The 143143-nt window shown below is 45.4% G+C and overlaps 2 protein-coding genes across 15 annotated transcripts; both read left to right on the top strand.

Annotated features, from left to right (window-relative positions):
- The first annotated feature begins 25765 nt into the window (after positions 1 to 25765).
- On the top strand, positions 25766 to 66637 carry LOC125155237 (quinone oxidoreductase-like protein 2). 9 transcript variants are annotated; one of them, XR_007148099.1, is made up of 13 exons: positions 25775 to 26023; positions 26113 to 26221; positions 28298 to 28394; positions 30615 to 30673; positions 31230 to 31295; positions 32079 to 32188; positions 32969 to 33050; positions 37872 to 38053; positions 41581 to 41809; positions 42737 to 42883; positions 43022 to 43175; positions 47658 to 47763; positions 51881 to 51969. XR_007148099.1 is itself a non-coding variant. In XM_047840283.1 (11 exons), exons 1-11 carry the CDS (start codon positions 25974 to 25976, stop codon positions 51903 to 51905), a joined length of 1128 nt encoding a protein of 375 aa, XP_047696239.1. In that variant the 5' UTR covers positions 25766 to 25973; the 3' UTR covers positions 51906 to 53137. The 9 variants fall into 9 exon arrangements, 5 of the variants coding, with proteins under 5 accessions (XP_047696239.1, XP_047696238.1, XP_047696241.1 ...); XR_007148100.1 differs by having other exon boundaries at positions 42737 to 42888; XR_007148097.1 differs by having other exon boundaries at positions 42737 to 43175.
- SEC16B (SEC16 homolog B, endoplasmic reticulum export factor) lies at positions 66603 to 124509 on the top strand. 6 transcript variants are annotated; one of them, XM_047840276.1, is made up of 28 exons: positions 66603 to 66722; positions 69660 to 69894; positions 82969 to 83106; positions 86047 to 86400; positions 88220 to 88332; positions 89102 to 89192; positions 89936 to 90044; positions 91389 to 91533; positions 92433 to 92584; positions 92944 to 93005; positions 94301 to 94436; positions 94904 to 95134; positions 100764 to 100861; positions 102771 to 102852; positions 106830 to 106947; positions 108148 to 108259; positions 110153 to 110258; positions 111912 to 112052; positions 113102 to 113212; positions 114233 to 114305; positions 115633 to 115905; positions 116643 to 116707; positions 119711 to 119863; positions 120035 to 120130; positions 120465 to 120570; positions 120700 to 120779; positions 122723 to 122821; positions 123457 to 124509. In XM_047840276.1, the coding sequence occupies exons 4-28, from the start codon at positions 86105 to 86107 to the stop codon at positions 123523 to 123525; spliced, it is 3117 nt and encodes a 1038-aa protein (XP_047696232.1). In that variant the 5' UTR covers positions 66603 to 66722; positions 69660 to 69894; positions 82969 to 83106; positions 86047 to 86104; the 3' UTR covers positions 123526 to 124509. The 6 variants fall into 6 exon arrangements, with proteins under 6 accessions (XP_047696232.1, XP_047696235.1, XP_047696236.1 ...); XM_047840279.1 differs by lacking the exon at positions 82969 to 83106 and having other exon boundaries at positions 92436 to 92584; XM_047840280.1 differs by lacking the exon at positions 82969 to 83106 and having other exon boundaries at positions 114236 to 114305.
- The last annotated feature ends 18634 nt before the right edge of the window (positions 124510 to 143143 follow it).

Raw genomic sequence — 143143 nt, 5'->3', positions numbered from 1 at the left:
AATGAAGAGGGGTGCCTCTTCGTCTTCCAGTTCCTTGTGGCGAAGTCCGGCTCCTGACGGTGGAAGCATCAATGGAAAGAAATAACTTTTCGTCTTATCTTACTATAAGCAGCACTGACATTCTAGAAAGCATTCCTTTGATGGCAAGTCCTGTGCCAATGTAGATACAGCCATTTTGATACAGGCTGTTTTGTTATAGTCAATTTGCTGACACACAGCTTTGACACAGTCATTTTGATGCCAGGAACATCTTGATGTGGCTGCCTTGAAGTGGCTGTTTTGATATGGGAACATTTTGACTCTGCCTAAAAACAAACCAATAAACTTTTCACTTAGAAAATGTTATTACCAAGTAATGTACATTGACTGATCTCACCCACTCCCTGAAGTAGCAGCCAGACTGCAGAGGTGGATAGTGGAAACCTTGATGGGGAAAAAAATCACCATGAGCCGGGGAGAAGGCTGGAACAGTGGACCAAATCAATAACACAAACTGAAGAAAGAGAAAGGTAATTAATTCTGGTTTTGAACCCATCCTAACCCAGCCCCTTAAAAAAGTCAGTGCGTCTCAGGGCACCTGGGTGGCTCAGCTGGTTAACGTCTGACTCTTGATTTCAGCTCAGGTCATGATCTTGTGGTTCGTGGGTCTAAGCTCCAAGCCTGCTTGGGATTCTCTTCCTCCCTCTTTCTCTGCCCCTCTCGTGTGCTCTCTCTAAAAGGAAATAAGCTTAAAAGAAAAGAAAAATTAAAAAGTCAGGTCATCTCTGTAGCACTGAAAGGGGTTTATTCAGCTCCGCTCTAAGAGAACACCCTGCCCCTCCCGAGAGCTTGCAAGAGATCTGCCACGACCAGGCATTTCTTTCTCTTTCTTTTCTTTGAACAGGAGAAAATCAAACAATTTTAATAACATGTATATGTCCTGTAAACAGGGGAGATAGCTAGGAAAACTAAAAAATTTTAACCAGGCATCTCTCGGACAGGACACATATCATTGAATGAAGGATAAATGGCACCCTTGAGCAGGGAGGTTGAAAAGAACTGTGACCCTACACACCCAAACAGGAGACAGCAGCTCCTGGCTGTCAAGTGACAGGTGTGGGCATGGGCGACTCAGATAGTGGGGTTGATCCAGGGTTGATATTTTGTTATTCAGATGTGACTAGACAATAGAGAAAAGGAAGTAAAATGCCTTGGGCTCCTTGTCCCGCTCATGTTACCAGGGATCTATTATCAAGTGTCCTATTAGTGGAGTGGAGAATATAAATTGACTTCCTCTAAAGCAATTTTTTTTTTCTCTCTAAGAATTCTTCTTTAAGCAATAACAGAACTGAAATACTCACTCTGGGAAACCAGTTAAATCATTAATATGATTAATGGTGTCATTTCTCTAGTACTAGGTGTTCATATCATTTCAGCTTGTTAAATAAAATATTAAATATTTTCAAAAGATGAATCTCTGTCTATTTCTGCCACCATTATCCCTTTAAAGACTTAAAATGTTATTTAATTGATTTGAAGGTGTACATGGAAGATACTGAATGATGTATAATATGAAACTCTATACAGGGCACATGAAATGTTTTCTGGAAATATACATTCCCCCCCCCCCCCCCGCCCCCAAACCCACCTTATATTGCAAGTATTTCCTATTTTGTTTTAGTTCCAATACCTTCCAAACTCTGATTTCAATTTAGGTCAGCAGATATGTATTAAATACAATGATGTGCCAGTCATTTTGCAAGGTCCTACAGGGAACAAAAATATAAATATGAATAAGAAATAGCCTCTGCTCTCCGGGAATATATTGGGGGAGATTAGGCTTGACTCTAAACAAAACACAAAACAAATAGAGATATCAGTAGGCCCTCTTATGCATTTAAATACCATCTGATAAATTTTAGATGCCATAAGCTGGCATAATCAAAATGATTTGGGACCACAATGAATGGAGCAATTAAACCCTACTGGGAGAAAGAAAGAGAAAACGGCATTTTCACTGAGATAGTCCCCTCCGTGATAAGCACTGTGCTAAGTGTTTTACATATCTTATCTCAGTTAATTCTCCCAACAGCCCCATTTTCCAAAGGAGGAAACAGCGGCTCAGCAACAGGAGGTACCTTGCCCAAGGTCACCCAGCTCAGATTTGGCTGGGAGGCCAACATCAAACCGGGCAGACGCCATACTCATTCCAGACCCCGTGAGGAAGAAAGCGGCAGTATGGGTTATAGTTGAGGCGAGAGAATTGACTACTCCTGACACTAAAGCTTGAAAGAATGACTTGGGATTATTAAAACCCTATAAATAGGGGCGCCTGGGTGGCGCAGTCGGTTAAGCGTCCGACTTCAGCCAGGTCACGATCTCGCGGTCCGTGAGTTCGAGCCCCGCGTCAGGCTCTGGGCTGATGGCTCAGAGCCTGGAGCCTGTTTCCGATTCTGTGTCTCCCTCTCTCTCTGCCCCTCCCCCGTTCATGCTCTGTCTCTCTCTGTCCCAAAAATAAATAAACGTTGAAAAAAAAAAAATTAAAAAAAAAAAAAACCCCTATAAATAGAGGGGGAAACGAATGGTAATCATAGCCAATGTAGATCCACCACTGAGCAATTCAGTGGGCACATTGATCAAAATGGCTATTTGGCAAATATAACTTTTCATAAGCTTTGTTGGGCTGTCAATGAGAGCGACAAAAAAAAATGATAAAAACATAATCTTTACGTTTTAAACTGACTGCACCAATTCTTCAGCTTCTTGAATCTAGAAGGTACCTTTTCTTGCACTGAGAAACATTAATAATAATAGCTAACATTTATTGAACACTTACTAACGTTGGGCTCTGTGCTAAATATATAGAACAGAAGCTGAGATCATGAATTTAGAGCCAGGTTGATAAGGCTCAACTCTTGGTTTCACCATCTATTAGTTATAGGTGTTACTTTACTGAGCTACTTAACTGCTCTGGGTCTTAATCTCCTCATCGGAAAGGTGAGTCTACTTCATAGGGTCTGATAAATAAACACCTAGTGAAATGAGCTATTATTATGAAGTTGGAGTATGTTTAACTACAATCCCAGAGAGGAAGGGAGTTTCCTGAGTACACCTGCCATGGATAAACCCAAGCTTCCTTCATGGGGCTCATTCATTGCAAGGTGGGGGTCGTGCACACAGGGTAAGCAGAAACGGGTGAAGTCACAGAGCATGTGGCCATCACTTCTGGAAGGCTCTGTGTGATGGGGGGAAGTCTGTTATTAAAGAGAAGTCCTCAAATGATGCCAAGGGGAAGTTGAGCTGGCGGAACCACAGATGGTGAACAAGATTCCAGAGAAGTCAGGTGGTCTGCTCCCACTCGTGCCTGGCTGCTCCAGCAAACCCCTCCCTGTGTCTCTGATAGCCAGTCTTGGAAATAACCCCCAATGTTCCTCGTCTCCTGTAGTGCCATTTTCCTATAGCCCCCCTCCCACATTGTACCAGGGACATAATATGGCAAAAGAATAGGGCAGAAGTGATGATATGACACATCCAAGATTAAGTAATAAAAGATATAGTGGCTTCTGTCTTGGTTTCTCTCCTCTTCTCTCTTTCAGATTAGTCTGGGGGAAGCCAGCTGCCATGTCTTGAGTACCCACATGCTGAGAAACAGACTTCCTGCTAGAGGCCATGTAAGTGAGCTTGGGAACAGCCTCTCCAGCTCCATTCAAGTCTTCAGATGACGCCATCCAGCAATGGTTTCCCTGCAGTCTCCTGAGAGACCCTGAGCCAAAATCACTCCACTAAGCCAATCTAGATTCCTGGCACTCAGAAACTATGAAGTAATAAGTGTTTGTTTCTCTTGACCGTAAATTTTTGGGGCAAATTGTTACGGAGCATAGACAACCAGTCAAGTGTCCTCTCTGCTGAGTTATCCCTCATTCCTACAGACTTGGTTCTGATAGGTCTGGAGTTCTCTTCAGTGACAACCTTCTCCTACACGCCTTTCTCCCTCAGCTCCTTTCCCTTTTGTCCAGGGAAGAGGGAATTTTTTCTACTCCTCAGGGACAATCACTTGCCCCAGAGACAATCTTTCTCTTGCTATTGGCTTCAGAGGTATTGCCTGGAATTATCTTATGAATGGGTTTTGGGTTTCCAAAATAGGAAAACACACCCTTTTCTGCATTTTTTTTTTCTCTCTTGTCCTCATCCTCCTGCCCCAGCTCTGCTTCAAAGAATACATCACAAGGAAACACCTTGTGTTCCTTGTTCACAAGGAACCCCTCCAGGAAGGAAATTGGTTAGTAACTTAAAAGTTAATATTTCAAAATATTATTCCACCAAATACATTATCTCCTTCAATAACCCTAGGAGGTAAGTGTTCCTATCGTCCTCATACTACAGACGAGAGGCTGTCTTGCTTTTGGGCACATGGCTGGTAGGTAGCCTAATCAGGATTGAACTCCAAGTTTGACTTGGAGCCTGTACTCTTAACTTTCAGGCATCATCACCTCTTTATATCAGTTATTCCAATGTTATGATATTAGAATCTAATGAAAAGATGTGATTTGTGGAATCAGCGTATCCGCGGTAAACATAGCACTTAAAAAGAATCATTAATAAATATGAGTTCTAAGAAATATTTATTTATTCCAAGACAAGTCAAGTCAATGTCTACCCGTGTTTCCAACTTTTTTGTGGAGTAGGATTAAGTTCTTTCCCAGGCAAGCTCCTGGGTCTCATACAAAGCAGGGAATTTGGCTAAAAGTGTTCGTCACAGTTGGGGAGGCTCTCCAACGTTACCCCAGACCCAGCTGGGACCCTTGTAACATGTTCTCCTCCATTCCTCAAAGCAGCTCTCTCACATGCCCTCTGCTCTCCCTGCCACCATGCCGGCCACCCACACATGTCACTTCCCCCTCCCCTCCTAACAAATGACTCAACACCTGCTGATAGGGAAAGTACAAGCCACCCAACGACAACCAACTCAACTTCCCACCACCATTTCTAAACCCTGACCCCCCACCACGCCTATGCCATCCTCCTGGGTAGAACCCAGCGTTTGGATTCCAAACCTGTGCACTTTCTCAGGAATCTTGAGCTATTGATCGTTCCCCCTCTCTTCTGTGAACACCTTTCCCTCACTCACTAAATCCATTCATCGATATTAAAATGCTTAAATCTCTGGTTAATGGATACAAACAAACAAACAAAAAACCCAAACACCATCCCATGACCCCTGCTTTTTTTTTCTTTTCCCCTTCTCTGCCACAAGTCTTAAGGAATTGTCTACACTCGGTGTCACTCCTTTTTACCTCCCACTCCGCACCCTCCCACATCTAAGTTTACGCCACCAACACTTCTCTCAGTGTGGACATCAAGGACACCAATGACCTCCTAATTGCAAAATCCTAGGGACACTGTTCACTCCATTTATTTCTTCACCTCTCAGTATTTGACACTATTGTTAACTATTTCTTGAACTATTCTCTTTACTCAGCTGAATTTTCTTTTTACCTCTTTGGCTGTACTTTCTTCTTCTTTTTTAAAGTTTATTTATTTATTTATTTTGGGAGAGAGAGAGAGAGAGAGCGCACAAGGAGGGGAGGGGCAGAGAGAGAGAGGATTCCAGGCTGGGTCCACGCTACCAGTGCAGACCCTGACATGGGGCTTGAACCCATGAACCATGAGATCATGACCTGAGCCGAAATCAAGAGTCAGACGCTTAACCGACTGAGCCACCCAGGTGCCCCAGTACTTTCTTCTTTTTAAGCTCCTCTTCTACTGGCTATCCCTTTTCTTTGGGTTCTATCCTGAGGTCTCTGTATTTCTCAATTTACACACTTCCCCGGGGTGGCCCCATCTTCTCCCTTGTCCTCAGTTACCGTTTATTTGCATGGGACTTCCAAATCTCTAATTCTGGCCTGGATCTCCCTTCTGAGCCTTATATTAAAATACATACCAATCTGTCTCCCCAACATTTCCACTTAGATATCCTATAGACACTTTACTTCATGCTCAAACTCAGCTGTTCCAAACTCACCTGCTTTTCCCTCCCAACCTGTTCTTCCTGCTGGTTTTCCCATGCCAGCAAGGAATGGTCTTACCATTCAACCGGTTGCCTAAGGCAGAAATGTGGGTGTCATTCTCAGCTACTTCTCCCTTATTTGTACCCCATTGCCAATCAAGTCAGATAATTACACCTTTATTTTTTTTATTTAAAAACATTTTTTTTAACGTTTATTTGTTTTTGAGACAGAGACAGACAGAGCATGAATGGGGGAGGGGCAGAGAGAGAGGGAGACACAGAATCTGAATCTGGCTCCAGGCTCTGAGCTGTCAGCACAGAGCCCAATGCGGGGCTTGAACTCACGGACTGCGAGATCATGACCTGAGCCGAAGTCGGCCGCTTAACCAACTGAGCCACCCAGGCGCCCCGATCATTACACCTTTAAAAGAAGATCTGCAAAAAACAATTCGTTTTTTTAAAAAGTTTATTTATTTTGAGAGAGAGAGAGAGAGAGAGAGAGAGAGCAAGTGGGGAAGGAACAGAGAGAAAGGGAGAGAGAGAGAATTCCATGCAGGCTCCGCACTGTCAGCGCACAACCAGATGCAGGGTTCAAACCCACAAACCACGAGATCATGACCTGAGCCAAGATCAAGAGTGGGACACTTGACTGACTGAGCCACCCAGGCACTCCAAATCTGAAAATTGTACCTTTAAATATCTCTGAGGGCACATGGGTGGCTCAGTAGGTTAAGCGTCAGACTTTGGCTCAGGTCATGATCTTGGGGTTCCTGAATCCAACCCCACATCAGGCTTTCTACTGTCAGCACGAAGTCCACTTCAGATCCTTTGTCTCCCTTTCTCTCTGCCCCTCCCCTGCTCTGTCTCTCTCTCTCTCTCTCTGAAAAATAAACATGCATATGTGGAATCCACTCTCTTATTTCCATTTCCACTATTGCTGCCTAGGCAAGCCCCAGCCTCCTCTGACCAGGATGACTGCAATCATCCCCTGATTGTTCTGTCTGCCTCCAGTCTTGTCCTTCTCTAATCCATTCTCTCTCCTGCAGCCAGAATGATTTCCTAAAGTGCAAATCCTTCAAGATAAGACCCAAACTTCTTGGCATGGCATTCATGGCCTTTTGTGACCTGGCCATCTGTCACCAAGCACTCCTCGCTCCCACATCCCCCACACAGTCTTCTATCTGGCCTTGATGCACTGATAACTGGATTCTCTGCTAGAACTCTGTCCTTAGTCTCAATCTGACTAACTCCTCCTCTGGGACATCTCTCCTTCAATAACCTGTATGTCTGCATATGTTTCTACCAGCGTGGACTGGGCAGAAGTACTTTCTAGGCATGGTTTTCAGTCTCACACAAAGCTGGGAATTTGGTCAAAAATGTATGTCATGGTCATGTGTAGTGTGGATCAATGTATCAAATACTGCCTGCTTTCCTACACTTCCTTTGATCATAGTACATTCGTCTGTTTTCTCTCTTTAGACCTAAGGCACTTGAGACCATGGCAATCAAGTACAAGGGTTAAGAACTCAGGCTCTGGAGCAAGATGGCCTGGATTCAAATTCAGACTCTGCAACATCCTGGGTCTGTGATGTTATACAGCTTGCTAACTTGTGCCTCAGTTCGGCCATCTGCAAAATGGAGATCCTAACAGTATCTATCTTCTGGAGTTGTTGTAAAGATTGAATGAGAAAAGCTACTAAAATATTCCAAGTAGTGTCTGGCATACAGCAAGTGTCAAAAAGAAGGCTGTTGGGGCACCTGGGTGGCTCAGTCGGTTAAGTGTCCGACTTCAGCTCAGGTCACGATCTCGCGGTCCGTGAGTTCGAGCCCCGCGTCGGGCTCTGGGCTGATGGCTCAGAGCCTGGAGCCTGCTTCCGATTCTGTGTCTCCCTCTCTCTCTGCCCCTTCCCCGTTCATGCTCTGTCTCTCTCTGTCTCAAAAATAAATAAAACGTTAAAAAAAAAAACTAAAAAAAAAAAAAGAAGGCTGTTATTATTTTTGAAGGCAAGTACTGTATCATTTATCTCTATAGAGATATTCACTAAACATGTATGAAATGAATGCGTGAAGGAGATGTTTGTATCTAAACTTGTCACCCAAGTTCTTAAGGTTAACCCAAAAGTGAATAGTAAATACATTACTCAGAGCACTCTGCATAAAAACTACACCAATATGGTCGCTGGTCTCTTGGAGCTTTTTGGAAATGAGGTCATTCTATTTCTACCCAAGCACTCAGGGAATTATACTCTCTTGAGAAGGGAGGGATGTAAGAATCAAACAGGACACCTCAAGGTTCCTGAAGGTGGCGTGACTGACTCTGAGGTAATGTCTTCTTTACATAAATGTGAGGCTTAAAAGCAAGGAAACATGAAGGTAACTGTTTTAACTTGTTTTCCAGTAACTTAAGACGCCTGGGCCCTCCGTTCTCCCAGTGTAACAGACACCTGTAATCTCCCTCATCCTGTTCAAGGAGAGGGCTGTGTTCTGTGGGTGCCTTTCCTTTTAGAGTCATACGAGTAGGCTACCTTCAGGGCAAGCTTGCGTGACTTAAAAGTCGATTGTTTAGAGGCACTCGGGTGGCTCAGTCGGTTAAGCATCCGTCTCTTGATTTCGGCTCAGGTCATGATCTCATGGTCGTGAGACGGAACCCCGCGTCAGGCCCTGCGCTGACAGTGCAGAGCCTGCTTGGGATTCTCTCTCTCTCTCTCTCTCTCTCTCTCTCTCTCTCTCTCCCTCCCTGGCTTGCACGCATGCTTGTGCTTCCCCACACACACACTGAAAATAAATACATAAACATTTTTAAATTAATTTTTAAAAAGTTAATTTTTTACAAGTAGTGCCACCAGATGCTTAGTTCAGTCAGGCGTGAGACAGAAATAAAATTGTTTCACAGGATAGGTTTGTTTCCCCAAAAAATAGTCCCAGGGGGAATGGAGGTGACCAAAGAGAAGTTTCAGAGTATGAGAAAACGCTGGACCAGATATATGTGTGATGCCACACTCCATATATATACATGTACATGTATATATATGTGTGTATATATATTTATGTATATATTTATACATTTATATATGTAAATAAATGAATACGCATCCCGCTCATCACTGCTTACCTTCCTCATTGGCTTCCCACCTCTTGTAGGGATAGACAGACACTGACACAGTATTTCTGTCTTCATAAAGAAAGGCTAGCATCCAGGGAAATAACCTTGATAGACTGAGCTATAAATATACTATTAATCAGAGCAATTTGCTCTTGAAGTGTGCCCCCTTTCTCAATATCCCAAAGCAACTCTAGGAGAGAGGTAAAAAAGCACAATCACTAGCCATTTAATGAGTGTGCAAGTAAAGGTCAAAAACCCCAACAGGGGGGAAATTACCAGAGTCCCGTCTCCGGAGAAAGTGATTTCTCAAGATCTGCTAAATCCAAAGAGATCCCGCAGGCAGTGCCCCTTTGCCGAACAGTCCTAGTCTCCTAGAGCAAGGTACTAATGAAACAAGGTTAGCAGTTTAATCCACACATAACGAATCACCTCTGCTCTCTGCCAGAGTGATGGGCACCACCCTGACTCCTGGGCCAGCCGTCTTGCAAATGGCTGTCCTCCAGAACGTCTGGGGCAGGAGACTGGCTAAGAATAAGTACCAGCCTGTTGTCATTAACGGGAAAACAAAGTAGCAATTCACTGTGACGGCCCGGGCCCGTTGACACTAAGAACGGCGCGTTGCATTTGTTTGTTCTGTACTCTCATTGGACCTGAGCATTGTTTTTCAGGTCAAATGAACGCTCTGTCTCATCCAACACGACCAGTCCTCTAAATGTCCCCACAATAAATGTCATCAAATGGACATTCTACCCGGTGAAAAGACTCTGTTGGGTGTGAAGGTTGAGCACAGAAAGGGGAGCCCCTTATTCCTCCTTGTGGAAGAAAGCGCCTCTACGGCCGATTTAGCTGCTATTTTACAAGTCAAAAGGTGGCCTTTCAACCGCCAGCACTGGTCCCTCCACGTGAGACTAAGAATTGAGCTGCTCTCTCTCCGCCTCTAGTGACCTGCTGAGCAATAAAGGTTTGTGGAGTTGCTTTGTTTCTTTCTCTTTTTTTTTGTTTTTAAATGAGAACTAAGCTTGACAGTCTTCCTGACGGTGGGGAGGGCGAGGGCAAGTTAAAATCCTCCTCCAGCTCTGCGGGGAAGGAAGACGATGAGGCTCATTCCTGTCAGCAGGTGTGAGTCAGACACACAGGGAGCAGCAAAACTGAGTAAGTAGGTGCCATTTTGTCGCCGATGTTCCCACCCCCACCACACAGAAATAAATAGTTTGAGAAAATGATCCAGGATGGCTGGGAGTCAGACTGAATAGAAGGTTCCCGTTGAATGCGGCTTCATTATGCAACTTTCCCTTTCATTGAGGGATTCCAACTCTTGGTGGAACCGATTATGATGAGGAAGGGCTGACAGCCCTGGGAACCAGCAAAGCTGGCCTTTGATTTGTCGCTTTGAGGCCCAGTTTTATCACTGAATTGTTAGTTGAGTGTAAGCATGCGAACTTGGCCTGCTTGAATCTCAGTTTTTCAATCTAGAAACTGGCATCCGCAACCTTTACCACTAACGTTTATAAATAGTGCCTGAGGTGACGATATCATCACGCCATTTTTTAGTCAGCCCCCAAACCTCCCTGGAGATACTCTTGTCTCCCTGTTTATTTTACACCAAAGGCTTACCTTTCCCTCGGTCCTCCTGTGGTCACTGCAAGAAGGACAGTGCTTGGCTACACGTATGCATAGCCCACACTAGGTGAGCCTCAAAGGAGCCCACTCAGGACACAGCTGTCCCATAACCAATCTTCTAGTGAGAGAGATTGGAATCGAACCTCGTAGCTTTATTCTAGATCATCTATCATTTCTGTACGCTTAAGCTTTGTTTCATAAGCTATATCCAGTTCATTCTGAAGAAGTTTTAGAAGGAGGAGTTGCAGTACCTAGTTCATCGCAGAGAGGGAGAGAATTGTCTATGAACCTTCTCACCCGTGGGGCGCCTGGGTGACTCAGTCGTTTAAGTGTCTGACTTGGAATCAGGTCATGATCTCCCAGTTAGTGAGTTCGGGCCCTGCGCCGGGCTCTCTGCAGTCAGGGAGGAGCCTGCTTGGGATCCTCTGTCCCCTCTCTCTGCACCCCTCCCCTCTCTCTCTCAAAACTAAATAAACAACAACAACAAAAAAAGCCCTTTCACATGTCTTATCATGAATTTCAGAATTTTAAGCACAGAATCACATCAGATATTATCTTACAATTCTGTGATTCTCAAAGTATACATCAAATACAGGGGCACCTGGGTGGCTCACTCGATTAAGCTTAAGCGTCTGACTTCGGCTCGGGTCATGATCTCACGGTTTGTGAGTTTGAGCCCCACTTTGGGCCAAGCCTGGAGCCTGCTTCCGATTCTGTGTCTCCCTCTCTCTCTGCCCCTCCCCTGCTCACACTCTGTCTCTCTGTCTCTCTCTCCCACAAAAATAAATAAGCATTAAAAAAAATTAATTTAAAAAGTGTACCTGAAGTACAGACTTTTGGGCCCCACTCCAAATCCCCTAACGCAGAATCTCTGGGGCTCTTGGACAAACATAATTGGCAAATCTGCCACCATGTCATTCTGAAAGGCACACTTGGACAAGAACCACAGAAAACGTTACTTAGATTAAATCCCTCCCTCCCTGCCCCCGCCCAGGGGCCCTGGTGCAGCCTTCCCTTTTCTCAGGTAATGCTGATTTCCTTCTGCCAGCTATGCAGGCCCAAGGCCTCAGTATTGTCCTTGACTTAACTTTTATTCTCACACCCCATTTGGGATCTATCAGCCAATCTTGTAGGTTCTGTCTACTTCCAAAATAGATCCAAGAGACAAAATAGATGTTTATATACTTAGGATTCATCACTTTTGCTGATACTCTTATATGGTCTTTTTTTTTTTTTTTTCTCCATAGCAGCCAAGGTGACTCTGTTAAAACGTAAGTCTAATCATTTCATTCCTTGGCTACTCCTCCTGTGGTTTACGTCTTTCATTCAGAGTATCCTTAGCACAGCGTTCGGGGCTCTTCAGACCCGGAACCTGACACCTGTCTGCCCTCTCCTCCTGTACACACGCTCCTACTTCAGCCGCACCAGCCTCTTTGCTGTTCTAGGCATGGTTTCACCTCAGGCCCTTTGCACGGGCTCCTCTCTCTTCCAGAAAGGCTGTCCTCCATTGACATCCACATGGCCAATTCCATCACCTCCCTCTGATTGTCCAATGGTCACCTTCTCAATGACCACCTCCTGACTACTCTGACCACCTGTTGCAGCCCGCCTCCTTTACTCCCAACTCTCCCAATTGCTCTTCGATCTACTTTTTCTTTTTCCCCGAAGCACTTAATCACCCTTTCGTGTCTTACATAATGTATGAATTGTATCTTCCCTGGCTAGAATATAAATAAGCCCACAAGCGCAGGAATCTGTGTTTGTTTCCTAATACATCCCAAGTACCCAGAACACTACCTAGCACATAGTAAATGCTCAATAAATATTTGTAGCAGTTCATGAATGAAGACTCTCGAATCCCAACAGAACAAACCAGGAAAGCCCATCTACCTTCCAGAATGCTGTCTCAACAAAGTTTGATTCTAATTCTGTTTGCCACTGTGGCGACAATCAGAGCTTATATGATATTTTAAGAACTTTACGGTGCAGTGTGAGACACCGTATAAGACACTATTCCTGTTTTTCAAATCAAGAACTGAGAGTTGTTGGACTCCTTCTATGATGACAACAAACAGCTAAATCAAAATAGTTGCTAGAGTGAACTATACTTCCATTAAAAATAAAAATAAAATTTTTTTTTAAATAGCTGCTAGAAATTTCACATTGGCCGCAGGCCTGCATGTTATTATGTGAGAAATGGGGTGAAACAGAATATGGCATTAGTCCCGTGACCTCCAGCTTGTACCAGCTAGGTAGGGGTTGAAAGCCAAACTGTTGCGGGGGTTGGGGGTAGGGGGGCTCCTTCTCTGAAATGAGTTAGTAATAGAAAGTCAATTCGTTGCAGAGAAAATGCTAAGAAAACCGAAAGAGATCCCACTTCACATATCTATTTTTATTTTATTGGACTGTATCACAATCTCCCTGCGGTTAGCTCTGCAGGCCAGAGAGATCAAGAACATCCCAACAGTGGTCAGAGACGGTGGCTTTGACACCCTGGTTGGAAGCCGTGTCTGGAACCTCCCCCATCACAGGACAATGCTCTTAATTAACCCCCTGCCACATTTCCCAGAGAACAAAAGCTCCCCACCCCGCACCGGAAAAGCTTTTCCAGGAGGTATCTCGTTGGGGAAGCGCCAGGCACACCATGGGGAGAGGAGAACATACAGGCTGTTCTGAGCTCTGCAAAGAGACACACACTGTGGATTCTCTGGGGACTCGCAGAGGTTAGCGGCACATTTTATTTCCACGTGACAAGCGTGTGCTTCACACACGCTGAGGTGGCCAACTTCAGAGGGCCCCCTTCCCTCCTCCCTCACCCTCAGCTGCTAGCTGGCCCGGGTTAGGAACCTTGGGGCAGAGGAAACTGGAATAATCTTTAGAACTGAGCATCGGCAGGAGCAGTAGGGAAGGAACGGGGAGTTTATTTCAGGTGACAGACATTGAGCAGGCCCCTGTTTTTTCCTGAGACCATAATAATATTTCTGGAATGGGGATGCTTGAATCATATGTCTCTTCACATCCCTGTGTGGGAAGTCTCAGTTATGAGCCCAACAATTGAAGAGAGGGGGGGTGCTTTGTAGGCCGTGGTGGGGGACCATGCAAAGAGTCTGGAAGCTGGGGGGCGGGAGGGGAGCTGGGTGCCAGCAGAGAGGGCAGGTCAGGGGGAAGGTCTGCCTCACCTGAGCCTGTCTGGGGGAGGAAAAGTCTTCTCTCCACAACAACTTTGCTTCCCTTACCCTCCCCCCCCCCCCAACCTCCTCCATTAAATGTGTATTTTGAAAAACACAGAGGAAAAAAAATCTTGTTGAAGTGTCTCTTCCTGAGTAAGTCCACCGTCAGGAAAGGAAAATCCAAACGCTCCAATATTCTATTTTTGTGCCCAAGGCTCCAGGCCCTGCACACAGACCCTTCCTTACTCTGAAGGAAAGGAAACTGGGCGTGAGGCCTGCTGTCCTCACAGAGGCCGGAATTGAGGAACCTGTATTACTCGAAGGCCTGTTCTCCCCAAGTCTCCGTTTTAGGAAATAAAGATAGAGTGCAGGATGCCTGGGACGGGCCTGAGGGTGGAGTTAGTAAGGAGAGAAAAAAAAAGTGCCACTCTGATTATTCTCTAGGTAAACAATTGTGGAGCTAGACTTTAATTGGAGCGTTCAATCAGCCGCATTAGCATTCTGCTTCTTTTGGTCATTTAGGTTTGCTGCCTTCACCTGCCTCTCCGCTACCATGTACACAAGGATGGGAGGCCTGATTAAGGGTTCTACGGTTTGATGTGTGGGCCAAGTGAAAGTAATAAGTCAGTAATAAGAGCAATAAAACAGCAGTTACCCAGGCAGATAAGGCCTCTCTTTGTACATTTTGCATAAATTTTGTGCCTCGATTCACAGGTCTGTTGTTTCCCCTTTGGATTGCCTTGAACCAGCTCAACGGTGGTGCTTAGGGCGTCCAGCCTAGGAAATGGGGTTCAGACCACTCTTCCTTTCGGTCTGGTGTGGCCCTTCCCCCCTCCTCCACTTTGCCAGAGATCGCCTTTTGTGAGGGCCATGGTGCATGCCGAGGATGACTGTCCGGTTTGTGACAGTCCCGTCTTTTAGGTTATTTCTGCCTCCTCTATTATCTGGCCTGTGAAGCAGACCTTAAAAAGAGACCTCCATGTTTCAAGGGTTTCCTGGGAAGCTGGTGATCGAGGCTAGAGGAAGGAAACGAGAAAGTTCCAATTAAAGAAAGAGACTGATGCCTCTGGCTCTGTTAGCTTATTAATACACTGAGGTAGCCCTAACCCTGACACAGGCACAGCCTCCTAAAAGGCAGATCTGGTCACAGCATGACCCTGCTCACAACCCCTCAGTGACTCCCAGTGCCCTTAGGGTAATGTCTGGATGTCCCCATGAGGATTTACAAGGCTGTGCGTGAGCTGGCCCCTGCTTGCCCTGTGACCCACCCCCGCCCTTCTTCCCCACCACTCCGCCAGTTCTACTGAATTTCTTTCAGTTCCTCAAATGTGGTCTGCTTCCTCTCTTCCCTAACTCCCAAACACGCCTTTTCTTGCTGCTCCTAACTCATCCTTAACTTTTTACATTGAACATTTCTACCCCAGGGGAGCCATCCTTCACCCCGCTAGCTCTGGATTAGTTTTCTCTAGGAGCTTCCACAGACCTCCTACTTAACCTATCACTTACACACTACTTTGTAATTACGCGTTTGCTTGTCTGTCTCTCCTCCTGGATTGTAAACACCCGAGGGCAGTGCTAAGGCATGTGCCTTGCCCACTGCTGTCTTCCCAGTGCATGGCCAGTGCCCGGCACATGGTAGCGCCCCACAAGTGTTTGTTGAATACATAGGCATTATGCCAGTATGACAACAGAAGTCCCAGTGGTCCTTCCCATGTTTGCATTGGCCATGTTTATTTTAGTTAAGTCCCTGCTGACACATAAGGAAGGGCCCTGAATTAGAAAGGCATGTTGTAGTCGGGCTGCCCGGACCTCCATTCTCCTTTCCTTCTCCCATCCCACCTTTTTTTCCATGATGCCTTCCCAAGGATCCTTGGTCTTTCCAAGTTATCTCAGCTAGCTTAGGCCCCCTGTGGAGTTCCTTGTTCTCATATATACTGGCACCTGTCTCAGATTAAGTTATTTGCTATATTTTTTACTAATTTGAAAATTAATATCTTTAAAATTGTTTTAATGTTTATTTTTATTTTTGAGAGAGACAGAGCACGAGTGGGGGAGGGGCAGAAAGAGAAGGGGACACAGAATCTGAAGGAGGCTCCAGGCTCTGAGCCGTCAGCACAGAGCCGGACATGGGGCTCGAACCCAAGAACGGGGAGATCACGACCTGAGCTGGAGTCAGGCGCTCAACCAACTGAGCCACCCAGGCGCGCCAAAAATTAATATTAATTACAAATATTTTTAAGTGATTTCATATTTATGCCTCATCTTTCCCACATTTTTCTTGAGAGTAGGAAGAATGTCTTATCAATTCTTCCAATCCCTAATGTTGTGGTACACAATTTGTAAATATTTAATGAATAAATGTAGGATGATTGGAAGTCTAATTTTTCTCTACAAGTTGAATTTATTACAGCACCGTTGTGGAAACACATGCTAGATGTGTTTGGTGATGTGGCAATTGGACTATAGTTTCTTAAAGGAAACTGTGGTTCCAGGATGGGCTTGGAAACTGTAGCCCAGAACTCCGTGGGCGCAGCAGCCCTGCTTGGTTGGCAGGAGCAGAGAGGCCACAGCCTGGGAAAAAATGTTGTTCCAGGGTGCCCTCTAGTGATCCGAGGCACCACTAGGTCATAAGCCAGGGCCAGAGGCTCTTGAACTTCAGCAGGAAGCCAAATTATGGTGGGAGCTGATAAAACTAGAGATGCCAGGATGCCAAGCCAGAAGGGAGACTAATCCTTTTGATCACCATCTTCAGGGACCTGATGCGCAGTCTTCAGATCACACTGTGAAATACCGAATAGGTGATGCCCAGCAGAGAGAATGTTCCAGATAGGTAATCTGAGGACACCCAATCTCCTTCTTCTGCTTATAGGGATGTATCACAGACTCCTTGCTCACTGCTCAAGTGTGGCCTTCAGTGAGAAAGAGAGGGTACAGATACACAAGAGCAGGAAGCAGCATTTTTAGCTGGACCATTGAGCAAATGTCTTAGAAAGGATTGTGTTACCTTCTTTTGATGTCTGTTCTCTAATCGAATAGAAGGAAGCCCCCCTTCTCTTTTTGTGCCCCCCTTTTGTGTGTGTGTGCCCTTTCGTTTTTCCTCTGTTGAACACATGTCCCATGGCCAACACTATGTCAGTCTATTCACGCATATCGTCTTTGGAAATCCCTGGAATCATCACAAGTGAAGCATTCCTTATGCCGTACAAGCAGAGGGAAGGATTGCCAGACAACTGGTTCAAGCATAGTCAACAGCTAGAATTTGCTTTCTTGTGTTCTGTACCTAGGCCCCATTGAGCAAACACCTGGAAAGATAAAGCAACAATCCCATCCTTTTCTCTATTGTAAAAAGAGCTAATTCCTGCGCAGAAACCCAGTAGACAATGTCTGTCAATGACTGAAAAAAAAAATTGTATCTCTGAGTCCCCACCCATACTTCCTCCTGCTTGGTAATTTCAGTTGAAGGCTGTTGCTTTAATTAGGGACTGTTAGCACATTAAAATGTTTGTTGAACCTTGAAAGGTGAGAAATTACTCTGATTTGCAGTCTAAGACTCAAGTCTAATTATTTTATGTGCTTTTTCACGTACTAATGGCACCTACTGAATTCAGTTAAATGGTAAAACCACGTTTATAGAGTGTCTACAATGTGTCTGGACAGTGTGTTGGGCTGTGAAAATATAAAGGAGGCTAGGTAATGCTGAGGGCCTACCTCACTGGGGTCAGAGCTTAGAGGGGACACTACCTCTGATGCAATGTAATGAGTACCTTTCCAGAAACATGAACCCAGAGCTAGGATAGCACAGCACAATGATGTCTCTCCGTGGGAACCAGTTGATAGAGAAATGCTATCACAGGTCCACCATAATATTCTAATAATTGATGAACATTAGTACTTTCATAAGGGATTGGTAAACCCATGTCATTCATTTTAAATTGTCTTGGGCAAAAGAGTTATCATATCTCTCTTTTCACAAATAACAATGTTTTCTTTCACACCCCACCCCCATGATTATATCTTTAAAACAAAACATGAGGTGCTGGCCTTACGCCATCCGATTTCAGCCCTGCTCATTTGCTTGCCTGGAAAACTTTAAGCATAGGCTCACAGAGCCCTTAATGAGAAAGCTCATTAAAAAGCCGTCTGAAATGGGGAAACAAATTGCATGCACAGCACAGTCCCCTCTTTCCTCTTCGTTTCCTTCTCCCCCTCCCAGTGTTATAAATGACAAGGCGAAGTGAGTCATCAGGTCAAAACAAAGCACTGCAGAATGGGTCTGTCTCTACCTTGTTGCTTTGATGACATTTATCTTGCTTCCCCGCAGCACTAAAATGTTGCCCAAACAGCAGGAGGGCCTCGTGCGTGTAATGATGGCCTTGGTAAAAGCCTTTGATTGTGTGTATTTGGGTGGAACTGGAGCTTGTAATTGGATGCACGCTTTGTCTGATTTCAGAGCCTCTCCCTAGAAAGCTTGTTTATTCCCCGTGAAGGGGGAGGGTTCCTTCCTTCCAGGTGTATCTGTGACTACCTTATGAAGGTTTCCTCAGGAGGCTCACTTCAGGATGGTAGTGATCGTATTCAGGACTGGCCCAGCTGCAAAATGTCATATTAAGTCACTCCCTACCCCTTCTTAAATCAGGAGTTTCGTGAGCGAGGAAAGACTTCCTGCCCTCCCGGCCCAAGCGGAAGTGATGATGATGACGGTCCACTGGGAGGAAGAAATGGGAGGTGGGTTTTTTTTTTTCCCCCTTCCTTCTTCTCTTATCCTGTAGTTTGCAAAAGGAAGGCTACAAACACCAAACAATCCTTCCACACCTGGTAGCAAGGCACTGTTTGTGGGGAAAAGGAAGTCCTTCCTGCCACCTTGCCTGTTGATTTATATAATTTGCTGGGGTTGAACATTTCCAGTTACGTACTTACAACGTGGCTCTTTTCTGCTCTGAGGTAGAGAAACTGTCTCCTTTAAAGTCAGAAGACGGGGCGCCTGGGTGGCTCAGTCGGTTAAGCGTCCGACTTCAGCTCAGGTCACGATCTCGCGGTCTGTGAGTTCAAGCCCCGCGTCGGGCTCTGGGCTGATGGCTCAGAGCCTGGAGCCTGCTGCCCATTCTGTGTCTCCCTCTCTCTCTCTGCCCCTCCCCGTTCATGCTCTCTCTCTGTCCCAAAAATAAATAAACTAAAAAAAAAAAAAAAAAAGAAAAAGAAAAATTAAAAAAAAAAGCTTAAAAAAAAAATAAAGTAAGAAGACTCGGGTTTATCACATGTTAGCTGTTTGATTCTTGAGAATTTGCAAAACTCCTCTAAACCCAAGGAGTTTACATGTCTACCATGTGCCAGGCCCTGGGCCAGGCCCTGAGAACGCAGAAATGGGGAAGTCACTGGCTCTGTCCTGAAGTTGCTCATAGTTTCCTGGGGAGCAGAGCCACACGAACAGTCCCAACACGACGTGATCTATGCTTTGCCGGAGCTTGGCTGGAGCCAAGAGAGCAAGAGGAGGGGACTATGCGTCTTTCTGAGGTGGGGGAGAAAACCAAGAAGGTGAGAGGTGGGGATACTGTGGTTAGGGAGGCCCCACAGATGGGAAGTTTGAGCAGGATCTTGAAGAAGAAAAGAGCTCACGTAGAGAGAGAGAAGGGTGGTGGGAGGTGGAAAGGGCAAGACTGAGAAGGAGAGGGCTAAGTAGGAGGGAACTCACAGAGACCAAATGCTACTGGAGGCTGATGACTGGCATCCATTGGACTGACCGGGCATCAATAGTGACTGCAGCAAGAACTTCAGGGCACTTAGGGGAAGATCCCAGAGGAGACCGAATGCAAGGAGAGTAACGGAGCTGCTTTCTTGACTGTGGGGAGGAGATTGAATAGGGTGTCGGCTGGAGAGGGATGAGGGATGAAGGAAGGTCATTGTTGTTTTTGTCTGTAATTGAACTTGGGCGTGGTTCTATTACCCCAGGGCAGGAGGCAGTGGAGAGGGAGCAGTTAAAGGCGAGAGATGGGATTAAATAGGGTTAATTCCTACCAAGTAGAGTTCTTTTGAGGATTAAATGAGATCCCCCTAGGTGAACCCTTTTTGTAAAGAGATACACACGGTGAAATATGATTATCCTGCTATTGAAATAAAATCTCCACACATCACAAGGCTGCTGAGTTGGGCAAATCTCCCTTATCTCCCTTATCACTTGGAGGCTCTGATAGGCAAGTCTCCCTCTCCATAGCCTTTTTGTGTGTGTGCTGCTTTCCTACTTCCTCTTGCCACAGCTTTAGACTTAGAGCCCAGGGATGAATGAGCCCTCCTTGACATTTCTTCCTGCCAACAACACAACTCACCAGTCCTCCTGGATCACAACAGGAAGCCGGGGGCTGATAAGTGAGAAGCATTAAGGCAGGGGCACAAGCCTTCTTATTGTTTGGAGGTGGGGCTCACATCCAGACCTCTTGGAACCTTGCTTTGTCAGTTGATCAGCTTTTCATCAACCAGTGATGACCAGTGGCCCCCTTTTCCTTCTTCATTTATTATTATTATTGTTTTTTAAGTTTATGTATTTGGGAGAGAGAGCAAGCGAACAGGGGAGGGGCAGAGAGAGAGGGACAGAGAGAATCCCAAACACGCTCTGTGCCGTCAGCACAGAATCCAATGTGGGGCTCAAACTCGAACAAACCTCGAGATCATGACCTGAGCCGAAACCAAGAGTCAGACACTTAACTGACTGAGCCCCCCAGGCTCTCCTTCCTTCTTCATTTATGAGCTGCAAGTTCCACTAGGGCAGAGATTTTTGTCTGTTATGTTTAGTGCTGTATCCCCAGGGCCTAGAATAGTGTCTGGCACGTGGATGGTATCTAATAAATATGTATAAAGTGAATGAATTTGCCCATTCATTCATCCTTTCATTGATTCAATCAAAATGAGGGTGTCCTATGGACCAACCACCAAGTTCATTCTAGATAAATAGTGATAAGTAATACTTGCTATCACTTAAATGTATATTCTCGGTCGGGTACTTTACATACATTAGCTCATGTAATCACAATCACTTTTCAAATGGGGCAACAGAGACTTGGATGAGGATATGTGGCTGGGAAGTGGGTGAAGCTGGGATTCCCGACTGCCCCACTCCAAAACCTATGCCCTTTCTACATCACTATCTGCTTCTGTAGCCTGGTCTCTCAACACTCACCAGCCAGCTCAAGCCATAACTTCAGTCATAGCTGACCACTTAAAATTTCTTGAGCATGCTACATTCTCTCTCCTGCACTCCTTTGCCTGGGACTCACTTAGCTGTGCCTACTGTCTGTTGAATTCTTCCTCATCTTTCCTCTGGGAGGTTCTCTTGAAATGATGGTCTCCAGCTGGGGGAGGTTGACCTTCCCCTGTGCTGTCCCAGACCCCTTTGTAGCCCTCTGTCACAGGACCTATCACTGGCATCTCTGATGCCTAATTAAATGTGCCTCGCTCCATTAGATGGTGAGAGGTTCAAGGGCAGGGACTGTCTTCATAGTAGGAGCTGCCATTTATTGCGTGCTGCCATGTCCTCTCTTACCTTGTTTAATTCTCACAAGTACCACCTGAGGTGGGGATTACTATGCTCACTTTACACATGAGTGTACAGAAGCCCAGAGAGATGAAATAACTTGCCCAAGGTCACAATAAGTACATAGCTAAGCCAGGAATCACACGTAGGTACATGTGATTCCAAGGCCCAAATTATTTTTGCTCTGCTGGTCTCACAACCATCCATGATGCTCACAGCTTAGCTGCTGGAATAGAAAGACAAATAAATACTACCCGAACAATGAAATTAGCAAGCTAATACAGGTTTCTACAAAGTTCTTTGGGAAGACATATGGAAGGGAAGAATTTGTTCTCTCTGGGGGAGGAGGGGTTGGAAAAGTTTCATAAAGTTGCCAGAATGCTTGGGAACTTGTAAACTAGTTCCATAATTATGGTTGAAGGTGGAAAATAGATCCCTGCGTCAAGCACCGGTGGTTAGTTTGCGGGGCCATGGCAGCCATTGTCCACGTCATCACTGCTTCCAGATTGGCCCATCCGGGTGCCAGGAATTTAGCCCAAATGCCTGCTGGTACCTGCCTAAGCGATGGCAACCTAGTCAGCACATTGTTTCGTTAAAATCCTGTGTGTGTGTGTGTGTGTGAGTAAAAACTACTTCACAGAGTCACAGTTTTTATCTCACATGCTATAAATTTAAATGAAATCAATGCATTTTCAAGCTTATGGCTACACGGAATAGGGTAGTAACTCCTAATTATATGTTCTCTTCCTGCTCTTGTCTCTTAACTCCAGGCATCCCTGGAGGCAGCTTTCTCTATATTCTCTCCCTCAGGGAATTGGTCCATTTTCTAGGCTGGAACTACTGTAAAATTCCTATACAATTAAGCTTAAAACTACAAGCAAAGCATGGCTTTAAAACGTATCCTACAAAACCTCCTTCGTCTGCTCTGGAGGGTGGTTGTGAGGGGAGGCACAGTGGGCGGCTGGATACCCGGATACTGTGTTGCAGCTCCAGCATCAGGCAATTAGGAGGCTTCCAAATGGCTCCATTTCCTAACTGCGTGGCCTTGGGCAAGTTACTTACTTAACCTCCTTAAGCCTACATTCCTGATCCATAAGAGAGGGAAAACGGTATACCAGTAGTAGGACTATTGTGAGAGCTAATGAAATAATGCAAAAGCACTTAGCGACTGGTTTGTAATGTTACCAGTTAAGAACGGCAGGGTGAAACAATTTGGGCGACAGTGATTCGCAACCTATGAAATGCTATGGAAATGTGAAATCTTATGATGATGATGTATAACGCCAAGTGAATTCCAAAAAGCTCAGTAGAAAGAGAAGCAAACAGGAAATCAGGACAGCCAGATCCTGACACTACTCTTGCCACTAACTCGCAGCGTGACCTTGGACCAGTCTCTCCCTTAGCCTCCTCTTTCTCGCTTGTAAATGAAGCAGTTGGATTGAATTATCTCCAAGATCAATCCCAGCTCTGAAATTCTATGACTCCACGAATGTTGGAGCAAGTAGGTGACATAGCAAATCTTACACAGTTCTTGGAAAAGAAAGGAAGGTCAATATGTATTATGTGTATCAATAACCAAAGTTCATCTCTGTGGTTGATAAAAGTTAATCCCAACTGCAACAATCAGAAAGAACAATCTGCAGGAATTCAGTGAGAAGGCAAACTACTCCCACACACTTCAGGAATCTTGGAGGACGTACTTGTGGCAGAAGGTAATGATTTATATCTATTTAAAAAAAATTTGGCGGGGGGGCACCTGGGTGGCTCAGTCAGTTGAGCGTCCAACTTCGGCTCAGGTCATGATCTCACAATTCATGAGTTCGAGCCCCACGTCAGGCCCTGTGCTGACAACTCAGAGGCTGGAGCCTGCTTCGGATTCTGTGTCTCCCTCTCTCTCTGCTCTTCCCCTGCTCACATGCTGTCTCTCTCTCAAAAATAAATAAAGATTAAAAAAAATTAAAAAAAATATATATTTTTTACCATTTGTTCATTTTTGAGAGACAGAGTGTGAGCGGGGGAGGAGCAGAGAGAGAAGGAGACACAGATTCCGAAGCAGGCTCTAGCCTCTGAGCTGTCAGCACAGGGCCCGACGTGGGGCTCGAACTCATGGCCTTCAAGATTATGGCCTGAGCCGAAGTCAGAGGCCTAACCAACTGAGCCACCCAGGTGCCCCTGGAGAAAGCATTTTAACTCGGGGGATACTTTTACATCTTCAGCATAGTCCTGTTCAGTGCTTTATATTGTTTGTATATCATTTTTCCATTATTCTGTGAAAATATAGCTGTTTGTGTATTCAGCTCTGGCTTTCTTCTCCCTCCTCTGTCCTCCAGCAGCTTCTGGATGTTAAATATTATCTCTTCATGTGAGTTGTACCAGAAGGAAGAGTCATCTGTTACTCTTTTACTTCCTAATGAGCCCCTCAAACTGGTTTGCAGGGCAGCTATGGATTTTTTCTTCTCAGAGGACCGATCGGCTCAGATATAGCTGCTTGGTCTTAGTCTTCCTCAGGGCTCAAATTTTATTCTTCCTGTCCACTCTTCCGCTGTACCCTCAATTAAAACAAAATAACCAGAAATGATAACAAAAACTAGACGGAATGGTGTGATGGCAGCACTTTGATGGATAGGCTAAATATTTCTTTTGCTACTATAGCAACTACTGTTGCTGCCCTGTCACTTACCTTTGAGGCTTTTTGGAAATGTGAAAGTGATTTTGCATATAAATGCTTCAAATCACCTCAATTAGTTAAGATACTTTCATCTCCCTTCAAGATTCTTCTTAAAGGGACTTTCACTATTTTCTTCAGATACCGTTAGAAATGTAGAAGGCAGTATTGATAGATTTCCCCAAAACTCACTAATTTTCATATTCTCTGAGAATGACAAGGATATCATGAAAAGCACAATAGAGAAAAGTCTCCATAAAAATACTTAATCGAAAAGAAAAGACTTGATGCTTAAAGATACTTTCAATTATCTGGAATATTGACACTAGATAATTGAACGCTCATCCAACAATTCATTAGATAAACATGGGTTAAATGCCTAAAAGGGTTGCGTGTGCAAAGTACTTCAAACATAAAGGATATGAAGAAACGGTTGCTGCTTTCAAGGAGTTCAACTAAAAATTGCTTGCTTTATATCTCATATAAATACCTAATATTTTACAAAACATGTTCCATATGTAACAACTCATTTTGTCCTCAGAACAATCGACGCTTGTTTCGCACTTCATAGACTTGAGATTTCCTGTTGCTCACTGTTATCTGGCAACCAGAATGTTTTCTCGTCTTCTCACTTTGTCGTCCTCGCTCCTCTTCGGCCTGAGCTTCCTCCTGAGGCGGTCAGAGGCTAAAATGACTTTTCAAATTCTCTGTGAGTGCTCTTAAAATAACAGTGAGTCGCTACTACATTAGGGATCTAGTTCTTGGATTCCTTTCCCACCAAAGCTTCTAGGCCATAATCTCAGAAGTTCATTGCTACTTCATGTTGGCTATTTTCCCTTTATTCCATTCCTGATCATTCCTTCCAGGTCATTTGCTATCTTGGACCATTATTTTCACCAAAACATAGAAAGAGGATTTAGGAATTTGGGAATCATCCGGTCCCATGCTTTCCCTTTGTAGCGGAGGATACTGGGGCCCACAGCCATCAGGTGCCCTGCCAAAGGTGGCATGAGACCACAGACAGGTGCTAGAGCCGGGCTTGAAACTGAGAGGCTGTGTTCCTTGACCAGATCTCTTCGAAAGACATGGAGCTGTGTTTAAAAGCCACCTGTCAAATGAAATATTCTTCCCAGGAAAACGTGCTTCTCTTGCTATTTGGTTACTGTTAGAAATCTACCCAGTTTTATAATATTTCACCAATCATATTGTTTTCAGTTTTTCCAGAGTATTCCTGTTCACTTAGGAATTCTGTAGTCACTGGGTCAATTATTGACCATCTATGTGCCAGGCATAATACAGGCATCAGGAACATAAAAAACGACCAGCTTTGGGCCTGACTTTAATCGAAAATATTTCTTGGATCTGTGTATGATCATTCAACAATGGATCAACTACTAACCATACAGTTTTATGTTAATAGTTGTGCAAGTGTGAGAAAATTAGTAACAAGAATTGAACTCCAGTAAAGTGCTGATGCAGACATTAAAGCCTTTACCTGCGCATTTAGGATTTCCCATGTGCAGAGGACCCAACAACCCCTATTTAAATGTCACCAAGTATGGTTTTAAAAGTCTCCCAAATTTGCTAGCAAAATGTGAACAATAGCTTAAGGTCGGATGATCTATTGCTTTTACTGTTTTCTTTCCTCTCCAGCGGGCTCCACCACCAGGGAGCCAGGGGCCTTAGGGGCTCGGGCGCCCCGGGGTCCGCGCACCCCGCTCAGACACTTGGAGACGCACGGCGCCCCGCGGGTGGGGTGGCCCAGGGGTGGCCCGGGCGCGGTTCCGGCCACAGGGGTCAGCCGGGTGGGACGCTCTCGCGCGATCCCGGGGGTCAGGGCGGGGCCGGCGCTGTCCCGCGCTTCCTGCCACCCCGGGCCACCCCTCCGCGCCTCTCCGCTCCGGGCCATGGCGGCCGTGGCTTGGGGACGGTGCCTCCCTCGGGTGTGGCTTCGCAGGTGGTGCCCCGACTTCCCCCTGCGCTCCGAAAGTCAGACAGCCGGGGGCGGGGGGGTGGGCAGTAACCGACCCTTGCTCTGTGTTGCAGGAGGGCCGGGCCTGGCTGCGGCCGCCACTACCGCGCCGCGCTCTGCGCCGAGCTGAAGCAGCCCCTGGCCATCGAGGAGGTCGCCTCCCGCCCCGTCCGGCCTCACGAGGTAGGATGGTGACTGGCCTGTCCCCGGGATGCCTGACACCCACTTTCGCTCTCCGCTTGGCAGCCACCACACGCTCCGCAGGCTTCCGTCCTGAGCGGAGTTCCCAAGTGCTCAGCTAGGGGGAGGCCGGGAGACTGGAGCGCAACTCTGTCCTGGGCGGGAAGGGCCCTTTCAGGGTTCACAAAAGGCCACAAGTGCTGAAGGAAGATTGCTCCCCCAAATTCAAACGCAGGCCTCTTTCTGAAGGCTCCAGAGCTGTTGCCTTAGAAAGAGACAATTCTGATTTGCACACGACTTTTCATGACCGCATCAGGTTATTGGTTTAACAAACATAAAAGGACCCCATCAATGGCTTCCTCTTCAGCGTTAAGCATTTCCTGATCTGTCCTTTCTCCTCCCCCAGACCAGTCTGGTAACATCTGTCCTATAATTCTTCCTAAATATGTGTCTTGTCCCCTCCTTCGGTGTAGCGCAGTGATTTGGGGTGGGGTTAGTTTAGGATTGTGGGCGTTTCCGGCGAAATGTGGAAGTCACTTTGGCCCTGCCGGGTGACCACGGTGACCACTCTGGTGACACAGTGTCATCTCTAATGGAGAATGAGAACCTCTGACAAGGTGGAGCAAACAGTGAGCCTTACTGTCAGGGATCCCTGGTGAGAGGCAGAAATGCGGCTGCAGCCCAGAAGCATCACTAACAGGGACCCTGTTGCCAAATGGATTATTTGGGCGGGTGTGTGATGGCAGCCTGCTCCCTGGGATTTGGGTGCTGAAAGACATTTATTCTTGACTCATCCCCGAAGCAAGGTGGAGTGGCTTGAGGACCTACGTGTGGCATGCATGTCAACAACTGATGTGTCATGCACGCAGTGTGGGCGGGCTGAAGGCTGGGCTCCTTTGTTCTGTTATTTGCCCAGACACTGCCTGGGAAGGAATTAGCTCATGAGAGTTGGGTCTATGTGAGTTTACTCACCGTTAAATCCTCATACTCTGGAATGGTGCCTGGCACACGGCAGGCGCTCAACACATTGTTGAATGGATGCATTTTTGCCCATAGAGATGCCTTCTCACCAACATGGCCACCTCTGCACTAAACTGGAAATGGAAGCAAGCACGTAGAGGGATGTCAGCGACTCTGTCTCGCAGCCTTCGTTTCCTCCTGTTTCTTGGCCCTGTTCTCTAACTTCAGCCCGTGTCAAAATCACCTGGGACTTGTTAAAGCAGATTGCTAGGCTTTGTCCCCAGAGTTGCTGATTCCCTAGGTTGGGGTGAGGCTTGAGAATTTGAATTTCTAAGTTCCCAGGTAGCAGTAAAGCTGGTGGTTCTGGAACCAGACTTGGAGAACCACCGGCGTACAAGAGTGTGGGCTACATTGCTTCAGGCCTGCCTCTGCTCTAGCACGGTCATGAAACACAGAAGCTGGGGATCTAGAACCAGCCTCCAGGGTAATTGCTGATCCCCACAACAGCTGGTCATGTTATCCTTCTGCTTCAAATCCTTTAATGGCTGCCCACTGCTCCTACTGTGAAGACTAAGATCCTCAGTAAAGACTGTGGACCCTTGGATGGTGTGTGTGGTCCCTGCTCTGTAGCCCCATCTCTTTCTCTTCGTTGTGCTCTAAGCTCACTGGTTTTTCTTTTGTTCCCATCACAGGGCCTTTGCACACGCCGTCGCTTTTGATCGTGTCAGGCTTTCCCTCTCCTCTTTTGAATGGTTAACTCAGCTGTTCCTAGTTCCAGCGTTACTTACTCAGAGATGTTTTTCCTGACGTCTCCAAAAGGTCAAACCACACCATGATGCATTTTCATAGCACCATATGTTTCTATAACATTTTTTTTGTAGGAGTTGTAATTTAGCAAATAAATCATCGCAATTATTTGTTTGATATCTGTCTTCTCTACCATACTCCTAGCTCCACGAAGGCAAGAACCTTGTCCGGGTTGTCTCATGATTGCACACTGGCACTTCGCATATATTCTTGGCATACAGTAGACATTCAGAAGATATTTTGGTGTAATTGACCGAACTCTGTCTCCATGGATGCACACCGCTCCACTTTGCCGCTGCGTTTCCTTTGTAGGTCAGAGTGGACGTCCATTTCTGTGGAGTTAATTTTGCTGATATTTTGGTCTGCCGTGGTCAGTATCAGGAAAAGCCTCAACTTCCCTTCACACCTGGTGAGTCTGAAGGGACCAAGTGACCGGCTGGGCAAGAAGATACAGAGTTTTCAGAACCATGTGCTTCACCTCGGGTACGACCCCCGGTGGTGCTTGCCTGACGGCAGTGATGCCTCTGATATGTCAGCCTCACCACTAATTAAGAAGCTCTGGGGGCACCTGGGTGCCTCAGACGGTTAATTATCTGACTTTGGCTCAGGCCATGATCTCATTTTGTGAGTTTGAGCCCCGCATCGGGCTCTGCACTGTCAGATCCTCTGTCCCTCTCTCTCTGCCTCTCCAGTGCATGTGCTCTCTCTCTCTCTCAAAAATAAATAAACATTTAAAAAAAAAAAAAAAGGAGCTCTGGATAGTGAGCTCCTTGAGGGAAGGTTCTATACCTGTTTTGCCCCCCAGTTATATCCCTGTTTTTATTTATTTATTTATTTTTATTTTTTATTTTTTTATTTTGTTTTTAATATTTATTTATTTTTGAGACAGGGAGAGACAGAGCATGAATGGGGGAGGGTCAGAGAGAGAGGGAGACACAGAATCCGAAACAGGCTCCAGGCTCCGAGCTGTCAGCACAGAGCCTGACGCGGGGCTCGAACTCACGGACCGCGAGATCATGACCTGAGCCGAAGTCGGATGCTTAACCGACTGAGCCACCCAGGTGCCCCATATCCCTGTTTTTAGCATTGTGCCTGGCTCATTGTAGATCCTCAATAAAAAAGTTAAAAATGAAGAAATGAACAAATGAAGTTTTACATACCATGTCCACCAGAATTCTGATCAGAATCCTCACTGGCCCTCATCATTCCCTTTCATTCCTTGTTAGTGCGTCTGTTTTTTCACTGAAGGATCATAAACATCTGTTTGCAGCTAAAGCTCTCAGTCCTCACAAACACATTCCTAAAGAAATCTAGTATCAAAGAATCAGAAATAAGAAAAAGAGTTTATACATTTCTAGCAGTCCACTGTCTGATTTTAATTACGCCCAATCTGATTACATTTAGATCCTGAATATGTGGACAAATGACTGCTTTTTGTTGTTGAAATTTATTTAAAGAGATAGAAGTATAGCTCACTGTGTATAGAGTACATGTATATTTTATATAGACATATACTGTTAAGGATACAGCGATTGCAAAATAGTTGCTGTGTTTTGGCCTTGGGGTGTTTGGTTGTGTCTCAACATTTGGAACCACTTCCCTCTGTTTGCATTTGCTGACATGCTGGATGGGGGTGGGGAATGTCATATTCAACTGAGTTATTCCTCTTGAAGCTCAAGTGGGAAATATGTGATCATTAAATTCAGAAATTTTGGAGGTGGAAGAGGAAAGAGCAGACTACATCAGTTCATCCAAATTGAGCCAAGTACTTATGAATAAATATAGTTCATGTCCTCATCGCCCTCAAGAGGAGAACTGGAAACAGATAAATACAATCTGATGAACATTGTAAGTGGGGTGCTGTAGGGAGCCCAAAGCCCCAGTGAGCAGGATCAAAAGTTCTTGTGTGCTAGAGGCACCTGGGTGGCTCAGTCGGTTAGGTGTCCGACTTCAGCTTAGGTCATGATCTCACAGTTCATGGTTTCGAGCCCCGTGTCGGGTTCTGTGCTGACAGCTCAGAGCCTGGAGCCTGCTTTACATGCTGTGTCTCCCTCTCTCTCTGCCCCTCCCCCACTCACTGTGTCTCTCAAAAAATGAATAAATGTTAAAAAAATTTTTTTTAAGGTTTATTTGTTTTTTGAGAGACAGAGACAGAGCATTAGCCAGGGAGGGGCAGAGAGAGAGGGAGTCACAGATTCCAAAGCTGGCTCCAGGCTCCGAGGTGTCAGCACAGAGCCCGACGCGGGGCTTGAGCTCACAAACCGCAAGATCATGACCTGATCCGAAGAAAACGCTTAACCGACTGAGCCACTAGGTGCCCCTAAATGTTAAAAAGAAAAAAAGTACTTGTGTACCTGTGATTCTCTGTGCTTTTGCCCATTCTTGAAATTTTCATTTGTGTCTGGTAAGAATAGGACTGCCATAGCTTTTCAGGTTGTGATCATGAAATCTTAAGTTCACTTTCCTGTGCCTTGGGTATGAAGCTCTTCCCCTCTAGCCTGGGTGGTGGGGGAACACTTAAGCCCTCTCAGCTCTAGAAAGCTGACAGGATGGCCTGTTGATCACGTTGTTTTCATCTCCATGGTGCCAGGCTTTATAGATAACCTAGTGTTTAAACAATTTGTCTTAGGAATGGAGTTTTCGGGGACAGTATTGGAGACAGGCACAGATGTCAGCACAGTGAAAGAGGTAAATAAGTTGAAATCCAGGGAATTGATGTGTGTGTAGCTGTGAGAAACATGCTAACCTCATTTGTAGCTGAAGGGTCTTGCTTCTCTTGGCCTTTGCCAACAGACACCAAAGCGAAAGTGAGATGGAGGGGGAAGAAGCTAATTCTGAATTGGAGGCAGGAAGCCAGTGGAAGTTCCTGGCTTCGTAAAACTTTTTATTACTAAAGAAGGCAGCACCTCAGGCTTCAGTTACTGAGAGGAGAGAAAATTCTCAAGTTTCAGCCTCTTGTGGAAAAAAAAAAAATAACCCTGGGATGCTAATTCCTATCAACTTTTTCCTTACACTGTCCTGTCATTGTTCAAAATGTGCTCCTATTGTCTTGGCATCCTGGTGGGGATATTGAGGAGGTGGCTGAATTATTTACTAAACATTAACTCTGAATAGATGGTTCAGGCAAATCTGTGTCTTATGGGGTCAGAAAGAAAGATTTTCTTTTTTGTTTTGGTGCATTTGGGAAGAGGTAAATGGCAAGGCCGTGCATTTGAACGTACCCTTAATGGTATTTTCTCTTCAGGGAGATCGAGTTATTGGCGTCAGTGGCTTTAATGGTATGGCTGAAGAATGCATCATTGATCACAAGGTATCCCCACCTCTCAATATTCATGTTTGGAGATTTTTTTCCTCCTTTCTTCTCTTTAATTTCCACCTAGCTCTCATTTCTTGTTAGCCTTCTTTCCCTCTTTTTTGTATTTGTATTCTCTTTTGTATTTGTATTTGTTTCTCAGCCAAGCACTTCTTTCTTTTGAATGCTAAACCCATTTTCTATATTGGTGTGACAACCCTCACACAGAGCTTTGTTTGTGTGGAGTGGTGTAAGGAAGAAGGGCATTTTGTTTTCTGAGTCCTGCCTGGAGCAGCTGGTTGGCTGTCCAATCGGACCATAGGTAGTTTGGGTAGAAAAACTGGTTTGAGGCATTGAGCTTGATACAATAGCTTTCTCCCCTGCGTGAAGCTTGTGAAAGAGTCCTGGGCATGGAGCCAGCCAGGGTGGAGGGGTAGGGTTGTACAGGATGGGAACGGTGGCCCCTAGTGGTGAATAGCATACACTTTTTTTCACAGCTTTACTCAGGTAAAATTTGTATAGAACCTTCCAGTTCATCCCCATGACAGTGTGGTTCCATTCTTTGAAAGTGGGTTCCTTCCTGAGCCAGATGCCAGCCTTAGGATCTTCGAAGACTCGTACACCCAAGTTCTGAACTCTGTCACAGCTTGCTTGGTTTTAACTTCTACCCTGGGCATGGTTCCTGACAAGCTTGGTTTCCTTGCGAACCAGTCAGTCAATCAGATCATAATATTTACTGAGAAGCCTCTGTGAACAGGTACATGTGCGTAATCCCTAAGTTACTGTTATCTCTTTTTATAGACACTGTGGCAGATTCCAGAAGGGGTCCCCCTCCGAGAAGCTGCTACCTTGCCTGTATCTTATGTCACTGCTATTTTGGCCTTGGAGCATCGGGCCTGTACTCGGCCTGGGTAAGAGACTACGTAGACAACAGAGGGCTAGGTGGTGTCTCTGTCTGATATGAGAAGTGCCCACCAAGGCCTTGCCTCTTCCTCTCTGCTCCCTGTCCAGTCTATGTGAGGAAGGGCCAAAGGAAGGTAGTGACCCAAGAGAAGGGTCTGTTGGTAGTGGAGATATCCTTTTGTCTGAGAAGGAATGGTAGACTGTGAACTTGGCCAATAGGAATTGGGAGAGATCTGTCTTTCAAACCTGGCCACTCGAGATCACCTCCTAGCAAACCTTAAATTTTAGAGTTGGTTTATGTAAACTCGCTCCAGTCTGGTTTTAACAGAGTCCTGTGGCATTTGTTTCTGTGAAGCTTGGTTGTGTGTGCCTACCTGGGGTATTTCAAACTCAAACGTGCAGAATTTATTTCACTTTACCTGAAATAATATGCCTCTTGCCCTTTTTAGAGAGCCTGAGCATTGAATTGAGCAGTGACCATTACATGATCGACGCCTTCTAAAATTCAGCAACGTTTAACGTGAGAATGATTCTAGGGCAGAATTTCTGGAGAGAAACCTCTAGAGAGATTAAGGAATATTTTTCCTGGGAAGTCTTCAACCAGACCAAATTTGCACAGGTCAAGCAGTCACATACATAACCCATCTCCAAAGTCTGGAGAGTGGGTGTCCGTGAAGGGTTGAGTGAAATGGCCTCGAAGTTCTCTTTTGGCTTTAAAATGTTCATGAAATCATACGGTTGCATGATTTTTGAAGCTTTCCGAAGTAATATTCATCTTTCTCTGGCAGAGAAACTGTTTTAGTGACAGCAGCAGCTGGAGCCACAGGCCTTGCAGTGATAGATGTGGCAACAAATGTTCTTCAGGCTAAGGTATTTGCATGTTAGATTCTCTGTTAAAAAAAAAAAAGTCATCCCTGGGGCGCCTGGGTGGCTCAGTCGGTTAGGTGTCCAGCTTCCACTCAGGTCACGATCTCGCGGTCCGTGAGTTTGAGCCCCGCGTCGGGCTCTGTGCTGACAGCTCAGAGCCTGGAGCCTGCTTCCGACTCTGTGTCTCCCTCTCTCTCTGCCACTCTCCTGCTTCCACTCTCTCTCTCAAGAAATGAATAAACATTAAAAAAAAAAATCATTCCTCCAGTTTTCAAACCTAGATAGAATATATTCATTCGTTCATTCATGAGTATCGCGCGCAAGGCACTGAGGAGATAAAGTAACCCAGATTAGGGTCTTGCCATCTGTTTGCCTGCAGACTGATGAGGGGACCTTGGAGTAGATCACTCTTCCTTCTGGTTACCAAAACCTGGCAAGGCCTGACTTGCTCCGTGGCTTCTGCAGATTCCATTTCCTCTACCTGTAATGCTCTTCTGAACTGTCTGCCCCCGCACTTCAAATTTAAACTCAGATGTCATATTTTCAGGGAAGTATTCTTTGTCCCTCAGGAGATGGTAATCTGTCCCCACATCCCAGCCCCTGGCTGTTTGTGTATGGTCTCATAGCATCCTGTACGTCTCTTTCATGGTACACTCAGTGTGTGGTCTAGCCTTTACTTTTGTCATTTTTGGATTAGTGCCTCCTTCCTACTTGACTGTAATCCCCATGAAGGCAGGAATAGTGTCTTTTTGGCTCATTATTGTAGTCCTAGCACCTGGCATGGTACCTAGACCATAGCAGGCACTCAATAGCTATTTCTTACATATTTAAAAAAAAATTTTTTTTTAACATTTATTTTTGAGACAGAGAGAGACAGGGCATGAACGGGGGAGGGTCAAAGAGAGAGGGAGACACAGAATCTGAAACAGGCTCCAGTCTCTGAGCGGTCAGCACAGAGCCCGACACTGGGCTCGATCTCATGGACCGCGAGATCATGACCTGAGCCGAAGTTGGACGCTTAACCGAATGAGCCACCCAGGCGCCCCTATAATTTTTTTTTTGAGAGAGAGCAAGTGACCACATGAGTGCACATGGAAGGGTCAGAGAGAGAGAGGGAGAGAGAGAATCTTAAGCAGGCTTTACGCTTAGCACTGAGCCTGACGCACTTGATCTTACCACCTTGAGATCAAGACCTGCGCTGAAATGGAGAGTCAGCCACGTAACCAACTGAGCCACCCAGGCGCCCCGAATAACTATCTCTTAAATGAAAGAACAAACAAAGGAAAGAAAGACCCAAGTCCCTGTAGGGGTATCACTCTGAGGCTGTGGGTATCAGATAAGGAGGATTTCTTGGAGAGAGTAGACATGTAAGCTGACTTTTGAAGGACTGGTAGCAGTTGAACGGAGGAAGAAGGGAAGTGAGGGCCATTTTAGTGGTGGAAGGGCAGATCAGAGGACAGAGACATGGAATGTCACATGTTGCATTCAGGGAATTGCTGGTAGCATCTGTGGAACAAAGGGTCTGTGTGGGGAATGGTGGGAGGTGACTCCAGGGAGGTGGGCAGAGACCAGATCATGCACCGCTGAAGAATTTGAACATTTATTGGAAGCCATCGAGAGCTATTAAAGACTTTGAACTAGGAAGTACCATGATTGTATTTGCATTTTGCAAAGTTCATTCTGGTAGCAGGGGGGATGAGGAATGCGGCAAAGTCAGGGGTGGTCTGGAGGCATGTAGAGCAGCCTCTTGGGGTGATCCAAGCCACAGGTGATGATACTGGAACGGAGGCACTGGAAGCAATGAGTTGAGAGATAGTGAAGTAGAAAAGAATAGAGTTTGATGCCGGGAGAGCATTCCCTAATACAGTTGAGGGAACAAGGACTTTGAAATTAGTCTGACCTAGGTTCAAATTCCAACTCTGCCTCTCGCTTAATTGCTTCAGTTTCCTCATTGGTAAAATAAAGCTTTCCTCATAGGGTCGTTGTGGGAATATTGAAATTACACGTGCAGCACGCCTATTAGAGGGCACGGCATGTCGGCAAGAATCTCTTAAAAAGGGATCCGGTTATTATTAGACATTGAGTGGGAAGGAGCAAACTAGGTTAACGTGTGGATTTGCCATTTATTGCAGTTGAGAAGACAGGAGGAACTGGTGAGCTCAGGTTTGGAGGCATTAAATGTGAGGTTTCTGTGGAACGTGCAGTTGGGGTATCCAGAAGGCACCAAGATACACAGGTTTGGAGATAACTGGATTGCCTTGGAATTTCTTCTGGTGGCCCCTCTCCTTTCTCGCATTAAGTTCTTTTGGGGAAGCACATGTGAGTTCTGAAAGCAATCTTAGGTACCAGGAGGCTCTCCATGGAATATTAACACATTTCATGTCAAAGCTAGGGCTTTTAGCACCTCTCAGTGGGGAGACCAAAATTAGTCTCATTGTCTAGAACCACTGACTATTTAACATTTCTTGGAAGATAAAATTGCACCATTTGTTTTAGATCATTATAGTAGGTTAAGTAGAGAGGAAAAACTCATTTTGATTCAGATATTAAAATTAACCCAAGCTGTATTTTCTTTAGCAGCCATAACTGTTTTAAGCAAATGCAAACAACAGCAAAATAATAAAAACAACTTTAGAAATCTCGTCAGGCCACCTACTTCTAACGGGTTGTTTTGAGAACACCTTCCATTCACAGCATTTCATGTTGCTTTCAAAGTGCCTCCACACCAATTATCTTTCCTTGGATCCTAACACACCCCTGGGAGATGGGTAATGTGTTTATTACCCCTATTTCACAGATAAAGAAGGTGAGCCACCAGGGGAGACCATGATTCGTGTCAGGCCTCCCTGGCACCTTGTGAGAAGCGAGATTGGCCTCAAGTCCCAGACCCTAGGCTGGTGTCAGCCCTCTGTGGCACTGTGTGCTGATGACCGTCAGTGAATTTGCAGCTACTTGAGGGTGCCCCTGGGGAGTATCTGAGCGTAGCTTTTAGTTTCAAAGAGTCATGGGTGAGTGTGAAATATCTTAAGGGCATTGATGTCCTTGTGTGTTTGAATGCATGTTCTGGATGTCACCTTGGGACCAAACTGCTCAGGCTGGTGGGTGCTATCCAGTGATGAGACACTTTGAGGCGGTACTTACGTGTTAGAAGTACTTCTGGAGACTTCCAAACCCCAGCCTCCTCACAGTGTGGCCCACGGCCATCTTTGCCAGGCTTTCAGCATGGCTTTCTCCCAGAGTGGTGGAGTGGAAAAGTGTGGGCTTTGGAGGCAGGCAGCATTGGGTTTGCATAATTGTTCTACCACTTAACTGCCTAGCTAATTCTGGGTTAATTACTCAACCTCTAGATCTGGGTCTCCATCTATAGAATGGGAGGAATTATACCTCCCCCATAATGTTCTTATGAGGTTTAAATAGAATAAGTGATTGTGTATGTGTAACAATAGAGTCAATTTATCTAACACTTTGTTTTCCAAGTGCTTTATGTACAGTATTCCATTTGATTAAAAATTCTTTTCAATGTTTATTTTTGAGAGAGAGACAGAGCATGAGCAGGGGTGGGGCAGAGAGAGGGAGACAACAGAACTTGAAACAGGCTCCAGGCTCTGAGCTGTCAGCACAGAGCCTGACGTGGGGCTCAAACTCACGAGTCGTGAGATCATGACCTGACCCGAAGTCGGACCCTTAACCGACTGAGCCACTCAGGTGCCCCCCATTTGATTTTAAAAATAAATCTTGTTTTATAGATGGGGTAAGTTTAGGGAAGCTGGTGGACAATGTAGAGGTTAAAAGCATGAACTCTGGAGATGGATTACTTGGGGTTGGATCCCAGTTCTGCCTCCCATTAACTCTGTGACCTTGGGCAAGTTACTGAACTTCTTTTGCCTTTGTTTCTTTATCTCTAAAATGGGGATGCTAATAGCGTGTGTATCATTGGGCTATTAAGATAAGACTAAGTGAGTTATTAATATACATAAAGCATTTAGGATAGTACCTGGCACATAGTAACTTTAAGTAAGTATTATTTCTTGCTAAGTAATTTGTCTTAGGTAACACTGCTAGTTAGTAGCAGAGTCAGGATTTGAATTCAGGTCTTTCCAACTTCAAGATCTTTCCACTGAGTCATGTTTTACTCTCTGGGAAGGCTTTCGTGATCTAGGTCTAGATTGGATACCACTCCCCTGCACTTCTGAAGCTGTCTGTACTTCCCCATCATCATACTGCTTTATCTTGCTACCTTGACTCTAAGCTTGGGTATCTTTATTACTTGACTCATAGTAGGTATTCATTAAAAGGTGGTTTAATTCATATTTGGAGAAGACTTTCAGACTTTTTTTTTTTTTTTGAGATAGAGAGACAGAGCACATGAGGGTGGGTGGGGAGAGAGAGGGAGGGAGAGAGAGAATCCCAAGAAGGGTCCGCACTGTCAGCATGAGTCCGATATGGGGCTGCAACTCATGAACCGTGAGATCATGACCTGAGCTGAAATCAAGAGTTGGACGCTTAACCTACTGAGCCACCCAGGCACCCCATTGGGTAAGACTTTCTGAGTGTCCCCTGAACCATCTCCTAGCCAGACTCATTGGCGTTCCAGGATTCCCGGAAATGTGGATCCCATGGCCAGTGGGGGTGGGGGGGACAGAGGGGCCAGTGTGATGGTGCTGTCTGTTGGCCCTGACGTGTGGGATTGAGGCTTATGCTAGGGTAGCAAGGTGACGTTGGCTTCCTTGTTTAGTACTCTTTGTGGTTGGAGGCTGGGTGGGTGGGGTGAACCCCTTTTGATACATATTCTGGATCGTCGAAAGCTTTGTATTCTTTTTGCAGGTAATAGCTGCAGCCGGAAGTGACGAGAAGTGCAGGCTGGCGATGCGGAAGGGTGCACAGTCCATCGTGAACTATAGTCAGGGCAGCCTGAAGGAGGCAGTGAGGAAGCTGGTGGGCAGTGATGGGGTGAACGTGGTCATCGACGCTGTGGGAGGAGATGTCTTCCTGGAGGCTCTCCGCAGGTGCATGTAGTGGTCTTCCCAGAGGGGGCTGGACCTGGGGATCTGCTGAAACCTTTCTAGACCCGTCTTCCTTCTGGCCTTGCTTCTCTTCCATTTTTGCTGCTCACTTTTCCTATAGGCATTGGCATCAACGAGAACAGCTGAGTGGGAGGGTGGAAAGCAATAGAAGCAGAGGGAAAATCAGGAAATGCTTAAATATAGAAAAACAAGATATCCAACTGGAAAATATCCAAAAAATGACTGTAGACTCTCTAGTTAGCAATATTGAATGCTTTAGAAATTATTCATGTGTTAAATTCAGCTATGCCGGCCCCCATTAACTACTTTATATACATAGTGTGGGTAATTCTTGAGATCATCGTTCAGATGTTAGAATGACTGGCGTGGCCGTTCCCTAGCTATCTGTGCACCCAAGTGTAGACTCTTTTGATCTCACTGGTTTCAGAAGCAGCCAGCAGTCTAGGTGTCTCCTTGGCTTGTTTTATCAAAAGAAAATCATTGGAGTTAAAGTGGGACTGTTATATCCACACCAATTCTCCTTCTGTTTATTTATTTTTATTATTATTATTATTTTAATGTTTAATTTTGAGAGAGAGAGACAGAGTGTGAGCAGGGGAGGGACAGAGAGAGAGGGAGACACAGAATCTAAAGCAGGCTCTAGGCTCTGAGCTGTCAGCACAGAGCCCGATGCTGGGCTCGAACTCACGGACTGTGAGATCAGGACCTGAGCCTAAGTTGGACGCTCAACCGACTGAGGCACCCGGGCGTCCCTGGTTTTTCTCATTTTAAAGTTGAGGAAACAGAAGCAGAGAGAATACCTTACCCGCAGAAGGGAACCAGTTGGTTCTATAGCCCCTGAGCATCACTGCACTGTGCTGGGTACTGTGCTTACAGAAGCAAAGGAAGGGGTGTGTTGACTCAATGGAGAGCCAGGACAGAGAGCTCCTAACTCTTACCTTTCTCTTGCCTTCTAGGTAATGGGTAAAAGTGTTGTGCCAATGACTTCTTACTTGCCTCTAATGAAGAAAAGCAAAAAGCAAAAGCCAAACAAATATATATGCATTTTGGATCAAAGATGTTTATAAAATGCATTTTTATAACTTCTTGCTTAGTGTGAAACTGTATCGTGCTTCTCAGAATGGGCTGCAGAAAACTTGTGTGAATTTTTATAGATTATTCAAAATTCTCTAGAGAAGCACATAACTTAAAGGACTCCTAAAGTAAGTTTTCTTTTTTACAAAGCAAATGATGTTTCATTAAGGTACCTATCTTTTTATTCCTGTTCCTAAGTTCAAAATCTTCAAACTGAGTTGTCTTTTTTATTTTTTATTTTTTATTATTAATTAATTAATTTATTTTTATTTGAGAGAAAGCAAGCAAGCAGGGGAGAGGTAGAGAGGGAGGGAGAGAGAGAATCCCCAGCAGGCTCTGCGCTGACAGTGTAGAGCCAGAGGTGGGACTCGATCCCATGAACCGTGAGATCGTGACCTGAGCAGAAATCAAGAGTCAGACGCTTAACTGACTGAGCCACCCAGACATCCCTGAGTTGTCTTGAAGTATAGCATATAGAATGTTTCCTTCTATGAAGTAGAGGAGTAGTTAAATAGATAGCCTTAATTCTTTTTTTATTTTATTTTATTTTATTTTTTTTTTTTTTTGAGAGTTAGAAGATGAGCAGGGGAGGGACAGAAAAAGAGGGAAACACAGAATCAGAAGCAGGCTCCAGGCTCCGAACTATCAGCACAGGGCCCGATGTAAGGCTCGAACCCAGGAACTGTGAGATCATGACCTGAGCTGAAGTCAGACCCTCAACTGACTGAGCCACCTACGTGCTCCCCTAGCCTTAATTCTAAAGTCGGTCCTCTTATAAAACTGGCTCATTCCTCTGGCCTCCTACTGTCTTGCTTATGACTTATTTTTATGGTTTCTACTGAAGAATGCAGAGCGATACAGGGCGGGTCACCTCTGCCAGTTTGTATAAAGTTAAGAGGAATTCCTAGCTGGGGGTTTAATGCATGCTGCTTTTTTAAGTTGTGGTAAAATATACATAACTTAGTACTTATCATTTTAAACACTTGTAAATGTACAATTCAGTGACATTAAGTATGCTCCCAATGTTGTGTAACTGTCCCCAACTAATACTCTATACCTGTTAAATAATAACTGCCCCTCTCCCCCTCCCCCCACCTCCCTGATAACTTCTACTTTTTATCTCTATGAATTAATGTAGATTGCTTTTTTTTTTCATTCTACACTTTTTACTGTGGCTAAAAAAAAAAAAAAACATAACATAAAATTTGCTATAGTAGCTATTTTTTATATTAACCATTTTTAAGTATATAGTTCCATAGCGTAAAGTATATTTATATTGTTGCGAGGTAGATCTCCACAATTTTTTTCATCTTGCAAATCTGAAATTCTTTACCCATTAAACAATTCCTATTTCTCCCTCCACCCAGCCCCTGGTAACCACCACTTTATTTTGTTTTTATGACTTTGACTACTTTAGATCCCTCACAATAGTGGAAGCCTACAGTATTTGTCTTTCTGTAACTCGCTTATCTCATTTAGCATGATGTCCTCAAGGTTCATCTGTGACATAGCATGTGACAGGATTTCCTTCCTTTTTTTTTTTTTTTAAATTTTTTTAATGTTTATTTATTTTTGAGAGAGAGAAAGAAAGAGAGAGACAGAGTGTGAGTAGGGGAGGGGCAGAGAGAGAGGGAGACACAGAATCTAAAGCAGGCTCCAGGCTCCAAGCTGTCAGCACAGAGCCCGACACGGGGCTCGAACTCACAAACTACGAGATTGTGACCTGAGCTGAAGTCGGACGCCCAACCGACTGAGCCACCCAGGTGCCCCAGGATTTCCTTCCTTTTTAAAGCTGAATAATATTCTGTTGTATGTATGTAACACATTTTGCTTATCCATCCATCAGTTCAGGGACATTTGGGTTGTTTCTACCTCTTGGCTATTGTAGATAGTGCTGCTATGAATGTGGGAGTAAAACTATCTCTTCAAGATCCTATTTTCAAGGTGCCTGGTGGCTCAGTCAGTTAAGTGTCCAACTTTGATTCAGGTCATGATCTCGGATTTCGTGAGTTCAAGCCCCGCGTCAGGCTCTGTGCTGACAGCTGAGAGCCTAGAGCCTGTTTTAGATTCTGCGTCTCCCTTTCTCTGTCCCTTCCCCGCTTGTGTTCTCTCTTTCTCTCTAGTAAATAACTAAACTTTAAAAAAAGTTTAAGAAAAAGACCCTGTTTTCGATTATTTTGGATAGAGACGCAGAATGGCATTGCCTGATTGTATGGTAAGTTCCATTTTTAGTTATCTGAGGAACCTCCATACTGTTTTCCACTTGAACCATTTCACAGTCCCACCCACAGTACATGAGGGTTCCAGTTTCTCGACATCCTTGCTAACACTTGTTATTTCCTGTTGTTGTTGTTGTTGTTTATAGTAGCCATTCCAATGAATGTGAATATACATTGCTTTGTATAATTTCTTCTTCTTCTCTTTTCTTCCCTCAGCCTGGCCTGGGAGGGCAGGATTGTGGTGGTGGGTTTTGCTGGAGGAACCATTGCTTCTGTGCCGGCCAACCTTCTGCTCCTGAAGAATGTCTCTGCTATGGGGCTGTACTGGGGCCGATACAAAGAGCAGAACTTTCCCGTCTTCTCCAGAATCCTGTCCTCTGCTCTTCAGTACTGCCAGCAAGGGCGCATCCAGCCACACATCGGAGCGGTTTTTAAGCTGGAGGAGGTGAGATGCTTTTAAGGGATGTGATGTGCCTAATGCCAGCACATAATCTGTGTCGAACGACTGGGTAGTTTCTCTCTGGAGCCCATAAATCCTCCTTTTATGCAATGAAGAGGTGAAAATGCAATGCAGAATAATGGAGTCTCACGGGCTGCAGGGCCACAGGATTTCTCCCCATCTTCTGGTTGGTACGGCCGTAGCTTCGGGCCTAGTGAGCCACCTGGGAAACCGAATTTGCGCAGGCCATGAAGAAGCTGGATATTGAGACTGTATGTATGTCATGGGTTTCTTAAACAGGGGGAAGTGATGGTGCTTTAGAAAATAATTTACCCGTGTTTAAATGAACTCTGAACTCCACAACATACAAGTCTAAGAAGCAAGCATTTAACTTGACCTTTGGTTTTAGCATACAGACGCTTTAAAGTACAACCAGATGATCTAAGCCGAGGTTCTGAGAACAAAACACTGTATCATGCCCAGCATCATAAGACTGTAATTCATCCATTAGTCACTGTAGTTAATTTTGTTGGCTGTTCACTCCCTTCTTTCATTCCCCCTCAGTCCCATTAATGTGGCTTAGACTTCCTCCCCTGTAATTGTGTGCATGCATATGCAATATAGTTGTAAATGTGAATCTGTTAGGTATTCACTGTGAATTCACTGCGAAGTCTTTTCTTTTCCTTTTTTTTTTTTTTTTTTTTTTTTTTTTTTGGCTTAATTTGTTTTAACATTCAAAAAACTGTTTTGGTAGCTTGAGTCGGCCCTGGATGGGGCAGCGTTTTGTTCCCGTGCAGATTAGTTGAGCCCAAGCTGTCAGTGCCAGACTTTACTGCTCACCAGCCTTCCATCTTTATCTTTATTTTTTCCTATGCTGGGGCATATTCTTCTCAAACATGGTTTACTTTCTTCTTCTCCTTTTTGGTACGTCAGTCAAGAGGGTAGCATTCGGTGGTAAAAAGAGAACCTGACTGGCCATGGGAAAACTGGTCGGATTCTATTTCCACCTGTGCCTTCAGTTACTCCTTCGCGGAAGTCTCCTCTGCCCTCCGACCATCAGTCTCCACGCCTCTGCAGCAGGTTATGTACTTCAGGGGCGGCAGTGTGCGGGGGTGGGCAGGTGACCCGAGCTGCCTGGCCTCTGGGACCCCATCTCTGCTGGGGTCTGAGTAGCTGCACATTTTTACCTTTCTGTTCATCTGTTTCTTGTGTTAAAAGGTTCTGTGGCTTAAAAAACTTGCAAACCACCAGTTTCCAGAATTGCTGAGTCCCCTTCCGTCTTGTGACTTTTATCATGTGCCTGTGAACCGAGGTTGGCTTTACCTAAAGCTCATGTATACCTGTCGATAGAAGATGAGGACAGTTAGGACAGGTACGGAAACACTTGCTAGTTTAAACAGTCTCTTCTCTCCACTGACGTGTTCTAAGTGCTGCTCAGGCATGAGAGAAAATCAGAGTTGGATTATTGTTTTAATCACTCACATTGAAGTTCTCTGTTCTTTTTTTTAACTAAAAAAAATTTTTTTTAATGTTTACTTATTTTTGGGAGATAGAGCGCTAGCGGGGAAGGGGCAGAGAGGGAGACACAGAATCTGAAGCAGGCTCCAGGCTCCAAGTTGTCGGCACAGAGCTCGACATGGGGCTCAAACCCACAAACTGTGAGATCGTGACCTGAGCTGAAGTCAGATGCTTAACCGAATGTGCCACCCACGTGCCCCTCTGTTCTCTCTTTTTTAAAAGTTTACTTATTTATTTTGAGAGAGACAGAGAGTGAGCAGGGGAGGTGCAGAGACAGGGGGAGAGAGAGAGAATCCCAAGCAGGCTCCACACTGTCAGCACAGAGCCAGATGTGGGGTTTGAAGCCACAAAACTTGAGATCATGACCTGAACTGAAACTGAGAATCAGACACTTAACTGACTGAGCCCCCCACGTGCCCGAAGTTCTCTCTTCTCTTAAACACAAATTAGCTATCTAATTACTACCCTCCTGTCAGCTTGTCCTCTCCTTTCCAATGAGGGCTCCACATGTAGGGTTTTTCTGATTCTTCCCACACTGCTGACCTTCCTGCTATCACCGGGCCCTCTGAGACCATTCTCCCTAACAATTTCAAACATTTCATTCACACACCGTCCCTTTACTATTTCTTCTCTTTCTCTGTCTCTTTTTTTCAATATTCAAACCACATAGAGGAGTAGTAATAACATAATAATGGCAGCTCCCGTAGGTTAGGTGTAGACTATGGGTCAAGAACGGTGCTAAACACTTTCACATGTATTTTCTCATTTCATCTTTGTGATGCTCCCTTGACATGTGAGCCATTTTTATCACGTTTTACAGATGAAGAAATCAAGACTTGTAGGAGCTAAGAAACCTGCTCGATATTATATAGTAAGTGACAGACCTGGAATCCAGTCCAGGTTGGTTTGAAGCCAGATTCTGGGCTCCTTATGGCTAAGGCAGACCCTTTCCTCATACAAACGAGGAAGTTGCTTCTTAGAAACCTATTCTAGAGTATAAAGTTTGTTCATCTATCCGAGAATTATTATGTGAAAGAGCTATCTTATAGTTAAAACAACCAGGAATCTTGGATTTTTCCCAGCAGTACCGGAATTTATAGATTTTAGGGTTTTTTTTAATTTAATTTAATTTACTTTTTAAATTTATTTTGAGAGAGAGTGAAAGAATGTGAGTTGGGGAGAGGCAGAGAGAGGGAGAAAGAGAATCTCAAGCAGGTTCTGCCCTGTCAGCACAGAGCCCAAATCAGGGCTCGATCCCACAAACTGGGAGATCACGACCTGAGCTGAAACCAAGAGTCAGACATTGAACCAACTGAGCCACCCAGGAACTCAGGTTTTATTCTTTTAAAATGAAGATGATTAAATGAATATATGTTGTTAATTTGACTTAACTGTAAAGCCTGGGCAATATTTTTTATGTAAATCAGTTAATGTATTAGAAAAAAATTATTTATCAGAACCTGTCTGGGCTTGGAAAATGACCTCTGTATGTATATACACCAGCATATACATATAATATCAGAGATGCTAGTGTTTCCTAGTTTGTGTTTTCTCCTGAATATGTGGGCTTATAGATTTGACCTTGGTAGTTGATATTAATATGACCACATACTTTGTACCATAGTCTTTTTAGTAGGCATGGGTATGAACTTCTGTAGCCCTCTGTGCTTTTTGTTCATCTACTCGTAATTACTCGATATTTGTCATTCCTATAGACTATGAACTCCATGTGGGCAGGGGCCATGCATCTCTTTGTCTCCATATTCTGGCAGGTACTCATGTATCTGTTGAATGACTGATTGAGAGGAGGGGGCTATAGGGTTAGACCACCTGAGTTCAGATCCCGGCCCTACCACTTAACTGGCTATGGGCAAATTACTCACATCTCTGTGCTTTAGTTTCCTCATGGGTGATAGGGGCAGCAATATACTCTACATACTAAGGTGGTTATGAAGATCACATAAGATAACACGTGTAAAAGCACATAGCAAACTCTTAATATATTGTTTAAGGCAAAATACCTCGCCATCATAAAATGGTTAGAGTTGAACTTTTTCATGTCCCATGAACTGTAACACATATGTTGACATTTCATGGGCAGGATTAGAGAAACAGCCTTTAGATTTTGAATTTTAAATAGAATGTATTATTTGCTGAAGGGTTGCACCCATGCCGTGATGGGTGGGCCATGAATGTGTCCCGTGATCTGTTCAGAGGATGGCCTTATTTAGATGTGCCAAGTCTGTGTTCTGTAGGGAGAAGCTCACACACATCTCAACTAGACAATATTTAAACCCTAGAGATCTGAGCTTGATTATTATACCAAGGTCAGGTGAGGTTACTACATGAATAGATTTGATAGATAGAAATTGTTTACTTGAAGTTTCCTGAGTGTATGTGTGGAATATTCTTTTTTATTTTAAGGTAGACTTTCATGCCCAGCACAGATCCCAACATGGGGCTTGAACTCACAACCCTGAGATCAAGACCTGAGTTGAGATCAAGAGTTGGATGCTTAACAGACTGAGCCACCCAGACACTCCTATCTGTGGGATATTCTTTTTTTTTTTTTTATTTGTTAATTTTGAGAGAGAGAGAGAGAGGGAGAGAGTGAGAGAGAGAGCATGAGCAGTGGAGGGCCAGAGCGAAAAGGAGAGAGAAAGAATCCTGAGCAGGCTCCATACCGCCGGTGTGATGTGGGGCTCGAACTCATGAACTGTGAGATCATGACCTGAGCTGAAACCAAGAGTTTTACACTTAACCAACTGAGCCACCCAGGTGCCCCATATCTGTGGAATATTCTTAAAAATTAAATTACTCTTTAAGTTAAAAAAAATTTTTTTTTAACATTTATTCATTTTTGAGAGACAGAGAGAGACAGAGTGCAACCAGGAGTGGGGCAGAGAGAGAGGGGGACACAGAATCCGAAGCAACCTCCAGGCTCTGAGCTGTCAGCACAGAGCCCAACACGGGGCTCTAACTCACGAACCGTGAGATCATGACCTGAACCGAAGTCAGATGCTTAACTGACTGCACCACCCAGGCTCCCCTATGTTTAACTTTTAATAAATGACCAACCGTTTATGAGAATGGTTGTATTCTTTTGCATTCCCACCAACAATATGGGAGAGTCTAGTTGTTTGCCATCTGCCAGAACTTTGTATTGTCACCTGTTTTCTTTAATGGTGGCCGTCCCAGTAGGTTTATAGTGGTATCTGACTGTGGGTTTCATTTGCATTGCTCTATTGATCTTGAGTATGTTTTCACATGCTCATTTGTCATCTACCTCTTTTTTGGTAAAATGTATCGGCTGACTTTTAAAAGAAGATTCAGATGAACATGTATTAGAGCAATGACATGAGGAGTATAATGCAACTCTGACGACATATCACTAACTAAGCATTTTTACCTTTTGAAAACAATCCCACTCAGTCCTAGATATGGTCATTCACTCATGAGTTTATTTTCTTCGTCAGCATTCACTGGGTACCGTGTGTATGCCAGTCAATAAAAACAGACTTTGGGCGTTTGTTTTGTTGGGAAGATCTCAGGACAGGGTTACAATAGGGGGAAAGAGCTGGATTCTAAGGAGGTATGAATCAGCATGATATATTTAGGGAACTATAGCTTATTTTGATTATTCGTGCTTGATAAGCTAATTAAAAATTCTAAGAGCAGAACCTAAGACAAAAGCAATATCCTCACCCTGCCCCCATATTATTCTGAGTTGCATATCTCCAGAGACAGATTTAATTATGGCTTCACCCTGTGCGAGGGAGGGTTCTGGGAACAGCCTGGGTGTCTATGTAGGGAGCGGTATGGAACAGCCTCCCTCTCCGGGGGCAGCCTGTAGAATACAGAGGGAAAATGTCCCCAGGCATCTGAATTAGCTATCAAAAGAGTCTGGTCTGATGCCATGCACTTTCCCTCTTAGTTTCTCACTCAGAGCCTTATCACACTCTGAGCATCCAGTCCGGAACACCACTGGTTGCCTGGATAGAAACCAGAAGGTAGAAAGGAGACAGAGTTGGATTATTCTTAGAAGTAGCTACAATCACAGCAGAAGTGGCAAATGGACATAGAAGCCCAGAAAAACAGAAGAGAAAATCACAGGTGTTCAAAATTATGAGATCCCCAAATCACGGAACAAAAAGTTTGTGTTTCCCACCAATATTATCTTTTAAAGAAGTTAGGTAAATATGTGCTACAGTTCTATACATACATACATAAGCCAAGTGATTAAAAACAAGCTTTAGCTTGTTTAAACGGACAACTTAAACAGACAACTTTCTTTGTATGTCAACATTAATCTGTAGGGGATTCCTCATTTCTCTAGGAAGCCAGTAAAAGAGGTACGCTATCTCGAATCGTGCTTGCTTTCGGAGTATTTCCTATCTTTGGGCTGAGACAGATCTCCGGGAACAGGCAGCTTCAAACTGACGGTGAGATACAGCTGTAAGTCGCCTGGAGTTGTACCTCTGAGTGATCGACAGGGCAGGGATGCATGTTTCAAAACACGTGTCTTAGACCTCTTCTACCTTTTCTACCTCCTTTGAGTATGTCTAAATTTACGTGGATTGGAAAGGTCTCTGTAAGGCACAAAGCCCTGCAAGACAGATGTTTTTGAAACCAGAGATTTCATGCTGCAGAGAATTGATTTGTTTGATTGATTGATTTGTTTTTCTGCTTATTTTTTTCTATGCTTTTTGGGAAGAGTTTCCGTGGGAAGGTTGGCTATATTCATATTCCTCATTTCAAAGCCCAGTTTCTTTTTATTACTATTTTTATTTTTTTTTACATTTTATTTTTTTAATGAATATGATTTATTGTCGAATTGGCTTACATACAACACCCAGTGCTCATCCCAAAAATCAAAGCACATTTTCATTGTTGGGCCATCTTCTGCTTTTAGGTCTGTGTATTTCTGGATATCTGTATTTACTTATTCCCTTTATTCTCGTTGCCCACTACTGTTCTCTACTCTTGTTTCCCTCCTCAGAGTCAGTCTCTATAATGTGTTTGATACGTATGCTTGGATTATATTTCCTTGTAAAACATACAATTTTTTGTGTGTTAGTTGATTTTCAAGTGACACAAATACCTAACAGCATAAGGTTGTGCGGTAGACCTTGTTCCGTTTCTCCATTTTTCACTCAGTGCTGTCTTTTTAAGCGCCACCGATGTTGCTGGTGCTGTACCCGGTTCATTGCTTCTCACTGCTGCCTAGAAGAGAGCAGTGTGCGCCTGCCATAATTTACAGACCGGCTTCCTAGTGATGCACTCTGGCCTTGACCTGATTCCCTGCCACCATAATCCGCACTATAATACATAGTCACACGGTCTCACAGTCGGGACTGTGCAATGTTGCTTTGGGAGCATTTTCCCAGGAGTAGGGCTGTTGGGTCATAGGATGTATGACAGCAAACCGCTCTCCAGGATGACTCAACTGGTTCAGGCCCTCACCAGCAGTGCACATGGATTCTTCTTTCGCCAGCCCATTGATATGTAGCATTGTCCTACTTTCTGATTTTTGCCAAACTGACGGGTGTAAAGTGGCATCTTATTATTTTAATTTGCATCTCCCTGATTTCTAATCAATGTAAGCATCTCTTTATAGATTTGGTAAACATTCAGGTTTCCACTTCTTTGAATAGCATTTTAAGCCCTTCACGCGATTTTCTACAGGGCTTCCTGTCTCTTTCTTACTAATTTGCAAAATTTCCTTGCGTAATCTGCAGTTCTCAAATTTTAATGTGAGTATGAATCACCTGGGGATCTTGTTAAGATGCAGATTATGATTCAGTCAAGGTAGGAAAGGGCTCAAGATGGTGCATTTCTAATAAGCTCCCAGATGATACAGAAGCCTCAGGTCCTTGAACCACCCTGTGAGTAGCAAGGTTCTAGATGCTAATTTGAGACTTTGCAGAAGTCTGTCTCTCCAAATTTGTCATTGCTCTGTCATCTTTGTCTAGATTTAATGTAATCAAACATCAATATTTTGCCTCGTGGGTTAGTGCTATTTGGGACGTATTTAAAAAGTCCTTTGTTATATCTGGGTCACAGTGATCTTCTCTATTTTTCTCTGCTAACTTTGTACTTCTATTTCACACTATTTCATGCTTTTAATCCATCTCAAATCACCTCTGTATTGAGTATACGTTAGGTAAGCAATTTTTATTTTTCTACTTACAGTGACCTAGTTTTCCCAGACCAAATAGTTCATTGTTTCTCCATTGATTTATGTTGCTACCTTCATCTTATTTCAAGTTCCCAGATATACTCTGTTTTCTCTTCTATTCCCTTGGTTCAGATATCTGTTCCTATAAAGTATCATACTGTTGTTGTCTTTATAGTTGTGAAGTATGTTTTCCTATCTGAAGGGCCACTATTCCAACCTTTGTTCTTAAACTCCTAAAGATTCTTTGTGAATCTTTATCCTTTTAGGTAAATTTTGGAGTCGATTTGTTTAGTTCCTGAAAAAGATCTGACTGACATTGGAGTTGCATCGACATTATAGATTAATTTGGGGGAGGTACTGATGTTTTTACAATGTTGTCTCATTTGTGAAGAGGGATATATTGCCATTTATTCAGATGTTTCATGTTTGTAAATAGATTTCAAAGTTTTTCTCCATAAAGTCTGTGGGTCGTTCTTAATTATGTTAATTATAAGTACTTTACTGCTTTTGTTGCCTTTGAGAACACTATTTTATTTCTGTTATATTTCCTACTTGATTATTTTTTGTATAGATGTAAGTAATTTTTGTTAGCTGATCTCTATCTCACAATATGCTGGCCTTTCTCATTTGCTTATCTGTTGCTTTGATTAGCTTTTCTATGTAGATTATTACATTCTATGCAAATAACGACACTTCTGTTATCTTCTACTGTTTGCTTTTTTCAATTTTAATTTTGTGCATTTGTTACTTATTTTATTAAAAATCAGTAGACTTTACTTACTTTTTTAGCAGTTTTAGGTTTACAGAAAAATTCCACAGAAAGTGTGTAGCATTCACATATATTCCTTCTCCCACCACCCAGTTTCCACTAGTATTAACATATTGCATTGGTGTGGTACATTTGCTACAAGTGATAAGCCGATGTTGATACATTATTATTAACTGAAGTCCATGGTTTACATTAGGGATCACTCTTGTGCTGTACAGGTCTATACGTTTTACCAAAACGAATGTATACTGTCATGTATCCATCATTACAGTATCATACAGAACAGCTTCACTGCTCTAAAGAATCCGCTGGGCTCCATGTATTCACCCCTGCTCCCAACCCCAACCCCTGACAGCCACGGATCTTCTTACTGTCTCTACAGTTTTAGCTTTTACAGAATGTCATGTGGTTGGGATCGTATAGTATGCAGACTTTTGAGACTGGCTTCTCTTACTTAACAATATGCATTCAGGGGCGCCTGGGTGACTCAGTCAGTTAAGCATCCTACTCTGGTTCAGGTCATGGTCTCACGGTGCGTGAGTTCGAGCCCTGCGTCTGGCTCTGTGCTGACAACTCAGAGCCTGGAGCCCGCTTCGAGTTCTGTGTCTTCCTCTCTCTCTGCCCCTCCCCACCCCTGCTCACACTCTCTCTCTCTCTCTCTCTCTCAAAAATAAATAAACATTAAAACATTTTTTGAAAAAAACCCAATATGCATTTAATGTTCTCCCATGTCTTTTCGTGGCTTGATAGCTCATTTCTTCTTCTTAATTTTTTTTAAATGTTTATTTATTTTTGAGAGGGAGAAGAAGAGAGAGACAGAGCAAGCGTGAGGGAGGGTAGCAGAGGGAGAGTGAAGGGAAATCCCAAGCAGGCTCCGCACTGTCAGCACAGAGCCCGACGCAGGGCTTCATCCCACGGACCGCGAGATCATGACCTGAGCCAAAGGCGGACGCTTAACTGACGGAGCCACCCAGGCATCCTGCTCGTGCCATTTCTTGAAACGACCGTCCCCTCTGCACTGAGTTTGCTTTGCTCCTTTGTTAAGGCTCAGTTGACTGTCTTCGTGTGGGCTTGTTTTGGGCTCTCGTGTGTTCCGTGGATGCACTTGCTCTCTCGCCAGTATCGCACTGTTTTTATTACTGTGGCTGATTTTTAATTTGTTTTATAGCCTTGTACTTCTAAAAAAAAAATAGGATTTGAGATAGATTGCAATTTCGGTTACACTGGAAACAGGACAATTTTAATAAGATAAAAATTGTAAAATATTAAACTATTGATTCTTCTGGCAGTGGCTGCATTCTTTCAAGAGCCAGAACACACAGAAATATTACAATAGAGTATGGAGTAGCCTGAGGACTTTTTACCTGCTGTCACTTATCTGATGACGTTGAAAATTGTTAGTTTGGACAGAAAAATTCTGAAGTTGGGTTATTCTTAAATATTATTATTTTCCTTTCAGTTTATGGTGATTGTTCAGCTAGTATTGCATAGTTAGTTGTATACAGTTCATTGGAGACACGTCTTAATATTTTAGCTATTTTAAGACTCGGCCTACCAGAGAATGCTTATTGAAATATGCAACCGTGACCCTATATTTTTGAATTTTTTTTAGGTCAATGATGCCTTCCTTCATGTGATACAGCGCAAATCCATGGGGAAGGTGCTTATCTCCCTGAAATAAACCCTCACCTCAGCAGCAAATTCAGCATGTCCAAATCTAAGCTCCTCATCTTTCCAAAAAACCTCCTTTACCTCCAGTGTTTCTAAAGGTGTGACTGCTTTCCTGATTAATCCAGGTTCAGAATCTTTTAGAGGCATCTTCGATTCTGTTTTCTTATTCCTAGTAAATAGTGTGACACATACTGTATAGTCCTAGTTTGTCCGTATTGGAGAGGGAAAGGAGGCTGTTAGTAATTACACCAGGCAAGCAAGGTGTCCCAGGCAAAGCAGGATGTATGGCCGTTCTGTTCACAATGCCTCAGTGGCCGGGTTCTGTGATCCCCACCTGTCAAGATATCTCTCACCTCCGTATCCTCTTTTCCATTCCAACCAATTATGTTTCATCTGCTAATTCCAGTAACTTTCTGACTGGCTTTCCAACCTTTAAACGTCCCCCACCCCTCCATCTTTGTTATACATTGTTGCCATGGTGACCTTCCTAAAGTACAGCTGTGACTGTGTCTCTTCTCAGAAAACCTGCCATGGCTCCCCTTGGTCTACATGGTGGAGTCCAGACTCCTCAAGCTAGCATTTCTTTGTGTCCACGGCCTTGCCACGCTCTGCAGCCTCAAGTTACACAACGCCTCCGGTCCCTCCATGTGTACTTAGATTTCCTGCCAACCCCCCTTTTCTCTGCTCAAGCAGTTTCCTCTGCTCCCTTGTCCCTGTCAAACACGAACCTTTCTGACTTCCAAGACCGACCTCTGCCATGAGCCTGCCCCCTCAGGAGGCTGGTCATTTCTTCCCTTACACCTTCCTGTAGCTTTTTCCCTGGGATTTGTCACATTCTGCCTGGCACCAGAGGGAGCAGCATGTCTAGTAGAATGAACACAGGATTCTGAATCTAAGATGTGGGTTCGCATCCTGGTCTCACCACTTCGGAGGTGGTTACTTAAGGTCGGTGAGCCTCCATTTTCTCATATTACAATATCTACCTCACAACGTTGTCGTGGGCAACACATGCAGCAATTGGGCAAATTATCCAGTGCGTGGTGAGCTATTAGCAAATGCTCGTTACTTTTACTTCTTTCTTTCCTCCTTTCCCAAGGTAGCATAAGTTTTTTGAAAGCGGGTACCATGTCTGATTCACCTTTGTACCTCCCACAATTCCTATCACAATGAGTAGTAAATACGCCATACATGGAATTGATTTTAAATTGTCTACAAGTCTTAAATTGTGGGAGTAAGTTAAGAATGCGCCAGCCTGGAAACAAACCAAATGTTCATCAGCAGATGAATGGGTAGAAAAAATGTGGTGTATACACACAACAGGAATATTATCCAGCCTTAAAAAGGAATGAAATTCCGACCCATGCTGCCACATGATGAACCTTGAAGACGTTATGCTAAGTGACATAAGCCAGTCACAAGAGGACAGACATGGTGTGATTCCACTCCTAGAAAGTACCGAGGGTAGTCAAATTCATAGAGATAGGAAGTAGAATGGTGGTTGCCAGGGGCTGGGGGGAGGACAGACTTGGGGGGGGGGTTATTGTTCAGTGAGTACAGAGTTTCAGTTTGGGAAGATGAAAACGTTTGAGGGATAGATAGTGGTGATGGTTGCCCAACAATGAAGAATATAATGTCACCGAACCGTACATGTAAAAATGGTTACAATGATGAATTTTATGTTACGTATGTTTTACTACAACAAAAAATGTAAAAAAAAAAAAAAAACCCACAAAAAGCCCCACAACATATTACCTCACATCTGAGTGAATCCATGCAGAGAAGAGAGCAGAGTGTGAGTTGAGTGCCCAGCTTAGGTTGATGTGAGCTCCAGTCTCTGCCCATGGCCAGTCTGCGGGGCGAGGTCCTCTACATTTGTTTGTTGTTCTCTACTCGTCCTACTCCATGAGTGATAATTCCCAAAAAAGTGAGTGGTGGGGTGGGGGTAAAACAGACGCCTGACACCACAGGGATGGGGGTACTTTTACTCATTCTTGAGGAGAATAAGTACTTTTATTTGTTCCAATAAATGCGGCTTTGTTTTCTGATAAGTCCTTCAGGCCATTTGGAAACACCTATCTTCTCAGGATCTCCTCACCAAAAGAGCTCTTGGAAGGACTGAATTGTAAAATCGGGAGTGAACATTTGGGGAAAGAATTGAAAACCGAGAAAGTAGCAGAAGGTGGGGGGGTGGGTGTCAGGGAAGCCACCCCTGTGTCTGTTGTGGGACCTTGTGGTGCTTCTGTGAGGGCCAGAGCTCACGCTGCACCTCTTCCTGCAAGCAGGGGAGGGGCGGGAGGGGGGGGGCAGGACAGAGGATCTGAAGCAGGCTCTGTGCTGACAGCATCGAGCCCGATGTGGGGCTAGAACTCACAAAACCGAGAGATCACAACCTGAGCCCAAGTCAGGCGCTCAACTGACTGAGCCACCCAGGCGCTCCCAACCTTACTTCCTCTTAACCTGAGCTAGTTTGTATTTAAATGACAGTTGGTCTTCAAAAATATCAAGACACCAACTTTGAGGCTAATTAAAAAAATTTCCTGTCACCCTTTGGGATAATCAAAGACTTGCTTGGCAGAGAGAAGCACGAAAGATCAGGGTTGGGAAAAGTGTGCAAGCCCAGCGGGGAGCTACCTTTCCTTCTGTTCAGAGCTGATCAGTAGGTGTCACCAGTAATAAAGATCGATTGCCCTCAGCTCACTAACGTCAAAATGACTTAGATTGAAAGAGGCAGTCATTAAAGAGAGCGAGTTTCTTCAGGTTGAACAAGTATTGGTTAGAAGCCCTAATGACCTGCTCCCTGCTCGCCGTGTTCCTGCTTCTTTGGGATGATTTGATTTGAAAGCATTTGACTCATATTTTAGTCACTGTTTGGCCGTTCCAGCGTCTGAACCACTAGCCTGAAAAAAAGAATCAATGCAGCTCCGAGTGACCGTATTTATTCGATATTCAAGATTTTCCCCAGCTCTTCCCCGCCGGCTGGCTGCCGGACAAATCGCTCCCACACACCTACCTCTTCTTTTTCACCAGCTGTGGGTCTGTCCACCTGCACACACTTCTCTCAACAACTCAAGTGAGGTATTAACTATGGGATAACCTTGTCTCTACATCGTCAGGATATTTGTCCCCGCTCCTTCCTCTGCAGCTGTGGCAAAGACCGCGAAAGATTTGTTACGTAGCAAGCGAAGAGAAATAAAGGTGTCCTCACGTCATCGCTTGTGTTCAACAACAACAACAACAACAAAATTAAATAAAGGAAGAAAAATTTGCACTATTATTTCTTCCACTTCATTTTTCCTCTCAGATTGTGTAAGTGAATCAAAGAGCAGTGAGTTTTCAAAATAGTTCTTGTTTATAAAAGTCATGGGAAGGGAAGGCCCAAATGAAACGAATGCTGGCATGTCTAACTGTTCTCTTCCCGTGGCTTCTTTGTCACAGCTTATTGCTAGATGGAAGCCCTGAGGTGGAAGGATGCTGACTTCTGGAACTTTGCTATTGTTGAGAAATCCTATACAGAGTGATTATTATTTTTAAAAAATTTTTGCCGTATGTAGAAATAGTTTCTTAAACTTCAGTGAATTGCCTCGTTATTTTAAAAACGGTGTTGTTAAAATGATCACAAAACAGTCATTGAAAAAAATCAAAGCAGCAAAAAGTTTATGAGTAGAAGTTGTTATCCTATTTTTCTCTAACCTGCCTGCCTTTTTTTTTTTTAATGCTTATTTATTTTTGAGAGAGAGAGAGAGAGAGAGAGAGAGAGAGACAGAGTGCGAGCAGGGGAGGGGCAGAGAGAGAGGGAGACACAGAATCCGAAGCAGGCTCCAGGCTCTGAGCTGTCAGCCCAGAGCCTGATGCGGGGCTTAAACTCAGGAACTGTGAGATCATGACCTGAGCTGAAGTCAGATGCTCAACCAACTGAGCCACCCAGGTGCCCCATCTAACCTGCCTGTCTTACTCCCTTTCTCCAGGGAAACCACAGTAAGCAGTTTGGTGCTGCTTTGGTAGATCCTTTAAACACATACACACGATGCATACACACAGAGGTTTTGTTTTTGTTTTTGTTTTTGTTTTTAAATAAAGACATACATAGTTTTTAAAAATAACCAATCATCAGGGCACCTGGGTGGCTCAGTCAGTCAAGTGTCTGACTCTTGGTTTCAGCTCAGGCCATGATCTCCCAGTTTGTAAGTTTGAGCCCCACAACGGGCTCTGTGCTGGAGTGTGGGGCCTGCCTGGGATTCTCTCCCTCCCTCCCTCTCTCTGCCACCCCCACCCTGCACATGCACACACGTACGCTCTCTGTCAAAATATATAAATGAATTAATTGATCATAGCATGCACACTGTTCTGTATTGTACTGTTTTTAATCAGTATGTCATAGACATCATTCCATATTAGTAAAATAGACATCTCGTTATTTTTAACAGCTGTTTAGTGCTCCAAAATGAGGATATGTATCATATGCAACCACTTCCTTATTAGTGGGCTTATTCTGCACTGCTCCCTGGTGGTCTAGTGGCTAGGATTAGTGGGCTTATTCATTTATTCACCTTGATGTGATACACGTGGCTGTGCCTCTGTGTGACAAGCTCAGCACAGCACAGGGAATATACACGATGGTGGGCAGAAGTTTACAAATTTAGCGGGGGAGATGGGCGTGAATTAAAACCACAAAACCATGCCAAATTAGTGTCTCATAAAGTATAATGGGGCGATCTAACTCAGGCAGGTCAGGAAAGGTTTCCCTGAGGAGAGATCCTTGAAACGCTGAAGACGGAGGTTTCTGGAACATTGAATTCTAGGAATTTAAATAGGCAAGGAAGGGAGGAATGTTCTAGGGCCCCATGGCAAATGAAAGTCTGTGAGTGAGAGGGGCTGAGAGAAGAGGAGTAGGGCTGGCAGGAGGCAGGTATTGTAACATGAGGCTGCAGACAGGCCCAGATTAGGCGGGGACCTGTGGGCCAGATATGGTTTGTGCCCTTACCTTAAAAGGATGGAATGCCATGAGGTGCTCTAGGGAGGGGTGGGGTGGGGGCGGCATGAGCAGCACAGCATTTTTGGAAGAATCCTCCTAGCTATAGTGGGGAGAAAGTTTTAGAGATGAACAGAACAACGAGGAGTCCATGAAAATCCCAATGGGAGAGGAGGGTATCTGGGACTAAGGTGGTGATGATGGGAAGGGAGAGAAATCGACAGGACAGAGAGCTCTGCGGGAGGTAAAAGCAAAAGAACAGGCAGGGTTGGTGGAGGGGGAGGGAGGGAAATGTCAAGATGTCTCCTAGCTTCCTGGATAGGTATTTGAAAGGAGGAACATCAGAAGAGAACCGAGTTTTGGTGGTGGCAGGGGATATGATGGGGTTAGATGCACAAGGTGAGGTTGTGCATATATTGAGACATCCAGGAGATGTGAGCTGTGCAGTTTTCTGTACCTGTCTCATGCTCAGAAGAGAGGTGTGGCCTAGAGATACGAATTTGGGCATCATTTGCTTGGAGGTACCATTGGTACCTGTGATGAGATTGTAGAGACAGCACGGAGAGAGAAGGGAAGAGGGTCTAGACTGACTGTAAATATCTTTCCTCTCCGTAGGACTGTAGAATATTGTGACTGCTCTGTGGACCACTCAGAGAGACTTGGACAGGGATAGTTTGGTGATTTCGCATGAACCACAAGAGGTTATCAGGAAGGCTGTATTGCACAGGGAATAAAGCACCATTCTCTCAGTAGAGGACCAGCGACTGGGGCTCTTAAGTCCAGCTGTTCGGCCTTGGGCTAGACTCTTTTTAATTTTCTCAGGTAAAACAATGAAGATCATAATATGTTTTTTCTACCTTGCATGGTTCCTGTGAGGGTCAAATGAGATAATGTATGATAATGTGTGAAAGCACTTTCTAATTGTCATTTTCGTAATAGATTATGAGGTCGTCTAGCACCAGTGTGTTCAAGTTCATTTCAGAGTGGAGCAAAAATGTGTATTTTTTTGGCATCTGCTGGGCTGATATGGAGCAAAGGAATTGTTTGATTTTTAAAAGTGTCTCTCAAGTATTTCTACACTCTATTGTAGCTGAAGTCATTGTGCTCTTTTATACGGAATAATGGACAAAGCGATGGGAGCCCCATGATCCGACGTACCTCAAAGACATACAGAACCAGACAAGGTCTAAAGAAGGACACCTAAATTGATCCAGAGGGCAGAGGGGGTTCTTTTGTGAGGGATGATGAAAGAATTGGGGCTCTTCATTCTGGAAAGACAGGCTGAGAGGGGAATATGATTGAAATTTGTAAAATAATGAAAATCATAGGATAAAAATATGAACGTATTAAATCCCAGAGCACAAGAACTAGGGACAACTTTATCATTTTAAAGAAATAGCTTTAGGGCAAAGTAAAAATAGTACTTCTTTACACAGGAATACTAAGCACATGGAACTTACTACTCTCAAAGATTGCTAGGACCAAAATCAAATATTATAAGAGAAAGGCATGTATTTCTGGAAGATAGATTCATAGATTATAAAATGAAATTAAAACCAGTTTGGGTAGGTCTCCCCAATTTTGGACTATGGCACCATGGAGAGTGGCCATGAAGCTTTCCTGTTTCCATCTGGCATCCTTGTCCAGATCAAGATTCCCGAGTGGATGTGCCAGAGAGGACAGAGCACAGAATATGAGCTCAGAGGGCCTGGCTGCAAGTGACTCTCGGGAATCACTTCTTTTTATTTACTTTATTTATTTTTATTTATTTATTTAATGTTTATTTATTATTGAGAGACAGAGAGACATAGAGCATGAGCAGGGGAGGGGCCGAGAGATGGAGAGACACAGAATCTGAAGCAGGCTCCAGGCTCTGAGCTGTCAGCACAGAGCCCGACGCGGGGCTCGCGGGGCTCAAACCCACAAACTGCGAGATTGTGACCTGAGCCGAAGTCAGACGCTTAACGAACTGAGCCACCCAGGCGCCCCGGGAATCACTTCTTTTTTATGTACCTCCATTTCCTCATCTGCAAAAAGAAGAAAAAAAGGTAATATCAACATTAAAACCTGCTGCACTATTGTAAGAGATTCAACTGAAGGGATGTCTGTGGCAGTGTTTTGTAGTTGGTAAACATATTAGCCGTAGGAGCATGAGAATTGCCACTTTTATTGTTGCATTTCCAATTCTATTTCCTTTAGGTGGGTTGACCTTCACCTTGTCCTTCCTGATCCTGGCCTTGGTGGGGAGCAATATTTGCCAGCTCAGAAATGAAGGAGAACACTGAGGATAGGGACACTCCCTGGTCCTCTAGGGAGGGAGGTAGAGAGAATGCAGACATCTCTTCTTTCATCCCTTGTTCTTCCTTGCGAAGGTAGAGAAATAAAGGTGAGGAGGTAAGGAGAGGGGTGCCTGGGTCAGTCAGTTAAGTGTCCGACTCTCTCTCTGTCTCTTTTTAATGTTTATTTATTTTGAGAGAGAGAGAGAGAGAGAAAATGAAGGGGGGGGAGGGGCAGAGAGATGCTTAACTGACTGAACGACCCAGGTGCTCCTAGCATCTGACTCTCGATATCAGCTCAGGTTGTGATCTCATGATCTTGCAGTCATGGGATCCACCCTGAGTTGGGCTCCACACTGAATGTGGAGGCTGCTTGGGATTCTCTCTCCGCCCCTCTCCTGCTCACACATGCAAACACGCTCTCTCTCTCTCTCAAACAAACAAACAAACAAACATTATTTAAAAAGATAAGAACTTTGAAAGCATGTCTCTTCTTTGGATGTTTTGGGTGGTGAGATGCCACCCAAAACCTGGGGTATTCTGGTCTCTGGGCAACTTCAAGGGTTCTCACAGATCTTAGGAAAACTAAAAAAGGGGGGTAGAGGGCTGGAGGAGGAAAAACCACGGGGATTGGTTTCTTTTTTCTTTTTTTTTTTAATGTTTATTTATTTTTGAAAGAGAGAGAGACAGAGACAGAGCACGAGCAGAAGAGGGCAGAAAGAGAGGGAGACACAGAATCCGAAGCAGGCTCCAGGCTCTGAACTGTCAGCACAGAGCCCGATGCAGGGCTCGAACCCATGGACTGGGAGATCGTGACCTGAGCCGAAGTCGGACACTTAACCGACTGAGTCACCCAGGTGCCGCCCTGGGATTGGTTTCTTAATGGCATCTATAGGTTTGGGATTTAAGGGAGAGACAAAAATATGACTGAAATTTCCTTTCAAGATGGCCACTGCAGTTTGCTATGCTGGAAAGCCGATGGAGATCTGGAGGGAAAGAATGTGTCTTGCCTGGACACACTCTGAATATGACGTGTATCCCTAAGGAATCCAACCTCACCAGAGGACATCCAGGAACAGCAGGAAGAGAGGACTGATGACAAATAGCTTTTTATTTCCTCCATAGCAAATATGAACGGCTTTGCCAGGCTTCCAAGCACCCCACCGTACAACTTCCCCTGACCTCATGTCCCATGGAGAAGAGTGAAAGGAGAATGGTCCACTAGCCAAGACAGCCAACGATTTGAATTGTGGCCTCGGCACTAATTAGCTGTGGGCTCTGCTTCTAGTCCATAAAATGTTGGTAATAGTAACCCCCTTGTCCTTGAGTTGCAATGAGGTCAAAATGAGGTTATATTTGTGAAGCACTTAGCATAGTGCCTGGCACTTCATGGGCCCTAAATAAATGTCGGCCTCTGTCATGACCCATTAGTACCTTCTACTCTAAGGAGATGGATTGCTAGATAATGAGCTCTGTGAATGCGGGAACCGGGTGTGCATTATGAATTTCTCTGCACCAAGCACCGTCATTCCTTTTCTGTGCAAGTTATATCCATTCAGGGCCCGCTGAAGGCTCATTTCCTCTGTGAAACCAGCTCGGATTGATCTCACTCTCGTAGGAATTCCCATAGCACACAGTTCAGCCCTTAGAGAGCCATGGATTTGCATAGTCGTCTGTTGCGTTTGTATTTATATTAGGCTTAGCCTTCAACGACATTCAACAATTTAGTGAACATTTGCTATGATCATGGCCTTGGGTTAGAGATGCAACTAGGGAATAAGTTCCTTAGTCTCAGGACCTATATCTGACAGGGGACCCAGTGTAGGACAGCATCCATCTTGCTGTTCTCATCTGCTGCTCTGGACACATGACACAGTGGGAACGCTTTGCAGGAACCTCTCCTTTTGAGGTCCTGGGAGACATATTTTCTGGCAATTGCAGTTTCTTCATTCCTGGTATCTTGAGTTGATGGGAAAGCTGTGCAGGGGGTTTGGATTACTGCTCATTTGTCTCAAAAAAACGTAAAGCGATACTCAGGATGTTTTTTTTCCTCTTGAGAACAGCATTTGCGTGTCAATCGGTGCCAATTTCACATTGCAGGTGATTGAAAGATTGCTCTTCCTTTCCTTTTGTTCTGCAATATGCAAACGCCAGTGGCGGAAGCTGGACCAGGTCTACTGAGTTTCTTTCTCCATTACTTCTCTGAAGAAAGGATCAAGGGCGATGTCTTTTTGAAGGCAGGTGTGGGGAAGTAGCACTCGCGCATCCTTGTCTCCCGTCTTCGGTTTCTGCTCACGTCTTAGGCTCACTTTCTGATGTAGATTCAGGCCACCTTTCTCGGTTCTGATGGAGTCAGGAACCACTGTGGTCCACCGGGGACCCCCTTGCTGCAGCTTCCAAGTGAGGGTCAGTAACCTAGCTGTTCCCATTGAATAGTTCCCTTTTGACTTCAGCTTGCAAAATTTCTGATGTGTTTTCATTTTTATCCTCTCCTTTTCTTTAAAGGTTATTTTTAAGTTAAAAATAACCATAAGGAGACCTTGTGATCCTCTTCTCACTGACCCAGATATTTTAAGAGCTGGAGGACTGACAGCAGCCTCTCATCTGGGGACATAGGCTGGCTCTCAGGAGCCAATTAGCTAAATGTAATAATAAAATATTAATCCTATTTCCCACACATAAAACACTCTCCTTGTTCTTCCTTGCCTATCCAAACCCTACTCACCCTTCAAGGCACTGTACAAAAAGCCATGGACATGAGGATAAAAGACTTGGGTTCAATTCCTAGCTTGGAAACCTTCAAGCCATCTGACCTTGGGCAGGTCACTTTATGTGTGTGGACCTTGGTTTCTTCCTCTGGAAAACCCAGATGCTAATGATCTCATAGAGGAAAAGTTGAAGGCTTCGGGCCCAGCTCAGTGACTGTGGTACACAGAACAGGCCCCAAGGAAATACTTATCAAACTCCAGAAAGCCCATTTTGAGTAATCCTGGAATCATTAATCTCTCCTATTTTTGGATTTCTGTATTATTGACTCTATCTACACTATAGAATTCAACAGTTAACTATACCTTGTCTTTAATGTGTGTTTTCAATCCTCAGCTGGTGGGTAGGTTCTTTGCAGGATGGCGCCTTTTTATTTTTCTCTTGTCAATGTTGCAATACTAGGCACTTAATCCCTGATAATTGATTGATAGAGTATATTACCCATCTTACTAAATTTGAGTTCTGTAGCACAATAGAGGTTATTTTCTTTGTCTTTATCTCTCCACTTTCACTGCGTAATGCTAATGGTGAGAGAGTAGGAAATCTTTTAGGCTTTCATTATCTTGTCAATTTGTAGCTTCTCATCAAATATGTGCTATTCATGTGTTCAAGATATTGCTGACCTGCCATGAACACAAAGTTGATTTGAATTGCTTATCCACTGTGAGGATAGGTTTCCACTAAGTCAGCTTTGTTTTCTCACTTAGGCAGGATTGAGGACAGCCCACTATGTGCCTGGTGAGACCTCCCTTTCCCTGTCCTGGAACTGAGGTCTCTAAAGCAGGCCTATAGCTTGCCTTCTTCTGCAGTGACTGGCTTTCAGTGGATTTAATAGCAGTCCCAAATGCCTGTATTCTCTGGGTGACAACAGTGCCCTGGCTGTCACATCACCTCCACAGATTACCCCACGAATGGTTGTGGGTTGAGTTGTGTTCCCCCAACAAAAAGGTATGTTGAAATCCTAGCTTTCAGTACCCACGACCGTGACCTTATTTGGAGCTGGGGTCTTTGTAAATGTAATCAAGTTAAGACGAGGTCAGACTGGATTAGGATGGCCCTAATCCAATGACTGTCACCCTAATAAGTAGAGAGAGATTTGGGCACAGAGGAGGATGGCCATGTGAAGACAGGCACAGAAATTGGGTTGATGCAGCCACAAGCCAAAGGATGCCTGGGATGGAGGGAGCCACCAGGACCTGGGAAAAGGCAGGGAAGGATTCTCCTCTAGAGTCTTCAGAGGGTGCGTGGCCCTGCTGACAACTTGATTTCAGACTGCAGCCTTCAGAACTATGAGAAAATAAACTCCTGTTACTTTTTTTTTTTTACTTTTTTTTTTTTTTTAACGTTTATTTATTTTTGAGACAGGGAGAGACAGCATGAACAGGGGAGGGTCGGAGAGAGAGGGAGACACAGAATCTGAAACAGGCTCCAGGCTCTGAGCTGTCAGCACAGAGCCTGACACGGGGCTTGAACTCACGGACCACAAGATCATGACCTGAGCCAAAGTCAGATGCTTAACCGACCGAGCCACCCAGGCGCCCCGTAAACTCCTGTTACTTTAAGCCACCAAGTTTGTGACAACTTGTTACGGCAGCCTCAGGAAGCTAACACACTGCCTTAGAGTCTAAATACAATACAGAAGGGAGGCTTTAATTACAATCAATTACGCATCTTCCCCTGAAAGGCCTTGGTACTAATCCCATCATGCCTTGTGATTACTCTTGTGACTCCCTCAGTTTAACACCCCTGGGCCTCCTCCTCCACACAGCGCTGTCCTATCCTTATTTGACTTTATCTCCCACCCTCTGTCCTCAGCCACTTCTCTAAATGTCCTCCACACCATTCTGCTCTGATACCTGACTCACTCCTGAGGATGGAGATACCCTGCAAGAGCCCCAGGGCCTGATGGTGGGGTAGGTGTCTGCTTTGCTCCTCATGGCCACTTTCAGCCCATTGTTCCTCCCTGACCCTTCCCCAGCAGCTCTGAAGGACAGGCCATCCATTCTCCATAAACCTCCCATGCTGGCTCAGCCACTGACAAGCAGTCACTCCTCCAGTGCAGCCCAGGACCCTGCTGGCTCACGTCCCGGCTTTTCACCACTCCTGTCCTCACTCTTGCTGGTTGGCCTGATTAGATCGGTCAGTCCCAGCCCGATTAAAATTATTCCGGGTGGGGCACCTGGGTGGCTCAGTCAGTTAAGCCTCTGACTTCAGCTCGGGTCATGATCTCATGGCTTGTGAGTTGGAGCTCTGGGTCAGGCTCTGTGCAGACAGCTCAGCCTGGAGCCTGCGTCAGATTCTGTGTCTCCCTCTCTCTCTGCCTCTCACCTGCTCGTGTTCTGTCTGTCTTTCTCTCTCAAAAATAAATAAACATTTTAAAAAATTAAAAAAATAAAATTATTTGGGAAACTTTTATGTTTAAACGTTTATTTAGAGAGAGAAAGAGAGTGCACAAGTGGGGGAGGGACAGAGAGATAGAGGGAGAGAGAGAATCCTTAGCAGGCTCTGTACCACCTGGGAAGAGCCTCTGACGCGGGGCTCAAACCCACAAACCATGAGATCATGGCCCGAGCTGAAATCAAGAGTAGGATACCCAGCCAACTGAGCCACCCAGGTGCCCCTGGGAAACTTAAAAAGCTCAGGCACTTCTAACCCTTCCCCACCCTCCCAACCCATTGAGCCTGAATGAGAGGATTGGAGGCTTGTGTATGTTTTAATAGCTCCCCAGGTCATTCTCCCACCTCAGCCGACTAGCCTAACAGTAACGCTGTGTTCTTCATGATTAACACTTGTACTAATACTTGTGGATTTCTGGCACCCCTCTGTGGCCACTACCTTCTCACTTCCGGCTCACTCCCGCCGGAACCCCACTCCAGCCATTGTTTGGTTTCACTAGGTCCACCAGGCCATCATCCCTGTACCTTGTCACTGTCCATCATGGCCCTCAAGGGCCTTGCCTTCCACCTCACTCACCTGAGTCCATGGAGCAGGCTCCCTTGCCCCTCTCCCCTCTCCTGCCTTTACCTGGTGAGTCCCCAGATCTGACAACACTCTCTACTCACCTGCTCATGTCTGCATCCAAGCACCAAACCTCCAAAAGCGGCTGGATAAAAATACACAGCAGGCTTCCTGGTCTTAATTTTATGAACTCAGAGCTCAAGTGGACTCTCAGTGCTGCCCGGCAACCCTGCCCTCATTTCCTTAGTTAATTCGCTTCCCTGTTTTTAAGAGGCTCTTTTGCACCTTCTGTCTCCAAACCAGCTCCCTCCAGTATCCAGCCTTCTCACTCTTTCTTTAGGCTGATCCTGTTCCTGTCTCAAGACATTTGCACTTACAGTTCACTGTGCCTTCCACACTTTTCCCCGGATCTTTCCATAGAACACCCCTCCCTGGATTTATCTTAGCTTCTCAGGGAGTATTCCCTGACTCATCTACCTAAAATACGCCTCCCACCTCCACCCTGACACTCCATCCTCTGATTCCTTCTTATTTTCTTTACAGCACTTACCACAGTCTGATATTAAATGATGGATTTATTTTTGTTTGCTTCTCTGTCTCCCCCACAAGCACGCAGGCTTTATGAAGGCAGTTCCCTTCTGGTCTGCCTAGTTTGCATCTGAATCCCCAACACCAGGTACAGTGCCTGGTGCACAGTAAGCTGACAGTGAATGAATGAGTGAATGAATGCATGAATGAATGAACAAAGGGATAGGTCTGTGTTGCGTATTTTTTTTTTAATGTTTTATGTTTTGTGAGAGAGCAAGAGAGAGCATGAGTGGGGGAGAGGCAGAGAGAGATGAGACAAAGGATCCAAAGCTGGCTCTGTGCTGAGATCAGTGAGCCCAATGTGGGACTCGAACTCGTGAACTATGAGATCATGACCTGAGCCAAAGTCAGACACTCAACCAACTGAGCCATACAAGTGTCTGATTTGACTCTTGCTAGCCGTGAGGTTTAAAGTGCATTACTCACTCTCTCTGGGCTTTGGTTTGCTTATTTGTAAAGAGGAGAGGATCTTCTTGGTTGGTGAACATGTAGAGATACAAGGAGAGTGACATACAGGGAGAGGGCATGGAATAATAATAATAATAATAATAATAATAATAATAAATATTATTAGGGTACAGGTATAAACCATGGCCTGAAGCACTCTTCTAAGTGCTTTACCTGTAATGATTCAATTACAGTTGACTCTTGAACATGAGTTTGAACTGCATGAGTTCACTTGTATGTGGATTTTTAGATAAATACAGTATAGTACTATAAATGTATTTTCCTTATGAGTTTCTTTTTCTAGCTTACTTTATTGTAAGAGAACAGTATACAATACATATACCATACAGAATACATGTTAATTGACTATGCTATCAGTAAGGTTTCTGGTCAATGGTAGGCTATTAGTAGTTAAGTATTTTGGGGGAGTCCAAAGTTACACAGGGATTTTCGACTACATGGGGGGCTGGGGAGTGGTTGCTGCAACCCCCATCCATGTTCTTCAAAGTCCTACTGTACTCTTCACGACAATCCTAGAGGTAGTTACTATTAACTCTGTTTTACAGGTATAGAAACTGAAGTCGAGGGAAGGGAGATTCAGTGATTTATCTGACATCAATGGATCCAGAGAATGGCCAAGCCAGGACCCCAGCCTGGTGGTGTGGTCCCAGAGCCCACACACATAACCATTGTGATATACCACCTCTGCTCAGTCTTTTTGCCCTGTGTGTCTCTTGGGGAATTCAAGATGATTTTCCATCACTTGACTCAGTCTTCTGGTGGGTCAACATGAGAATTTTGGTCTGCTGTTTGTAAGTAATTTAGTGGAAGGGGTGGAGCTTGTAATTCTTTCAAGGAGAAACATTTGTACTTGTTTTTGGCCATGAATTTTGGCTCAGGAAACTGAGCCAATACCTCCAATCTGCTGATGATATTTGAATGAATGTGCCTATGAGAGCCAGAAGGTCTGTATTCAGGAGCCCAACAATCTTTGCATTTTCCACTTTCTATTAGTTGTTTAGTTACATACAGGTAAGTCTAGAACTTCCCCAATTTCTCCAAGATGTCTGAGCTAAGCGAAATGCAGGTTTATGAATATATGGATGTATGCTTTTCGCACATTTTCCAAACGTGTCTTTTTTAAGTAAGGGAAAATGAGACTACAAGATTGTCTTCAGATCAGGGTCACGAGTCCCATGTCAGTTAAGGCCCAATATTGTCAATAACAGCCTGAATAGTATAAGTATTCTCAAGTAAGAAGGCTTGTATTTTGAATATTTTCTTCCATCACTTTTACCATGGTAATTTTTCAAAATTACCATATTTGCCTCTTCCTCTCCTGATCTGTTATAACATTTATTACTGGCATTCCGCATTTGGCATTTATTTACATTCTGCTTTTTGTGGACGTTTATACGTATCCTTCATTTTGTCTAGTTGAGTGATTACTATCAAGATGAAAGAGAGTAAACTAATCATCAGGCAAGATAGCAAATGCAGTTCATATTTAACTATTCTTTGTGTAAATCTAAGGAGGTGATCTTTGCATACAAAGCAAGAACATCATTAGGAGTGTCTTCTCTAGTTATTACAAGTCAATTAGGCAGGATCTATCCTTTTTTAAAATCTTTTTTTAATGTTTATTTATTTTGGAAAGAGAGAGAGAGAGAGACAGAGTGTGAGCAGGGGAGGGGTAGAGTGAGAATGGGAGACACAGAATCTGAAGCAGGCTCCAGACATGGGGCTTGAACTCATGAACCTGAGCCAAAGTCAGACGCTTAACCAACTGAGCCACCCAGGCAGGATCTATTCTTAATATTTACAGCACAATGTTGTGGGATGGTCTCTGAGAGCCAAAGCCCTAAATTCTATCTGTATGTCTTTGGGCAAGTCTTTTTTAACCTCTCCAAATCTCTGTTTCTATCTAAAATGATGGGTTGAATTAAAAATCCTTTTAGAATTAAAACATTTTGGACTTTGGATTATTTTTGTAGTTTTTCAACTAAAAGAACAACACTTCTTTTTAAAAAGTTGTTTTTAAGACAGTTCTATAATTCAGAAATTTTACCTAATCAGTCCTTTTCCTCATTTAAGTTTAAAATCAGGACCTTCCCCACTTCCAGGGTAATGAATAAACACATACAATATATGCCTTCTGATTAATACACATATCTGCTTGATACACAGCCCTTATGGTGATGGGACGTCGTGAATTTTTTATGATTGCCCCAGTTCAAAATAACTTCCATCTTGTTGTTTACATAATTAAGATAAGTTAACGTCCAAGTGTATTCATCTATCTCACTTCATTTCAATTCAGAAAATGCGGTCAGGGAATACACAGTGACCTTTCCTGTGTTTTAATTATGTAGATTGTGTTGGTTACTGGGCCACTGATCAATGAGAGCTAATTTCCCAATTTTAGGCTCTGTTGCTGGAGTGTAGGGATTGGTTGGTGGCTTCCAAATTCTCTCTTTTCCCCGATTGGCATTTCCCCAAGTGATCTGTGGTCACCCTCAGGCGCCATCTGAGACACGATGGATTACTGCCCTCTTGGCAACATTGCTGTGGGGTCTTTCCTCTGCACATCACAGAAGGGTGAAGAAGTGACCCGCCTCTGACGCCAACCTCAAGGACAGGAGGGCTGTGTGAGGTCTGGGCTTGAAAAGTGTTTTACATTTCTCTTTGGCATGGCTTGTCTGTTCCACATAAGCCCAAGAACATCTTTAGAATTCTGAAGTGTTTTGGGAACACACAGAGGAAAAAATAAAATCTGTTTAAGATTCGGCACAGGGGTTCAGAAGCATAACAGTCCAGGCAAGTCACCACTTGTCAATAATTTTTACATAATAGAAACAGCTTTATTGTTTCTTTTGGTTACGTAAATAAAAATGTTTCCTTGAAAAAAGTTGAAGCATACATAAAATGATGGAGAATAAAAATCAAAGTCAGATGGCATTCCAGCACCTGGAGACATCTAATGAACACTTCCGTAAACTTAACATGTGCTTCTCTTTAAGCACACACACCATTCGCATACAGATAATTTTATAGGAATGGGATGTAACAAATGCTGTTTATTGTGAAGGCTTGCAAAAAGTTACTTGCGCCCTCATCTATTGCCCATGCAAATTCTCTCCCTCAAGCAAAGGAAATGTTTTAACTGCCCAGTATGTGTCTTTTATATACTTTCATCTATGCAGATACACAAATACTCATATAATTATATATATATATATATATGTATATATATATATATATATATGGTCCCGGGAAGGGAGAGTCAGTGATAGCATATGGGATAATATCATCTCAAAGATGTCATAACAACCCGAAATGGGATAATATATACTTTTTTTTTGCTTGGTTAAAATGCCATAGAAACCCCTCCAAGTCAACTGCTGTATCTCTAACTTATTTGTTACTAGATATCCTAATAGGCCATGACATAAGTGTTTCATAATATATTCAACCATTTCCCTATTGATGAGCATTCACTTTTTCATTTTTTTGAAATGAAATTCACTTCACTCCAAGCTCATGATGTTTAAATGAACTAAACTCTATAATACTGATTCAAAGTCTCTAAATTTTACTTTTTCAGTTTGTAATCCTGATTTTTTTTTGTCAGTGATGAACTCGCTTTCACGAGTGTTTAGAAAGTCAACCTAATATTTAGACGCACGAAGGAGGACATGCACTTTCTCTGATTTCAGGTAGTGGCGTCTTTTACTAAGACCTTCTCAATATGGTGGTCAGATCATGTTTCCAGCCTCAGGATCTACATAGAAAATCATTCCGTTGGGAAACTGCTGCTGAAGCAGAAAGGTTCTGGGCGGCTGACGTGGCATCAGTTCACACTGTCTGCCAGCTGTGAGTAACAGCAGGCTGTCTTGATGGGATATGGCAGAAGCAGCAACAGCAGCCGCTCCTGGTTTAGGGGCAAGAGATGTAAGTACTTATTTTCACCATTAACCAAACCAAACTCAAACTGAAGAATGCTAAGGGGGAATACAATTCCCACGAGAGACTCTTCTGGCAGATTCATTTGAGAAGCATTTGGTCTCAACCAGAGTAGAAAGGCATCAAGCTGGCACATGGTTTTCAGCAAAATGAAGAACCTCACAGGGTCTTGTCTTACAAAACAAACTTCAACTGTGGCTAACGCTGCTTTCAAACTCCTTAAAGTGCCTGCATACTGCCGCAGGGGCTGTCCCCTGTGGGATGGCATGCATTGCTAATGTGCAAAGAGAACACGGGATTTCAACTTGCATAAAAATTTTAGGCAGGTTTGATTGTGGGGAGATGGAAGGAGCCCTCAGCAGTTACAGTGTTTGGGGCAGAGAAGGGAGCCTGTTAAATATTTTAAGGAGGATCCAGGTTGGTTACTGACTCGGACGCAATGTGGAAACTTCTGTTCTCAAGCTCTATAGATGACTTGGGGTGGGGTGTCTGCCAACCCAATGACAAATGAAACCCTGGCATGGACCCCTTAGCAAGAAGTGGCTCTACAGTGGCTGTTCCCAAGGCTTCCACCCTGGAAGGCGTGTCCAGAGTCTCTGGTATTTGCAGAGTTCATAAACCATGTGTTTATGGGTTGGTGATTTTTTTTTTCTTTCTGTTCTGTTGAGACCTTTTACTCTGACGTTTATCTCTGCATGACCTCTGCATATCTCACAGATGACCAACAGTGATCCACCCTGAGTGTGGCTAACTGACTAACACAGTTTTGCTTGTCACCTCTCTGCTGGGGATATCTAAGCGAACTATGTGAAAGAGTTTCCTGGCCCTGTGGAGTTTGCTGCCCAGCAGGAGAAACAGATGTTAGGAGAGGACAAAAGAATAGTGGGTGGGGAGTCAGGAGACCTGGAATCGGGTCCTGGCCTCGATCCCAATTAACCATATGGCACTCTGGGCTTCAGTTTGTGCACTATAAAATGAGTGGGCTGGAAAGGATAACCTCTTCAGTAACTGATTCCTTACCTAGTGTGAGCTTTCCCTTGCTGAACAGATTTTCACACGGCCTTAAATTTGCTCCACATCTAATTTGGGAACACGGCTGGGAGGGCCTTTATTTATGAAACAGACCTCACTTATCACCAACCAGGCTTTATCAGATTGTGATTGTTATGTAATAGAAACTTGAAGGAGCCTCCTGGATGGGCCCACTTACGATGTGATATTGGTAGGAGGAAAGGTTGCTTCCAAGAAAGAAGTCCTAAAGGTAGCAATTCCATACGGATTCATCTTAAATATCTGAGTTTCTATTTTCAAATGGTTATTGATCGGGATCAGTTACCTTTTCAACTGCTGCTGATCTTTGAGGGGGAAAAGACACAAAAGCCTGACACGAAGGAAAACAAAAACTGCTTGCAATAGGTTTGATTCACAGGCTACAGCTTGAAAGAAATTAAACTGAGTGAAAAATAAGCCAGGCTGTGTTTCAAATAAAATAGAAAAAATACCATTAAAAAAAAAGAAGAAAGAAAAAAATAGAAAATATCCACCATTGGTGACTATGCAGTGCATCCTTGGCTTCCTGAAATCTATCACCATCAGCTCAGTCAGTTTTGGCCTTGGAAGTTGTGGGAGTTTCATTAACATGTTTTAATAGAATGATGGATAACATCAATTTCTTTTTTTAAAAAATCAATTTCTTTGATATAATTAGTATGCATACTCCCCCCCCCCCCCATCAGCTTTGCCTAGCCTCACTCACAAAATTAGCCACATGGTCATTCTTATGTCCCTCACTACCCTCTCTCTCCTCAATGGCGTAAGTATACTTCCTGACCCCTGAGTAATCCCTTCTCTTGGGCTATGAACTCCATACCCATTGGCCTCCTGGGGGACCACATCCATCAGTCATTCCCTTTATTACCCCATCTCTTCTGTCTCTTGTCTAATTGGCTTTCCACTATAGTGTCTCCCATTTTATACCAACCATCCAACCAATCAGCCCAGTGAACAACCCCTCAGGGTTTCTCCTCAACCAATCAGCCCAGTGAACAACCCCTCAGGGTTTCTCCTCACCGTCTACCCTTTTCAGATCATTCTGCCCACCCTTTGGAATCCAGGGAATGCTTTCAAGTTCTTATAGAAGTTGATCTCTTACTGCATTTTTTCTCTTTACCTCTTCCTCTTTCTTGACATGCTATCGTTCCTTGATTTTCTTGATGCTGTTCTAACTTATATCTTCTCAGTCCACACGGACTTCTTTTTCTCTGCTTTTACCTTAAGTTATTATTATTATTATTATTATTATCATTATTATTTGAAATCTGTGCTCTTCCTCAACAATCTCATCCATATCCATGATTTTAATTATGACTTGGGTGCTGATAACACCTAAATCAAAGCACATACAAATCTTTAGGAGAGAAGCAACATACAAACAAACAAATCTCACCCACCACAAATGTGAGTTCCTGCAGACTTCTCTCAGGAGTTCCTGACTCATTCACTGCCTGAAACACCTCGAGGACATTGTCCGGCAGGCAGCTCCACTTGCCATGGCCACCTCAACTTTCCTTTCCACACAAAACCTGCTTCTTCCAGTTAAATACATTTCAGTCTTCATCAGGGACATCACCAAGCCAGAGCTGTGTAAATTCAACTAACCTCTAAAATTCATTTATTCTGCTTCCTCATTCTCTCTCGAATCTGACACCCACCCCTGCTCACACATGCCTTTCCACCAGCGCTTTAGTTTGGCTCGTATGGACTTTAAAAAGAAGGATGTTGGCAACTGCCTCTTAAGGCTCACCCTGCCTTCAGTCTGGCACTCCCCAAACCATTCTTTACATTGTGACTTGTGTGATTTTTTAAAAATGCTCCTCATAGTATTCAGCAAAAAATCCCAGACCTTCATGACTCATTCCCAGCTTGGCCATACGGACTCCTTTCTCCCATTTTCCTGAATAGGCATTACTCTCTAGTCCGATTGAATATGGTGGGTCACCAGAGCCTGCCCAGCTGAACATCCCCTCCATGTCCTTGTACCTACTGATTCCTCTTCTGGAACCACCCCCATGCCCCAATTTACCCTGTTAAGTGCTAATTATCCATTAAGGTTCCGTGAATGTTTCTATCTCAGGAAGCCTTGCCTGAGTTGGCTGTCTTTCCCGGATCATATAATAACTTTTGTAACAATTATCATATTTTATTAAAGTGATTAATTTACTTGATTTGCCTTTTCAGTTGACGATAGAAATCTAAGAAATAGAATTGTGTCTTATTTCTGTATCCCTAATGCCTACAACAGCATGAGGCACTTAATTGTTGTTCAGTAAACTATTATTGAATGAATGAATGGTGGACAGATGGCTGTCTGGCTTTAAGCTGATATTCTATTATCTCAGTCAACTCAATGGGAAACACATTTCTTTCTCAATAGTCCAAGTGTAAGTTTGGGGAGGATGCTTCTTGGATGTGTCCCTGGGCATGTGCTAATTGCTGAATTAATCACTGTAGCCAGGGAGCTGCAAGACTCTTACTATCTAGGTATGAATTTTGTTCATTGCTAGAGAGAGGGATATGGTCAGTCCCATACATGCTATATAAACTGATAGAGGCAGGGAAGTTCATCACAGAAAAACTGATGATTTATTACCAGAAGCCAGAGGATAGGATGCTCGGCAGGTACAGCCCATGTTCGCCATATTGTGTGCAGACAGTCTAGGTACTGGGGAGAGCTGGGGCTATACTTTGCTCCATGTGGCTGGCTGAGGCAGCTAAGAGAGTCTCTTCAGTCTCAGCTCGTATCACTGCTGTCTTAGTCTGCTCCACCATTAGATGGTGGATTATAAACATATGGGTGGGTTATGAACAATGGGAAGTTATTCCTCACAGTTTTGGAGGCTGGGAAAACGAAGATCAAGGTGCTGGCAGATTCGGTGTCCGGTGAGGGTCTGTTTCCTGGTTCATAGGCGACCTGGGTCCTCTGAGTCTTTGTGTGCACTGTGTCTTCACATGGCAGAAGGGGCCAGGGAGCTCTCTGGGGCTTCTTTTAGAAGAATCCTAATCCCATTCAAGAGAGCTTTATCCTGTGGCCTAATCACCTCCAAGGCTCTACCTCCTAATACCATCTCACTGGGGATTAGATTTCAACATACGAATTTTGGGAAGACACAGGCATAGTCCTCAGCAACTTATTTTTGTATTCTAGGCTCCAACCACACGACACATAAAACCCACTGATGATATGCTGAAGACACAAGCCCTCCTTTGTCTCGGAGCCATTTTAATATCCTTCCTTCTGTGGGGAACACGTTCTCTCTTGCTCTCCTTCCCCTACTTCCAGGCTAATGTACTCAGTTTCTCACCCATTTCCTGGTTATTAAATAGGAGCAGGGACTCTTTTGGGTTCCTTTGGCCTAGTCCTTCTGTTTTATTAGAGAAACTATGTAGAGTCGGCTGATGTAGGAGAAAGCATTTTTATTACAATAAATAATGAACTCGTATTTGTCTCACATGTTATTTGTTGAATGATGGAAATAATTATTTTCACTCTAGGGGTAAGGCTATATACTCCAGTCAGTTTCATTTAATGACATCATTCATTCAACAAATGCCACGGGGACCAGCATGAGGTCATGGTGTCATACTGTCAATGTCATGGTGTTTGCATCTTTAGTGAGAAAGGAAATATTCTCAGGAAGCTTGTACGGAAACTACATCACAGAAACAATGTCGGGAAAGGCAGTAAGTATTTACTCAGCATGCCAGGACTCTCTAATGCTCATTTATGGGATCCTCCCAGAAAATAATGAACTTTGGCCATCTCCCTTGTGATACCTGCAGACATTTATGCTTAGAAAAGAAACTTCTCCATCATCTTGACATGCCCTTCAATGCCCTCCAGAAACTGAAGTTTGAACTTTGTTTTTTGGCATCATAAGTGGCTCCTCTGGAAATTGCCCTGATGTGCTAAATTGAGCATTAGAACAGCACTCCTGGGGATCTTTGCTATATCTGCAGTCACTTATTCCAAACTGAGAGAACAGGGACATGAGCGCCACCAAAATACGTGTGTGCACTCACGCTCTGTGCAGGCAGAGGCTATTTCTGTCCATGGAACAGTGGGCAGAGGAGGAGAACCAGCAAAGTGTTATGCACCTTTGCTGACTAACAAATGGGACGAGGAGAAAATACAGGAATTAATCTTTGAGTTCTTATTTTTATGACTATATCTATAACAGGTTGAATGAACCTATTTACACGAATAGATAGCTTTGAAGATTGTAATCACTGTATTTCCATAGAATAGATTTCTGAATAATTGCATTTTTGTGTTAAATATGTCACAAGGCTGTTCCTAACCAGAATGCTTTTCATTTAAAAAATGTTTATTTGTTTATTTAGAGAGAGAGCATGAGCAAGAATGAGCAGGGGAGGGGAAGAGAGGGAGGGAGAGACAGAATCCCAAGCAGAGGCTCTGCGCTCTCAGTGCAGATGTGGGCCTCGAACCCACAAACCACGAGATCATAACCTGAGCCGAAATCAAGAGTTGGATTCTTGACCAACTGAGCCACCCAGGCACCCTCTAACCAGTATGCTTCCCCGAGCAAAACTTTGACTAGAAGTCCTGTGGTTGATTTTCCTCCACTTGATGACGTGCTCACACTATGTGAGTTTGGTGAAATCTCCTACACTTTCTGGTTTTGCTTTTATTGTCCTCAAACCAACAGACTCTCTACTGATGCCACTGGGTAATGAAAACAATGAACCAAAGATGGGCATCTCTGGGGAAAACACGTTATGAATGTAATGGATAATTACGGTGAGAGAGAGAGGGAAGAATACAAATAGAAACCAATAGTCTCAGATTCGATTCTAAGCCAATAATAAAGAACAGTTAAGATAAAAAACTAAATATGAACTGCAGTAATGAAGAGTCAGTAAGAACGTATACCCTGAAGAGCGTAGAGACTAACTCTACTGCTGTGCTCTCTGAAACAATGACATTAACAACAAGCATTTGTTGAACGCTTCATACATGTAGGTGCTGCGCTAAGTGCTTTTCCTAGATCATGCATGTATTTATTCATCAAATATTAATTGAACACCTATGACATACAATGGGCTGTACATTATCTCATTTAGTCCGCCACAACCTTGTGAAGATATCTATTATTATGCAATCATTTAACAAATGAGGATGCTTAGCCTGAGAGGTTAAGTAATTGGCTTGACGTCTTCCAGCGAGTCATGGAGGTTTTGGGACTCAAACCCAACTCTGACCACAAAGCCTGGGCTCTTGACTGCACCATAGTCACAAGCATGGCATGTCACACCTTTAACAAATGTAAGGAACCTGGAAAGGGGAACGGCAACGATTTTTTGAAAACCCACTTCCCCCTTTAACAATTACTTTGGTGTCTGTCCATAGTTCATTTCATTTCATGCACATTACAGCCCTGTGATGTACTTTCTAGACCTCATTTTAAAGATGAGGAAACTGGGTCTCATAGATAATCAGTGATTCCCCCCCCCCCCCCCCCGCCGAGACACATGGCTGGGAACTGGCATAATTAAACCTAAATCCAAATTTCAATTCCTATTTTCTTTCCGCTGGGCCTTTGTTACTCAAAATGATTGAGGGAAGGAAATTTAACCAGGAAAACATCAGTGGGACTGGGGCTGTGTAACCTGGAGAGAGGGGGCTGAGCGGCATGACTGCTTTCCCTGGTTCAAAGAGTTCAAAGGAGAGTTTGAATCACACATGGTTGTGTTCTACATCAGGAAGGGCATCTTGACTCTAAAATGTTGGGGTGTGTTTCCATAAGGAGCCTGAGGACCCACCTTCATTGGAGAGCCAACTCTTCCTGCCCCAGGTAAACCGAGAGAGTCGCGGAACTCCTGGGCACCCTATAGAGTCTTACGTGGTAGAGAATCTGAATCCAGCCATGGAGCTTGCGGGGGCCAAGGGTCTGCGCTGTGAGTGAGGACTTGGCCTGAGTCTCCCTGGCTTGGATACTGCTTCACCTGCAGGGATGGATGCTTTCTAGAGATTCTTTCCAGCTCATCAGTGTGTGTCTGGATGTCTGTTCTTGTTCAGAATGTGTCTCTCAAACGTTTCCAGTAAATGGCAGGGAGCGATCTGGGGGTGCAGGGCATGTGCATGGAAATGCGTGAGCGTGCGTGCATGTGTCTATTTGTCCTACTGCAAGTGTGAAATTTCTTTGGAGTCTCATGCTTCATAGTAAAAAGTAATACAAATGTGAGTTTTATTCCTTGATATTCAATAATACAATATTTGTATTTGCTCAAACTTAAAAATACACTTTATTTTATTAAAACATTTTTTTTAATGTTTATTTTTGAGAGAGAGAGAGACAGCGCGAGCAAGGGAGGTACAGAGAGAGAGAGGGAGACACAGAATCCGAAGCAGCCTCCAGGCTCCGAGCTGTCAGCACAGAGCCAGACACGGGGCTCGAACCCACGAACTGTGAAATCATGATCTGAGCTGAAGTCGGATGAAACTGACTGAGCCACCCAGGTGCCTCTAAGATATATTTTAAAATGGCTTATAACCTAAAATTGGTGCTTATCCTGTGGCATCCTGCACCATCGCTGGGGCTGCAAGTACTGTGCTGCGGTGTGAGAAGCACTGGGCTGTACATTGTTGAAGTTTCTAATTCTCATGATCTTGCTTTAACTCATTCCTTTTGTCCTATGCAGTATTTGACATCATTTCTCTATTTTCCCCTGATCTCCTGGCTCAATGGGGGTGGGGGGGGGCACTGGATTAAGAACCTGTAGATTTCCCAGTGGTAATAGATACTCAATTAATCCCTTACTAATGATTTGTGCGTAACAGTTCCTAGGCACTTTACAGCATTTCCAGGAAAATAACATTTATTGAGCATTTACTATACGCCAAACATTTTGTAGGTTTTAATCTCATCAAACCCTTATAATACCTCTGTGAGATAGCTTCTGTTATTATCCCCATCTCACAGATGATGAAAAGGAGACAGAATAACTTGCCGAGTTCACGCAGCCAGGAGGTAGGGGAGCTGGAGCTGAGATTCACTTCCCAGGCAGGCTTGTTATTCTGGGGTCACCGGAATAAGTTGTCCTCCTCCTCTGGGGAATTCGGGTCCTGTTAGCCTTGCTGGCTCGGAGAACACCCTGAGCATATTACAGCCCTTTCTTCTCGTTAGTGGCTGTGTGAGTCACCTCAGCCTGTTGGCACTTGGTGTGAGGTCAGCAGTCACAGATCCATCTGCCCCCTGGGATTGGGGGCATCAACAAAATGGGGTGGAGGGTTGGAGAGAGGGGAAGGTGGACCACCTCCGCCAGCCCAGGCTCATAGGGAAGAATGGAGTCATTCTTTTTCTTGCGTGATGTACTTCTTGGCTCTTGGCAGCGGAGGTGGATGTAGGGAGGGCCAGTTTGCAGGCAGCCGGGCAGGTGGCATTTAAAGGAGCTCTTGTACACGGTGTTCCTCGCTCCTGTAGGAACTCTGCTTTGTGCCCAAACCTTCACTTCCCTTGTGGTAAGAGCAACAGCAACAGTCCCGGGTTGGCAGGTGGCTCACGGTGCCCGTGCCAGGCTAATTGTCTCTGGCCCTCGGACCATGCTTTCCTGGCACGCGGCCTTCCTGGTAACTGGAACTGCTGACTGGCACGTGCTGTGCTGAAGGAAGGGGTCAAAGCCTTGGCAGCCAATGACCGGCCGCGGCCACGAGGCCCACATCTCCAAGGCTGGCTCCAGGCGGTAGCTTTGCCGCAGTCAGGGGGCTGCTCTGTGTCCAACCTTTGCCCCTGGACTCATTCTTAGAGTCACAGCCAGGAGATGCCTGCGAGGAGAGCCTCGATGTCTCAGATGTTGTTGGGGATGCAGGTGTGGACATTATCCAGTTATTCCCGCTGTTATGAAGAGGGTTTTTTGTTTGTTTTTATTATTGTGATTTAATGTTCTTTTTTTTTTTTTTTTTTTTTCCCACCTTCCCCTTGGAGCACGTCTCTTAAGCATCTGCGGGGACCTCATTTTAACAAGGCGTGCAGATGATTGGCATCGGTTTCTGTCTCCTTTGTGTCCCACATGCCAGCCCTTTAACCACTCTCTGGTCAGTCCCCTTAACTCACTGCCTCAACGTTCTCTTTTCCTTTCTCTAGAAAGCCTGTCCCAGAGTTTAGTCCTCTATTCAGGAGGTGGAAACTACTGGGTGGAATCTGACGGTTAGACTATTGCTGCCGTCGGTTTAAGGTGTCCACTCATATACAAAGAAACTCTTGACTGAGCTCGTGTCATGTGTCAGGCACCATGCTAGGCACGTGGATTGTCACATGGAATGGAGCCCAGCTGGTCAGTGTGCCCATGGAGCTTCAGGTCTAATGACAGCTGCATTTCCAATGTGCTTGTTCCTCTGAGCCCATGTCCCTGTTAAAGCCCACTCCCACTTTCCACACTGGCTGATGCAAACCCTCCTAATGTTTCTCGAGTCTGTTACCAAATCCTCCCTGATCTCCAGCCAATGGAACTTGGCAGTCCATTCCACAGAGAATTCTCCATATCTGGTGCCTTTATGCACAAGCCTCTCCCCATGTGTGCCCATCTCCACCCCCCATCCCTTTCTCAAGGAAGAGGTGTCCTTCCTCTTAGCGAGTTCACTTTGTGTTCCTATACTCTGGATCCCATATGAGCAGCCTCTTTGGGGATTTATTCCTTTAGAAAGCGTGTTTCCTTTCTCTGTCTCTATGGGAATCAGCATATAACTCTCTTTGGTCTTGTCCACACTACAACAGCTCTTCAGAGCTGAGTGCCCACAGCAGCCCCAGCTTTTGCCCCTTTTCTTCGCATCCAGTCTTCTACATACGCTGATTTGACTTTCAGTCTCCTTTTTCTTACTCTCCACTCTCTGTATGAGTGACTTCTGTGTCGAATACCTCACTCCCTTGACCAGAGTTCTACTGAAGTTGGCCGTGTTATGATCATCAAATCTCCTGGTTAAATCCACTGATGCCAAGAACACTTCCGCCTGTTGCCTTTTTCCACATTTCCCTGAAGTTTGGCATTGTCGACCGCTCTCCTACTTTTGAAGCCATCCCCTCCCCTGGCTCCTGAGACACCACCTACCCCTGGCTGTCTGCCTACCGTTCTGACCCTCCTTATTCTTCTTCATGGGCTCCTCTTCTGTATCCAGCTGTGGGGGTTGGTGTTCCTCAGAGCTCCTTTCTAGGACCTGTCTTCTGATTCTAAGCATTTTTAAGGCAATGCTACCCATGCCTATGGCTTCAATCACCATGTCTCCCTCCTCAGACCTCTCTCTTGAGCTCTAGACTCTTAGTGTCTACTAGTTCTTGACCACTGATTACCTCTGCCCACGGGCCCCTCAGTTAGCAAGTCCGACACTGAAGTCATCATCTCCTTACCAAGCTGGCTCCTCTTCCAAGATTATTATCCCCCCAAAAAAGACAGTGTGGTCCCCTCTCTATGGCCTAGAAACTTGGAATCGTCCTTTACTTCTGTTTCTTCATTTCATATGTTCAACAGAGTATCATTTCATGTCAATTCTATTTTATAAATATAAATACATATATATGTATATATGTATATACATTGTATTTCTCTCCTCTTCTCCATGTTTGGATGTCTACTGCTCCACTGAACTGAAAGCTTCTATAGGGCAGGGATTATGTTATTTATCTTTATCTCCTATGAATATGACAATGCTGAACATATAGTGGATGTTTAATAAACATTTGTGTAGTGAATGAATGACTTCTGGAATTTTCTTTCCAGAAGAGAAGACTGAGCACAGTTAACCAAACTTGGACACTGCCCCATTTTAGCATAACTGTTGCATAGGGGTGCATAATTATTGCTGACATTACAATGACACATTTGGGCATAGCACTGATTAAAAATAATGTTAGTTGATTTTTTTCCTTAAAAATAGCATGTTTATTGTAGAAAAGTTAGAAGAGAAAAAGAACATCATCCACAATTCCATTATCCAGACAAACAGTTACTGTTAATCTGTTGACATAGGACCTCTCAGTTTGTTTTCTAAATTTTCACTTTGAGTAAAGAAATTGGGTCAAGCCTGAGGCATGTCTCAGCCACTGAGTTGTCCTGTACAAGAGTAAGCAGTAATTAAATCATAGTGTACACAGCTTCGTGGCAAATCTGACCTGGATCTAGGTGGGTGTTCACATCCATCAGCACTAATCTGGTGGGTAGAGATTAACAGCATTATTAGCAGTGATGATTCTTTTGTTAGATGTCAAACCAGGGTAGTTATTCCTGTGAAAAGCAAGATTTTTATCAGTGGTCTGGCATTTGGAATGGGGAACAGAGACTGGGAAAGGAAATTCACATAAATTAGCAAGCAGCCCGGGCTCCAATTCCAGTGGATGGTAGGAATGAAGAGCAGGAATCAGACATGAGGACAGGACACGTGGGGGAGGGATAATGTGAAATCTGTAGCTGTTCCAGCATGAGGAAGACTACGGGATGATGCAAGGGCATTGCCAAGGACTTGGGGTGTCAGGACTAATTTTAGCCCACCTCCTGGTGGGGACGAGATGCTAATGTACTGTCAAGCTGGACAAATCTGGTTAGAAACCAGGAGGAATTGAGCAGCCAGGTTGAGAGACTTAGTAACTGTAGATATGTGGGGCTGGTAAAAGCAGGGATTGATAAATCCCAAACCTTTGGAGCAGTGAGATCTATTTCATTCTATGATCTATTTCATTCTATGACCCATATAGCTGTTATATGCCATATGTCGATATAAAATAATTAAAGCTCATTAAAATTAATTTTGGTTGGTGAGTGTTTGAAGAGTTTCATAATAACTCTTGAGATAATTAGAGATGCTTTGGGATGTCACAAAAGGAGCATTTGGAATAACTGGGCTAGATGTTTAAACCAGAGATGTGCAATGAAAGCTAGTAACAGAATGATAATTCTGTAGTTGGAAGAACACTGAATCAGGAAGGAGGACTTGGGGGCTGTTCTCCGCATGCTGTTAAACTGGCTCTCTGAAATCAACAGCAACCACCTTGCTTTGTAGCATTTGGGGGTTTCTGTGTAAAATTTCCCACCAGGGTGGATTCCAGATTACCAACGGTTTAACTACTGGCTCACACAATTCCTGAATATTTAAGAATCAGCTCTTGGAAGCCTGGTGCAAGGAAACTCCCAACAGACCATTGTAATCCTGACCGAGCATCCAGTTAGCTTTGTGATCTTGGGTAAATCAGTTCACTTCTCAGGATCTTAGTTTTATTATCAGTAAAGTGAAGTCACTAAAATAACCTCAAGGTCCCTTCCAGAGTTGGCATTCCAGTAATGTAGCTGGTGTTAAAGGTAGGACTACCATCGTGTCATAAGCCGAAAGAGTTACATCAGATTTTCATGAATGCTATTGTGATGTGCTGGAACACATAATTTGATACCTGGGTCTGTGTCATAATCAAACCTCTTCCGCTTCCTGCTGTTAATGTGTATGTCCTTCGCTAGTATTTCTTTTTAGGAGGGTTAAAAATGGCAGTACAGACAACAGCTCACCAGTGGGAGTAAGAAACCATTACCAGGGTCAGAGAATTCTACACCCAGTTCATTGGCAGGCCCTAGGAGTCGGCTGAGGGTCTGAGACAAAATCCTATAGTTTAGGGACATTGATTGCCTTATCTGACCATGAGATCCACCCAGGTGGTCTTCCCTAGACTAACAACAGGAGAGGTTAACCTGCTCTTGCTTTTTGAAGTCAAGGCCTGTGTCTTTCGTAGTTAAGGGTCTCAAGTCCTGGTACATAACAGGGCCCCAGTAAGTATTTGTTGAAAGAAAGAATAAGTGATTTGAGGCTTTTAGAACAAATTCTGAATTTTTAAAAATTTTTCCCCAGCTTTATTGAGACGTAATTGAAATATAACACTATGTAACCTTAAGGTGTATAACATGATTTGCTGAATTTTAAAATAGTAATTCACAAGTGGACGTAAGCTTCTCCGTGTCTGCCTGAAGAAATGCATTTTTTAAAGACAAAAAATTGTTTTCTTTTTGTAATAGAAAACTGACCGGTGCCTTCAGTTCGATACATTTTCCTTCCATCGGACAACACAAGTGATTACACAATCAGAACCCAACAGGGAGAAACATGAATGAGAAAAACCCAAACCAGACAAACCAGCTGTTTACTACCCACCAGTGAGTGTCTGCCTGCCTCAACCAGTGGAATTAGCTTATTTTTTTCATTAAAAAAATTTTTGTTTTTTAATTTTGGAGAGAGAGTGAGAGACCACGAGTGGGAGAGGAAGAGAGAGAGAATCGTAAACGGGTTCCACGCTCAGCACAGAGCCCAACGTGGGGCTCCACCCCACAGCCCTGGGATCGTGGCCTGAGTCAAAATCAAGACTCGACACTCAACTGACTGAGCCACCCGGATGCCCCAGCTCATGTGTTTTGAAAGGAAAAGATCATACTTATTTATAAAGCATATATATTTCTCTATCAGGTGCCACTTTACTAACGTTTAATCCTCATAGTGACTCCCACAAGCTAAGTATGGTTATTTCCCTTTTAGAGAGGAAGAAACTGAGACTCCCGAGAGGTTGAGCATTAGGGCCGACAGTTGCAGCGCCATGAATCAATGCCCCAAAGGTGGTGCTCTTCTCACAGGCCAGGCAGCCTCAGGCTTTCTGGATTTCCTCTCCCTGCTTTCTCCGTTCCTTGTTTGCTCTGGGATTTGGATGTAAGTCAATCTGGCTCAGCCCATGACCAGGCAAACAGAAGCACCAGCCTCCGACAGGGTTCCGAGCAAATACGCCAAGTCAGGCCTGTCCCAGGCTGGGGTATCCGGGCTGTACTTTGCCCTAGTGAATCAGCTCCATGGAGGCCAGGTGGTTGCAACAGATAACTGACTGGCTGTAGGTCTGAAGGCCAGGTAAGTCTTGGTAGATGTGGCGCCTGGACTTTGACATTCTCCAAGAGGAGAGAGACACTTGTGGGCCTGGAGAGAGCTGAAGGAAGCCACGCTGACGGAAGGTGGGAAGCCGTCTGAGCAGGTGTGTGGGGATGCTCGTTCCCTTGCTTTCTTTCTCTTGGCTCAGCTGTACTGTCAGAATGGGAAAGTCAATATCACCCTTGCTGGGGCCAGGAGGGTCACTTATGTGAATGTGGAAGTGTGGCTTGTCACTGGAGATGTGATGCCTTCACTTTGAGAATCTTGGGTGCCTTTCATTTGAAGTCCTTTGTTGTTTTTTTTTTTAATGTTTATTTTATTTTTGAGAAAGAGAGAGCGTGAGCAGGGGAGGGGCAGAAAGAGAGGGAGGGAGACACAGAATCCGAAGCAGGCTCCAGGCTCTGAGCTGTCAGCACAGAGCCTGATGCGGGGTTCGAACCCACGAACTGTGAGATCATGACCTGAGTCAAAGTCAGATGCCCAGCTGACTGAGCCACCCAGGCGCCCCTCATTTGGTGTCCATAATTATAACCTGAGGTCTAAACTATGGGAGTTGATATCTCAATAATAGAATGATGTGATTTCAGTGAAGAGATTGGGTTTTGTGCCTTCGTGGTTGGAGAAGGGCTGTCTAGTGAAAATATCTGGGGACAAGACAGGCAAAAGAGGCTTTCCTCTTGTTGAGTTTACTTGTGTCCAAATAATATTGAGTTCTATAAACCTTCAGGGAGGACCCAGGTGCCCTTTCACTGTGTTGGGGCACTTGGATTTTGCTGGGAATTTTTGGAAAAAGCTTTCATGCACCTGACTGTTTTCAAGGGAGGGGGCTGACACTTTAGGAAGGAAGGTGGGAGTTTTTCTGAGCTGTGATAGATCTGAGGTGGAAGGCACTTCTGTGCCTTGCTCTTCTGGTATGTTCTGCTTACAGCTCTTGGCTCAGAGCTGTGGACCCTGGCTCCATGGCATTCAAGCAGAGTGATATCTTGATTTCAACATATACCCTTTGACCTTTTGTTCCGATATGATTTTTTTTTTTTTATATTAGGCTGGGAGTTTCAGGAGTGGGAGCAAATTAACCATATTTGATCCAAGTCTTTCAACCTAAAACAGTTCCCAGGAGAGAAAAAATGAGGTCTGATTGAGATAATATACCCTCCTGCCATAAGAGAATCCCCAAGTCACCAGTAAGGGCTGACACATGCTTTCTCTTTGGAGGCAGCTGGATACAGGTTCTTCTCCATGACATGGGGTGGAGGAACTTGGAAGGCAGTATGTCTTCAGAGCTATTTCTCATTTTGAAGGATAAGTTGGGAAAATTATTTTGATGCTAGGAGACCTCCAGATTTAAAAGTCTCCAGCCAGGAAGATCACTGAGACATGGCTTTCTGGCTTGCCATGAAAGCAATCCCAAACTTGTCTCCCTGAGAGGAAGGGCAGGCAGGGCCATATCATAGGGCCCAGTTCTTCTAAGAGGTTAATTTAAGGATTCAGAAAAGATGTCTCTTGAGATCCCTTTAAGCTTCTTTTTGTTTAGGAAATGTCTGCATCCATTCATACTGCCCTAATGTTATCTCTGATATCAAACACTAGCTACTTGTTTCATTGAACAATTATTATATACGAGGCAGTGTGTTGGGTACTTTTCATAAGTTGTCACTGACTCTGACAGTAACCCTGCAAATGAGTCGTTATGGTCCCCATTCCATTTCTCAAGGAAACTGAAGCTTGAAAAAAATGAACTAGCTAATAGGTGGCAGAGTTAGGATTTAAACTCTGGCCTGTCTCCATGCGCACTCATTTCTCTGATAGCAGGGGACCTCCACGGTAATTGTTGAATGAATAATTGCTGGTGGGGATAAATGAACAAACATGTATTTAGTTGGGATACTGTGATGATGTTTTGGAGCTTTATCTATGACTGTTCTCTGTCTCTCCTGCCTCCTACACCTCTTGTTGCTCCAAATATTCTTTTTAATTTTTAAAGCAACATCAGTATAATGTCTAGCCTGTTATTTATTTCATATGTCTGCTTGAGATTTTCCCCCAGATATCTCTATATCACTGCCCAGGTGTTTTGTTTCAGATAAAAGATTTTGAGGACTGTAGATGCTTATTCAGAAAACCTAATCAATCATCATGTTTGGATATAAGCCTAAAATGATGATTTTTTTTTTTTTTGTCTGCAGGAACAGAAAATAATTACATAACTGAATAAAAACACGAGGGAAATTCTGAGGGTCAAGGATGGAATTTTGGGCTCCTCAGTGGCCACCTCAGCCATGGGGGAGGCCCACAGCACCATCAAAGGATCCAGACCGGGGACTTCAGAGAGATGGAAACCATCGGCCCGTTCCTCGCTCTTGGTACAATGGAGAGAGGTACCATCAGTGGCAAGACACGCACAGGAGCCCCCAGCCGCAGCAGGACCCCAGGACGGACCACCAGCAGCCCCATTATGCATCCAGGCCTGGAGAAAGGCGTCAGCCTGTTTTGGGAGTTGACTATTATGAAGGTGGTTATCCCCGTCAGTTGTATTCAAGGTATGGCTCTCACCCTTGGAGTTCACCCAGCTCTCCTACATGCTTCTCAGTAGATCGTTCTCTTCCTTCTTCCTTTTCCTTTTACTCTTCCTCTTTTTCTTCTTTTTCCTTCTCCACCCTGTTACATTGACTTCGCCAAACACTTTCCCCTCCCAAATTGGATTTAGGTAACTGGAAATAGTACTTCCCTCCTTTTTGTTCTCTGGTGGGGCTTCTTAAAGAGGCAATCACAGCGTGACTGGGTGTTGGGGCCAGGGCAGAAAGTAGAAAGAATGGTGGATCCAAGATAGCAGATGAGACCCTTTGACTCGGGGACGGCAAAAGGCAATGTTGGTAGATTATGGAAAAGTTTGTCTTAGAGTTCCTTGTAAAAACTTCTCAGTGTTGTTTGCACTGACACCACCAGCACCAAGAAGAGACTCCATGCCTAGAGCAGTACTCAGGGTGTGACTGGCATACAGAAAAAATATGCATGGGATGAGTAAATGGGAACATTTTAAAAAATGAAATTGACCTGAGAGAAAGCAGGTAGAAGCTTGTAGTCTCCAAGTTCAGAATGAAGAGGTCCCCGTGAGGTAATGCTAGGAGATTCTGGAATTCCTGTTCGTGAATCCTGATTGATAACATAGGATTTAATATTTTATGGAATATTGGAAGTCATGTATGTTTTACTTCAGCTTTTCCAGGTGGAGTGATATTTACCTGCCTACATATTTCGGGTTGAAATTATGACGATTACTGTAAGCCTTTGCTCCATGAAATATTAAAAAATTATGGGGCTCCTGGGTGGCGCAGTCAGTTAAGGGTCCGACTTCAGCCAGGTCACGATCTCGCGGTCCGTGAGTTCAAGCCCCACGTCAGGGTCTGGGCTGATGGCTCAGAGCCTGGAGCCTGTTTCCGATTCTGTGTCTCCCTCTCTCTCTGCCCCTCCCCCGTTCATGCTCTGTCTCTCTCTGTCCCCCCCCCAAAAAAAAAGTTGAAAAAAAAATTATTAGTTAATAAAAGTAATAAAAAAGACTAACAATGTGACATTCTTTCCTCAATCTGTTTTGTATTGTTGACCTCTCAAAAAAGGTATGTCGAGGACAGAGGCAATGAAAGCAGTCAGATTTAAGAGAGTCCAATGTGACTTCTTCATCTCATTTCCATCTGTAATATGCATGGGACTTACAATGGCGTGTTGGGTACCTACACAGTCATCTCAGGAAAGGATATTCTTTTTTTCTTTTAAAGCATATTTATTTATTTTGAGAGAGAGAGAAAGAGACAGAGACAGATATATAGAGGGACAGAGAGAGAGAGAGAGAGAGAGAGAGCACATGGGGGAGGGGTGGAGAGAGGGAGGGAGAGAGACAGAATCCCAAGCAGGCTCTGCACTGACAGCACAGAGCCTGACATGGGGCTCAAACTCAGGAACCACGAGGTTGTGACCCAAGCAAAAATCAAGAGTCAGAGGCTTAACTGACTGAGCCACCCAGGTGCCCCAGGAAGGGGTATTCTAAGATAATTTCAGGGCAGGGTTTTCTAAAATAACATCATGTATTGTTGGATGTATGTATTTGAGGAGTAGGGGAAATCAAAGAGAATGGGACACTCGATTTTGCTCTAAAAATCCCAGCCTTGTTCTGAAATAAAGGCCCTCCTCCTGCTGATTCTGGATCTTCTGTTTATAGGATCTAGAATTAACTGCAATTTTAAAGCAGGTTCTAGATCGACATCACAGATTTGTCCTCTGAAGTTATTTAGTTTGTCAAGTCCTCCATTGGTTTCTCTTTTTACCACACTCATCCTTGAATGACTGACCTTTGTGATATTTTAGGCCAGGCATTGAGGATCCGTATCAGAGCTATCATTCTCCAACCCTGAGGGAAGAATATGCTTATGGAGATTATTACTACCACAGACCCCCGCAGCAGCTACAGGAAGAAAGAGGTATGGAATAATCTCCGAAGAGCCTTTGGGGTGGTGCAGCTGATCTGGTAGACAGGGCGTGCTCAGAGCCTCGTCTTGGCCATCCTACTTGGCTGAGGTAGAACCCCTGTCCTCACCCACTTCTTCCTTGGCCAGATGAGGCCCCAGCAAAGACACTACTGCTAGATGTCTTGAGGGGAAGAGACAGAAAGGAGTCATTTTCCTTTGTATGTGTCAGTGATAGCCCTGAAACTATCATTATGTTACCAGTATTATGGCTAGTTCGTACTTCGTCCGCATTTTTTCCTCCACTCCTCGTTACAGCCAAGATTACAGTCTCTGACCAAGTAACAGTGAAGTCAGTTCTTAACAATGAAGTTGTCAAGTGTGTGGCTGGGCTGGGATGAGTCTGACCGTCATTTACCTTGAGGGTGGCAGATATGCACCCACAGGAATTTATACTCTGCCCATACTGAGGCGTTAGGTATGTGTCGATGGCAGCTTCTGACCTGCCTGCAAAGAGAAATCTGTTTCAAAACTGAAAACACGCACACATGATCCCCACGATGATACAATTGTATGGAGCCAAGGTGGTTGATTCAGGAAGGACTGAGGAGCATTCTGTTGACTCCCATTGTTAGCGCTCACGTCTCAATTTTATTCAATTTGGCAAACATGTTTTTATATCTCTGGTGCTCCGGTGACTCAGCCTCACAGCTCGCTGCTGTCTTCCTAAACTTTTAGGAATGGGAAATGACCTGTCTTGATCTTGTTTTCTCTGAGGGTGCAGTGCCAAGGCGAGAGAGTCCTTATATGTGGCAGGAAGATCACCGAGATCAAAAGTACCTCAGTGAGCATCATCACGAAAACCAGAATAGTCTGTAAGTGTGAAAGGAGAGGCCAGCTCAACACGATCCAGCCAAACTCACACTATGTTAGGCAAGTCTATGGAATCGGGTGCTCGTCTCTGTCTCCAGAACCCCCGTCTGCTTCTACTCTGGCCACGGGGTTGTGGGAGTAGCCCAGGGTGGCCCAGGCCAGCTGTCAGTGGAGTCTTAATTCTGAGAGGCAGCTCCCAAACTTGGGGTCAGCTGAGTCCTGTGAGGTTACTTGAGGTCCACCCTACACGAGAGCCTGGATTCCTTATTGGCCTCAGAACAGATGTGGCTTGGCCGAAGTTTGCAAAATCGGGTCCTGCCCGAGGCTGGGCTGTTTCTCCTCTGCCCACTCCTGTGCACGGAGAATGGGATAGCCCCTGGGAAGGAGTGAGCAGAGAAGAGCATTTTACACAAACACCTGTTCTGGTGTCCTTCAGCCTGGTGCCTTGACCGTGTCTGACCAACTCACCAACCCAGCTGCTCTGCTTTGAGTCATTGCAGGGTGTCAGGCTGCAGAGACCAGCCCTTCTCCACAGCGTTTGGGTTACTTCCAGTAACTGCACTGTGGAACCCAGGAGCTCCCGTTTCTCTGGTATTGATAGATTGCGGTGGCCGAGGGAGGACAATGCTCTTCCCTATGGCACACAGGCCACCTGACACTGCCCACGCTCTGCAGCAGAAGTCTGCAGCTCACTCTGGCTGGCTTGCCCAGGACCCCCCTCACCTGCTCCTGTGATTTTCTGTAGATCCAAGAGTCGGAACTCTCATAAAGACAGTCCTGCTTCTAACACTAGGCCGGAGAGGCCTGGGGACCTGTTTCCGGAGAGTCTGCTAACGGGAACCCAGAAGAATGAGGTAATCTGAAGGGACACGGGGGCTGGTGGACTGTGACAGTGCATCATACCAGACAATGAAATAGGGGCAGGGCAGGGCCCTTGGGAGTGGGGGTGGCCAGTGGCCAGAGGTCTGAGCGGTGACATCGTCCCCTCTCTATGGAGCCTCCACTCATACCTCCTCCTTTCCTTGACTTCCTGGGGCCCTGATCTGGCCCTTTGGCGTGTGTGTGTGTGTGTGTGTGTGTGTGTGTGGCTGGATCAGGAAATGCCACCCAGGTCACTCTGTGGTGCTGGCAAAGAGGAGAGGCTGTCACCGGTACCCCAGTGGACTGGCAATTTGGTTTACCCAGCAAGTGGGGAGTTGCTAGACTATCTGAATTCCGGTCTGAAAAGCAGAGTTTGAAACCTCTCTTGACTCTTCCAGTGCTCGCTTCTGAAATCTTACTGCCTATACCAGCTGGGCCACACAATGGCGTTCTTATATATTTTAAAAATAAACTTTTAATTTTAGAATAATTTTAGATTTTTGGAAAAGTTGCAAAGATACTGCAGAGACAAGCTATTGATTTTTGACAGTCTTATATCAAATTTTTTTCCACATTAGATATGTATGATTTTTGAGAACATTTTCTCCTGTATACCTAAGGCTTACCAGTGCAGGGTACAGACTATGTGATATATGCCCATGGTATCATCAGAGAGCCTAAATCATTTGTCCAAGGTCACAGCAGCTAGGTATTGATAAAACGGATTTGAAGATTTATTTTTTTATTTTTTATTTATTTTTTTTAAAGAATTTTTTTTAACGTTTATTTATTTTTGAGACAGAGACAGAGCATGAATGGGGGAGGGTCAGAGAGAGAGGGAGACACAGAATCTGAAACAGGCTCCAGGCTCTGAGCAGTCAGCACAGAGCCCGACGCGGGGCTCGAACTCACGGACCGCGAGATCTTGACCTGAGCCGAAGTCGGACGCTTAACCAACCGAGCCACCCAGGCACCCCTATTTTTTTATTTTTAAGTCATCTCGACACGTGCAGAGTGCGGCTTGAACTCACAACCCCAAGATCAGGAGTCTTATGCTCTACCAACTGAACCAGCCAGGCGTCCCGACAAAACTGAGATTTGAATTCAGGTCCCGTGGCCTCAGGGCCTACACTCTTCCCACTAGGCCTTAATTCATTTTTTTTTAGCCAACACCTGTCAATTAAATGATCACTTTTTTTTCCTTTCAACACATCCACCACGCGGTGTATTTATTTGAAAGTTTCAATTTTGTTGCTTTGAAGGAACACTCGAGAGGACCATTTCTCTGAAAGTGCTTCTGATCCTTCCTGTGTGTTTTTATTATCTTTAACTTCCAGCCATCGCTGGCCAATGAGTCCAGCCTTCTCCGGCAGCATGAGTCTGGTCTCAGCTCTAGCGCCTACGAACTCAGTCAGTACATGGGAGCTGACTCGGAGCCCTACGATCCCGTGGCGTCGACAGCTTGGAGTCCAATTCAGGCTGGTGGGTACTGCCATGATCTAAGCAACTGGTTGAGTCTTGTGAGAAGAGGGCTGGGTGACAACCTCTTGGAAAGTCACCCTTCCCCTGCACTTCCAAGAGTGGACTGCGGCTGCCCCGTTTACTTATGTAGTTTCTCCTGGGCAGAGAGGCCACTGTGGCTCCATTTCTCACCTTTTCTCTTGTACTGGAGATTGCATCATAGCTGATTCTTGGAATGGAACCCGGTTTGTAGGCATCAGGATCAGGCTGGGAGGGGAGGCGCCCAGATGTACTTTTGTATAACAGGTGAAGAAAGTGAAGGCAAGAGTCAGTTTGGTAAAGCAAGGGCAGGCCACAAAGCATAGTTGCTTTGTCTGGGTGTAGGATACATGTCATGAGTATTCAACTACGTAGAGCCAGAGTCCCCAGCATCTCGCTATCGCTGGGAGTCTGGGCCTGGTGTTTTGCCATTTGGACCAAACCAGCAGATTCTCACATTATATTCTGACATATTCTGAGAGGCTTAAATCTGACTTGTAGCATGGGCTTCTTCTTCTTCTTCTTAAGTAAATGTTTATTCATTTTTGAAAGAGAGAGTGTGAGTAGGGAGGGGCAGAGAGAGAGAGAGAGAGAGAGAGGGAGACAGAGGATCCAAAGCAGGCTCTGTGCTGACAGCAGACAGCTTTATGCAGGGCTTGAACTCATGACCTATGAGATCATGACCTGAGCTGAAGTCGGACGCTCAACCGACTGAGCCACCCAGATGCCCCTGCCTGGGCTTCTTCCAATTATGTCACCTGCCCTGAGTCTTATCCTGGCCCAGGTGGAATTTGGAGAGAAATATGTCGGTGGTGTACTTCTAAAGTAAAGAAAAGCAGCAGCAGTAATCCTAACAGTGTCCACCTGTGTCTGTCGGTCAGAAGATGTCTCAGCAGCTGGTCCCAAGGCACCCATGAAGTTCTACATCTCTCATGTGCCTGTGAGCTTTGGGCCAGGAGGTCAGCTGGTGCGTGTGGGTCCCAGCTCTCCCAGTGATGGACAGACGGCCCTTGTTGAACTGCACAGCATGGAGGTAAATGAGATTCTGTGTCCTGGAAATCTGGCATTCTGCCTTCTGCTTTCCTTGACCTGAGTCTGGACATCTCCAGGAATGGGGTGCCCTTGTGGGGAACTGAATCAGGCATTCCGTGGTTTTGTGAAAGAAAGGTAGGGATCTTCTCTCAAAGGAGTGATGCTAGATTTGTGTTTTTCCTGAGATGCTATTGGCTCATTTTCGACAACTGGAGAACTCACTTTTGTCCTCCTGTGTTCTCCACAAGACACTGAGCCACAGCCCAGGGCCATAGCCATGGGTTCTGATATTGGACTTGACTGACAGGGGCTTTGGGTGGATATAGTCTGGGACACCAAATATGATTTTTTTTGTTCCAGATTATTCTTAGTGACTCCGAAGAACAAGAAGAGATGAGGACTTTCTCAGGACCCCTGATCAGGTAAATTATCTTATGAGCTGCCAAGTAGGGCTTTTGAACTTACAAAATCTGCCTGCCCAGATCAGGGGGATTTGTTCTTGGCTTCCTTAAAAGACAATGTCTATCCCCCTTGGAGTAGAATACTCTGTGCAACAAGATTGAGACAAATGTGGCCTGGGCCATTTTGACAAACAATTTGCTAGCTGAAGAGCAGAAAGAAAAATTAAGATTAAAAATCTGAAAATAGTTCTGTTTTGCAGGAGCTACGTGGTAGGAGGTTTTAACATTCTCTGCACTTAACAGGTACTGGCAGAAAAGTGGAGCACAGCCTGGGAAATCATAGACAAGTGGATCACAGTGGAAAAAAAAATTCTTGCCTTTTTCTAGAGAGGACTAGCATAGTCTGTGTTGAGTTATTGGACAGTGTGCAAGTCTGCCCTCTGCAGGACTGAGCTAGAACTGCTTTTAAATTCTTAGTCAAGTTTCTGATAAATATTTAGGGCACTCTGGTGGAAAGAGTCCTGGCTGGAGTCAAGAGGAGCTGGGTCCTTGGCCCACGCATCCTACTAACTAGAGGTCTCAGGGCAGACAGATCAGCTAATCTTCTTTGAGCCTTAGTTTTCTCTTTCGGAAATGATGTAACACTGGTTGTGCCTACTTTAAGTGGTGGCTTTGAGACGCAAGTGAGATAATGCATATGGAAGCCCTTTATGTATCATCATCACTATTCTATAAACTTATCCTGAAGCTTCCCCCTCCAAGAAAAGCCCATAGTATTTTGACGGTTCCTTCAAGTAAAAGTGAGTGTCAAATCTATTTCTTACACACAGGTATACAGATGGGGGATAGAACGTAGAGCTGGCTGTGTGGACACTGGGGGTGCTGGTCCCAATTTGATTGATTTTATTTGGACGACCTGGAGCAAATAACATTGCCCATTTATTGAGCACTTAATATATGTTGTTAATTCCTTTTATATGGAGGTAGTTTTATAAGGTGAGACATGGCAGGCTAGATTTAAACGCAAGGTGGTCTGACTCCAAAGTCTGTGCCCTTGCCTACTACCCTGGGCAGGGTACCCTGTGGGTCTCAGTTTCCTCATCTGTAAAATGGGGAGGGTGTGTGAGAGAATTTCTGAAGTCCCTTTCTGTTCATCAAGGAAACTACGGACTCAGTACCCCAGCCCTGGGTTGTCAGGCTCCTATCTCAGTCCCCCCACCCTCTGCTAAGCACCCTCCCTCCGTACAAGGAGCCTGCAGTGCTGTGCGGTGAAAGAGTCTGCCCCTCACCCTTTGCTCCCTGAAATCTCTCCATAGGGAAGACGTACACAAGGTGGACATCATGACATTTTGCCAGCAGAAAGCAGCTCAGAGCCGAAAATCTGAGACACAGAGGAGCAGAGACTCAGCTCTACTGTGGCAGTTGTTGGTTCTCCTTTGTCGACAGAATGGGGTAAAGTATTATCACTCCGACGGGTGAGCAGGTGCAGGCCGGATTGAAATTTAAGTCTTTCAGGGATAGAGAGGATTCGGCTTATGACATGATTATAAAAGATAATGTTAAAGAAGCAACAAATGGCCCTAAGTGGGAAAAAATTGCTCAGATGTCAACGCAGTTTGCTAAAGATGGTCTTTTCTCTGCCCTTCTCCCTGGCCTGGGGTTACTGTACCAACCACATAATATGACTGTAAGAGTGGGCCTATTTCTGGTAATCTTGGTGGCTCTGACAGGCAGAAAGTCACCATGAGAGAGTGAAGCTGAAGTGTGAAATACAATAGTCCAAGAAAGGGCTGTCTTGTGTTTGGAAGTTGACCTCCTCATGAAGACGGCAGGTGCTCTGGTGCCCTCCTTCTTCAGCAGGGGCTGCCGGCCCGAGGACAATAGGATTCTCCCTCAGGATGACCCTCTTTGCCTCGCAGTCCATGGTGGGATCTGACATCGCGGAGCTGCTGATGCAAGACTGTAAGAAGCTGGAGAAGTACAAGAGGCAGCCGCCAGTGGCCAACCTCATCAACCTGACCGACGAGGACTGGCCGGTGCTGAGCTCAGGGACCCCGAACCTGCTCACCGGGGAGATTCCCCCCAGCGTGGAGACGCCTGCACAGATTGTAGAGAAATTCACTAAACTGCTCTACTACGGCAGGAAGAAGGCAGGTGTGGCCCTTCCATGCTTGTTTTTAAAAAGTAACTACGCCCCCATCACTCACCCCTCCTCCAATCATAGGAGTAATTTATACTCATTTTATAGCACCTAAGAAGCTCAGAAAGGTGCAAAGAAAAAAATTATATAGCCTTACCATTAAAAGCTAACATCTGGGGGCGCCTGGGTGGCTCAGTTGGTTAAGTGGTCGACCTCGGCTCAGGTCATGATCTCACAGGTCATGAGTTCAAGCCCCACATCTGGCTGTCTGCTCTCAGCACAGAGCCTGCTTTGGATCCTCTGTCCCCCTCTCTCCCTGCCCCTCCCTTGCTCTCTCTCAAAAGTAAATAAACATTAAAAAAAAAATCTGTTAACATCTTGATATACTTAATTCTAGCATTTTTCTATGCACATATATTAAAGATAGAATTAAATTACTAATGCATTATTTCTACTTTTTCAGTTAAGATTATATGGTGTAATATTCCCATGGTATTAAAACGTACCATTTTAACAAATGGACAATATTCTATGATATGAATTTTAAATATTTTATTGATCTAATTCACTGTTTTAGAATATATAGGCTATTTATAATGTTTTTTTTCAACGTTTATTTATTTTTTTGGGGACAGAGAGAGACAGAGCATGAACGGGGGAGGGGCAGAGAGAGAGGGAGACACAGAATCGGAAACAGGCTCCAGGCTCTGAGCCATCAGCCCAGAGCCTGACGCGGGGCTCGAACTCACGGACCGCGAGATCGTGACCTGGCTGAAGTCGGACGCTTAACCGACTGCGCCACCCAGGCGCCCCAAGGCTATTTATAATTTTGTCACCCATTATAAATTACACAATTTGAACATCTTGTTATATAAATCTTTGGATTATCTTCTTATTTTTTTAGGATAGATTCCTAGAATGGAACTATAAGTTAAAGGGTACGCACTTTTAAAAGCTTCTTCACATATACGCTAAATTAGTTTCCAGAAAGTCTGTTTATAAACGTTATCCTCACCAGCTATATCTCAGGCATGCCTCCCAATATTGAATACTTTAATTCAACAGATGAAGAGATGCCTTGTTTTTTTGATATGTAAATTAGATGATTTTTATTCTTACGGTATTTATTCAAAAAATTTAATTGAGGTATATGTGACAAAATTGCAAGATTTTTAAAGTGCACAATGCGATGATTTGATGTACAAATACATGGTAAAACGATTTTCCCCATGGAGTGAATAACATTAATCACCTCATATACTTACCTATTTTTTTATGCCTTGTTTAATTTTGAAGCTGAACTCACATTTTACAGAAGTCTTAAAGAGAGTTTAAATACTGGAATATATAATTGAAATCAATTTGAATGACTATGATTCAAAACTCAAAAGATAAAAGCATGTAAGAGACGAGATGATGCCCCCACCCTCTCAGCCTGTCTCTAAAACAGGCTGTCTCTAAAATATCCAGAGATGTTTTCTGCATGTAAGATTATGTTCTCCTTTTGTTCCTTATAGCTTACCATATATTATTTCTTTTTTTTTATTTTTTTAATTTTTTTTTCAACGTTTATTTATTTTGGGGGGGACAGAGAGAGACAGAGCATGAACGGGGGAGGGGCAGAGAGAGAGGGAGACACAGAATCGGAAACAGGCTCCAGGCTCTGAGCCATCAGCCCAGAGCCTGACGCGGGGCTCGAACTCACGGACCGCGAGATCGTGACCTGGCTGAAGTCGGACGCTTAACCGACTGCGCCACCCAGGCGCCCCTATTTCTTTTTTTTTTTTTTAATATTTTAGTTTAAAAAATAAAAAAATAAAGATTTTATTTTAAGTAATCTCTACTCCCAGCATGGGGCTCACACTTAACAATCCTGAGATCAAGAGTCAAACACTCTAGTGACTGAACCAGCCAGGCGCTCCCATAGACCATTTCTTCACCTTCCTTTTTCCATTTAACAAAATATCCTAGAAAACACTCTATAACATGGTTGCAGTTGTTTTCTGTAAAAGGACAGACAGTAAGTATATTAGGTTTTGCAGGCCATGGGGTCTCTGTTGCCACTACTCATATCTGCTGTTGTCTGATAAAAGCAGCCACAGACAATATGTAAATGAATGGGTGTGGCTGTGCTTTATTTATATACATAGACATTTGAGTTATACATAATTTTCATGTGTAATGAGGTGTTATCCTTTTTTTTTTAAGTTTATCTTCAGAGAGAGAGAGAGGGCACATGGGGGAGGGGCAGAGAGAGAGGGAGAGGAGGAGAATTGTAAGCTTCTGGAAATGGAAGTGTTGAGTCAAAGGGTACATGGCTGGAAATTTTGAGAAATATCAACAAATTGCCTTTTTAGAGGTTGTACCAATTACTCAATGAACAATATATGAGAGTTCCTGTTTCCCTACTCTTACCAATTTAGTGTTTCCAAGCTTTTCATATGTGCCAATCTGAAAGGTTAAAAAAAATATATATATGTGTATATATATATATATATATATATATATATATATAATTTAGTGGAGTTGTTCCTCTTCTCTTGTTATAAATGAAGTTGAATATCTTTTAATCTGTGAGTTAAAATTTTTAAAAATGTTTATTTATTTTGGAGAGAGAGAGAGTGTGCACGTGCGTGTGAGTGGGGAAGGGGCAGAGAGAGACAGAGACACAGAATCTGAAGCAGGATCCATGTTCTGAGCTGTCAGCACAGACCCTGACGGGGGGCCCAAACCCATGAACTGTGAGACCATGACCTGAGCTGAAGTTGGACGCTTAACCGCTTAATTGACTGAGCCACCCAGGTGCCCCTAATCTGTGAATTATTTTGTCATGGATCTTCTACGTTGTTCTGTTGGGTGTTTGATCTCAATTTATTGATTTGTAAGAGCTCTTTACTTTTTAAGGACTTTCTGTACGAAATTACTTTTGTGGGCTGATATTTAGAAAGGCTTTCCTACTTTAAAACTAATTTATGAAAATAAGGTTCAAATACTTTTGTGACTTCACCTTTACATTTGAATCTTTAATCTCTGTTTATCTGTATATGATGTTATATTTTATTTTATTTTTTCCAAAATTTTATTTAAATTCTAGTCAGTTAGTATTCAGCGTAATATTGGCTTCAGGAGTAGAACCCAGTAATTCATCACTTATACATATAACACCCTGCATTCATGTGATATTATATTTTAAATGAGTGGTAGACATGATATTCAGTGAAAATCAGTGGGATCATATGATAACCATCCCCTTGTTCACTATATAGTAGGGACCTGAAGTTTCACAATTTATTTATTCGGTAAACATTTGTCAAACAGCCACAACTTCTAAGGCATTGAATCCAGTGGGAGATACAGAAATAAATCAATAAAAATCTCTTTCCTTAAGAAAAATTAAGTAATGACCATAGCAATAACAATAACAAAAGCAAATATTTATTTATTTATTTATTTATCATTATTATTTGTTAATGTTTATTCATTTTTGAGAGAGAGAGACAGAGTGTGAATGGGGGAGGGGTAGAAAGAGAGGGAGACACAGAATCCGAAGCAGGCTCCTGGCTCTGAGCTGTCAGCACAGAGCCCGATGCGGGGCTCAAACTCACAAACCGTGAGATTGTGACCTGAGCCGAAGTCAGACACTTAACTGACTGAGCCACCCAGGCGCCCCAAAAGCAAGTATTTAAAAAATACTTTCTATGTACCAGGCACTTACTTAACATCTTACATGCATTGTCTCATTTATCTTCATAGAAGCCCTGTGGGTTACGTTCTATTCTTGTTTTATGTACTGACAAATGAGGAGAGTTAGTAAGTTATAAAACCAGAGTTCAGATCTAGGCAGCCTGATGTCTGAACTTGGGCTTCTGACCATCCACTGCACCACCTGCCATACCTATAGCCCCAGAGGTGAGCAGGGGATAGAAGGAGTACTCTGGGGGCTCAGAGTGGTTCATGAGGAACTGGAGACCAAAATGTCTTTAAAACCTGTATTAATATTGACTGGGGTCTCATTTCTGGCACTGTGTCAGATTAATATCCTCAATGTAAGTTCTCAGTCCACTTATTCCTAAATTATATTTTGGGAGATGCAAATTTTTGAGCAAAGTGGTGATTCCCAACCAATTATTAGTAATTCCCTTAAAAAAATACTGTTGTGGGGGCACCTGGTGGCTCAGTAGGTTGAGTATCCGACTTCAGCTCAGGTCATGGTCTCATGGTTTGTGAGTTCGAGTCCCATATTGGGTGAGCTCCAGCCCTCCTTTGGGATTCTCTGTCTCGCCTTCTCTCTCCCTCTCTCTGCCCCTTGTGGGATTCTCTCTCTTTCCCTCTGCCCCTTGCTCATGCACACTTTCTCTCTCTCAAAAATAAATTGAAAAAATAGAAAAGCTATATTTATAAAAAAAATATACTGTTGTGAATTAGTTTAACCTATGTAAAGAGTAACTCAATGTCATTTTTGCTTGTAGTGGATGTGAAGTTGAATTTCCTAATGGTGGTTGTTTAAATTTGTTCTCTCCCTTTTCAAATAAGATAGCATGGGAGATGTCAGGATGATCAAGGAAATTTGTGCTTGGAAGTGGAGTTACCTCATTAGTGACTTCCTGTCCAAAAAATCGCATTATTTGAGGGCACTAAAGAAATTATTAATACTAGGTCAAAACCTCAAGTATATAATTCTGAAAATTGAATGAAAAGATGAGTGTGAGTGTGCGTGTGTTAAAACTTACAGCCTCTAACCCATCTCACCAAGTTAACGGTGTCATTAATTTGGCACATGAAGTTGATAGATAACAAGCACTTGATAGTTAACGAGCAATTAGTTATAATATTAGGTGGGGCAGGTCGACTGCTATGCAAACTGGCTCAAACATGGTAGCAGCTACTTTCTATTCATGTGGGCATCCTGGGCAGGCGAGCAGAACGGTGGGTCAGCCCTTCTTCCCGGAGTAGTTCAAGGCATGGAGGAGGCTGTACCATCTGAGCATATAGTCTATGTGGAATGAGAAGCCATCTTCATTCCAGCCAGCCAGATGGGGAAAAGGGCATGGGGGACCGGGCACAGGACTTCTTTGCACCAGATCTGGACGCAATAGAACCATTTCTGTTGCCATTCTAGAGCCTGGAACTCAGTCACTTCTAGGTGCATGGGAGGCGGGAAAATGCGGTGCAGTTCTTTGCCCAGGAAGGGGGCAACGGCTTTTGGTGGGGAGCTAACAGTCTCTGCCACAGTTGTTAAAAAAGAAACCGTTCCTGTAACACGCCCCCATGAATGTCATCTTGCTACCTGTACTTTGAGACTCAGTCCTGGGGGTGCGGTGCTTCTCTCGTGTTCGGTGCTTAGGTTCGTAAAAGTATCATGTGACTTCTGCTAAAGAGCTAAGGCTGACCGGAAGCTACGTTTGAGGGGCAGATGATGAAATAGCAGAATGTATTTGATAAAGTGAAGGCTGGAGAAGGGACATCTTAGAGAGAAATAGGCACCCGCTCTTCCTTTGTCCCTCTCACAGATGAGGCTCCGAGCCTTCCTGGGAGCCCAGCTTGTACAGCTCAAGGGCAGCAGTACCCAACCATCGACATTTGTTGTTTGTGGGAAGGTGAATAGGGCCATGCTGACTGTGACGTGCTTTTGTTTTCAGGAAGCCTTGGAGTGGGCCATGAAGAACCACTTGTGGGGCCACGCTTTGTTCCTCGCCAGCAAGATGGACCCAAGGACCTACAGCTGGGTTATGAGTGGGTGAGCAGGCCACTGGCAAAGAAGACCTAAGGAGCAGAGAGCAGAGAGAGGCCCGCCAAGGGAGGGAATGTTGGAGGGCAAATGCAGGATGTGCTGGGAAGCCCCACGCATCAAGCATCCTTCCAGTTTTTCTCTTCTGACCTGGACCTAGCATATCGCTTCTCCAGATTCTTACAACCTAGACGTGGACACATTCTTTCTACCTGCTATGTTAAATATTCAGTTTAGTAATATTTCTCAGGGTCTGAGTTTCCAAAAATTGCATGGGTTTCTGCAATCTGGTAGTTCTCTTTGGGAGGGGCTGTTCTAGATAGTTCCATCAGTGAGGGAATAGGTGACCACTTAGGGTTAACTGACAGAGCTTTGGGTCTGAGAGTTAGTAGCTGTCTACCACTGAGTCTTGCAGTGGGGGATGTGGGCACAGAGAGGAAGGTCGGGATATGGGGGAGCAGGAGCTGTGCTAGGAACAGGCTTTATAGGACGGGGGATTACAAGCAGAAGTCTTCGTCTAGGGCAGGGGACATGACGAGACTGAAGGAATGTGTTTAGTCAGAGATCATGCCAGCACACCGAGACCGGGAAGAATGCCCAAACCAGGATGAGACAGGAATGGAGGCTGACCACATAGCCAGGAGTTTGGAATAAGGGGAGTTTAATGGGGGGGGGGGGGTGCTGGAGAAGGGTTCCTGAGTAAGCCCCTCCAGCTGCAGCCAGATCTGTGGGTTGGCAGGGATAGACATGTGGTAGGGGTGGGGAGGGCCGGGGGGCCCTCCCATAAGGGGCAGGCTTGGATCAGACCGTGAGAAGGATGCTCCCTCAAAATGTTCATCTTCCTGTGTTAGTCGAAGCTGTGAAGCTGTGAACCTCTCAGCTTGACTTAAGTTTAAATTGGCCATAAATTGGCTGTCGGGCAGATGGCTGAGAAAATGGCACCTCCCTTCAAGGCTGCCACACTACCCTTCTCCACCACGGCCTCCGTGGAGTCTCTCTTCTACTGTAACCCTCAGTCTTCCCAGGGACTGGTAACACCTCTGTGCACTTCATTATGTTCAGGATGGTGAGGAACCCTGGAGTTTTATTATGATAAGCGCTCTGAGCTCCCGAGGCAAGGGTGCTATTAAATAAAAGACCGCGTTCTTCCCCCGTCCTATAAAGCCTGTTCTGAGGGACGATTTTCCTCTGGGTTTTGGAAATGAACATCCCACAATCCCACATTGTAGCATACATCTCTGCGACAGATTTTTGCCTTGGGCCATTGATTTTTGATGGGGCCCAATGAATTGTGAAAAATATCTCTTACTGAGTATGCTTAAATCTCAAATCAGCTCTAGAGCTTATTATATCCTTGTTAAGCATATCCCACGGTTTGTCATCAGGAAGATCATTTCTGGTCCCTGTTCTACGCCTCTTTGGTTACTGAAAATGGCTATTTAGTGCATGTGAGTAAAAGACCCAGGCTAGTCACGAGCCAGAAAACCAGCCCCGGAGGCTGTGGGCGTGGCACGAGGGGGACTGCTTCAGGGGACTAGAAGTTGAGGGTGACTGGGTAGGAGGGGCCCGCAGAGAAGATGTTTGGGTTAACTGCTGGGGCTCTCTAGGGATCTCTGAGATGTGGGGCATTTCTGTGACAAAGAAGACCTATAGAAATGGTTACTGGAGAGTTGGGGCATCAGTGCCAAAGTGCAGAAAATACCCCCCAACAGAGAGCCCCGTCTGGGGTGGAATCAAGATCCTACCGATCCCCCCAAAGTGGGAGCCAAGCAGAGGCGTGGCAGAAAAGCAAAGAGAAGTTCATGTTCCGAAAGAAGCTGCTGAAGTCAAATAGAGATCTACGGGGGGTTTGCCCCGCTGGCAATGGGTCAAAGGCTCTCTCGGCTTCGTCCCCACTAACGGTCGTCTCTCTCCGCAGGTTTACCAGCACACTGGCGTCCAATGACCCACTGCAGACCCTCTTCCAGTTCATGTCGGGGAGGATCCCACAGGCAGCCACGGTATTCTTTGTGACAGACCTCCTTCAATACCCCAGTGTCCTAAGGGTTTGGCGGGGGGTTGGGGACAGCTCAGGAACGAGGTGATGACTTTAAAGATTAAAAATAAGCGGTAATTGCACCTGGCCCAATTCATTCATATGATTTCATTTAATACACAGAGGAAGGAATTCCTACCCCTGTTTTACAGAGGTGGGAACTAAGGTGCAAAGGTGTCATATGACCATAGATCACTGAGCGAGGAGTAGGGGAGCCAGGATTGGCTCCGTCTGTCTGATTCCAAAAACCTTGTCATTTTCACAATACCATAGCTGCCTGCTCAGTGTGCGTGAATAGCGAGACAGCCAGACTGTACCCAGGCTTCCTGCAGTAAGGCCACCGTTCTTCACCACCCCCCGCACACACATCCATCCTGCAAAGTTGGACATATTTGGTCTTACGTGCTGTCTAGAGTTGGAGATGGCTCAAGTCTGAGGCCAGCTTGATAGTTCCCTATGAAATTTTTTTTTCCCCAAAGTATCCTTCTTTACCTTTGAAGTCTAGTAACTTTACCAGGATGTATTGGTGCTGTCAGGGCAGTTTTGTTTTTTTTTTTCCTTGGGACACAGCATACTGCTTTAATACGTGCATTCATATTTTACCGTTTTCTTGCGTTATATCCTTCGATACTTGTTTTGTTCCATTATTATTTTTTTTTCAGGAATTCCATATGTGCACATTTCATATAGATATGAACTATATACATATACATGTACAGATTATATTATCTTTAATTAAAATGTCTTTCTTTCTTTCCATCCTTCCTTCCTTTTCTTCTTTTTCTTCTTCCTCCTCTTCTTCTTCTTCTTCTTTTTTTTTTTTTTGCTCTTCTCATGGCCATCCTATGTGTCCCTTCCTGTGTTTCCATATTGATGAAAGAGACACTGTCTCTTAATTTTGGTGCGAGTTTTACCTTGATGTCTCTGATTTTTCTCTCACTTCTTCCCTGAGCTCTGCAGGGCCTCTTCCTGTTGTTCGTTGTCTTCTTCCTGAGCTCTTATCACTTAGCATTAGTGATAATGCCCTTGCTTCATAGAAGAAATTGTTTCGTGATTTTACTTAAATTCGTGATGAAATGTTTGGTGATATCTCTTTGTTTTGTGGTAACATTTTTCCAGTGAATGTTCTTTCTACCTTCCATTAGTTTTTCATATTACTTCCTTCCTTCTATCTTTACAGTGTATTTGTACAGATTTTGTGCTTGTTCCTTGACAGGAGTTGAGTCTTCCCTGGGCCAGTAGTTTCTGGTAGGTTTGTGCTGGGGAGGGGCCAGGGCCACATTGCAAGCTATCTGGCATTTCCCACACGATCTGGAGTTTTCTGTGGGTATCTGTGTAGCCTTTCCTTCTCCTAAGTTGGCAGAGATGGCCGTGGGATCCTCGCCTTCTGGAATTCTCTCTCTGCCCCCTCCTGCACTCTGTTCAATTTCCACTACCTTTGGCAGCCTTTTCTTATATTTTGAAGTTTGGGTTTTTGCTGTCACCCAGTTTTAATGAAAATGGACTTCACATTTTTGCTTTTCTGTTCTTCTTATTGCTTGGGGACGATTCCTAGAAAGGAAAAGAGAGATGATGACTTTCATGTCCCATCATCAAACCCACTGGCTATACTGGAACATGGAGTGCTCACAGTTCAGCGGAATGCCACGCACCGCCATGACGGTGCATCACGTCACAAAGCACTAAATGCAGGAAATTATGTAATCAGCGTATGGTCCACTGGGTCTCACTGCAGTGGTAGAGTTAACTAAATGTTCCCTGTGTTTAGGTGAGAAAACCGAGGAGCAGGAGGTGATGTGCCAAGGCGGTATTTGATCTCAGTGTTTGCGAGTGACCTAGCATCTGGCACCCAGGAAAAGGCTGGCTGTTAGTTACTTGGAATGAGTGGAAAAGACACGGCGGCCGGAAAACCCAGATGTAGGCTTCTATCACAAGTCTAACCAGAGCCTGCTCCTTGCTGCTCTGTGAGCTTGGCTTTGTTACCTAATCTCAGAGCCTCAGGTTTTCCTCTTTGTGGGCATTTTGATGCCTAACCAAGAGAGTTATTGTGAAGAGTAAAGGAGAGAGGATATCTGAGCAGATCAACGACCATGCTTGACCCGTTGAAGTTAGTCAGGTGTATGCTCTCTCTTGCACACTCTTTCTCTCCATACATCTGCTTTACAGTGATTTTTTTCAAATCATCTAGGGAAGAGATAGAAGAATGACTCCTAAATGTTCGTTCTTTTCAGCAAGGATTTTTCTTTTGCACGTTCCTTTCGTTAGAGCGAGAAAGGGCCTGGCTTATGCGGGGATAATAATAGTACCCAATGCGTGTGACCGTTCTAGGAGAAACGCCTAGCAGCGGGTATGGTTCACGGCCAGAGTGCAGTGAGTAAGAACTGCTCTTCTTGTGATTTATCATCATCATCACCCTCATTCACACTGCATCGCCCAGATAAACAAAGAGTAACTATAAAATGGAGTTGGATAAAGCATCTTTTGTTCCTGGGGATAACTACAAAGACCAAATAATTAGGGATTGTTTTGACTTCCAAATCTTAGCTATTACTATCGATCTCTTGCTCTACCCATTCTAATAACAAACGGGAAGATGGACTGGTCTACAAATCACCTCCTTCCTTTTGCTGGGCTTCCGTGTATGTGTGTGTGTGTGTGTGTGTGTGTGTGTGTACATCTGTGTATATGCACCTATGTATAATTTATAAAGGGCAAACAAACTAAGTGCAAAGCACTATGCTATGTGCTTTACCTAGCTATCTTATTTCATTATCAACAATAACTGTTATGTAGAATATAACTCATATTATGATCTCCACTTAGATGAGGAAAAAAGGTTTTGAGAAACGTGCTCAAGGTCACACAGCTAGTAAAAAGGCGGGATGCCAGTTGAATCCAGGGCCTGGGTTGTTTCTGTGATGTTCTATTGCTTCTTTATAGATATTTCCTGTCCTAAAATTCCCCTTCATTCGGGAGAAGGGAAGCCCAAGCCCCACCATTTGTGTGGGGCATTTCCCCACTTCCAGGGTTCTGTGTGCACCCTGCTGCCCCCTGGTGGAGCTCTGCTGCCCCTGCATTGTCACCAGAGGGAGAGGGCAGAGCCCACAGCTAGGAGCAAGATGAACAGGGACTGCGTGTGGGGCTGGGCCACTTGGCCTGCTTTTCTCCAGCCATGGGAATTCAACTTAATAGGGTTGTGAAAATTAACTGAGGTCATGTGTGTGAAAGGCCTTTGTAAAACCAGAAAGCACAAGCCATTTGGTAAGGTATTAAGGGGCCTAGGGTTGCCCTGACTTCTAACAGTCTAATGTGGATTCTTCATATGAGCCAAGGATGTTTGGTCTTCCTTCTCCCACTGAAACATCAGGGTTTGTTTTGTTTTCTTTTTCTGGATTTGTCCCTAGCTGTTGGGGTCAGGGGTACCAGGAAGAAATTTGAAAATCAGTAAGTGATCAAAAGTGTCATTTTATTTACCTATCGCCTGAGGTTCCTACGAATGCATGTATGCGTCCGTGTCTGTCTGCCTGCCCATCCTTCCAGCAGTCTTGTCTTTTTGTTTGTTTGTTTAAGTTTACTTATTTATTTATTTTGAGAGAGAGAGCAGAGGAGGGGCAGAGAGAGAGAGAGAGGGAGAGAGAATCCCAAGCAGGCTCTGCCCTGTGAGTGCAGAACCCAAGCAGGGCTTGAACTCATGAACCGTGAGATCATGACCTGAGCTGAAGTCAGGAGTCAGATGCTTAACCGACTGAGCCACCCAGGAGCCCCAAGTCTTGCTTTTTAAAAGGAGATCTGGAAATCAGTGACTGGCAGCAATGCAGGTGGCAGAAGCCGGCCTTCCCCGAACTCCTCGAAACCAGGAGACAGACAACAACGTTCTTCATCCACGTTGTGGCCCGTGATCCTTCAGCCAGTAAATCTTCCATTTTGTCTGCTGCCTTCCAGTGCTGTGGGGACAAGCAGTGGGGAGACTGGAGGCCTCACTTGGCCGTGATTCTGTCAAATCAGAGTGGGGACCTGGAGCTGCATCAGCGCACAATTGTCACCATGGGGGACACTCTGGGTAAGCAGAAGCCAGCCCTGCCCCCTCCTCTCCTCTAGGCTGTGTCCAGGCCACTTTACACGTCTATCCTCAGGCTTTTAGGTTCTGTGCAGGGCCTGCGTCTGTGCCTCAGGCTTTCCTCTGACCCAGGGGCCTCAGTGTTTGGGGGTCGGAAACTCCAGAGAAAGGAGTGTCGTTCTTGTCTCTCCGTTTCCCAGATTTTCTGCTGCAATGCAGTCCAGGCCCCTGAGACTCGGGCTGGGCTGCTGCGGAGGCTCCCCTCAGCAGCTGGTTTTCTATCCCTGGTCAGAGTCCGCCCAGGATGGCGCTAACACACAGGGAACCTCGCCTCTTGTTATGGTTAGCCGCACGGCGACCCAGCTCAGCCAGAGAGGAACTTCTATTTTTGCCTGAACTACCCTGAGTAATTGTGTAGGCTTTACCTTTATTATCTCTCAGTGAACGTTGCCTTATAAACACTAAGGGTTACAGAATGTTCCAGACCGGAGGTTCTCAAATTTGGTCAAGGGGCTGAATGCCTAGAAATCATGATAGTCTTCGTTAACTTTGTGAAATATTGCTCTGTTAAACGGAAAAGAGCGATGTGCAAGGTAGCACCAAGTCAGACGGCAGGTGGGTCAGCGGCCGATGGTTAGAAAGGGAGGCGGGTTTTGTTTAGTCCTTCCTGGGCACCTGGCCCTGTGCTGAGTACGTCACCTACTTGAATTAATTCAATTTTGAGGTAATGGAAAATGTATGGGAGAACATTCTGAAAATGGGAACAGGCTGGTCATTATTGGTAGTTTTTATGAGCCCTGCGAAAAGTTTTCTATTGTTTGATTTTAGCAGAGGAAGCATTAGTGCCCCCGAGGAGTCTAATTTAAAAACAGCTACTTCTTTGCTCAGGTGTAGGCATCTGCTCTCTTTTCACCCTCAGGAAGGACTTAAAATGCTTAGAAAATTCCTAATCACGAATATACTAGGAAAACACAAATCAGTGATGTATTCTGGCTGAAAAGAATTGAAATGTAATGTCCGAAGCCAAAAATGCTGGTGGGAGGGGACAGTGTGGTTTAGGGCCAGCGACTCTGGCCTTCCCTCCCCGGAGGATTCTCCCCTCGGACCCCGAGCCCCCTCTGCCATGTCTCTCCCACCCACCCCGATGGTGGGTCCCCACACAGCCATGTGCCGTAACTGGGCCTTGCTCTCCTCCTCCTGCAGCTGGGAAGGGGCTGGTGGAGGCAGCCCACTTCTGCTACCTCGTGGCTCACGTGCCCTTCGGCCACTACACCGTGAAGACAGATCATCTGGCCTTGCTTGGCAGTAGCCACAGGTAGGGTCTCCTGGGGGAAAGGGAATGGGAAGGACGGTTTCCAGGGAATTGTTTGAGGGAGGCCTTGTTGGGTCTCATGGCTCTACTTTCCATTTTCTTGTATGCATTTCACCTACTGCTGCTCCCCTCCTCTGGGGCTGTTCTGCACAGATCTGGGCAGGGAGGTGTGCCCGGTGGGAGCCGCATCACCCCTCCAGGGGGCCTCAGGCCCCAGCCCTGCTCCCCAAAACTGCGTGTGGATCTTTGCGGTGTATTGCCCCCTTCTGACCACTTGGTGGCGCCCTGGCTCCATGACCAGACATCATCTCTTAAGAACTGTCAGTGCGATCGATCGGGGTGGCTTGAGGTTCTGTATTAGGCAGCCCTGGGCTTGTCTCAGAGTCAGCCCTGGGCAGAATTGGAAATTGCAAGAAGTTTATGTTTACTCCTTACACCCCTGCACTGACGGTGCACAAGCTACTCAAAGTCCAGCCTGTTACTTATTCTTCGTTGGCCATAAGGTTAGCGTTTTCACACAGAAGGATCTTTTTTTTTTTTTAAGTTTATTTTGAGAGAGACAGAGTGCGAGTGGGGGAGGGGCAGAGAGAAAGGGAGCGTCTCAAGCAGGCTCCGCACCATCAACGCAAGAGCCCGATGCAAGGCTCGAACTCACGGAACTGAGAGATCATGACCTGAGTTGAAATAAGAGTTGGACGCTTAACCAGCTGAGCCTCCCAGACTCCCCTTCACACGCAAGGATCTTAATAAGCCTGTAGACAATGAGTAAATGGACAAAAAAGATCGGTTTGCTTCCCAGCAGTTCTCCATGTTCTGGATCTCTCTTCCCCGCCCCGCCCCCCCAACTTAACATACCCTAAACTCTTACATTGTGCCAGTCATTTTATTTGCATTATTTCCTTTAATCAGTACAAATTTATCCTATGAATAAAGTATATGTTTAATCTTAACTTTATACAGGAGGGAAACCAAGGCACAGAGAGGTTAAATAACTTATTTAAGATAGCACAGCTAGTGTGCAGCCACGTTGGACTTGGAATCCAGGCTGTGAGGCTGTGAAGTCCTTTCAACTGTTGCGCAAAACTGCCTACCTCTGTGGAAATGTACAGCCGTGGCCAGCTCTCTGGGTCGTGATCTCTGACAGCATATAGTGGGCTTGTCAGAGAAGACCACCTGTGCCAAATGTGACAATACATGTGCACGGGTTAATTCGTCTCCCTCCTATGTTTATATGGTACAAGGACGTTTCTGGAGATAACCTGTGGTGATCGAGATTGAGAAGCACGCCAAGCCGTCAGGGCCCGTGGAGGGGTCTGGTAGCCCCTGGGATCACATTTGGCCAGCCCACTTCCTCATTGCCTCATTGGCTGAATGAACACCCAGCATAGGGACTGTCCTTTGATTTTTGGCTCAGCTGTTGTCCCCATTCTTGGCCATGCTTTCTTTTCTGGGTGCTCTCGAGAGCACCCTCTTACGCTGTTTTGTTGGGGCCAGGAGTGGCCTTGCATAGATGCACGTTCTAGGCCTTCAGGGTACTAAGGTGAGCTCTCAGCATGTTAAAGAGCAGCGCCTAGTGCCCTTCTGAGGAGGAGGAAGGTCAGTTTGCCTTAGGTGACCCTCCAGCAAAGAAGGTGGAGGACCCCCCTTTCTGCACTTCTGGTGCAGGGCTCTGCTCTGTTCCTTCCCCAGCCCCAAGAAGGAGGAGAAAGAGGAGGCAAAACATTCACTCCGGAGGCCCCCAGTCTCTTTCCCGTCTTGGAGTCACCCCAGGGATCAGCCTAGGGCAGGAACTCTATCTACCTTGTTCGGATGCAGCTGGTGCTTGTCTACTAGGATTTAAGTTCCTCCCTCCCAATCCCCCCCTCAATTTCTTTTATTGTTATTCCCTGACTGTAGTCAAGAGTTTTTGAAATTTGCAACAACTGAGGCTATCCAGAGGACGGAAATCTTCGAGTATTGTCAGATGCTGGGCCGCCCCAAATCCTTCATCCCTTCTTTCCAGGTAACTGAACCCACCCGAGGGCACCGCCTTAGCTGCGTCACATGGCCGCGAGCAGCTGGGTTTCCAGAGTTGCTGTTTGGCACAGGGTAGCTGGGCGAAGTCATCTACAGCACTTTTCCTCGTTAGCTTGAGCGTGGGAAGAGTTAGGATTTCTTTCTAGGTCCCCTAAAAGTCTGCATTTCAAGATACGAAAGCAAATTAATGCAGCAGCCCCTGTTGCTGGAGGCTCCTGCCTTGCCCCCGAACAAATGGAAATTGGCCCGCGTCCTGTCGCACCTGCTCCGCAGCAAGTGCCGCTCTCCGCTCTCTGCAAACAGCTCTCCCTTCTCCTCCTCCCCTCTGGCCATGCGGCCTGTTGGGAGGGGGGGGGGGCGGGGAGCGGGAAGGCCTAGCCCAGGGGGGTTTGCCCAGCCTGCTCCCTCCTTCCGACGTGCTCCTCCCATCTCTTTGAGTCTTCTAGCTGCGCAAGTTCCTTCCCGCTCCATCCCTGCCCTCACCCTTCTGTCTTCCCCTCGGGGGGCTTCCGCTGTGGGGGGGGGGGTGGCGAGGGCCCTGCAGGTTCTACTCTTCTCTCAGCTTCTCTGCTTGAGGACCTCATGTCACACCTCCAATTCATCGGGACTCCTTCAGTGCCCATGTGGAGAGTGTGCCTGGCAACACAACACGCGCACGCACACTCACAGCCCACAACACAAAAAGCACAAAAATGCTCGAAAATGACGGCCTTCGTGTATAGCAGCTTCCTTCATTGTTTTACCAAAGACTCTCCCTCCCCAGCAAAGCCGAGCAGATGAGCTCCTTTGGGAACAGATCTCTCTTCTCTCTCTCTCTCTCTTCTTTGGTCATCCCACCTTTCAGTCACCTTTGGGCAGACAGGAAGGAAGTTAGCTTTAGCGAGTGTGTTCTGTGTGCCAGCAGAACTATTGTGCTATTGTGCTTTGAGTATTATTTCTAACCCCGCGAGGTGGGCATGACTCCCTTCCTTTTGCCAAACGGGAAACTGAAGAGAGGAGTCACATGCTGTGGGCTCCTAGCTCTTGCCTGCCATTTGTTCTAAGAACTTTACATGGATTGTCTCATTTAATCTTTACAACAACCAAGGGGTGAACAGGATTGTCCCCGTGCTGTAGTGAGGAAACTGAGGCACAGGGAGGTGTGGTAACCAGCGCAATGTGGCGCACCCAGTGTAGAGCTGGGATTTGAAGTTGGGCCTGTCTGATTTCCAAACCCTCATGGCTCTACCTTGCTGTGCCCCTCATGCTTCTGTAAATAGCTGTCTGCCTGCGTCAGAGTCATTTCTTCTTCTTTCCTATGTCTCCCCCGGTGCCTGGTCCTATGCTCCACAAATGCCAGGCTTTCCAGATTACGTGGGCTTGCTTATCAGAAGTAACTAGTCTGGTGCATTCCCGTGGTGACTCGGTCTCCAGAGACTGAACTGATGTGACTCCCATCCCTTTCCCAGCGATGTGTGACCTGCAGGCTGGATTTGCAACTGTGCCCCTAGGCAGACAGAGTAAACCAAATGGCACGAGGCCCTCCTTGATATTTTGGACGGCAGAGTTAGCGGAAGCTGGCAGTCAGCTGACTTATCTACATGTCTCTCCTTCTATCCTGCCCAGATGGACTAGTCACTGGCCCCGCTCCTCTCCACAGGTGTATAAGCTCCTTTATGCTTCCCGTCTGGCAGATTATGGCCTTGTGTCCCCGGCCTTGCATTACTGCGAAGCCATTGGCACGGCCCTCCTTAGCCAAGGAGAGAGCGATCACCCTGTGCTATTAGTGGAACTCATCAAGGTGAGTTTCTCAAAGGGTTCTCTGCAGGTGTTTTATCTTCGGTGTTCAGAGAAAGCTATTGTGAAAGCAGCTTAGACTCCACAGCCCATCTCCTTTGAACATGCTGGAAAATTGGAGTCCATGGCTGTCTTTGACCACGTACGCATGCCCAGGCATGATAAGCAGAGTCCTGACACCACACAAAGAAGCAGGCAGTGGGCGGGGGTTGGTGGGATCGGGGGGCTGGAAAGCAGGCGTGTGCTGTGCCAGGAATTTATTCTTGCATTCGCTTTTCTGGGACAGTAAAACCACATGTTCCGGTCAGCCGTTCTAATTATAAATGCTTGACTTAGAGTATATATTTTAGTGATTAAAACAGGAAATGAGCCTTATTAAAATGCTTTTAAATGCATGGAATACTTTATCACATGTGGGGTACGTTTAAAAACGACAACATAACATATCAACGTTTAGTTCCAGGGGAAGAAAATGATCGGGCAAATAGTGCCAATTAATTGAAGAAAAATCCATTAGCTGGAGAGTAAAAAGACAGCCTGTTGTCAATTTTTGCTTTGCTTTAGACAAGGTCCAACTGTTGGATTCAGCAGCCAATAAAATCTGTGGTGCTGAGCCCCCTGCCCCTGAAAAATGTAGGGCACTCGGGGACTCAGAATGGAGGTGCTGTCCCCGCCCCATGGAATTCTGGGATTGGAATTAGCATTTTAGCAACAGTCCAGGTGATTCCTAGGAGCACCCAAGTGCAGTACTTGAGAAGCAGTACTTGAGAAGCAGTACTAGAGGAGACAACTTTGCAGAGACACAAAGCTGGGTAACAGTTTCTTCTTATATTTTATTGCATATCTAACACCAAGATGGGTTAATTGTTTATTTATGTTGCAGCTTCAGGAAGGTATCTGCTGGATTTGCTAATCAATTATTCTTGGTAATCTAATTTGCAAGGGAGTTAAGACTGTCTTTCTCCTATTCCCCTGTTGCCTCTTTCCCCATCATCTATGTCTGCTTTCCCCTCTCTTACCTTCGCCCCTGACCCGGCTGGGAACCGGGCACAGCTAGCGGAGAAACTGAAGCTGTCAGATCCCTTGGTTGTAGACAGACGCAGAGACCGGGACCTGGAGCCAGACTGGCTGGTGCAGCTTCGGAGGCGGCTCAAGGAGCTGGCGGTGAGCGGGGTTGGAGCCGGGACGGTGGTGAGACCTCTGTTTCTCTCTCCGTTCCCCTGGAACAGAGCACTGACCTTGACAAGTCCCCGACCCCAGGGAGGGCCATCCGCGAGACACAGGTTGACCCGGGAGGGGGTGGCACTCAGCCCCCCAGCTGTTGCCTGTCCCTCGGGCAGAGATGGTCTCCTGGGTTTGCCTGTGAGGCCCTGGGGCCCTCCTGCCAATCACCCTTGTCTTTGGTCCTAGAAGCTACATTTATGAGCATTAAAGCTTTCATCTCTCTGTTAGGAACAATGGATCACGGTGGACTCGTGTCACTTTCATGTAATGTAGGGCAATTGCTTAAAAGATTTCTGGACCTTTCCTTTTTGTTCTGACAACTGCAGAAGCTGCTGGTAGTAATTGTACCAGTAATTCGAACAGGGCTGCCTCCATTTTCTTTCTTCCAATCTCTATAACGACGGGAGAGGGTGGATTTTTCAAGGCACACACAGCCCTGACTCCCATGGGCTGCACGCACAGGGCCCTGGGGCCCTTCCCGTTGCCCCTTCTGTGGGGAGACGCTGGGAGATGCTGGTCTCCTGGTCCCTGCCTGCTCTGAGCACACCCAGGAGAGATGCAGGGCTGAGGCCTTGCCCTTGCCCCTCCCCCACCAGCCCTCAGCATCCGGTCCAGATTCTCATACCTCGTCACTCCCTCTGAAGTTTCTTTTTGACTTAATTTTTATTTTTTTATTTAAAAATTTTTTTTAAATGTTTATTTCTTTTTGAGAGACAGAGAGTGAGCAGGGGAGGGGCAGAGAGAGAGAGAGAGAGGGAGACACAGTATTTGAAACAGGCTCCAGTCTCTGTGCTGTCAGCACAGAGCCCAATGCGGGGCTCAAACTCACAAACCTGAGCCAAAGTTGGACGTTTAACGGACTGAGCCACCCAGGAGCCCCTTGACTTAATTTTAAACCATCGTCCCCTGTCCTTGCTTTTCTTTGTGTAGTTTAAAAAGATTTTACTTTGTGTTTAATAGCAGAAGGTCACAGGAGACACTGGGGATCTTTGTCCTGCTCACTCAGATGCTTCTGGAGTCGGGGGAACAACAGGTACCCGCGCTGATGACCTGAGTGCAAATGGCTGACTCTCTGGGCCTGATCGTAGAGATAACAGAACTTAGAAAATATTCGCCTGGCCCTTCCTGGGGGGTACTTCCTTGCCTGTACAAATCTGACCTTGTCCCCACAGCTCTGTCTGGCCACAGCCATCCTGACACTTCTAAGTTCCCACATGTTTAGAGTTTCTGCCTCACATTCAGGTTTCAATACTCACCATGTTGTATCGTGATCCCGTTTCACCTGCCTCCGTACCTTCTCCCCAGCTGATGAGTTTCTTGAGGCCAGAGAGGGTGGATTGTCTGTGTTTCATGTAGGTGTTGGAAACATAGGAAGATTTTTTTGAGCTATCAGTTTGATTTTTGAGCTAACAATTGCTATAGACATGTGACAAATGTTTCGAAATGTTGCCAGCACATCCCTCCTTTCCCCTCAGGATCCCCCTGAGGGCTGGGTCCAGCCAGCATTATTACCCCCAGTTAGCTCTGGGCCCTTTCCCCAAGTGACCACAGCCCTCCGCCCTGTGGTGGGGTCAGGACAGGGTGTCATCTCTTGATTTCCAGCCGTTTCCCACCCGCGGGCGTCTTCCTCACGGAGGATGAGCTGGGGGAAGGCGAGGAAAGCGGGCCCTGCTTTCTGTTTCTCAGCTTTGCTGCTGTATTCCAGCACCTTCCAGTCAGAGGCCTGGAGGGAACCAGGCCAAGGCTTCTTGAGTGCTGCTTCCGCCGGCAAGCAGCCCTGTCCCTTGTCACCCAATTGAGCATGTGGGTCAGCAGCCCCACTGGCCCCGTGACCATCAGCCAGTCATCCACACCACAGCCCATCTCATTAGCAAAGTGGGAGAGCCAGAAGGAATCCCACCACACTCGCTTCCGGGACCGATGCGCTGGTTCATTTCTGTGGTTCTGATTTGGGTTTTAATGGAAACTTTCTAAGCTTCAAACACCCAAGTCCATTAGGAAATCCTTAAAGGAGAAAGTTTACCCCCAAATGAAAAAGTGTGGAGTGAAACAAGGAAGGTAATTTCTATCCTCCTGACGTGCTGGTTCAAGGCTCAGAGATCATACAAGGCAGTGAGGGAAATAATTTTGTAAACTCTAAGTCACAAGCAGTGACAGGTGTTACAATCACTGCTGTGTTGTATTTGTCATCACATTAATGGCAGCCACATCAAGTGGCCTGTCCTTGTGACTGCTTTCCAAAGAGGACATGGCAGGAATGACCCTGGTGTGATGGGTCCACGCTAATGTCACATTGCAGGTCTCAGTCCTTCTTCTTTGCCCTATGTCCTTAGGAAACACTTTCTACCATGATCTTTTAGGACGTCAGAGCCACTCAGAAGCCCTTGGGGACCGCAGAGCCTTGTGGCCAACACCGGAGCAGATGGGGCCAGGCCAGCCCAGCTCACAACACCCCATTCCCCACCAGCCCAGTTCCTGTCCAGCAGGAGGAGGTGTGGGGCAGATGGGGGTCCCCGTGCCTCTTTACTCGGTTCCTGAGGTCTGTCTGCCAGGGACTGGTGGCTGTATGGCCGTGACAGGCCCTCCTGGAGGAGAAGCCTGGGAAGAAACCCAGCAGATATATCCACCTCCTGGTAAGACCTGCCGGCCAGGCTGGAAGCCTGGGGTGAAGAGTGTTGAAGAGGAGGAAACAGATGATGGAGGTGGGCGGGGTCAGAGGTGGGGTCAGAGCTGATCAAGCCCTGAAGGGTGGGTGTGCACCTGACTGAGGGCCTGCTCTGTGGTAGCCCTGGGGCTGGGACTCTGCCTGCCTCCGAGGGCTTGCCCTTCCATTGCAGCCTGCCTCTCCACTGGACAAGCATAGTGAGGCTCACAGCGGTCACTCCTGCCCTCCCCTTGGATGCAGAGTTCCTAAGAGAGAGGCTGCAGGGTGGAGAAGGGAGGAAAATGCCACTTGCACCCAAGTGTGGTGAGCAGTGCTGAGTCACCAAGCGAATGCTGGCGGCCAGACAGGGGGATTACATCGTAGACCTTCTAAGATAAGGTCCTGTCCAAAACAGCAGACTCAAATGGAGGGGAAGGTCAGGGAAGAACCCTGTGAGCTAGCTCCACGTGACCCAGGTTTCCAGGATTCCTAAGGAATAGCCTTGGTTCGGGGTAGAGGTCAGATGACCAGCATGTCCTGGGGCAGCTGGAAGAGGGTTGTGCCCGTGGATTAGCATTTACGCAATCCAATTGGTTTGGACTGGATAGGCTGGGACCTCCAGCTGCTTTGCAGTTAGAAAAGCCGACAGTAGCCACGTTCCTTCTTCAGATTAGATGGGAAAAGCACAAGTTCACATCACTATGTTTGTGTTTTGTGCCATAACAGAGAACACAGTATCTCAAGGAACTTTCCAGCATCCGGATGGTCAAAAGGCTGTTTCCAAACCCCAGGTGAGAGGACAGAGCACAGCAGATGCTGACGCCTACCTCCTCTAATGCTTCTAAAGCTTCAGGTTTTTTCCATTTACCCAGATTTCTTAGCCATGTGCAAACTCCTTCGTCTGCCTGGCCCCAGCTCTCCCTTCCACAATGCAACTTGTTTCTCCTTGTTTCTTGCTATACCAAATCCTAGTGGTGGGAAGGAGGGCCGTGTTCTTGTTTCTGTTCAATCCTGCCAACCGGTGTCCATGGGGGGAGGGGTGGCAGGGCTGAGTTTAGTTTTGGCCTCTGAGATCTCTGACACCTCCCTCACTGTCCCACCACACACTCACCACGCCCTGCCCTGCCATGGGAGACTCTGATGCTTATTTCTTTAAATTTTTTTTTTAATGTTTATTTATTTTTGAGAGGGACAGAGACAGAATGCGAGTGGGGTGGGTTAGGGGCAGAGAGAGAGGGAGACACAGAATCCAAAGCAGGCTACAGGCTCCGAGCTGTCAGCACAGAGTCCGACGTGGGGCTCGAACTCAGACTGTGAGATCATGACCTGAGCCGAAGTTGGACGCTCAACCGACTGAGCCACCCAGGTGCCCCTGATGTTTATTTCTTTATTGTAATGTTTACCTTGCTTTTTTCCCCAAGAGGGACCTTTGTCAGCTGTGTCTTTTCTCCTCAGGCTGGGAGGTCTTGGAGGTGGCCATGTCTAATTGGCCATTCTATCTAGCTGTTGAATGTGCCCTTCCCCCAACAATGGCCATTGCTGGTCCCAAACTTAAGATGTTCTTCAGCTTTGCCTGGTTGGAGGCTTACATTGTATACATTTGAGCATATAAGTAGTGGTTATACCGAAAAATGTCTCAAGTGGGTACTTGGCCACAGGACTTAAAAACTTCTATGCTTTACTTTTTTTTTCCTGACTGAACAAGTAGTACATTATTGTTACAGAAAACTTGAAAAATAAAGAGAAAGTATCATACAAATAACCAAATATCGCTCATGTGTTCTTAAATGTGTATATGAAGTTTTATTTCCTATTTGTTATTTAATACTATAAAATGAGGTTTTCCATGTCATTCGTAAATGATTTTTAAAGTTTTATTTATTTATTTATTTATTTATTTATTTTGAGAGAGAGGGAAAGTATGAGTGAGGGAGGGATTGAGAGAGAGGGAGAGAGAATCTCAAGCAGGCTCCACAATGTCAGCAGAGAGCCTGATGCAGGGCTTGAACTCACGGTTCATGAGATCATAACCTGAGCCGAAATCAAGAGTCGGATGCTTAACCAACTCAAGCACCCATAAATGATTTCTAATATTGGTATGATAAAGTCCATTGTGTGAAAGCACCATCGTTCATTGGTTCCTTCGTTCACAAATCCCGAGATCCTGTCGTATCTGTGGCACTATCACAGGGTTGGGGAGACGCAGGGAACCAGACAAATCCTACTTTCAGTTTAGTGGAGGTGACTGCAGATGAACGCTGTATGCATAATGGATTTTACCTGAGATGGGGTGTCCAGCAAGGGTACCTCTGGGGAGGCCTGCAGCACAGGTCAGAATGGGGGGCCGACCTGAGCCAGGGAGGTGTCTAGGGAATGATCCTTCAAGGAAGAGGGAGTAGCAAGTCAAATGGGACTCACTTGGTAGGTGAAGGAAGGAGCAAGGGACTCACTGTGTGTAGACAGTGGGGAGCAAGGGGCTGAGAAGCAAGGCCAGGGCAATAGAGGCCAGACCAACACGGCTTTGTAGGCCACAGGAAGGAGCCCCAAGTTTCGCTCACCACTCCCGCATTGCTAAACATTTCAAGTGTGTGTCTCTTCTTTCTTTCCTCCTCTCTCTCTCACGGCATATTGCCTTCCCTTCCCTTCCCTTCACATATAAAACACAGCGGTGGACATTCTAGTGATGGACGTGTAAGCCTGGTCTATTTCTTGAATTATTCAGTCAGGAGAAATTTCTAGAAGGAGAGGCTGCTTAGGTTGGAATCCTTGCTCTGCCAATTGCTAGCTCTGTGGCCTTAGGTTGCTTAATCTTTCTGTGTCTTAGTTTTCTCCTATATAAATGGGATGATAACAATAGTACCCACCTCGTGGGACAATTGTAAGGATTAAATGAATCACTGTATGTAAAGTGCTTAGAAACGGTATTTACTACATAGTAAATTCTATATTCAGAATTTAAAAATGAAGCTTTTTCTAGATTTGCCAAAGCATTTTCCAAAGGTTGTACCAGCTATGCCTTTTTTTGAATACAAAATGTAAATATAACACAAAGGGACAAACATTATATGGTTCTACTTATATGAGGTACTTAGAACAAGCAAATTAATGGACAAAAAGAGTAGAGGCTATTAGCGGATTGGGGGAGGAGAAAGTGAGGAGTGTTTAACGGGCACAGAGTTTCTATTGAGGTTGATCCGATGTTCTGGAAATGGATATTGGTGGTGGTTAGCCAACATTGTGTGAATGTACTAATGTCACTGAATTGTATGCTTAAAAATACTTAAATTGGTAAACTTCACGCTATGTATATTTTACCACGCACACAAATAGAAAGGCACATGGACACGTTTTGCTGCCCTCTGGTGCATTTGTTCACGGTTGATCTTGAGCAAGTCTGCCAGGAATGAGCTCTAGGATGAGTTAGGGCCAGTGTATTACAGTCTCTGTCCTCTTGGGTGTGTGGGTCCCCACGGGGGGTTTCCTGTTGTCTTCATCTCCAGCGGTAGCATTCCATGTCTTCTGCTCCAGGCCTCGGCATCGTTGTGGAAATCTGATGTGGGGAGGTAGCATGGCAGCCAAAAGTCCATCCAGTTAGGGACACCACGGGGACTGGGATTGGGCTCTGGCCTTGTCCTAAGACCTTCCGCAAACCATTTCTCAGCCCCGTGTGTCCTCATCAGTCAGGTGTGATCCTGGAAGGCCTGCCTGCTGATGTACTGAGCGGGGCTGGTGATTTGCCTTTGTAGCCTGTCAAGTGCTATGAAAATATTAGTTCTTATCTTCTTTAATTCTAGGTGCCGCTGATTCCCAGATCACGAAACGTTTCTGAGAGTTCCACCGTTTCAGTCAAGGAGGATGAGGAGGAATCCTCCGATGAGGCAGATAAAAAATCCTCCCCAAATCCAGCACAGACGGAAAAGCTAGGAGATGTGAAAGAGAACACAAAGGTGGCGGTCTTGTCCTGTTGCCATCATTCCCCCCACCCCCAACTGGGGGGCAGGGTTGGGAATCTGGGCTTTGGCCGGGCCTCTGACAACCCACCATCAGACTGGGGTCGGTTAATCTATTCGGCCGGAGGGGCGTACCACAGGCCTTAAATCTCCCCCCTTCCCTTCCAGAGCTCAGGGTTTGGCTGGTTCAGCTGGTTTCGCTCGAAGCCCAGAAGCAACGCATCCCCTTCTGGAGAAGACTCGTCCGACAGTCCCGACTCTGAGGTGAGCATGAGGGTGTGAGGGCAGGGACGCTTCCGCCCTTTGGAGGAAGTTTCCTCAGAACCTCTGAGGCCCGGAGGTCTCATCTGGCAATTGGCAAAGGCAGATGATGAAGGGTCTTAAAAATTAGGACGAAGAATATTAACTTTAGGGGGCCAGTGGTTGTCTGATCATTGAACAGAGCAGTGGCAGGAAGAAAGTGGAGTTTTGGGGTGAGTGCCTGGCCGCAGGTCACAGGTTGAGGCCGCTGTTGAGGGCATGGTGGGGATATAGCCGCCGGCATGAATTTGTTAACCACTGGCATCACCAACACTGCCTTTCTTTCTCCACTAAACAGGAGACCTCCGGAGAATCTTCTCCTCCTCAGGCCGGGCCCGGCCTCTCACTGACATCTCTCCCAGAGCCCCAGTCTCTGCCAGGAGGCCCCTTCTCTGGGGCCACAGGTACCGCCAACCGCATGCCCTCTGGGCTGTCTGTGGGCTCTCTGCGCTCCTTGGCCATTGGGGGTGCCTCTGGGAGTGGGACTCCTCAGCCCTGGGCAGTGGACACAGCTCCCACTCGTTGTCTTCTAGGCGAGGGCGGAGTGCAAGGACCCGCGTCCGGTGAGGGAGTGGCCGAGGGCACAGGCAGTGGAGGCTTGTCTGGGCCTGAGGTGAGCCGTCTTGGGGCTGGAGCCTGGGGCCCCACCAGATGCCTGTGTGAGGACTGCACACTCGGGGTGGGCGGGAGGCGCCATCTTGTGAGGGTCTGACTCAGGGAATCAGAGAGAACTTCTGCACCAGTTTGCTAGGGCCACCGTAACAAATGTCCTGGACTGAGCAGCTTAAACAGTTACTTCCTCACGGTTCTGGAGGCTGCAAGTCTGAGATGGAGGTGTGGGCAGAGGTGGTTTCTCCGGAGACCTCTTTCTCGGCTTGTTAGATGGCAGTGATTTCACATGGTGGCTCTTCTGTGTGTGTTGGTGTCCAGATTTTCTCTTCTTATAAGGACACCCATCATACTGACTCAGGGCCCACCCTAATGACCTCATCTTACCTTAATCACCTATTTTTTAATTTTATTTTTAATTTTTTAAAGGTTTTATTAGACTTTTTTAAATGTTTCTTTATTTTTGAGACAGACACAGAGCATGAGTGGGGGAGGGGCAGAGAGCGAGGCAGACACACAGAATCCTTAGCAGGCTCCGCGAACCCACGAACCCATGAACTGTGAGATCATGACCTGAGCTGAAGGCAGACACTTAACCGACTGAGCCACCCAGGTGCCCCTTTAAAGGTTTTATTTATTAAAAAAAAAAAGTTAATGTTTATTTATTTTTGAGAGAGAGAGAGAGTGTGAGTGGGGGAGGGGCAGAGAGAGAGGGAGACACAGAATCTGAAGCAGGCTCCAGGCTCTGAGCTGTCAGCACAGAGCCTGATGCAAGGCTCGAACTCGCGAGCCATGAGATCATGACCTGAACGGAGGTCAGACGCTTAACCAATGAGCCACCCAGGTCCCCTTTAAAGGTTTTATTTTTAAATAATCTCTACACCCATGGTGGGGCTTGAACCCACAACCCCAAGATCAAGAGTCAGATGATCTACCACCTGAGCCAGCCAGGCACTCCCTTAATCACCTCTTTAAAGACACTACCTCAGGGGCACCTGGGTAGCTCAGTCAGCTAAGCGTCTGATTCTTGATTTCGGCTCAGGTCACGATCTCATAGTTTTGTGGGTTTGAGCCCCTTGTTGGGGGCTCTGTGTTGACACGTGGAGCCTGCTTGGGATTTTTCTATCTCTGCCCCTCCTGCACTTGGACTCTGTCTCTCTGAAAGTAAACAAATAAACCTAAAAAAAAAAAAAAAAAGACAGTGCTTCCAAATACATTCTGAAGTACTGGGAGGGTTAGAATTTCAACACACGAAGTTTCAAGGGGACACAATATCAACTTCCTATATCAACTTCCTCAGGTGAGATCTAGAGAACTGCCTCTTTCCCTTCCCCAGAGCTCATTAGTGTCTTTGGCAAGGGCTGTACACAATTCTTTTTTTTTTTTTTAATGTTTATTTTTGAGAGAGAGAGAGAGAGAGAGAGAGGCTGAACCCGAGCAAGGGAGGGGAAGAGAAAGAGGGAGACACAGAATCCAAAGCAGGATCCAGGCTCTGAGCTGTCAGCACAGAGCCCGATGCGGGGCTCAAACCCACGAACCACAAGATCATGACCTGAGCTGAAGTTGGATGGTTAACTGACTGAGCCACCCAGGTGCTCCCCCACCCCCTGCTTTTTTTTTTTTTTTTTTTTTTTTTTTTTTTAATGAGGGCTGTAAATTCTTGATAAATCTTGCACATGGTACAAATTTCATGCTAATTGCCAGGAAACCATTTTTATTTCCTGTGGTTGGGTTAGAGCACTCTTGTAGTATTTTAGGCCTCTCAGAGAATATGACATTACATCCAGTGCCCACGTGGGTGATGGCTGTTTGCTTGAATTACCTGAGTTCTAGCAAGAATCCCTTTCTATCTGCATCTCTTGACCAAAGTTGATGTGCAGGGAAGCCCTTGATTTTCTGGAATCAGAAATGGTGATTGATAGGATTTTCTATTGATTTCCATCACAGGGTGTTTCCTCTGAGTTTTTCTACAACCCTGGTGTTCTGCTGCCCCCACCCCCCTTGAAAGGAGGTGTTCCTCTCTACAACCCATCTCAGGTCCCCCAGGTAAGGAAGCCCCGAAGGGGACGGGTTAGGAGCACAAATTTTGGATGAAGGTGATCCAGGTTTATAATCCTAGTTTGCCACTTACCATGTGTGAGTTCTTGAGCAATGCCTTACTTGCCCTCTGTAAACCTCAGTTTCTGCATCTATAAAGTGGGGTTGGTAGTAGCTACCTTGCAGGGTAGGTGTGAGGATTAAATGGGAGCATGTATGTGAAGGACTGCACACAGAAAATGGTCAATCAGTGTCGTTATTAGTGATACGACTCTTGACCTTTCACAGGTCTTGAGACTTTGAGAGACACATTGGTGTTGGTACCGGTGGTATGGAAATACCATTACTCCAACCCGGGGGTGAGGGGATCATTGCAACCTTTGAGAGAAGCTAAACTTCCTGCTCTTCAGGGACCTGGGGCAGACCGATCCTCTAATGTGCCGAGTTGGCCTACCCCCTTCATAAAATTGAATTTCTTCTGCCACATCCAAGAGGTATTGGGTGAAAGTAACTGATTAGAATACCACAAAAGGAAGCCAAATACAGCTTGCCTGTTCAGGATCCCCTAGCTCAGTCCTGCTAGCCAGCCCTGGATGGAGTCCTGCTTGGGGCTATAATCTCATGTGACGTTTATTCTTTTCCAGCTCTCCATGGCTACTAGCTTGAACCGGCCGAATCGCCTAGCCCAGCGCCGCTATCCAACCCAGCCGTGATGAAAACCACACCCGTTCCAAGCTGGTCTCCTTCCTTGATCTCCAGCCCCTCTGCCATATTGGGGTCCCCAAGAGGGTTGTGCTGGCCTATTGCCTCCCCTGTCACGAAGAAGGCAAGAGGACAGGGTCTTCTAGGACACAGCTCAGTCCAGTCTCTTAACATTGGCTTCAGAATGGAGAGTAGTCGGGTAGAATAGCAGACCGGAGGTGAGCAGAATGCCATGGGGGAGATTCAAGATGGTGGCTTCAGATCTTCAGGAAAGGCAAGGTTAAGAACCCCTTGGCTGGAATCAATGAGAACCCACTGGGCTCTGAGGCAGGAAATTATTTGGGGGAGGCTCTCAGAGCAGTATTCGCAACTAACTTTGACTGGTTCCTCAGTGTTAGTTATGGACCGATTCGTGCCTCTAGTTAGCAGAGCTTTTATACTGAAACTTGATTATTGCTTCCTGTCATAATTCCCTCCACAGTGACATTTCAGCAGTTTCCCTCTTGGTCCTAGTTTTGTGCACATTTTTATGTGCTTCAGATTAATTATATTTCTCTCACTTTCTTAGCTGGTCCTATTTTTTCACATTCTGGCATCTGGCTATCAAGTTAGATTGCTATAGGCATCATATTGTCATGGTAACCGCTGAACCTAGTGATGCAGATGGATGGAACATCAGTATAATAAATGATTGGGGATGTTTCCTAAAAATGTACCCCTTCCCTGAGAGAGGAGAACGTGTGCCTGATAGTGTTAACCCCGCCCTTCCTACCTCGGGCCTCTGCGGATTGATGTTCGCAGGGTCACGGGAGCCAGAGGGAGGCGGGGAACATCTTGGAAGCTTCCAGTTCTCTTTTCAAACCCAAAATAGGAATGACTCTTGCTGTTTGTCAGATTTGCTGAAAATTGCTCCTCACAAAGAACATTTTTTGTATGTGTAATTGTACATACAGGTTTTGTACTCTAATGCAGTACAGTTCTGATGTTGATAGCGATTAAACCAGATCATTTTATAGCAAATGCTTGTCTCTGGCTGATTTTTGCAGAGGGAGAGAGCATCCAGAGCACATTCATCCCTGAAGTGCTTCTAATAATGGTTTCATTGTGTGATAAGGTGCGTATAGCTGGAAAGAGCCCTTTGTTAACAAAGAATCTGGGGACTGAGCCTCTTAACTTCCAAGTCTAGTGTTATTTTTTCAATTGAAAAAATATGGACAAAAGCGCCTCTGATGCAAATCAGTCACTCCATTAACTAAATATTGCATACTCTGTTCTCTAAAAAGTTTATTCATCTCTCAGATTAAATTAGGAAATGTCTGCATAAGTGTTTTCTAGACTGAGAAGGCCCTCAGTCAATGCTGTTTCCTTACTTCCCCTAAAAGACTGCTGCTCCTTCACTCTGGTGTGCTGACACCCAGTGGCGGTACTATGGCAGTCGTGTGAGTTTCACAGGACCCAGACTCGGATCTCAAGGCAGCTCAACCTTGTAAACTTGGGCAAGGTTATTTCACTGACTGGTGCTTCAGTTCCCTCAACTATAAAATGAGGATGAGAATTATGATAGTAGCTACCACATAGGGACATGCAAGAATGAGAACCAAAGTCTTAGAAAAGTACCCGAGGGGCGCGTGGGTGGCTCGGTCGGTTAAGCGTCCGACTTCGGCTCAGGTCATGATCTCACGGTCCGTGAGTTCGAGCCCCACGTCGGGCTCTGTGCTGACAGCTCAGAGCCTGGAGCCCGTTTCAGATTCTGTGTCTCCCTCTCTCTCTGCCCCTCCCCTGTTCATGCTCTGTCTCTCTCTGTCTCAAAAATAAATAAAACGTTAAAAAAAAAAAGTACCTGGAACGAACCAAGCACTCTGTTAAGTGTGGTTTAAAAAATTATTAGTAAACAATATAGTAAGTAAAATCTAGACTGTCCTGTTGCCTACCAAGTTAAACTGTCATTTGTTTTAATATATTTTTTTAATGTTTATTTTTGGGAGAGAGAGCACGAACAGAGGAGGGGCAGAGAGAGGGAAACACAGAATCCGAAGCAGGCTCCAGGCTCTGAGCTGTCAGCACAGAGCCTGATTCGGGGCTCGATCTCACAAACCGTGAGATCATGACCTGAGCTGAACTTGGACACTTAACCGACTGAGCCACCCGGGTGCCCCTAAACGGTCAGTTTTTCATTCATGATATAGGTAATGGAACAGGAACTTAAAACTACTGTTCATTCAGTGTCCTTATTACTGAGTTTTTCTTCATGCACCTATCTGCCACCAATGCCAGATCCTGTGGCTTAGTGCCCCTGGGAACAAGGGCTTCAGGGAAGTCCTACCCCATAAAAAGAAGCTCTTGAGAAAAGGAGAGTGAGGGCTGAAGAGGAAGGCAGAGACAGCAGATGGCTGGTGTGCTCACGTCCTCCTCCCGTTGGCGTTATTCATGGAAAGCCAGGAGTAAAGCATCAACAGAGCAAGCACTGAGCTGAGTTACTTCCTGGGCAGAGGGATACCCAGCAAGGGACTACTTTTCCGAGGGTTAAGTCAGGGGGTTTTATGCACTAGAAAGGGAGGCCGTCATGCTATGTTTGCTAATTCATGATTGAAAGCTTGTGCTCTGCAAAGTCAGGTGCATCCATTAGTCTGTACATGGTTGGTTAAAACAAGTCCTGTTGTTCCTTGGGCAGGAAAGAGCCCTCAGCTGGGTCCAGTGAGGTCTGATGAACAGGGGTCACTCAGAGTTCTTGGTTGTTTATCAGCTCTTTTTACTCGTGGTGATGGTGGGGAGGTTGCTGAAGGTCATGATTCTTTTACAGCTTCAGCTGGCCGAAACCAGTTTTGGTGAAACAAAGCAAGTGCAGCTGTAAGAGGAAAGTATTTGTTTCCTTCTTTAGAAAGTGGAAGCTTTGGGGAGCAGAGCAGGTTGTGATAGAAATCTGCTGCTAGGGGGCGCCTGCGAGGCTCAGTCGGTTAAGCGTCCAACTTCAGCTCAGGTCATGATCTCTCAGTTTGTGGGTTCGAGCCCCAGGTCGGGCTCTGTGCTGACAGTTCAGAGCCTGAGCCTGTTTCAGATTCTGTGTCTCCCTCTCCTTCTGCCCCTCCCCCCACGCACACTGTCTCTTTCTCAAAATAAAGGCATTAAAAAAAAAAAAGATGCCTCCAGGGCTGGGGAGCCTGAGAGCGTGGGGCTTGTGGCCTCTTCCTTATCTGTAGCTTGGGAGAGGCTGCAGGGTCTGAGGGGAAGCTGGCTCTGGCCTAGCAACTTGTCCCACATGACTTGAGAGTCCTAACAGCTTGGCCTCAGGGACGGTCAAGGTCTGAGGCAGAGCTTCTAGCGCCCTGCAGCCTGGTGCACGTGGACCCCAGCAGGGAAGGATGGCTCGGTGTCTCTGAAGGCCACAAGGGGCCGGCTGTGCCCCAGCCAGACACCTGCAGAGGGCCCACTGTATCAGCCACAGGCCTGCCTTCCCGTCACCATGAGCCATGGCGGGGAGAGAGAGTAAGCAGAATTCTCTAAGGGAAAGCTTTACCCACAGACACTATTTCAAAGGGAAGAGCCTGAGACATCAACCCGCAAGTGTGTTTCCTCCCCTGTTCTTCAATGGGGTGTAGGCTCGGACAAAGAATACTTACAGGGAACAAAGATGCTACGTTTTCCTTAAAAAACTGAGCGGTGATGTGCAAATTTGCGATCCTGCAATATACATACAATTTAATATTTATATGAAAACATTTAAACTTAATGTTCAGTAATTTGGAAGAGAACAAACCGTTAAATTCCCATTTAAGTGTCTTTATCACATATCACCATTCCAGCCCTTCTGTCTAATCCCCTTACATGCCTATAAAACTGCAGACCAGGGGCGCCTGGGTGGCGCAGTCGGTTAAGCGTCCGACTTCAGCCAGGTCACGATCTCGCGGTCCTTGAGTTCGAGGCCCGCGTCGGGCTCTGGGCTGATGGCTCAGAGCCTGGACCCTGTTTCCGATTCTGTGTCTCCCTCTCTCTCTGCCCCTCCCCTGTTCATGCTCTCTGTCCCAAAAATAAATAAACGTTGAAAAAAAAATTTAAAAAAAAAACTGCAGACCAGCCAGGCTTCCTCAGTCACCTGCATCTACTCCCCTGTCAGCCTTAACTCAAGCTTCAGGTTGTGCAGGATCAAAGCCTCCGAGAGCTTTCCTTCCCCCTTAGAAATCTTTTTTTTTTTTTTCTCTTTGGTCTCTTCCTCTGGGCAACCAAGACGAAGGGCAAGAGACCGCCTCCACCTCTCCACAAAAATCAGAATATTATCTTCCCAAGAGGAAATATGCAAAACAGTCTTCGGCTTGAAAAGAACAATAGGGGTGTAATTTCGGTCTGAGCGCTCTCTGGGGTTTCTCTGATATTTCTTCCCACCCCTTCCCAGAGAGTGGAATGGAAGTGATGTTCGCCTCTTCTGTTTGCCAACTGAAGCTGGAAATTGCACAGATCACAATCTGCACGCCACAGGGTGCTGGCCACTTACCTGAGGTTGCAGCCAAACGTGGTCCCCAACGCTGCCGGCTCCCCGTGAGCGCCTGAATCAGCCACTGCCCATTCAGGTCCTCCAGAAATGGTTTCTTTATGAGATGTAAAGTTATTTTGAATGAGGATTAACAGCACAGTGAAATGTTCTGTTACAACCTCATTAAGTAGAGGAATCTGCTTCCCATGCTTTCGTCCTTTCTGTACGCATCTCTGGGTAACAGCTCTTCGCTGGGACTAGGTCAACGGCAGCATAACTTGACTGACCTGTACCAACTGCCTGTTACTTGAACGTGAGGCGTTGTCCTGGTCTTGATCCGCCTTAGAGCCGATTAAGTATCCAATTTTTAAAGAATCTCAAGAGAGGGGGATTCCTCGGCAGCCCAGACTTTCACACCCTCGACATTAGGAAGTTATTCCTAATACTTTATACCCAAATCACTCAGGTGGCTCTTTAAGACTCTCAGCCGGTCCTCAGTGGAAATGGAGAACAGCTGCTTGCCGCCACCTGTGCCCAGAGTGCTTTCGCATTCTGGAAGGCCATTAAATCCTGCCTCAGCTTGTGAAATGAAGGTTCACAAAATGGGGTTTTCTTGATTAGAATTGGGGGTGAAACTACCTAAATGTTTGGAGTCTCCTGGTAGCTACAATGGCCAGACACTCCGAATTTCACTAACAGCAATAATACTTCTTGACTGTTTACTTTGCACCGGGTACTGTGAAATGCAGTCCGTGAAGTGCCCAGTATTATGCAACATTTTATAGAAAACTCCAGAGAGATTAAGCGATTTGTCCAAAGGCACACAGCTAGGAAGGAGGGAGCTGGGGTTAGAGTCCAGGTAGTCTGAATCCAGCCCTCAGAATCTGGGCTTGAAGCCACATTGCCCCTGGTCATGCGTACATTCATTCAGTCATTCATCAAACAGTAATTGAATGAATGACGTTTCAGGCACTGTTCTGCGTTCCCAGCATGCTAGCCTCGACCGTTAAAATACTCTTAGTCTAGTGAGGGAGACAGACATACAGACACAGCATTTACTACATAACATAAGAACTTTTAGACTTAAAAATGTGTTCGGGGGCACCTGGGTGGCTCAGTCGGTTGAGCGCCTGACTCTTGATTTCGGCTCAGGTCATGATCTCACGGTTCATGGGGTTGAGCCCTGCGTCGGGCTGGGGCTGACATCTGGGAGCCTGCTTGGGATTCTCTCTCTGCCTCTCCCCCGCTCGTGCTCTCTCTCTCTCAAAATAAATAAATAAACATTAAAAATCATGTTTGAGGAACTTAGTACCTCGATACCCCTTAATAATATAGGGGTTTCATCTATTTATAGAACTTGGGGGCCAATACGTAATATGTTCAAATTGCACCACCTCTCGTAGGCTAAGATCAAAGTTAAATTCACTGCTCGCGTATACAATAGTAAATGTATTGGTCAAAGTTTAAAGCGGCATGGAGGTGTGGGTGTGCGGGAAGTCTGAGGGAACAAGAGTAACAGTGCACTGTGATCACAAGTGCCGTGGAGCAATGGCAGCTGAAAGAGAGAGAATCTGATCCTGACCTGCCAGACTGCCCCAGAATCCCCTGTTGCTTCCTGCCCTTTGCACGATTCTGAGGCAGGAAAAGACGGACTATTGCAGTGGCGCTTTCTGAAGGGCGGCGTGCGAGGTGGGGCCTGTGTGTGATTTTGTGTGTGTGCACACATGGGGCGGCCATCGCGTGAAGATGGCTTCTGAGTGTATCCCTTCACCTAAGTTCCACCTCTGCCTTACATTTCCTCTTCTTCACAATTACTGCTTACTCTCAAGAGAGGATTACTTAGAAGCCTCTTCATTAAGCGTCATCCAAGTGGCTGACACTATGTAGATATCCATGGAGTCTCACGTACTAGAACAGGATGTAACAGATCATATGTCAATAACTCCGAACACTTGGCTAGGAAAGTTTAGCTACTTTCTTGCGTTCCTGCACACCAATCAAAGGTCTTGACTTTGAAAACTTGTCTCTGCGTACCAGGGGCCCATTTTGGAGTGTAAAAGATGATCACCAAGTGTTTTTTGTTTTGATTTTCCACTGTCCTTGCGTTCTACAATCATGATTTAGGGTCCCAAGGAGATCTCATTGTCCTGGAGCAGAAATCATTTTGAGTTTTGGGCTTCAAGATTTTATGGCCACTTTTGGGATAAATAAATACCATTGAATTAAGGAACAAATCGAAGCCCCATAGTCATGACGTCATGTTAGTTTTCAGCTTCTTCTCTTTGCAGACAGCCACAACTGCCCCCACCCCTCCCGCCACAGATGGTGTTAGCCGTCCCAATAACGCAAATCAGTTAATATCTTGAGTCAGGATCCAATTGAAGGAGCTTGTCTAACAGGTACATTTCCGACAACCTGCAGATACTTTGACACTTGCTAAATCGGTTTTTAAATGCACTAGAGTAGTTTGCAATTTAAAAGCAGTGGATGTGAGGCCCCTAAAATAAAGAATTATTTGCAAAGAAAACAATCACTCCCAATTTAACACCCTGTAGAGGCTGACTTTGTAGTCTCAGGGAAGAAGATTAAGAAGATTTTCAGGGGCACCTGGGTGGCTCAGTCGGTTAAGCATCCGACTTCGGCTCAGGTCATGATCTCGTGGTCCGCGTGTTCGAGCCCCGCGTCAGGCTCTGAGCTGACAGCTCAGAGCCTGGAGCCTGTTACAGATTCTGTGCCTCCCTCTCTCTCTGACCCTCCCCTGTTCATGCTGTCTCTCCCTGTCTCAAAAATAAAATAAACATTAAAAAAAATTAAAAAAAAAAAAGAAGATTTTCATTCTAGGTTCCCACCCCAGTAACTGAACTGGTGACCTGTAGTAAGTTAATTGACTTTCTCAGTGTCCCCAAACTTGTCAAAAACTTGGGTCCACTCATTCAACAAACATCTTTTAGGACCTTCCATGGGATAGAGAAATGAAAGTGACGTGCTAGCTCTCAGAGCGCACAGAGTTGTCCCAGGTGCTATTGATGTATTGCACCCTGGTTCTGCCTACCTGGAAGGAGGCGGTTGGGAAGGTTCTGGAGGGGGTAACTTTACGAAAAGACCATGGCCCAGAGAGGTTAATCAATTTTCCCAAATCCCTGATTTTCAAGCTGATGAGCTTTTCCTTTGAATATGAAAACACAATTTAAAATGCAAAGCTTTTTATTGTTGCAATGAGGGTGTGGGGGTTTCTTTGTTTGTTTTTGTTTTTTGTTTGTTTTGTTTTCTTTAAAGAGAGAGAGCATGCATGAGGGGGGAGGGGAAGAGGGAAAAAGAGAGAGAATCCCAAGCAGGCTCAATCCCCACCCTGGGATCATGACCTGAGCAGAAATCAAGAGTCAGTAGCTCAACAGACTGAGCCACCCAGGCGCCCTGAGTGTGTGTGTCTAGTAATAAAAGCATTGATAATAATAATAATAATATTTTGTGCTAGGTATTGATACAAGAGTGTAAGTTTACATGTGTTTGCCATTAAATTCTTTTTTTTTTAATTTTTTAATGTTTATTTATTTTTGAGAGAGACAGAGACAGAATGCGAGCGGGGTGGGGCAGAGAGAGAGGGAGGCACAGAATCCGAAGCAGGCTCCAGGCTCTGAGCTGTTAGCACAGAGCCTGACGCGGGGCTCGAACACACAAGCTGTGAGATCATGACCTGAGCCGAAGTCAGACGCTCAACCGACTGAGCCACCCTGGCGCCCCTGTCATTACATTCTCTTAATAATGAAGTGGGTATTCTGAAGAAACTGAGCACAGAGTTCAAGTAATTTGCATAACATCGCACGGTCAGTGATGGAGCTGGGAAAGCATTGTGGTAGGTGCCTCTTCTTTAATCTTTAAAACAACTCATCGAGGTGGATTTATTAGTCTCACTGCCCAGAAGAGGAAATAAAGGCACAGAGAGTTTAGTAACTTCCTCAAGATCACACAGTAAGTGGAGGAGCTGGGATTTGCACCTATGTACTCTGGCCCCAGAGCCGAGGCTCTTACCTCTTGTTCACCTAGTTTAAGGTGATTGCACCTGTTCTGCAAACCCAAACAGGACCACTGACCCTCGTTCCCAGCCTTCCAGTGCTGTCTCAGCCAGGGTAAAACTCTGTTCTTCTGTTTCCCATGTGCAGCTGAGGAATATTACTCATTATCTTGAGTGTTTATGCGTATGTCTGTTTTGAACGTTAGACTTGTGACTTTTCAGGGACAGGGTGATGTAACTTACCCATCTTTGTATGTCCAGCACCTTGCACAATGCCAGTACCTAATCCAGGCTCAAAATTCAAAATAGACCTGAATGAATCGTTTCTCATCACGAGACCCTCAGAACTGTTTGTAAGGAAATGCCCACAAATTATGTCTGACCTAGAGGTTGCCGTATGGGGTCATCTTATTGTTAGAATTTGATCCATTCCTGCATCTTTAGAAGCTGGGACAGGTCTTGGTATATAATACATGTGAAAAAAAAATCTGTGAATGAATGAATGGCTTTGTAAGGGAGGCCAAATGAGAGGATCGCCGCAGCTTTTGGGAAACTGTCTACAGGAGAGATGATAGATGTTTGGAAGGAGGAGCCCGGGGCCCCTTGCAGAGACCCCCCACGCAGGCAGCCTCTGTGGCAGCTGATGGAAGAAAGGTGCCCCCGTTTGAGGTCAAGGGAAGGGATGTCCTGCGTTTATGACTCTTCATTTGACCCTCAGGGGTGCTTAATTTTGGCAGAAGAACGTCTTGGCTTTAAAAGGTACTTCACCCCTTTACAACCGGTATAATTGCTGTTGCAATGCTTTGCCCCAGCAGTGTCTTAATTAGGTCAGATTTCATACCCCGGGCTTTAACTTAATCCTCCCGTATCTGCAATTCTAAGGTTCCCTACTCTTGGCATTGCCAGGAAGCGTTCCCATTTTCTAGATGGGGTGGGGGGGACACTCTGCCCTAGAGCCTCTTTTTGCACTCTTCCGGGGGTGCAGACGGGGTCCAGGGGAGCTAGGGGAAAGGAGATGAATGTGCCAAGCGAGTCATCTAAATTCTTCTAAAAAAGAAAATCCCACTGCTTTAAAATTTATTTTAATGTTTTTATTTATTTTTGAGACAGCACGAGCAGGGGAGGGGCAGACACAGAATCCGAAGCAGGCTCCGAGCTGTCCGCACAGAGTCTGACGCGGGGCTCAAACTCATGGACTGTGAGATCATGCCCTGAGCCAAAGTCGGACGCTTAACTGACTGAGCCATCCAGGCACCCTAAGAAAAAAATCCCCTTTCTAAGTCGCCCTGTTCTAAGCACTGTTTGGATATTGCTTGGATAATTGCAGGATCCAAGGCTCTTCGTGTTTAGTTAAATTATATAGTTTGGCACTCTGTGCATTTAAAAAAAAAAAAGCCACCTTTTTATTATCTGCCTTTTATCAGGCAGAACACGCCCCTAGAGTTATATCCTTCCTCTCCCCACCATGCCACCCAATAATGAGAAGTAAGCCATTTGCCAAGAAAACAAACACAATATAAAAATGACACAAATACATAATCCCCAACCCAGAAGGAAAAGAGCATCTGCCAGCTGGAGGTGTAATATTTATCCAGAAGCTAAGGTGCCCCAACAGACTGAAATTCCTCTGTGGGATGGGGGAGGCTGAGGGGAGGTCAGTGATGGAAATCACCTGTATGGGCCTGGCCCAAATGAGGACACGGTGGAAATCAATTCAGCGAGCTCCGTGTGGCTGTTCCCTATTATGGGTGCATTCAGGAGGCACCTGAAGAGGCCATCAATCAGTCATGTGAAAGGGGAGGGGTGGGGGGAGAAAGGAGGTGATTGGAAGTCAGCTTGACTGGGGACTTCTCCTCCAGCGGGAAGTGTAGCTAGAGAAATACAGGACAGAGACATCCCCAGGTAAGGCAAGCTGGAGCTTTAGCCCCGACCTTGGGGAGCAGCGTGGTGAGAAAGGAAAATCCACTCTGGCTGTAGCATTTCAGACGAGCCTCTTTGCTAACTTGTGGTCTGCTTCTGGGCTGGGACAAAATTTTACCCCTCCCGCCCGAGAAATGCACTTTCGGTGGCCTCAGCTGACTCAAAGCCCGCACTGATTTATATATAACTTGCATCTAATTCCTTAATCAAATGCTCTTCGAGTGAATAGAAATTCTGTTATTAGAAATTGTGCAATGCATGGAAGCCAGTCAATCTTCCGTTTTATTGATAAATTGGAATGTTAAAACAACTATGCTGGTCGGTATGACAGTTCTGTCTAAGAAAGAGGCAGTTAACAGAGCTGTGTAAATCAGAAGGGTCCTGAAACTGTGGTTGGGGAGACATGATATGGCAAAACGTCTACCAATAAAGTGGAGTATTACAGCAAATTACCCAGTTTATACATGCAGGCAAAGCTTCGCTTCTCATGCCATGTTTGAAAGCCAATAAAGCTTGCAAATGTGATGGGAGCCACTATTTCTGCCTCTGTGCAGCTGTTTATCAGCAGCTTTTTAACACATTTTCACATATTAATGAGGCGGCATAGCAGTTCCAGAATTAGAACAGTGGGATGTATCATTGTCTGCCTTATCTGAAGATGCGCCTGCTGTCAGCGTCGTTACCAGGGTGTGCACAATGGGAATGGAGTTTTGGTGGGTGCTGCACGACCCCTCCTTCCCTGGGTCCCAAACCCCCTCATCTCTGAATCTGCTCATCTCTGCGCTGCTTTTGTGGCATTTGGGCATTTTGCAACTTTGTCTCCTTGTTTCATGATTTATGTGTCAGTACGCCTTGAAAATTCCTCAGTTGCTTTCCCATGGGTTTCCTAAAATAGTCCCTGGCATTCAGTAGGTGCTCCATAAATGTCGAATGAAGGAATGAATGAGTGGCCAGGTAGATGGATGAAAGTGTTCCTTCAACTATACTTCAAAAAAGAGTAGAAAAGAAAGTGTTTTCTCAGTGGCTACTCTCTGCAGGCACCCATCACCTGTCACTGTGGCTTCAAGACGCAAAATACATATAACGCGTGGCTTTCCTTGAATTTGCATACAGATGGCGCAATGGCAAATGAGGTCTTTAAACCAAGAACTGTCGGAGACGTAGGAGCCTTTGACACAGATATTCCCAAACACAGGTCTGCTGCTCTGGCCAGAGCGTTGCAAAGTTTTAGCCTTTCTTCAGTGAAAAGAGAAAAAGAAGCGGTGAGTTTTCATAGAGCTAACATGAATTCTCTTAGATTTCTGAGACTGGGTCCTTCTCCATTATTTGACATTGAAATGCCATTTCTTTTTTTAAAATAATGGTAATGGACACTGGCATTTTAAAAAATGCCCTGGGGCGCCTGGGTGGCTCAGTTCGTTAAGCGTCCGACTTCAGCTCAGGTCACGATCTCGCGGTCCGTGAGTTCGAGCCCCGCGTCGGGCTCTGGGCTGATGGCTCAGAGCCTGGAGTCTGCTTCCGATTCTGTGTCTCCCTCTCTCTCTGCCCCTCCCCTGTTCATGCTCTGTCTCTCTCTGTCTCAAAAATAAATAAAAAACGTTACAAAAATTTAAAAAATGCCTTAACTTGGCAAAACAAAAACTTCCTGAGTCTCTCACTTTTTGGGGTTTTTTTTTTTTTTTTTTGGTTGGGGGAAAAACTGGCTCATTTCAGCGAATGCTAAGACCTGTCAAGTGCTAAAGTACGTCTCTGTCCTGTCTCTTCAAAGCAGGCATCCGGGCAGGATCACATGAATCTTGTGGGAATGCCATCACTAAGCTACGAGAGATTTCTGAAATCCAGGTCAGTCGCTCTAAGAGAGGAGCCAAGAGGCCAGTAGACTCATGTCTCATGCTTTCTTTTCTGCTGCACATGTAGTTGCTGCATTGCCTTTGGGCGGGACATATACGTGCCCCGTCGTGAAAATACAGAGCACCTCTCTGAGCTCTGAGCATTCTAGCTGGTGTGAATTGTGGGAAAAGAAAGCGCTGCGTAGGCACACCTGCACAGTCACGCCTCCTTTCTCTGAATTCCCACGGCTCTTACCGTCTATGCCACAAAGCACAGCCCTGGCTTTTTCATATTGTCGTCTGTGCCGTGTTTATTATTCTTACCTCCCCTAAAGGATAGGAACAGACGACTTGAATCCTGTTCCTAATTGATAAACCGGTTTGTTTGGTTTTTTCCTTTTCTTGAAAACACAATCTTTTCTGGAGGCGGTTGGCCACTCATGGTTCTACACATGTCGGAGAGATGTGAGATTCTGTTGACCCGGTTTCCCGCGCTGGCTCTGTGACTGATGGATGACACTGTACGAGTGAGTGCTGAATCTCACGGACTCCAGAGCCCTGTCGCTAAGAGGAAATGACAGTCCTGACCTGCCTCGCTGTGAGAAGTGTCCTATGCATTAACTGCCTAATGATGCTAATGCTCTTTGAGAATATAAATGTGAAACATTATCATTATGGGTAATACTAGTCTTCAGTTTTTAAATGTTTTTCCTCAAAGGGGAGAGGCAGAAAGATTATTTAAAGAAATAGTGAATAGAAGGCTACCGTTTGTGCTTCATTTATGACTGACTTTGATCAGGATGGCATAAGCAGTGGGAATGCGGTCTTGAAGTCCTGAAGGTAATTATTTCTACTTTGGGGCATGAAGTCTTTTCTTTCTCCTCCTCCCATCAGGGAAAAAAGAAAGAAAGAAAAAGCTAGGAAAGCTAATGCTCTTAAAAAAATAAGACGATTTCTCTATGTCAGGTCTGGAAATAGTGTTTGCTAAAGTTACTGCTACAGAAGTAGCCCAGCTGAGTAGACAGGAATTGCCACAGAGCTGGCCTCTGCCTTCACCATCTTGCCATGGAAGGAGCCAGAAGCAGGAGAGGTCATAAGATTTTTTTTTTTTTTTTTTTTTTTTTTTTTTTTTTTAAATTTTTTTTCAACGTTTATTTATTTTTGGGACAGAGAGAGACAGAGCATGAACGGGGGAGGGGCAGAGAGAGAGGGAGACACAGAATCGGAAACAGGCTCCAGGCTCTGAGCCATCAGCCCAGAGCCCGACGCGGGGCTCGAACTCACGGACCGCGAGATCGTGACCTGGCTGAGGTCGGACGCTTAACCGACTGCGCCACCCAGGCGCCCCAAGATTTTTTTTTTTTTAAAGCTCCTTTAGGTTTTTAGAATTTTAAGAGTAAAAGGATTCTTGTAGATCCTGTAATCCTTGTCCAGTGTCCTTTCTACTTGTGACAGACATTTGTGGCTCCCTGGTGGTGTGTTTCCTGTTGCCGCTGTAAAAAAATGATCACAAACTTAGTGGCTTGAACCAATACAAATCTATTATCTTACAGTTCTGGAAGCAGAAGCCTGCTGAGTCTTAGGGGGCTAAAATCAAATGTTAGCAGAGCTGGTTCCTTCTGGAGGCTCTAGGGAGACTCTGTTCCTTGTCTCTTCCAGGTTCTGGGGACAGCCCACATTCCTTGGCTTGTGGCCACATTGCTCCAGCCTTGCTTCCGTTATTGCATGGTCTTCTCTTCTCTGTTAAATCTCTCTCTCTCTCTCTCTCTCTCTCTCTCTCTCTCTCTCTCTCTGCCTCCTCCTTATAAGGAGTCTTTGATATATTGGCCGAGAAAATGCCAAGTGTAAGGGTCCTGAGGTAGGGCATGCTTGGTGTATGAGTAACAGTTGAGAAGTCAGGATGCTGAGGGTGATGCAAAGGGAAGGGGCAGTAGAAGAGCTCAGAGATGGGGGCAAGGGCAGGTCATATAGGACACAGAGGTCAGTGTAAGATCCTTGGCCTCTGTTCCACAGGAGAGGGAAACCCCTACTGGCTTTGAGCAGAGAAGTGACTGCCATGATCTGACCTACATTTTCCGAGGACCACTCTGGTTGCTGGGTGGAGACTGTGACCATCCAGGTAATAGAACATGGTGGCAGGATCGAGGTGGTGGCTGTGGGGATGGTGGTAGGAAGTGGTGGAATTCTGTATACATGTTCAGGGTCGAACTATTAGAATTTGCTGATGGGTTGGCTATTGGGGTGTGAGAGAAACAAAGGCGTACAACCTAGATTTTGGGGTCTAGAAGGAGGAAACTGGGGGAAGGCCACAGGAAGAGCAGATGTGGGGAAAAGATCGAGTTTGGTCTGGACATATTCGGTCTGAGATGTGTGTGGGAATTACAAGTGGAGATGTGTCAAGTCTATGCAGCTAGATTTGCTAGTCCCAAGTTCAAGGGAGAAGTAGGTAAAAAGTCTTCAGAGAATACATACTTAAAACCTATCATGTCTGCTTATTTGTCAAAGGGCAAAGACCAAGTCCTTTAATATGACATTTAAGGTTTTCTATGGGCTGGGGTCACTTTCTTCTCTCATTGAGCTTCTCCCACACCCAATGCTTCGATCACTGATAATCTCCAAACCCTATTATGCTTTTCATGCTTCATAGTCTCCACTTGTGTTGTGCCCTTGACCTGGAATGTGCTTCCCTCCCTTGCCTTCAAAATCCTGTTAATCCTGATTGCTTCTTCTGATTGCTTTAGCTGAAATCCATCATGCCCTCCCCTGTGTTCCCAGGTAGACTGTGTTCCCTGTCTACTTATATTTGACTACTCACATTTAAGTCTATATCCCCTCTAGATTGTAAGTTCCTTAATGGTAGAAAAGGACCATGGTTCACTGATCCTTATATCTCTAAGACATCTCCATGATGGACATGGGTGTGGGATCCTAAAAACCATAATCCCCAATCAGTCACTCTTCACCACTACTGGTTTCGAGGTAGACTTGTGTGGAGGACATGGCCAGACAGTAGCACGCTATTGATTCCTACAGGGGTTGGTCAAAATCCCCATGTGGAACTCATGGCCTGGGGGAGCTGGCTTCAACGTGCTAGTCACAGTGTTGTCTTTGCCTCCTGAAGAGCTCAAAGGCTGGACTTCAAACTGGCTTCCTGGGTCCCTTTCCCGGATGCCCACCCACAAGTCTTGACCACTCTCTGTGAAGGTAAGAGGGCAAGGACAACTGAATCTCACAGGGAGAAGATCTAGAGAAATACAGCCCAGAGCACAGCTGGCTTGAGTCATGTCCATGAGAGACTTGGGAGAGGAGAGTTGGTAGGAAGCCAGAGGCATAACTCATCACACTAACCAGATATGAGGACACGATCTGGAAATAAAATCAGGGACTAAATAAGGAGGAGCGAGAGTGGGTCGGGGATGCAAGGGCATCTAACTTCTTGTTCACTGCACGGGCCATTCCACTTTCCATGATTCCGTAGTGTCCCAAGCCATGTCCCGCATGAGCTGCAGTGAGGACAGCCCTGAGTCCCACCACCAGGTGGAGCCTGTCCTTGCATCTAACCCTGATTTTTCTCCTGGCAAACGCTGAATAAGGTTTCATTGGATTTGCTGAATTGGGTAAATCCTCAGAACACACGCATGTTCCCAAAGGAAAGAGCGGTTAGTCTGCGTCAATAACAGCAAGTGCGGTGAAAATGTGAGAGGCTTTCCCTGAGATCCTAATATAAGATATGGGATAATGTAGTGGGAAAGAGTGAGGGCTCTGGAGCTCTGTGATCTTGGACAAGTTAACCTTCCAGGGCCTCAGTTTGCTCATCCATAAATGGAAGTGATGCCATTTCTCACATCATAGGATCTTTTTTGTTTTTTGTTTTTTGTTTTTTGTTTTTTTGTTTTTTTGTTTTTGCATTAAATGAGTTAACAATTCTCAATACTTAAAACAGTGCTGGGCACATCGTGACTAACCAATAGTCATAGCTATTCTAACTATTTCATAAAAGCGAGTTAGTTATAGAATGGCAGAGGGTAGCTATGTCAGAGGACCTCTCTAAATCTTTGTTTTAAGGAGGTTTGAAACTTCTAAGGAAGAAAGATACTTTATCACGTCGTCCATGTCTCTTACCTGAATATTTCTCACTGCCACGCAGCCTATTTCTCGGCAGCTTGAATGACCCTTCTCATCCAGAGGGAAATCTTATTGGAGCTGGTTATGGGGCTGTTATTTAGACAGCTGCTTTTTGGCATGATCCCAAGTGAAATGTTTGAGCTGGCTCCTTCCTCAGGCTCAGAAGTCACCTGGTTAATGTGAACTTTGATGGTCGTGGGATGCTCAGCTGGTGTCTCTGGCTTGTGTCACACCAGGCAGGTGGTCTAGGACCAAGGGCACAGCAGTTGGCAGCAATGGGCGTTGGAAGGTTACCAAGGCCCGGGCACACTCTCATCAGTCTGTGTGTGTGGCCTCTCCAGATGGGTAAAAAAGGATCTTACCAGGAATCTCTGAAGCAGTATTTTCTTCCCAGTTTTTCTGGCTTTCATGGTTCAGAATTTCATTTCCATCTGGGTAGTTTGAGGGTCTTTTGCCATGCAGGCTTTTGGTCTTCTTCCTGTTAACATTTGTCTGGCCAATTAGAACTCTGATGTGGAAGTCATGCATGCCTTTCTGATGGTGTCCTTTGAATTCTTCTATTTACCTTTTTAAACCACACTTCCCCCCGTTTCTATGAGGATCATTGTTCATCATAAGAGGCAGCTGGCAGGGGCAGAGGGACTCTTAAGTACATACAGATTTTTGTTTTGATACCTGATTAATTCAACCCCCCACTCCCCATATTCCAGTGTCAATATCTCCTGTCACTTTCTGAATTCCAAGAGGGGATTTAATTTTGGAATCAGAAAAACAAAATCAATGCTTAAAGGCTTCTCTTTTTTGAACCCTATTTAGGTGGATCAGTTATAATCTTTTATTTCTGTGATATGTTTTACATAAGAATATTCATTCAACAAATATTTACTAACTGTTGGGGACGAGGCTGGTTCGAACACTGAAGGGGAATATCAGATGTATATTTCCATCTCTATGTCTACATATTTAATAGAGATTACGATCTAATAGGGAAGACACAATACATGCAAAAGTGGGGAGACCAGAGTGAAGAAAAGGCTGAGACACAGTGCTCGAGGACCTCGGGACTTTTGCTCAGTTTGAGGGACATCTTTTCCTTTCCTCACAGGGAGGAAAGAATTCTGATGTCACTAAGATGTGTGAAGGCTCATTTCTCCTTCCTAGAGTGCTCGTTCGGAGGGGGTGGTCCATACATAGACTCTGCCCGGGACATTGCTGCTTGCTGCCCGCCAGCCCTTCCGGGGTGACCCTGTGGCCGCCTGTGGGGTTCCGTGCCATCTTCTCCCATGAGGCAGCTGAGCATGAGCATATCTGGGTTCCACTCCCAGCTCTTCCACCTGCTGGGTACCCTTCTGGGTACCTTTGGGTGGGTTTCTCAGCTTTTGTGAACCCCCTTTCACTGCATGCAAACCCAAGAATGTGCACTTTCCTCGCGATGTAAACGTGAAAATGAGACATCTGTACCATACATGGTACACAGAAGATGAGCGGTTAATGCGAGTTCTCTCTGCTCTTACACCAAGATTTCCTTTCTTCTTCTTCTTCTTTTTTCCCCCCTCTTTTACTCAGCGTGAATGTCAATGAGTTTTTTTTGGGTTGCAGGCACATCTGAGATTAATATCAGCCAGAACTTGAGCGTGGTTGCCAAACCGTGAGCTCCTTACGCTGACACGCGGACCCCAGGAAGGGACTTTTCTCAGTGCTAGGTGATGCTAATTGCCATCTGATCTGAAGCCAGAGTTGCTTTCCTTTGTTTAATAATTTACATCTTCTCTGAGAACACCAAGCTAAAGTTTAAAATTACAGAAAGGGATGATTTATCTAAATGCCAACAAAGCTAAACAGCAGTAAAATCACCCAAACCCCCCTCTGTGGGCTGCCACTCATTCACCACCCGAAATGCCAGGTGGCACTTGAGGGAGGGTGCACACGAGACTGAGAGAGAGTTAAGCCCCTGAGATGTTGGGTCGCCATCAAGGCTCGCTCTGTGGGAGCCACGGGCTCGTGCTGGTGCAGGAGCCTGGTGGGGCTCCTCGAAACAAGCCCGCGACAGCACCGTGCCCCGTTACATGTCAGTTCCCGCACTGTCATTTCTGTTCATTCTTTCATCAGGCATTTACTGAATTCCTACTAGTGGCAATCCTTTGCTGGGCATCATCACAAACTTGGAGATTGGTATGCTCAAGCTGCTCACGGTCGGGTGCAGAAAACGTACATTAGTAGCCAAGGATCCCTTTCCTCCCCCTCCCCACCCATGCTCCCAAGTAGCAATGGGGCAACAGCCTCCTCCGGTGTTTTTCCTTCTTTGTGGCATTTTGGAAGAGTGGGAGTTGAGGAAGTTGAGGGAATGAGATTGGAATAACAAGAATAAGCATTTAAAGCAATTATAATGTGCCAGGTTTGGCACTAGGCTATATGTAAAAATATGTATCAGTTAAATATGTATATATGGTATATCTGGAAGGAAAGAGAGATTTATGACCTGTAGGTGGAGACATCTGGAATTTTCAGGAGTGTCCCTTCCTCATCAGACTGAGAAACCCTATTTCACTCTACAAACACGCATTAGTTAATAAAGGGCTGTTTCTATTTGTGCCTCAACTTTGCGGGAAAACTCCGTACCATAATCTGACTTTGATCACTCAGGCGCTGAAGGAAACACTCTCCACTTTCGTTAGGACTGTGATAGCTGAGGCGTCACCTGTCAGAACATGGTGACAATGAGCTGATCTTTGCACTTTCGGTTCCCTCTACCCGGAAGGCTGTTCCCCAGCATCCTCGTGGCTGGCACATCCTTCCTTCCCTGGCTGACTGCAAGGATACCCCTCTCAGGCCCCCCCTGGGCACCACAGTTACACTGAATATCCCTGCTCCCCAACATTCTTGCCATTCAGTTTTTCTCCATAGTGTAGATTCACATCTAACGTGCTGCATTTTACAAATTCATTTTGTGGTTTCATTTGTCTTCCCATAAGAGGCAAGCTTCATGAGGCCCAGGAGTCTTCTGATGTCTGTCCCCTGCTGTCTTTTCAGGACCCAGGATAGTGCCTGGCTCGGAGCCCGTGATCAATAATTATCTGTTGAATGAATTAACCTGATGCTATTAGGAAGCGAGGCCTCTGGGCTGCCTGAGGGTGGAGTGAGGCCTTTCTTACCATGGCAGGGTTAGGGCATGTACCACTCATTCATTGATTCGGGTCTTTATTGTGCCTGGCACCGTGCTGGGCTTTGGGGCCACAGATACAACGAGACCTGGCTCCTGCCTCCAGAGAACCCAGTCT

The sequence above is a fragment of the Prionailurus viverrinus genome, chromosome F1, assembly GCF_022837055.1.
Source record: "Prionailurus viverrinus isolate Anna chromosome F1, UM_Priviv_1.0, whole genome shotgun sequence".
NCBI lineage: Eukaryota > Metazoa > Chordata > Mammalia > Carnivora > Felidae > Prionailurus > Prionailurus viverrinus.
This window is presented reverse-complemented; position numbering and strand designations above follow the sequence as displayed.

Excerpts from the sequence above, each read along its gene's own strand:
- LOC125155237 (XM_047840283.1), top strand. The coding sequence starts at position 25,974 with ATGGCGGCCGTGGCTTGGGGACGGTGCCTCCCTCGGGTGTGGCTTCGC. Across the intron at positions 30,674-31,229 it reads ATGTCAGCACAGTGAAAGAG|GGAGATCGAGTTATTGGCGT; the intron begins GTAAATAAGTTG and ends TTTTCTCTTCAG. Across the intron at positions 38,054-41,580 it reads TTCCTGGAGGCTCTCCGCAG|CCTGGCCTGGGAGGGCAGGA; the intron begins GTGCATGTAGTG and ends TTCTTCCCTCAG.
- SEC16B (XM_047840275.1), top strand. The coding sequence starts at position 86,105 with ATGGAATTTTGGGCTCCTCAGTGGCCACCTCAGCCATGGGGGAGGCCC. Across the intron at positions 86,401-88,219 it reads CCCCGTCAGTTGTATTCAAG|GCCAGGCATTGAGGATCCGT; the intron begins GTATGGCTCTCA and ends GTGATATTTTAG. Across the intron at positions 116,708-119,710 it reads AGGCTGTTTCCAAACCCCAG|GTGCCGCTGATTCCCAGATC; the intron begins GTGAGAGGACAG and ends CTTTAATTCTAG.